The sequence below is a fragment of the Apteryx mantelli genome, chromosome 39 (genome assembly GCF_036417845.1).
Source record: "Apteryx mantelli isolate bAptMan1 chromosome 39, bAptMan1.hap1, whole genome shotgun sequence".
Classification (NCBI taxonomy): Eukaryota; Metazoa; Chordata; class Aves; order Apterygiformes; family Apterygidae; genus Apteryx; species Apteryx mantelli.
In genome coordinates, this window is record NC_090016.1 from 311266 (window position 1) to 450775 (window position 139510).

The window sequence follows — 139510 nt, forward strand, 5'->3', positions numbered from 1 at the left end:
TGCATCCGTCTGTCCTGCATCTCCCTCCTTGCATCCGTCTGTCCTGCATCTCCCTCCTTGCATCCGTCTGTCCTGCATCTCCCTCCTTGCATCCGTCTGTCCTGCATCTCCCTCCTTGCATCCGTCTGTCCTGCATCTCCCTCCTTGCATCCGTCTGTCCTGCATCTCCCTCCTTGCACCCGTCTGTCCTGCATCTCCCTCCTTGCACCCGTCTGTCCTGCATCTCCCTCCTTGCATCCGTCTGTCCTGCATCTCCCTCCTTGCATCCGTCTGTCCTGCATCTCCCTCCTTGCACCCGTCTGTCCTGCATCTCCCTCCTTGCATCCGTCTGTCCTGCATCTCCCTCCTTGCACCCGTCTGTCCTGCATCTCCCTCCTTGTATCCGTCTGTCCTGCATCTCCCTCCTTGCATCCGTCTGTCCTGCATCTCCCTCCTTGCATCCGTCTGTCCTGCATCTCCCTCCTTGCATCCGTCTGTCCTGCATCTCCCTCCTTGCACCCGTCTGTCCTGCATCTCCCCTCCTTGCATCCGTCTGTCCTGCATCTCCCTCCTTGTATCCGTCTGTCCTGCATCTCCCCTCCTTGCATCTGTCTGTCCTGCATCTCCCTCCTTGCATCCGTCTGTCCTGCATCTCCCTCCTTGCATCCGTCTGTCCTGCATCTCCCTCCTTGCATCCGTCTGTCCTGCATCTCCCTCCTTGCATCCGTCTGTCCTGCATCTCCCTCCTTGCACCCGTCTGTCCTGCATCTCCCTCCTTGCATCCGTCTGTCCTGCATCTCCCTCCTTGCACCCGTCTGTCCTGCATCTCCCCTCCTTGCATCCGTCTGTCCTGCATCTCCCCTCCTTGCATCCGTCTGTCCTGCATCTCCCCTCCTTGCACCCGTCTGTCCTGCATCTCCCCTCCTTGCATCCGTCTGTCCTGCATCTCCCCTCCTTGCACCCGTCTGTCCTGCATCTCCCTCCTTGCATCCGTCTGTCCTGCATCTCCCTCCTTGCATCCGTCTGTCCTGCATCTCCCTCCTTGCATCCGTCTGTCCTGCATCTCCCTCCTTGCATCCGTCTGTCCTGCATCTCCCTCCTTGCATCCGTCTGTCCTGCATCTCCCTCCTTGCATCCGTCTGTCCTGCATCTCCCTCCTTGCACCCGTCTGTCCTGCATCTCCCTCCTTGCATCCGTCTGTCCTGCATCTCCCTCCTTGCACCCGTCTGTCCTGCATCTCCCCTCCTTGCATCCGTCTGTCCTGCATCTCCCTCCTTGCATCCGTCTGTCCTGCATCTCCCTCCTTGCATCCGTCTGTCCTGCATCTCCCTCCTTGCATCCGTCTGTCCTGCATCTCCCTCCTTGCATCCGTCTGTCCTGCATCTCCCTCCTTGCACCCGTCTGTCCTGCATCTCCCCTCCTTGCATCCGTCTGTCCTGCATCTCCCCTCCTTGCATCCGTCTGTCCTGCATCTCCCTCCTTGCACCCGTCTGTCCTGCATCTCCCCTCCTTGCATCCGTCTGTCCTGCATCTCCCTCCTTGCATCCGTCTGTCCTGCATCTCCCTCCTTGCATCCGTCTGTCCTGCATCTCCCTCCTTGCATCCGTCTGTCCTGCATCTCCCTCCTTGCATCCGTCTGTCCTGCATCTCCCTCCTTGCATCCGTCTGTCCTGCATCTCCCTCCTTGCATCCGTCTGTCCTGCATCTCCCTCCTTGCACCCGTCTGTCCTGCATCTCCCTCCTTGCACCCGTCTGTCCTGCATCTCCCCTCCTTGCATCCGTCTGTCCTGCATCTCCCTCCTTGCATCCGTCTGTCCTGCATCTCCCCTCCTTGCATCCGTCTGTCCTGCATCTCCCTCCTTGCATCCGTCTGTCCTGCATCTCCCCTCCTTGCATCCGTCTGTCCTGCATCTCCCTCCTTGCACCCGTCTGTCCTGCATCTCCCCTCCTTGCATCCGTCTGTCCTGCATCTCCCTCCTTGCATCCGTCTGTCCTGCATCTCCCTCCTTGCATCCGTCTGTCCTGCATCTCCCTCCTTGCATCCGTCTGTCCTGCATCTCCCCTCCTTGCATCCGTCTGTCCTGCATCTCCCTCCTTGCATCCGTCTGTCCTGCATCTCCCTCCTTGCATCCGTCTGTCCTGCATCTCCCTCCTTGCATCCGTCTGTCCTGCATCTCCCTCCTTGCATCCGTCTGTCCTGCATCTCCCCTCCTTGCACCCGTCTGTCCTGCATCTCCCTCCTTGCACCCGTCTGTCCTGCATCTCCCTCCTTGCATCCGTCTGTCCTGCATCTCCCTCCTTGCACCCGTCTGTCCTGCATCTCCCTCCTTGCATCCGTCTGTCCTGCATCTCCCTCCTTGCATCCGTCTGTCCTGCATCTCCCTCCTTGCATCCGTCTGTCCTGCATCTCCCTCCTTGCATCCGTCTGTCCTGCATCTCCCTCCTTGCATCCGTCTGTCCTGCATCTCCCTCCTTGCATCCGTCTGTCCTGCATCTCCCCTCCTTGCACCCGTCTGTCCTGCATCTCCCTCCTTGCATCCGTCTGTCCTGCATCTCCCTCCTTGCATCTGTCTGTCCTGCATCTCCCTCCTTGCACCCGTCTGTCCTGCATCTCCCTCCTCGCATCCGTCTGTCCTGCATCTCCCTCCTTGCATCCGTCTGTCCTGCATCTCCCTCCTTGCACCCGTCTGTCCTGCATCTCCCTCCTTGCATCCGTCTGTCCTGCATCTCCCTCCTTGCACCCGTCTGTCCTGCATCTCCCTCCTTGCATCCGTCTGTCCTGCATCTCCCTCCTTGCATCCGTCTGTCCTGCATCTCCCTCCTTGCACCCGTCTGTCCTGCATCTCCCTCCTTGCATCCGTCTGTCCTGCATCTCCCTCCTTGCACCCGTCTGTCCTGCATCTCCCTCCTTGCATCTGTCTGTCCTGCATCTCCCTCCTTGCATCCGTCTGTCCTGCATCTCCCTCCTTGCATCCGTCTGTCCTGCATCTCCCTCCTTGCATCCGTCTGTCCTGCATCTCCCTCCTTGCACCCGTCTGTCCTGCATCTCCCTCCTTGCATCCGTCTGTCCTGCATCTCCCTCCTTGCACCCGTCTGTCCTGCATCTCCCTCCTTGCACCCGTCTGTCCTGCATCTCCCTCCTTGCATCCGTCTGTCCTGCATCTCCCTCCTTGCATCTGTCTGTCCTGCATCTCCCTCCTTGCATCCGTCTGTCCTGCATCTCCCTCCTTGCATCCGTCTGTCCTGCATCTCCCTCCTTGCATCTGTCTGTCCTGCATCTCCCTCCTTGCACCTGTCTGTCCTGCATCTCCCTCCTTGCATCCGTCTGTCCTGCATCTCCCTCCTTGCATCTGTCTGTCCTGCATCTCCCTCCTTGCACCCGTCTGTCCTGCATCTCCCTCCTTGCACCCGTCTGTCCTGCATCTCCCTCCTTGCATCCGTCTGTCCTGCATCTCCCTCCTTGCACCCGTCTGTCCTGCATCTCCCTCCTTGCATCCGTCTGTCCTGCATCTCCCTCCTTGCACCCGTCTGTCCTGCATCTCCCCTCCTTGCATCCGTCTGTCCTGCATCTCCCTCCTTGCATCCGTCTGTCCTGCATCTCCCTCCTTGCACCCGTCTGTCCTGCATCTCCCTCCTTGCATCCGTCTGTCCTGCATCTCCCTCCTTGCATCCGTCTGTCCTGCATCTCCCTCCTTGCACCCGTCTGTCCTGCATCTCCCTCCTTGCATCCGTCTGTCCTGCATCTCCCTCCTTGCATCCGTCTGTCCTGCATCTCCCTCCTTGCACCCGTCTGTCCTGCATCTCCCTCCTTGCATCCGTCTGTCCTGCATCTCCCTCCTTGCATCTGTCTGTCCTGCATCTCCCTCCTTGCATCCGTCTGTCCTGCATCTCCCTCCTTGCATCCGTCTGTCCTGCATCTCCCTCCTTGCATCCGTCTGTCCTGCATCTCCCTCCTTGCATCCGTCTGTCCTGCATCTCCCCTCCTTGCACCCGTCTGTCCTGCATCTCCCTCCTTGCATCCGTCTGTCCTGCATCTCCCTCCTTGCACCCGTCTGTCCTGCATCTCCCCTCCTTGCATCCGTCTGTCCTGCATCTCCCTCCTTGCATCCGTCTGTCCTGCATCTCCCTCCTTGCATCCGTCTGTCCTGCATCTCCCTCCTTGCATCTGTCTGTCCTGCATCTCCCTCCTTGCATCCGTCTGTCCTGCATCTCCCCTCCTTGCATCCGTCTGTCCTGCATCTCCCTCCTTGCATCCGTCTGTCCTGCATCTCCCTCCTTGCATCCGTCTGTCCTGCATCTCCCTCCTTGCATCCGTCTGTCCTGCATCTCCCTCCTTGCACCCGTCTGTCCTGCATCTCCCTCCTTGCACCCGTCTGTCCTGCATCTCCCTCCTTGCATCCGTCTGTCCTGCATCTCCCTCCTTGCATCCGTCTGTCCTGCATCTCCCTCCTTGCATCCGTCTGTCCTGCATCTCCCTCCTTGCACCCGTCTGTCCTGCATCTCCCTCCTTGCACCCGTCTGTCCTGCATCTCCCTCCTTGCATCCGTCTGTCCTGCATCTCCCTCCTTGCATCCGTCTGTCCTGCATCTCCCTCCTTGCATCTGTCTGTCCTGCATCTCCCTCCTTGCATCCGTCTGTCCTGCATCTCCCTCCTTGCACCCGTCTGTCCTGCATCTCCCTCCTTGCATCCGTCTGTCCTGCATCTCCCTCCTTGCATCCGTCTGTCCTGCATCTCCCTCCTTGCACCCGTCTGTCCTGCATCTCCCTCCTTGCATCCGTCTGTCCTGCATCTCCCTCCTTGCATCCGTCTGTCCTGCATCTCCCCTCCTTGCACCCGTCTGTCCTGCATCTCCCTCCTTGCATCCGTCTGTCCTGCATCTCCCTCCTTGCATCCGTCTGTCCTGCATCTCCCTCCTTGCATCCGTCTGTCCTGCATCTCCCTCCTTGCACCCGTCTGTCCTGCATCTCCCTCCTTGCACCCGTCTGTCCTGCATCTCCCTCCTTGCATCCGTCTGTCCTGCATCTCCCTCCTTGCACCCGTCTGTCCTGCATCTCCCTCCTTGCACCCGTCTGTCCTGCATCTCCCTCCTTGCATCCGTCTGTCCTGCATCTCCCTCCTTGCACCCGTCTGTCCTGCATCTCCCTCCTTGCACCCGTCTGTCCTGCATCTCCCTCCTTGCATCCGTCTGTCCTGCATCTCCCTCCTTGCATCCGTCTGTCCTGCATCTCCCTCCTTGCATCCGTCTGTCCTGCATCTCCCTCCTTGCACCCGTCTGTCCTGCATCTCCCTCCTTGCACCCGTCTGTCCTGCATCTCCCTCCTTGCATCCGTCTGTCCTGCATCTCCCTCCTTGCACCCGTCTGTCCTGCATCTCCCTCCTTGCATCCGTCTGTCCTGCATCTCCCTCCTTGCATCCGTCTGTCCTGCATCTCCCTCCTTGCATCCGTCTGTCCTGCATCTCCCTCCTTGCATCCGTCTGTCCTGCATCTCCCTCCTTGCATCCGTCTGTCCTGCATCTCCCTCCTTGCATCCGTCTGTCCTGCATCTCCCTCCTTGCATCCGTCTGTCCTGCATCTCCCTCCTTGCATCCGTCTGTCCTGCATCTCCCTCCTTGCATCCGTCTGTCCTGCATCTCCCTCCTTGCATCCGTCTGTCCTGCATCTCCCTCCTTGCATCCGTCTGTCCTGCATCTCCCTCCTTGCACCCGTCTGTCCTGCATCTCCCTCCTTGCATCCGTCTGTCCTGCATCTCCCTCCTTGCATCCGTCTGTCCTGCATCTCCCTCCTTGCACCCGTCTGTCCTGCATCTCCCTCCTTGCATCCGTCTGTCCTGCATCTCCCTCCTTGCATCCGTCTGTCCTGCATCTCCCTCCTTGCATCCGTCTGTCCTGCATCTCCCTCCTTGCACCCGTCTGTCCTGCATCTCCCTCCTTGCATCCGTCTGTCCTGCATCTCCCTCCTTGCATCCGTCTGTCCTGCATCTCCCTCCTTGCACCCGTCTGTCCTGCATCTCCCTCCTTGCATCCGTCTGTCCTGCATCTCCCTCCTTGCATCCGTCTGTCCTGCATCTCCCTCCTTGCATCCGTCTGTCCTGCATCTCCCTCCTTGCATCCGTCTGTCCTGCATCTCCCTCCTTGCATCCGTCTGTCCTGCATCTCCCTCCTTGCACCCGTCTGTCCTGCATCTCCCTCCTTGCATCCGTCTGTCCTGCATCTCCCTCCTTGCACCCGTCTGTCCTGCATCTCCCTCCTTGCATCCGTCTGTCCTGCATCTCCCTCCTTGCATCCGTCTGTCCTGCATCTCCCTCCTTGCATCCGTCTGTCCTGCATCTCCCCTCCTTACATCCGTCTGTCCTGCATCTCCCTCCTTGCAACCGTCTGTCCTGCATCTCCCTCCTTGCACCCGTCTGTCCTGCATCTCCCTCCTTGCATCCGTCTGTCCTGCATCTCCCTCCTTGCATCCGTCTGTCCTGCATCTCCCTCCTTGCACCCGTCTGTCCTGCATCTCCCTCCTTGCATCCGTCTGTCCTGCATCTCCCTCCTTGCATCCGTCTGTCCTGCATCTCCCTCCTTGCACCCGTCTGTCCTGCATCTCCCTCCTTGCACCCGTCTGTCCTGCATCTCCCTCCTTGCATCCGTCTGTCCTGCATCTCCCTCCTTGCATCCGTCTGTCCTGCATCTCCCTCCTTGCATCTGTCTGTCCTGCATCTCCCTCCTTGCATCCGTCTGTCCTGCATCTCCCTCCTTGCATCCGTCTGTCCTGCATCTCCCTCCTTGCATCCGTCTGTCCTGCATCTCCCTCCTTGCATCCGTCTGTCCTGCATCTCCCTCCTTGCATCCGTCTGTCCTGCATCTCCCTCCTTGCATCCATCTGTCCTGCATCTCCCTCCTTGCATCCGTCTGTCCTGCATCTCCCTCCTTGCACCCGTCTGTCCTGCATCTCCCTCCTTGCACCCGTCTGTCCTGCATCTCCCTCCTTGCACCCGTCTGTCTTGCATCTCCCTCCTTGCATCCGTCTGTCCTGCATCTCCCTCCTTGCATCCGTCTGTCCTGCATCTCCCTCCTTGCACCCGTCTGTCCTGCATCTCCCTCCTTGCATCCGTCTGTCCTGCATCTCCCTCCTTGCACCCGTCTGTCCTGCATCTCCCTCCTTGCATCCGTCTGTCCTGCATCTCCCTCCTTGCACCCGTCTGTCCTGCATCTCCCTCCTTGCACCCGTCTGTCCTGCATCTCCCCTCCTTGCATCCGTCTGTCCTGCATCTCCCTCCTTGCATCCGTCTGTCCTGCATCTCCCCTCCTTGCATCCGTCTGTCCTGCATCTCCCTCCTTGCATCCGTCTGTCCTGCATCTCCCTCCTTGCATCCGTCTGTCCTGCATCTCCCCTCCTTGCACCCGTCTGTCCTGCATCTCCCTCCTTGCATCCGTCTGTCCTGCATCTCCCTCCTTGCATCCGTCTGTCCTGCATCTCCCTCCTTGCATCCGTCTGTCCTGCATCTCCCTCCTTGCATCCGTCTGTCCTGCATCTCCCTCCTTGCATCCGTCTGTCCTGCATCTCCCTCCTTGCATCCGTCTGTCCTGCATCTCCCTCCTTGCACCCGTCTGTCCTGCATCTCCCTCCTTGCATCCGTCTGTCCTGCATCTCCCTCCTTGCATCCGTCTGTCCTGCATCTCCCTCCTTGCATCCGTCTGTCCTGCATCTCCCTCCTTGCATCCGTCTGTCCTGCATCTCCCCTCCTTGCATCCGTCTGTCCTGCATCTCCCTCCTTGCATCCGTCTGTCCTGCATCTCCCTCCTTGCATCCGTCTGTCCTGCATCTCCCTCCTTGCACCCGTCTGTCCTGCATCTCCCTCCTTGCATCCGTCTGTCCTGCATCTCCCTCCTTGCATCCGTCTGTCCTGCATCTCCCTCCTTGCATCCGTCTGTCCTGCATCTCCCTCCTTGCATCCGTCTGTCCTGCATCTCCCCTCCTTGCATCCGTCTGTCCTGCATCTCCCTCCTTGCACCCGTCTGTCCTGCATCTCCCTCCTTGCATCCGTCTGTCCTGCATCTCCCTCCTTGCATCTGTCTGTCCTGCATCTCCCTCCTTGCACCCGTCTGTCCTGCATCTCCCTCCTTGCACCCGTCTGTCCTGCATCTCCCTCCTTGCATCCGTCTGTCCTGCATCTCCCTCCTTGCATCCGTCTGTCCTGCATCTCCCTCCTTGCACCCGTCTGTCCTGCATCTCCCTCCTTGCATCCGTCTGTCCTGCATCTCCCTCCTTGCATCTGTCTGTCCGGCATCTCCCTCCTTGCACCCGTCTGTCCTGCATCTCCCTCCTTGCATCCGTCTGTCCTGCATCTCCCTCCTTGCATCCGTCTGTCCTGCATCTCCCTCCTTGCATCCGTCTGTCCTGCATCTCCCTCCTTGCACCCGTCTGTCCTGCATCTCCCTCCTTGCATCCATCTGTCCTGCATCTCCCTCCTTGCACCCGTCTGTCCTGCATCTCCCTCCTTGCATCCGTCTGTCCTGCATCTCCCTCCTTGCATCCGTCTGTCCTGCATCTCCCTCCTTGCATCTGTCTGTCCTGCATCTCCCTCCTTGCATCCGTCTGTCCTGCATCTCCCTCCTTGCATCTGTCTGTCCTGCATCTCCCTCCTTGCATCCGTCTGTCCTGCATCTCCCTCCTTGCATCCGTCTGTCCTGCATCTCCCTCCTTGCATCCGTCTGTCCTGCATCTCCCTCCTTGCATCCGTCTGTCCTGCATCTCCCTCCTTGCATCTGTCTGTCCTGCATCTCCCTCCTTGCATCCGTCTGTCCTGCATCTCCCTCCTTGCATCCGTCTGTCCTGCATCTCCCTCCTTGCACCCGTCTGTCCTGCATCTCCCTCCTTGCATCCGTCTGTCCTGCATCTCCCTCCTTGCACCCGTCTGTCCTGCATCTCCCTCCTTGCATCCGTCTGTCCTGCATCTCCCTCCTTGCATCCGTCTGTCCTGCATCTCCCTCCTTGCACCCGTCTGTCCTGCATCTCCCTCCTTGCATCCGTCTGTCCTGCATCTCCCTCCTTGCACCCGTCTGTCCTGCATCTCCCTCCTTGCATCCGTCTGTCCTGCATCTCCCTCCTTGCATCCGTCTGTCCTGCATCTCCCTCCTTGCATCCGTCTGTCCTGCATCTCCCTCCTTGCATCCATCTGTCCTGCATCTCCCTCCTTGCATCCGTCTGTCCTGCATCTCCCTCCTTGCATCCGTCTGTCCTGCATCTCCCTCCTTGCACCCGTCTGTCCTGCATCTCCCTCCTTGCATCCGTCTGTCCTGCATCTCCCTCCTTGCACCCGTCTGTCCTGCATCTCCCTCCTTGCATCCGTCTGTCCTGCATCTCCCTCCTTGCACCCGTCTGTCCTGCATCTCCCTCCTTGCATCCGTCTGTCCTGCATCTCCCTCCTTGCACCCGTCTGTCCTGCATCTCCCTCCTTGCATCCGTCTGTCCTGCATCTCCCTCCTTGCACCCGTCTGTCCTGCATCTCCCCTCCTTGCATCCGTCTGTCCTGCATCTCCCTCCTTGCATCCGTCTGTCCTGCATCTCCCTCCTTGCATCTGTCTGTCCTGCATCTCCCTCCTTGCACCCGTCTGTCCTGCATCTCCCTCCTTGCACCCGTCTGTCCTGCATCTCCCTCCTTGCATCCGTCTGTCCTGCATCTCCCTCCTTGCACCCGTCTGTCCTGCATCTCCCTCCTTGCATCCGTCTGTCCTGCATCTCCCTCCTTGCATCCGTCTGTCCTGCATCTCCCTCCTTGCATCCGTCTGTCCTGCATCTCCCTCCTTGCATCCGTCTGTCCTGCATCTCCCTCCTTGCATCCGTCTGTCCTGCATCTCCCTCCTTGCATCCGTCTGTCCTGCATCTCCCTCCTTGCACCCGTCTGTCCTGCATCTCCCTCCTTGCATCCGTCTGTCCTGCATCTCCCTCCTTGCATCCGTCTGTCCTGCATCTCCCTCCTTGCACCCGTCTGTCCTGCATCTCCCTCCTTGCATCCGTCTGTCCTGCATCTCCCTCCTTGCATCCGTCTGTCCTGCATCTCCCTCCTTGCATCCGTCTGTCCTGCATCTCCCTCCTTGCATCCGTCTGTCCTGCATCTCCCCTCCTTGCATCCGTCTGTCCTGCATCTCCCCTCCTTGCATCCGTCTGTCCTGCATCTCCCTCCTTGCATCCGTCTGTCCTGCATCTCCCTCCTTGCATCCGTCTGTCCTGCATCTCCCTCCTTGCACCCGTCTGTCCTGTATCTCCCTCCTTGCATCCGTCTGTCCTGCATCTCCCTCCTTGCACCCGTCTGTCCTGCATCTCCCTCCTTGCATCCGTCTGTCCTGCATCTCCCTCCTTGCACCCGTCTGTCCTGCATCTCCCTCCTTGCATCCGTCTGTCCTGCATCTCCCTCCTTGCATCTGTCTGTCCTGCATCTCCCTCCTTGCATCCGTCTGTCCTGCATCTCCCTCCTTGCATCCGTCTGTCCTGCATCTCCCTCCTTGCATCTGTCTGTCCTGCATCTCCCTCCTTGCATCCGTCTGTCCTGCATCTCCCTCCTTGCATCCGTCTGTCCTGCATCTCCCTCCTTGCATCTGTCTGTCCTGCATCTCCCTCCTTGCATCTGTCTGTCCTGCATCTCCCTCCTTGCACCCGTCTGTCCGTGCATCTCCCCTCCTTGCACCCGTCTGTCCTGCATCTCCCCTCCTTGCATCCGTCTGTCCTGCATCTCCCCTCCTTGCACCCGTCTGTCCTGCATCTCCCTCCTTGCATCCGTCTGTCCTGCATCTCCCTCCTTGCGCCCGTCTCTCCGTGCACCCCACGCTCCCGCACGCACACGCACACGCAGCCGCTCGCTTCCATGCTTTTATTGGCGGGGTGCCGGCACCGGCCCCGGGGGCGACGCGCCGGCTGCCTCATTTACCGGGCGCGCGGGCGACGGCGCGCTGCACGAACTTCATGGGCAGCGCCTCGTGCACCACCATGCAGGCGTAGGTGCTGCCCTGCTCCCAGGCGTCGCGCGGCACCGCCAGGCGGCTGTAGAGGAAGAAGGCGCCGTCGGCGCCCCGCTCGCGCGCCGGCGGCCCCGTGTCGGCCTCGGAGGCCTCCAGCGCTGCCTGGTTCTTCAGCCACTGCACCGACACGGCCTCCGGGTAGAAGCCGCGCACCAGGCACGTGAGGCTGAGCGTGGCGGAGCGGCTGCTCAGCTCCTCCGGGTGCGGCGGCAGCAGGTAGACGCTGGGCGCCAGGCGCTTGCCTGGGGGACGAGGCGGGGGGGAAAGGGTGAGGCGGGGGGGCGACGCGGGGCGCGATGCGATGCAAATGCCCATTCAATGCAAGGAGATGTGCAATGCAATGCAATGCAGGAGTGATGCAAGGAGATGTGCAATGCAAAGCAGGTGCAATGCAAGGGAATGTGCAATGCAATGCAAAGTAGGTGCAATTCAATGCCAGTGCAATGCAAGGGGATGTGCAATGTGATGCAAAGCAGGTGCAATGCAAGGGGAGGTGCAATGCAATGCCAGTGCAATGCAAGGGGATGTGCAATGCAATGCAAAGTAGGTGCAATTCAATGCCAGTGCAATGCAAGGGGATGTGCAATGTGATGCAAAGCAGGTGCAATGCAAGGGGAGGTGCAATGCAATGCCAGTGCAATGCAAGGGGATGTGCAATGCAATGCAAAGTAGGTGCAATGCAAGGGGATGTGCAATGCAATGCAAAGCAGGTGCAATGCAAGGGGAGGTGCAATGCAATGCAATGCCAGTGCAGTGCGAAGGGATGGGCAATACGATGTGATGCCAGTGCGATGCAAGGGGATGGGCAATGGGATGCAATGAGGGAGGGATGCAATGGGATGTGCAATGCAGGTGCAATGCAAGGGGATGTGCAATGCAATGCAATGCAATGCAGGAGTGATGCAATGGGATGTGCAATGCAGGTGCAATGCAAAGCAACGTGCAATGCAATTCAATGCCGGTGCAATGCAAAGGGATGTGCAGCGCGATGCAACGCGGGCGGGACGCGTCGCGTTTCGGACCTACCGGGCTTGGTGGCGATGGTGCGGCTGATGGGCGCCGGGAGCTCGCTGTGGCTCACGGTGCAGGTGAAGGTCTCGCCCTCGTCCCAGGAGCGGGTGGAGATGGGCAGCTCGCTGGTGGCGGTGAAGGTGCCGTTGAACTGCTCGCGCAGCTGCAGGGGCAGCGGGCTGAGGGGCCCCGGGCGCTCGCGGGCCCAGCTCAGCTGCAGCCCCTCGTCGCTGGGCAGGCTGGAGGCCTGGCAGCGCAGGCGTGGGTACTGCGACATGTAGAGGTCGGACGGGCTGGGGGCCAGGGCGAAGAGCCGGATCTCGCTGGCGTCCGCCGGGCGTCCATCTGGCCGGGGCAGCGGCGGTCAGCGGCATCGCCCGCACCAGCGCTCGCCTGTGTGCTGGTGCGTGCAGCCAAAGCTTGCTAGAGCACTTGTGCATGCAGCCAAAGCTTGCTAGCGCGCTTGTGCATGCAGCCAAAGCTTGCTTGCATGGTTGTGCATGCAGCCAAAGCTTGCTAGAGTGCTTGTGCATGCAGCCAAAGCTTGCTTGCATGGTTGTGCATGCACCCAAAGCTTGCTAGAGCACTTGTGCATTCACTTAATGTTTGCTTGCACGCTTGTGCGTGCAGCCAAAGCTTGCTAGAGCGCTTGTGCATTCACTTAATATTTGCTTGCACGCTTGTGCGTGCAGCCAAAGCTTGCTAGAGCGCTTGTGCATTCACTTAATGTTTGCTTGCACGCTTGTGCATGCAGCCAAAGCTTGCTAGAGCACTTGTGCATTCACTTAAAGCTTGCTTGCACACTTGTGCGTGCAGCCAAAGCTTGCTAGAGCACTTGTGCATTCACTTAAAGCTTGCTTGCACACTTGTGCGTGCAGCCAAAGCTTGCTAGAGCACTTGTGCATTCACTTAAAGCTTGCTTGCACACTTGTGCGTGCAGCCAAAGCTTGCTAGAGCGCTTGTGCATGCAGCCAAAGCTTGCTAGCGCGCTTGTGCATTCACTTAAAGCTTGCTTGCACACTTGTGCGTGCAGCCAAAGCTTGCTAGAGCACTTGTGCATTCACTTAATGTTTGCTTGCACACTTGTGCGTGCAGCCAAAGCTTGCTAGAGCACTTGTGCATTCACTTAATGTTTGCTTGCACACTTGTGCGTGCAGCCAAAGCTTGCTAGAGCACTTGTGCATTCACTTAATGTTTGCTTGCATGCTTGTGCGTGCAGCCAAAGCTTGCTAGAGCGCTTGTGCATTCACTTAATGTTTGCTTGCACACTTGTGCATGCAGTCAAAGCTTGCTAGTGGCCTTGCACATTCACTTAAAGCTTGCCTGCACGCTTGTGCATTCACTTAAAGCTTGCTAGTGTGCTTGTGCATTCATTTAAAGTTTGCTTGCATGCTTGTGCGTGCACCCAAAGCTTGCTAGCGCCCTTGCATATTCACTTAAAGCTTGCTTGCACGCTTGTGCATGCAGCCAAAGCTTGCCTTTGCGCTTAAACATATACCCACAGCCTGCTTGCACCCTCGTGCGTGCACCCAAAGCTCGCCTGCACGCTCGTGCATGCTCCATAACCTCACCTGGGTACTCGTGCATCCCCTGAAGGAATGCTAGCACGCTCGTGCGTGCGCCCCGAGGTTGTCTGCCCACTCATGCATGCACTCAAAGGTCATCTGCACGCTCGTGCATGCACCCCGAAGTCATCTGCACGCTTGTGCATGCACTCAAAGGTCGTTTGCACGCTTGTGCATGCACCCAGAGGTTGTTTGCACGCTCATGCATGCACCCGAAGTCATCTGCACGCTTGTGCATGCACCTAAAGGTCATCTGCATGCTCGTGCATGCACCCAAAGGTCGTTTGCACACTCGTGCATGCACCCAGATGTCGTTTGCACGCTCGTGCATGCACTCAAAGGTCGTTTGCGCACTCGTGCATGCACCCAGAGGTCGTTTGCACGCTCGTGCATGCACAGAAAGGTCGCCTGAACGCTCTAAACCTCGCTAAGGAGGTTGTGCGCGCCCCGAAGCCTCCCCTGCGGCCCCGGCGCCGCCTCACCTGGGCACTTGCGGGCGGTGTCCTGCAACACGGCGCCGGAGCCGGGGTGGGTGACCCTGCAGGCGTAGGTCTTCTGCAGCCAGTCGTCGACGGAGACGTTGAGCTGGCTGCTGGTGCTGAAGGTGCCGCGGGCGCCGGGCTCGAGCGGCCCCGGCTGGGAGGGCTGCGGCGCCGGCTCGCCGTCCGCCAGCCACTCCACGCGCACCGCTTTGGGGTAGAAGTGGGAGATGAGGCAGAGCAGCTCCACGGTGCTGGGGCTGCAGGCGTAGAGCAGGCGGACGCTGGGGGCCACCGGCGTCCCGACTGCTGCTGCAGTGGCAGGAGGAGGAGGAGGAGGAGGAGGGAGGGGGAGAAGCGCGGCGTTAGCGTGGCGGCGTTAATTGGCGGCGTTAATGCTGCTGTGGCCGATTGCAAGCTGGTTGCAACCCAAATCAGCCCTATTGCAACCCAGAATGGCCCGACTGCAACCCAAAAGGACCCAGCTGCAACCCAGAAGGGCCCGATTGCAAACCAGAACAGCCCAGTTGCAACCCAAATCGGCCCGGTTGCAACCCAAATCGGCCTGATTGCAACCCAAAAGGTCCCAATTGCAAACCAGAACAGCCCACTTGCAACCCAGAAGGGTCTGATTGCAGCCCAAAAGGGCCCGATTGCAACCCAAAAGGGTCTGATTGCAACCCAAATCGGCCTGGTTGCAACCCAAAAGGGCCCAGTTGCAACCCAGAAGGGTCCGATTGCAACCCAGAAGGGTCCGATTGCACCCCAAAGTGACCCGATTGCAACCCGGAACAGTCCGATTGCAACCCAGAAGGGCCCGATTCCAACCCAAGGTCACCCAATTGCAACCCAAGGTGACCCAATTGCACCCCAAAGTGACCCAATTGCAGCCCAAATCGTGACCCAGCTGCATCGCAATGGAAGAGCGATGCAACGCAGCGCAATTGCGGTGCGACCCGCTGCAGTTGCAACATGACCCCCCCCCATTGCGATCCAGCATGACCCAACTGCAACCCAAAATGGCCCATTTCCAACCCAGCGCCCCCCAATCGCGTTACGACGGAAGAATGATGCAATGCAGTTGCAATCGATGTGCAATGCAAGGCGCGGGGCAGGAGCGACGAAGCGCAGGGCACTGGCACTGCAGCGACGCGCTTGCAACGCAACTCAGGGTGCTTGCGGTGCAGATCTGCGCTTGCAATGCAGCTCAAGGTGCTTGCAATGCAATTCAATGTGCTTGCAATGCAAATATGTGCATGCAATGCAATTCAATGCACTTGCAATGCAACTCTAAGGCGCTTGCAATGCAACTCTAAGGTGCTTGCAATGCAAATACACGCTTGCAATGCAACTTAAGGCGCTTGCAATGCAAATACGTGCTTGCAATGCAGCTCAAGGTGCTTGCAATGCAAATACGCGCTTGCAATGCAACTCTAAGGTGCTTGCAATGCAAATACGCGCTTGCAATGCAACTCTAAGGTGCTTGCAATGCAAATATGCGCTTGCAATGCAACTCAGGGTGCTTGCGGTGCAGATCTGTCCGTGCAATGCAGCTCAAGGCGCTTGCAATGCAACTTAAGGCGCTTGCAGTGCAAATATGCGCTTGCAATGCGACTTAAGGTGCTTGCAATGCAATCTGTGCATGCAATGCAATTCAATGCGCTTGCAATGCAACTCAAGGCACTTGCAATGCAACTTGAGGCACTTGCAATGCAGATTTGTCCGTGCAATGCAACTTAAGGTGTTTGCAATGCAACTTAAGGCGCTTGCAATGCAAATATGTGCTTGCAATGCAACTCAATGCACATGCAATGCAACTCAAGGCCCTCGCAGTGCAACCCCGCGCTTGCAACGCAGCTCAGTGCTCGTGCAAGGCGGCGCCCGCGCTCGCACCTACCTTCAACCCGTACGTCCTTGCGGAATCTGGAGGGCGAGTGGACCACGGTGCAGGTGAAGGGCTGGGCGCTGCTGGCGGCCACCGTGAGCTGGCTGCTGAGGCTGAGGAGGCCGGAGGAAGGCTGCCGCACGGCGGGGAAGTTCTGCACGCGCCCGCCGGCCGCCGCGCTGTTCCACTGCACCGTCACCGGTTCGGGGAAGAAGCCGCTGACGAAGCAGCCGACGACGAGCTCGGAGGTGCCACTGTCGCAGCCGGCCAGCGGGAAGACGGCCGGGGAGGTGACCCGGGCTGCGGAGGGGGAGAGCGGGTGAGCGGGTGAGCGGGGCCCAAATGCGGCTCCCCGCGCCCGGATCGGGGCTGTTTGCACCCAAAATGCGGCTCCCTGCACCTGGATTGAGCTGTTTGCACCCAAAATGCGGCTCCCTGCACTCAAATTGCACTGTTTGCACCCAAAATGTGGCTCCCTGCACCCAGATCGGGCTGTTTGTACACAAAATTCAGCTCCTTGCACTCAAGCTGCACCGGTTGCACCCAAAACACGGCTCTCTGCACCCAGATGGGGCCATTTCCACCCAAATGAAGCTCTCTGCACCCAGCTCGGGCTGTTTGCACCCAAAATGTAGTTCTTTGCACTCAAATCGAGCTGTTTGCACGCAAAATGCAGCTTTCTGCACACAAGCTGCAGCGGTTGCACCCAAAATGTGGCTCCCTGCACCCAGATTGGGGCTGTCTGCACCCAAATTCCAGCTCTCTGCACTCAAATTGCACTGTTTGCACCCAAAATGCAGCTCTCTGCACCCAGATCGGGCTGTTTGCACCCAAATGTGGCTCCCTGCACCCAAATTTGCCCTTTTCTCCCCAAAATGCCCGTCAGTTCCCCCCCCCAGGTCCCCCTGCCCTATAGCTCCCCTGCCCTATAGCTCCCCTGCCCTATAGCTGCTCTGCCCTATAGCTCCCCTGCCCTATAGCTGCTCTGCCCTATAGCTGCTCCTGCCCTATAGCTCCCCTGCCCTATAGCTCCCCTGCCCTATAGCTGCTCCTGCCCTATAGCTCCCCTGCCCTATAGCTCCCCTGCCCTATAGCTGCCCCTGCCCTATAGCTGCTCTGCCCTATAGCTGCTCCTGCCCTATAGCTCCCCTGTCCTATAGCTGCTCTGCCCTATAGCTCCCCTGCCCTATAGCTCCCCTGCCCTATAGCTGCTCCTGCCCTATAGCTCCCCTGCCCTATAGCTCCCCTGCCCTATAGCTGCTCTGCCCTATAGCTGCTCCTGCCCTATAGCTCCCCTGCCCTATAGCTGCTCCTGCCCTATAGCTGCTCTGCCCTATAGATGCTCCTGCCCTAGCTCTGCCCTATAGCTCCCCTGCCCTATAGCTCCCCTGCCCTATAGCTCCCCTGCCCTATAGCTGCTCTGCCCTATAGCTCCCCTGCCCTATAGCTCCCCTGCCCTATAGCTGCTCCTGCCCTATAGCTCCCCTGCCCTATAGCTGCTCTGCCCTATACCTGCCCCTGCCCTATAGCTCCCCTGCCCTATAGCTGCTCTGCCCTATAGCTCCCCTGCCCTATAGCTCCCCTGCCCTATAGCTGCTCCTGCCCTATAGCTCCCCTGCCCTATAGCTCCCCTGCCCTATAGCTGCTCTGCCCTATAGCTGCTCCTGCCCTATAGCTCCCCTGCCCTATAGCTGCTCCTGCCCTATAGCTGCTCTGCCCTATAGATGCTCCTGCCCTAGCTCTGCCCTATAGCTCCCCTGCCCTATAGCTCCCCTGCCCTATAGCTCCCCTGCCCTATAGCTGCTCTGCCCTATAGCTCCCCTGCCCTATAGCTCCCCTGCCCTATAGCTGCTCCTGCCCTATAGCTCCCCTGCCCTATAGCTGCCTCCTGCCCTATAGCTCCCCTGCCCTATAGCTCCCCTGCCCTATAGCTGCTCCTGCCCTATAGCTCCCCTGCCCTATAGCTCCCCTGCCCTATAGCTGCTCTGCCCTATAGCTCCCCTGCCCTATAGCTCCCCTGCCCTATAGCTGCTCTGCCCTATAGCTCCCCTGCCCTATAGCTCCCCTGCCCTATAGCTGCTCCTGCCCTATAGCTCCCCTGCCCTATAGCTCCCCTGCCCTATAGCTGCTCTGCCCTATAGCTGCTCCTGCCCTATAGCTCCCCTGCCCTATAGCTGCTCCTGCCCTATAGCTGCTCTGCCCTATAGATGCTCCTGCCCTATAGCTGCTCTGCCCTATAGCTCCCCTGCCCTATAGCTCCCCTGCCCTATAGCTGCTCCTGCCCTATAGCTCCCCTGCCCTATAGCTGCTCTGCCCTATAGCTCCCCTGCCCTATAGCTCCCCTGCCCTATAGCTGCTCCTGCCCTATAGCTCCCCTGCCCTATAGCTGCTCTGCCCTATAGCTCCCCTGCCCTATAGCTCCCCTGCCCTATAGCTGCTCTGCCCTATAGCTGCTCCTGCCCTATAGCTCCCCTGCCCTATAGCTGCTCCTGCCCTATAGCTGCTCTGCCCTATAGATGCTCCTGCCCTATAGCTGCTCTGCCCTATAGCTCCCCTGCCCTATAGCTCCCCTGCCCTATAGCTGCTCCTGCCCTATAGCTCCCCTGCCCTATAGCTCCCCTGCCCTATAGCTGCTCTGCCCTATAGCTCCCCTGCCCTATAGCTCCCCTGCCCTATAGCTGCTCCTGCCCTATAGCTCCCCTGCCCTATAGCTCCCCTGCCCTATAGCTGCTCTGCCCTATAGCTCCCCTGCCCTATAGCTCCCCTGCCCTATAGCTGCTCCTGCCCTATAGCTCCCCTGCCCTATAGCTCCCCTGCCCTATAGCTCCCCTGCCCTATAGCTGCTCCTGCCCTATAGCTCCCCTGCCCTATAGCTGCTCTGCCCTATAGCTCCCCTGCCCTATAGCTCCCCTGCCCTATAGCTGCTCCTGCCCTATAGCTCCCCTGCCCTATAGCTGCTCCTGCCCTATAGCTCCCCTGCCCTATAGCTGCTCTGCCCTATAGCTGCCCCTGCCCTATAGCTCCCCTGCCCTATAGCTGCCCCTGCCCTATAGCTGCTCTGCCCTATAGCTCCCCTGCCCTATAGCTGCTCCTGCCCTATAGCTGCTCTGCCCTATAGCTCCCCTGCCCTATAGCTGCTCTGCCCTATAGCTGCCCTGCCCTATAGCTGCTCCTGCCCTATAGCTCCCCTGCCCTATAGCTGCTCCTGCCCTATAGCTGCTCTGCCCTATAGCTCCCCTGCCCTATAGCTCCCCTGCCCTATAGCTGCCCTGCCCTATAGCTCCCCTGCCCTATAGCTGCTCTGCCCTATAGCTCCCCTGCCCTATAGCTGCTCTGCCCTATAGCTGCCCCTGCCCTATAGCTGCCCTGCCCTATAGCTGCTCTGCCCTATAGCTCCCCTGCCCTATAGCTGCCTCCTGCCCTATAGCTCCCCTGCCCTATAGCTGCCCCTGCCCTATAGCTGCCCTGCCCTATAGCTCCCCTGCCCTATAGCTGCCCCTGCCCTATAGCTCCCCTGCCCTATAGCTGCTCTGCCCTATAGCTGCCCCTGCCCTATAGCTCCCCTGCCCTATAGCTGCTCTGCCCTATAGCTCCCCTGCCCTATAGCTGCCCCTGCCCTATAGCTGCCCCTGCCCTATAGCTGCTCTGCCCTATAGCTGCTCCTGCCCTATAGCTCCCCTGCCCTATAGCTGCCCTGCCCTATAGCTGCTCTGCCCTATAGCTGCTCTGCCCTATAGCTCCCCTGCCCTATAGCTCCCCTGCCCTATAGCTGCCTCCTGCCCTATAGCTGCCCTGCCCTATAGCTGCTCCTGCCCTATAGCTCCCCTGCCCTATAGCTGCTCTGCCCTATAGCTGCCCTGCCCTATAGCTCCCCTGCCCTATAGCTGCTCTGCCCTATAGCTGCCCTGCCCTATAGCTCCCCTGCCCTATAGCTGCTCTGCCCTATAGCTGCTCTGCCCTATAGCTCCCCTGCCCTATAGCTGCCCCTGCCCTATAGCTGCTCCTGCCCTATAGCTGCTCTGCCCTATAGCTCCCCTGCCCTATAGCTGCTCTGCCCTATAGCTGCTCCTGCCCTATAGCTCCCCTGCCCTATAGCTCCCCTGCCCTATAGCTGCTCCTGCCCTATAGCTGCTCTGCCCTATAGCTCCCCTGCCCTATAGCTGCCCCTGCCCTATAGCTCCCCTTCCCTATAGCTGCTCTGCCCTATAGCTCCCCTGCCCTATAGCTGCCTCCTGCCCTATAGCTGCTCTGCCCTATAGCTCCCCTGCCCTATAGCTGCCCCTGCCCTATAGCTGCCCTGCCCTATAGCTGCTCTGCCCTATAGCTGCCCCTGCCCTGTAGCTCCCCTGCCCTATAGCTGCTCTGCCCTATAGCTCCCCTGCCCTATAGCTGCCCCTGCCCTATAGCTCCCCTGCCCTATAGCTCCCCTGCCCTATAGCTGCTCTGCCCTATAGCTGCTCCTGCCCTATAGCTCCCCTGCCCTATAGCTGCTCCTGCCCTATAGCTCCCCTGCCCTATAGCTGCCTCCTGCCCTATAGCTCCCCTGCCCTATAGCTGCTCCTGCCCTATAGCTCCCCTGCCCTATAGCTCCCCTGCCCTATAGCTGCTCCTGCCCTATAGCTGCTCTGCCCTATAGCTGCCTCCTGCCCTATAGCTGCCCTGCCCTATAGCTGCTCCTGCCCTATAGCTGCCTCCTGCCCTATAGCTGCTCCTGCCCTATAGCTGCCCCCCGTGGGCCCAGGCGTCCGGCTCGGTGACCTACCTGTGGGGCGGCAGCTCCCGGCTCTGCCCCACGGCTCCGGTTCTGCCCCACGGCGGTGGCAACGAGGCGTCAGTGCTGGCAGCTGCCAACTTCCCCTTCCGCCCCACGGCGAGGCGGGACCGGCCCCACGGCGTCCCCGGGGACCCACAGCGCCGCCACAGCCCCGCCCACCTCCGTCCCATGGCTCCGCCCACCGCCCCATAGCTCCGCCCTCTCCTGCCACCTAGCGACTCCCTCCCCTGCCCCATAGCGACTCCCTCTACTGCCCCATAGCGACGCCTTCCCCTGCCCCATAGCGACACCCTCTCCTGCCCCATAGCGACTCCCTCTACTGCCCCATAGCGACACCTTCTCCTGCCCCATAGCGACGCCCTCTGCTGCCCCATAGCGACGCCCTCTGCTGCCCCATAGCTCCGCCCTCTCCTGCCACCTAGCGACTCCCTCCTCTGCCCCTTAGCGACACCCTCTCCAGCCCCATAGCGACACCTTCTCCTGCCCCATAGCGACGCCCTCTCCTGCCCCATAGCGACTCCCTCCCCTGCCCCATAGCGACACCCTCCCCTGCCCCGTAGCGACTCCCTCTGCAGCCCCATAGCGACTCCCTCCCCTGCCCCATAGCAACTCCCTCCTCTGCCCCATAGCGATACCTTCTCCTGCCCCATAGCGACGCCCTCTGCTGCCCCATAGCTCCGCCCTCTCCTGCCACCTAGCGACTCCCTCCTCTGCCCCTTAGCGACACCTTCTCCTGCCCCATAGCGACTCCCTCTACTGCCCCATAGCGACACCTTCTCCTGCCCCATAGCGACTCCCTCTACTGCCCCATAGCGACTCCCTCTACTGCCCCATAGCGACACCTTCTCCTGCCCCATAGCGACTCCCTCTACTGCCCCATAGCGACACCTTCTTCTGCCCCATAGCGACACCCTCTCCTGCCCCATAGCGACTCCCTCTGCTGCCCCATAGCGACTCCCTCCCCTGCCCCATAGCGACACCCTCCCCAGCCCCATAGCGACTCCCTCTGCTGCCCCATAGCAACTCCCTCTGCTGCCCCATAGCGACACCCTCTCCTGCCCCATAGCAACTCCCTCCCCTGCCCCGTAGCGACTCCCTCTGCAGCCCCATAGCGACTCCCTCCCCTGCCCCATAGCAACTCCCTCCTCTGCCCCATAGCGACACCTTCTCCTGCCCCATAGCGACTCCCTCTCCTGCCCCATAGCGACTCCCTCTGCTGCCCCATAGCGACACCCTCTCCTGCCCCATAGCGACTCCCTCTGCTGCCCCATAGCGACGCCCTCCCCTGCCCCATAGCGACTCCCTCTGCAGCCCCATAGCGACTCCCTCCCCTGCCCCATAGCGACTCCCTCCCCTGCCCCGTAGCGACTCCCTCTGCAGCCCCATAGCGACTCCCTCCCCTGCCCCATAGCAACTCCCTCCTCTGCCCTATAGCGACACCTTCTCCTGCCCCATAGCGACGCCCTCTGCTGCCCCATAGCTCCGCCCTCTCCTGCCACCTAGCGACTCCCTCCCCTGCCCCATAGCGACTCCCTCTCCAGCCCCATAGCGACTCCCTCTACTGCCCCATAGCGACACCTTCTCCTGCCCCATAGCGACTCCCTCTACTGCCCCATAGCGACACCTTCTTCTGCCCCATAGCGACACCCTCTGCTGCCCCATAGCGACTCCCTCTGCTGCCCCATAGCGACGCCTTCCCCTGCCCCATAGCGACACCCTCTCCTGCCCCATAGCGACTCCCTCTGCTGCCCCATAGCGACGCCTTCCCCTGCCCCATAGCGACGCCCTCCCCTGCCCCATAGCGACTCCCTCTGCAGCCCCATAGCGACTCCCTCCCCTGCCCCATAGCGACTCCCTCCCCTGCCCCGTAGCGACTCCCTCTGCAGCCCCATAGCGACTCCCTCCCCTGCCCCATAGCAACTCCCTCCTCTGCCCCATAGCGACACCTTCTCCTGCCCCATAGCGACGCCCTCTGCTGCCCCATAGCTCCGCCCTCTCCTGCCACCTAGCGACTCCCTCTCCAGCCCCATAGCGACTCCCTCTCCTGCCCCATAGCGACTCCCTCTCCAGCCCCATAGCGACTCCCTCTACTGCCCCATAGCGACACCTTCTTCTGCCCCATAGCGACGCCCTCTGCTGCCCCATAGCGACTCCCTCCCCTGCCCCATAGCGACACCCTCCCCAGCCCCATAGCGACTCCCTCTGCTGCCCCATAGCAACTCCCTCTGCTGCCCCATAGCGACTCCCTCCCCTGCCCCGTAGCGACTCCCTCCGCTGCCCCATAGCGACACCCTCCCCAGCCCCATAGCGACTCCCTCCCCTTCCCCATAGTGACTCCCTCCCCTGCCCCATAACGACTCCCTCTGCTGCCCCATAGCGACGCCCTCCTCTGCCCCATAGCGACTCCCTCCCCTGCCCCATAGCGACACCTTCCCCTGCCCCATAGCGACTCCCTCTACTGCCCCATAGCGACTCCCTCCCCAGCCCCATAGCGACTCCCTCTTCTGCCCCACAGCGACACCCTCCCCTGCCCCATAGTGACTCCCTCTGCTGCCCCATAGCGACTCCCTCCCCTGCCCCATAGCGACTCCCTCTGCTGCCCCATAGCAACTCCCTCCCCAGCCCCATAGCAACTCCCTCTGCTGCCCCATAGCGACTCCCTCCCCTGCCCCATAGCAACTCCCTCCCCAGCCCCATAGCGACACCTTCTGCAGCCCCATAGCAACTCCCTCCCCTGCCCCATAGCGACTCCCTCCCCTGCCCCATAGCGCTGCCCCATAGCGCCCCATAGCGCCGCCCCACAGACGGACACGTGGCCACGTTTATTGCCCCCCCAGCACGGGGGTCCCCGTCGGGGTTTTTTTTTTGGGGGGGGACCGAAACCCCCCCAGAACTGCCAGGTCCCGCGTCGCCGTTGGGTGTGGGGCAGGGGGGCACTTGTGGGGCAGGCGCTTGTGGGGCAGGGCGGCCGCTTGTGGGGCGGCTAGACGGCGTCCTTGATGACGTTGCGGTAGACGGAGCCGCGCGCCTGCTTGAGCTGCAGCACGGTGGAGAACAACCACTTGACCTGCAACGTGGGGGGCGTCAGCCGTGGGGCAGAGCTTGTGGGGGGGGGGGGGGACACAGCCATGGGGCAGCCCCCCACCACCGCCCGCCCCACGGCTCACCTTGAAGAGGGTGACGGTGGCGCTGTAGCAGACGCTGAGGAGGAAGAGGGTGATGAAGACGGCGATGGTGGCCCAGAGCCCGTCCAGCTCCTTGTCGCCCTCCTCGGAGCAGGTGGCTTCCGCCATGGCCAGCTCTGCGCCGGGGGCAGAAGGGCGTCAGGGCCGGGGGGGGGACGGGGGGGGGCGCCGGGGCCCCCGTCCGCCCCGCCATCCCTCCGTCCATCCGTCCATCCGTCCATCCATCCGTCCATCCATCCATCCATCCATCCATCCATTTCTCCAGATATCTCTCCATCCACCTCTCCATCCATCCCCTTGTCCATCTCTCCATCCATCCCTCCATCTCTACATCCATCCCTCCATCCATCTCACCATCCATTTCTCCAGATACCTCTCCATCCATCTCTACATCCATCCATCCATCTCTACATCCATTCCTCCACCCATCTCTCCATCCATCCCTCCATCTCTACATCCATCCCTCCATCCATGTCTCCAGATATCTCTCCATCCATCTCTACATCCATTCCTCCACCCATCTCTCCATCCATCCCTCCATCAGTCTCTCCATCCCTCCATCCATCTCTACATCCATCTCTCCAGCCATCCCTCCAGCCATCCCTCCAGCCATCCTTCCATCCATCCCTCCATCTGTCTCTCCATCCATCTCTCCATCCATCCATCTCTCCATCCATCTCTCCATCCATCTCTCCAGCCAGCCCTCCAGCCATCTCTCCATCCATCCCTCCATCCATTCCTCTGTCCATCTCTCCATCCATTGCTCTATCCATCCCTCCATCCATTCCTCTGTCCATCTCTCCATCCATTGCTCTATCCATCCCTCCATCCATTCCTCTGTCCATCTCTCCATCCATTGTTCTATCCATCCCTCCATCTTTCCATCTCTCTACACACCAACCATCCCTCCATCTATCTCTCCATTCATCCCTCCACCCACCCCTCCATCCATCCCTCCATCCATCCCTCCATCCATCCCTCCCTCCATCCCTCCATCTCTCCATCCATCTCTCCATCTCCATACACGCCAACCAACCATCCATCTCTCCATCCATCCCTCCATCCATCCATCCCTCCACCTCTCCATCTCTACACACTCCAGCGATCCAACCATACCTCCCCCCCCCGCTCCATCCACCCATCAACCCACCTGCCCATCCTTCCATCCCTCCATCCTTCCATCCCTCCATCCATCCCTCCATCTCTTTACGGTCCGACCAACCATCCACCCATCTGTCCTCCCAACCAGCCGTCCTTCTTCCCAACCGACCACCCAACCATCCGTCCGTCCATCCTTCCTATCAACCACCCAACCGTCCTTCTTCCCAACTGACCACCCAACCATCCGTCCTCCCAACCATCCATCCGTCCATCCTTCCTATCAACCACCCATCCATCCTTCTTCCCAACTGACCACCCAACTGTCCCGCTTCCCGGCCGACCATCCAACCACCCCCTTTTCCATCTCCGCATGCCCCAACCAGCCACCCCTGCATCTCCGTGCTCTCCAAGGAACCAACCGACCATCCCTGCCCAACTGGCCACGCACCCGTCGACCTCCGTCCCCCCCAGCCAAGCGACCCGTGAACCAAGGAACCATCCCACCAGTGAACCGCCCAACCAGTGAACCACCCAACCATCCAACCAAGCAACCAATAAGTCACCCATCCACCCAACCAACCCATCAACCACCCACCCAACCAACCAATTAATCATCCAGCCAAGCAACCCATCAACCAACCAACCGATAGACCATCCAACCAACCAACCAACCAATGAACCATCTGTCCAACCAACCAACCCATCAACCAACCAACCAACCAACCAATGAACCATCCGTCCAACCAGCCCATCAACCAACCAACCCTCCAACCAACCAATAGACCATCCAACCAACCATCCAACCAATGAACCATCCGTCCAACCAGCCCATCAATCAACCAACCAACCAATGAACCAACCAACCAACCCATCAACCAACCAACCCATCAACCAACCATCCAACCACCCAACCAACCATCCAACCCATCAATCAACCAACCATCCAACCAACCAACCATCCAACCAACCAACCAACCAATCCATCAATCAACCAACCCATCAACCAGCCATCCAACCAACCAACCATCCAACCAACCAACCAACCAACCAACCCATCAATCAACCAACCATCCAATGAACCATCCAACCAACCCACCCTCCGCTCAAGTGTCTCCCCCCACCTCCCAATCCCCCTCCATCATCCCTCCCTCCTCTCGCCAGCCGTGGTCCATCCCCAGGGGTGAGGGGACCATGGCTGGTGACCCTCTTCCAGAGAGGAGGAGGGTCTGGGGGACCCCCAGGGCTGATGGACGGAGGGACAGAGACCCACCACGGGCTGCCTTGGAGGTCGGGCCGGGCCAAAATTGGGCATTTGTGGCCCATTTGCGCGTGTGACGTGGTGCCTCGGGGAGACGGGGATGGGGAGACGCGAGGTCTTGCCCATCTGCAGCCCTCCGGGGGCTTCTCGCCCTCATCACCGGGTGTTTTGGGGAGAAAACCTGGAGGGATTCTCCATCCCGGCATGTTTTGGAGAGCCGGAGTGCATGCAGGCAGTCCCGGGGCCGTGTCCGCCCGTCCGTCCATCCGCCCGGCGGGGGCTTTGCAAACCCAAACTCCCGGGGTTGCAAACGTGCCCCCCCCCCCGGGTTGCAACATCTCCAACCACCTCGGGGTTGCAAAGGTGCCCCTGGGTGTGCAAACTTGCTCCCCCCCCTCCCCGGGTTGCAACGTCTACACGACCTCTCTGGGGGTGCAAAGGTGTCCCCCCCCCCCGTGTTGAAAACGTGCCCCCGGGGTTGCAAACGTGGCCCTGGGGTTGCAACGTCTCCAACCTCCCGGGGTTGCAAACGTGGCCCCAGGTTGCAACGTCTCCAACCTTCTCAAATTGCAAACGTGGCCCCAGGTTGCAAATGTGGCACCAGGCTGCAACGTCTTCAACCTCTTGGGGTTGCAAATGTGCCCCCCAGGTTGCAACGTCTCCAACCTTCTCGAATTGCAAACGTGCCCCCTGGTTGCAACGTCTCCAACTTTCCCAGGTTGCAAATGTGGCCCTGGATTGCAAATGTGCCCTCGGGTTGCAAACGTGCCCCCAGGTTGCAAACTTGCCCCTGGGTTGCAAATGTGCCCCTGGGTCGCAACGTCTCCAACCTTCTCGAATTGCAAACATGGTCCCAGGTTGCAAACGTGCCCCCAGGTTGCAAACTTGCCCCTGGGTTGCAAATGTGCCCCTGGGTCGCAACGTCTCCAACCTTCTCGAATTGCAAACATGGTCCCAGGTTGCAAACGTGTCCCCAGGTTGCAAACTTGCCCCTGGGTTGCAAATGTGCCCCTGGGTCGCAACGTCTCCAACCTTCTCGAATTGCAAACATGGTCCCAGGTTGCAAACGTGCCCCCAGGTTGCAAACTTGCCCCTGGGTTGCAAATGTGCCCCTGGGTCGCAACGTCTCCAACCTTCTCGAATTGCAAACATGGTCCCAGGTTGCAAATGTGCCGCCAGGTTGCAACGTCTCCAACCTCTCCGGGTTGCAAACGTGGACCCGGGTCGCAACGTCTCCAACTTTCCCAGGTTGCAAACGTGCCCCCGTGTTAACAAACACCCCCCCCCCGCCCCGGCGTTGCGACGCCTCCCACCTCCCCCCTCTCGGCACCGTGGCCCCCGGCAAAGACACCACGCTGGCGGAGACCTGCCGGTGCGGGATGAGGCTGCTCGGCTTTATTGGAGGAAGGGGCTGGGGCGGGGGGAGGAGGAGGAGGCGGCGGGGAGCCACAGAGGTTATTTACAGGCGGCCAAGCGAGCGCGGCGGGGACGGGACGGACGGGACGGGCGCCTATTTACCGGGCGCCTTCTGCAGCGTGCGCTGGGTGAACTTCATGGGCAGCGCCTCGTGCACCACCATGCAGGCGTAGGAGGACCCGTCCTCCCAGCTGGCCCGCGGCACCGTCAGCTTGCTGTAGACGAAGAAGGTCGAGTCGCCGGGGTGCTCGCGGAGCGGCGGCGTGGTGATGGAGGCGCCGGGCGCCACCGCGTTGTGGTCCTTCAGCCAGTTGACGTCGATGTTCTCCGGGAAGAAGCCGCGCACCAGGCAGGTGAGGCTCACCTCGGCCTGCGACAGCTCCTCGGCGTGCGGCAGCAGGGGGAAGATGCTGGGCGCCGAGACCTTGCCTGCAAGGACGGAGAAGACAGCGTCAACTGGGGGGGGAAGGAGGCAACGCCAACGGGGTGGAGAAGGCAATGTCAACAGGATGGAGGAGGCAATGTCAACAGGGCGGGATGATGCACTTGGAGAAGGCATCAAGGAGGCAACATCAACAGGGTGGAGGATGCACTTGGAGGAGGCATCGGGGTGGCAACGTCTACGGGGCAGGATGATGCACTTGGAGAAGGCACCAAGGTGGCAACGTCAACGGGGTGGAGGAGGCAATGTCAACAGGGTGGAGGATGCACTTAGAGAAGGCATCGGGGTGGCAACGTCTACGGGGCGGGATGATGCACTTGGAGAAGGCACCAAGGTGGCAACGTCAACGGGGTGGAGGAGGCAACGTCAACGGGGTGAGATGATGCACTTGGGGAATGCACCAAGGTGGCAACGTCAACAGGGTGAGATGATGCACTTGGAGAAGGCACCAAGGAGGCAACGTCAACGGGGCAGGATGACGCACTTGGAGAAGGCATCAAGGAGGCAACGTCAACGGGGCAGGATGACGCACTTGGAGAAGGCACCAAGGTGGCAATGTCAACGGGGCAGGATGATGCACTTGGAGAACGCATCAAGGTGGCAACGTCAACGGGGCGGGAGGACGCGCTTGGGGAAGGCATCGGGGCGGCCTCGCTCGCGCACCCACCTGAGCGCTTGGCGATGGACTTGACGAGCGCCACCTGCAGCTCCTCGTGCTTCACGGTGCAGGTGAAGCGCTCGCCGGACTCCCAGTCGGCCGTGCTGACGGCCAGGGCGCTGCTGGCCGTGTAGGTGCCGTTGAACTGCTCGTGCAGCTCCAGCGGCTCCGGGTGCAGGGCGCCGGCCTTCTCGCGGGTCCAGGTGACCTGGAGGCCGCTGTCGCTGGGCAGGTTGACGGCCACGCAGCGCAGCGCCGCGTCCTGCCGCACGTAGAGCCCCGCGGGGCTGGGCGGCAGCACGTAGGTGACGATGCTGCTGGTGCAGCGGCCCTCGGCGCCTGCCGAGGCGGTGGGGGAGGGAGGGAGGGAGCGGGGGCGTGAGGGGCGCGCGCCGGTGCAAGGCCCTGCGCCTTCGCAAGCCCTTGCACCCTTGCAAACCCTTTGCACACCCTTGCACGTCTGCAAACCCTTTGCAAACCCTTTGCAAACCCTTTGCAAACCCTTGCACGTCTGCAAACCCTTTGCAAACCCTTGCACGTCTGCAAACCCCATCGTCATTGCAAATCCTTGCACGTTTGCAAACCCCGTCGTCATTGCAAACCCTTGCACCTTTGCAAGCCCCATCATCATTGCAAGCCCCATCATCGTTGCAAGCCCTTGCACCTTCGCAAGCCTTTAAACTGTCGCAAAGCCTTGCACCATTGCGAGGCCCGTCACCATCGCAAGGCCCTGCAGCACTGCAAGCCCCGGCGCCACTGCAAGCTCATTAATCGGTGCAAGATCCCAAATGATTGCAAACCTGGGCATCGTTGCAAGCTCATGCATCATTGCAAGCTCGTGTCAGTGCAAGATCCCAAATGATTGCAAGCCTGGGCATCATTGCAAGATCCTGAACCATTGCAAGCCTGGGCATCATTGCAAGATCCCAAATGATTGCAAGCCTGGGCATCATTGCAAGCTTGTTAATCGGTGCAAGATCCCAAATGATTGCAAGCCTGGGCATCACTGCAAGCTCATGCATCAGCGTAAGATCCCAAACGATTGCAAGCCTGGGCATCATTGCAAGATCCCAAATGATTGCAAGCCTGGGCATCATTGCAAGCTTGTTAATCGGTGCAAGATCCCAAATGATTGCAAGCCTGGGCATCACTGCAAGCTCATGCATCAGTGTAAGATCCCAAATGATTGCAAGCCTGGGCATCATTGCAAGATCGCAAATGATTGCAAGCCTGGGCATCATTGCAAGCGCGTGCACCACTGCAAGATTGCAAATGATTGCAAGATCCTAAATCATCGCAAGCCCCTGCACCATTGCAAGCCCCCACAGCAGCGCAATCCCGCAGCCTTCCCCCGGAGCCGCGGCCGGGCCGCCCGCGCTGCCTCACCTCCGCAGTGGCGCGCGTGGTCCTGCACGACGGTGCTGGAGGCGTCGTGCCTCACCTGGCAGGTGAAGGTCTTGCCCTCCAGCCAGTCCTCATGGGACACGTTGGTGCGGCTGGAGAGCACGTAGGTGGAGGCGCCCTCCTGGCGCCGGGGCCGGCTGAGCGTGTCCAGCAGGAGCCCCGGGATGCCGTCCACCAGCCACTCGACGACGACGGCGGCCGGCGCGAAGCCCGAGACGAGGCACAGCAGCTCCACGGAGTCGCCGCCGGGCCGGGTGCTGCAGGAGGTGGAGTGCAGGACGCGCACCTCGGGCGGCGAGATGATGCTCTCGCCGCAGGCTGCGGGGCAGAGCGGGGAAGGTCTGGGTGCCGCGCGCGGGGCAGCGAGCCCCCCGGGGATGCTGCGCCCCGTCGCGCGGCTGCGATTCCCTCTGCTTTTTGCAGAAACCCTCCCTTTTGCTCCCTGATTTCTTCCCTGTTTGCAGGAGATTCTGGGGCAAGGACGGGCCGTGCATGGTGCAACGAGTCCTGGGGACGTCCTGCCCCATTGCACAGCTTGCAATTCCCTCTGCCCTTTTGCAGAAATCCTCCCTTTTCCTGCCTGACTTATTCCCTGTTTGAAGGAGATTTTGGGGCAAGAACATGCCGTGAGTGGTGCAACGAGCCCCCCAGGGATGTTGTACCCCATTGCACGGCTGCAATTCCCACTGCCTTTTGCAGAAAACCTCCCTTTTGCTCCCTGATTTCTTCCCCATTTCATGAGTTACTGGGACACGGATGGGCCGTGCATGGCGCAACGCGGCCCGGGGGACATTGCGCCCCATTGAACAGCTGCAATTCCCTCTGCTTTTTGCAGAAACCCTCCCTTTTGCTCTCTGACTTCTTCCCTGTTTGCAGGAGATTTTGGGGCAAGGATGGGCTGTGCACGGTGCAACACGCCCCAGGGACGTTGTGCCCCATCGCACGGCTGCAATTCCCTCTGCCCTTTCGCAGAAAACCTCCCTTTTGCTCCCTGATCTCTTCCCTGTTTGCAAGAGTTTTGGGGGCAAGGATGGGCCGTGCACAGTGCAAAGAGCCCCAGGGACATTGCGCCCCATCGCACAGCTTGCAATTCCCCCTGCTTTCTGCAGAAAACCCTCATCTTTGCTCCCTGACTTCTTCCCTGTTTGAAAAAGATTTTGGGGCAAGAACGTGCTGTGCACGGTGCAACGAGCCCTGGGGACATTGCGCCCCATTGCACGGTTGCAATTCCCTCTGCTTTCTGCAGAAAACCCTCATCTTTGCTCCCTGATTTCTTCCCTGTTTGCAAGAGATTTTGGGGCAAGGACAGGCCATGCACGGTGCAACGGCGCCCCGGGGGATGTCCCGCCCCATTGCACAGCTGCAATTCCCTCTGCTTTTTGCAGAAACCCTCCCTTTTCCTCCCTGATTTCTTCCCCATTTCACGAATTACTGGGACAGAGATGGGCCGTGCACGGTGCAACGAGCCCCAGGGACATTGCGCCCCATTGCACGGTTGCAATTCCCTCTGCCTTTTGCAGAAACCCTCATCTTTGCTCCCTGACTTCTTCCCTTGTGCAGATTTTGGGGTAAGGATGGGCCGTGCACGGTGCAACGGCGCCCCGGGGGACGTCCCGCCCCATCGCACAGCTGCGATTCCCTCTGCTTTCTGCAGAAAACCTTCCTTTTGCTCTCTGACTTCTTCCCCATTTCATGAGTTATTGGGGCAAGGACGGGCCATGCATGGTGCAACGAGCCCCAGGGACGTCCTGCCCCATTGCACGGTTGCAATTCCCCCTGCTTTTTTGCAGAAACCCTCCTTTTTGCTCCCTGATTTCTTCCCCATTTCATGAGTTACTGGGACACAGACGGGCCGTGCACGGTGCAAAGGACCCTGGGGGACGTCGCGCCCCATCGCACAGCTGCGATTCCCCCTGCTTTCTGCAGAAAAAACCCCCTCATCTTTGCTCTTCCCTTTCCGCACCCGCTGTCGGGGCCGTGGGCGTTGGGGCCGGCGGATGTGACGCGCTCCCCCCCCCCCCGGTGGCCCCAAGGGACGTCGCGGCCCGTTGCACACACGCAACCCACCCCTTCCTCCCTCCTCCTCCTCGTCCTTCCTCGCGGCCCGGCGCTCACCTTCCACGGGCTTGGAGATGCGGGTGTTGGTGGGCGCGTGCTGCACGGTGCAGGTGTAGGTGTCGTCGGGGCTGTCGGGCAGCAGCCAGCTGCTGAGGTGGTAGAGCCCCGTGGAGACGTCGAGGGAGGCGCTGTAGGTCTCCACGTGCCTGTTCCTGCCGCTCCACGTCACCGTCACGGGCTCCGGGAAGTAGCCGCTCACCAGGCAGCCCATGGCCGTGGCGCTGGAGGTGCCCTTGCAGCAGGGCACCAGCGGGAACACCGAGGGCGCCGTGCTGCTAGCTGCAAAGTGGGGGTTTTTTGGGGGGGAGGAAAGAAGAAGAGAGTGAGGGCAGGCCCTGGGGCTGGAGGGGGAGGGTGCCCCACAGCCCGCCGGGGCTTGCAAAGAGCCCCCAGACCCATTGCACAAGGAGGAAGTGTGCAAAGAGCCTGTTGCATTTGGAAGGAGGTTGCAAAGAGCCCGTTGCACGAGGAGGGAGGTTGCAAAGAGCCCGTTGCACGAGGAGGGAGGTTGCAAAGAGCCCGTTGCACGAGGAGGGAGGTTGCAAAGAGCCCGTTGCACGAGGAGGGAGGTTGCAAAGAGCCCGTTGCACGAGGAAGGAGGTTGCAAAGAGCCCGTTGCACGAGGAGGGAGGTTGCAAAGAGCCCGTTGCACGAGGAGGGAGGTTGCAAAGAGCCCGTTGCACGAGGAGGGAGGTTGCAAAGAGCCCGTTGCACGAGGAGGGAGGTTGCAAAGAGCCCGTTGCACGAGGAGGGAGGTTGCAAAGAGCCCGTTGCACGAGGAGGGAGGTTGCAAAGAGCCCGTTGCACGAGGAGGGAGGTTGCAAAGAGCCCCCAGACCCATAGATCAGGGGCCGCTTGGGGGGCAGCACGGCGGAGCCGGGTGGAGGGAGAGCTGGGAGCTGTGGGGTGGAGCGGGCCTGGGACTGGGAAGGGCTGCTGCTGCCCCACGGAGCCCCCAGCCCCATGGCGCTGCCCTACAACTGCTCCCAGCCCCACAACTGCTCCCAGCCCCACAGCTGCCTCCAGCCACACAACTGCCTCCAACCCCACAGCTGCCTCCAGCCCCACAACTACCTCCAGCCCCACAGCTGCCTTCAGCCCCACAACTACCTCCAGCCCCACAGCTACCTCCAGCCCCACAGCTGCTCCCAGCCCCACAGCTACCTCCAGCCCCACAACTACCTCCAGCCCCACAGCTGCTCCCAGCCCCACAGCTGCCCCCAGCCCCACAACTACCTCCAGCCCGTCAGCTACCTCCAGCCCCACAGCTGCCTCCAGCCCCACAGCTACCTCCAGCCCCACAGCTGCCTCCAGCCCCACAGCTGCTCCCAGCCCCACAGCTGCCTCCACCCCACAACTGCCTCCAGCCCCACAGCTGCTCCCAGCCCCACAGCTACCTCCAACCCTACAGCTGCCTCCAGCCCCACAGCTCCCTCCAGCCCCACAACTACCTCCAGCCCCACAGCTACCTCCAGCCCCACAACTACCTCCAGCCCCACAGCTCCCTCCAGCCCCACAGCTGCCCCCAGCCCCACAGCTGCCTCCAGCCCCACAGCTCCCTCCAGCCCCACAGCTGCTCCCAGCCCCACAGCTACCTCCAACCCTACAGCTGCCTCCAGCCCCACAGCTCCCTCCAGCCCCACAACTACCTCCAGCCCCACAGCTACCTCCAGCCCCACAACTACCTCCAGCCCCACAGCTCCCTCCAGCCCCACAGCTCCCTCCAGCCCCACAGCTGCCTCCAAACCCACAGCTGCCTCCAGCCCCACAACTACCTCCAGCCCCACAGCTACCTCCAGCCCCACAGCTGCTCCCAGCCCCACAGCTGCCTCCAGCCCCACAGCTGCCTCCAGCCCCACAGCTGCCTCCAGCCCCACAGCTGCTCCCAGCCCCACAGCTGCCTCCAAACCCACAGCTGCCTCCAGCCCCACAGCTGCTCCCACCCCACAGCTACCTCCAGCCCCACAGCTGCCTCCAGCCCCACAGCTGCCTCCAACCCCACAGCTGCCTCCAGCCCCACAGTTACCTCCAGCCCCACAGCTACCTCCAACCCCACAGCTGCCTCCAGCCCCACAGTTACCTCCAGCCCCACAGCTACCTCCAGCCCCACAGCTGCCTCCAACCCCACAGCTGCCTCCAGCCCCACAGCTGCTCCCAGCCCCACAGCTGCCTCCAGCCCCACAGCTGCCTCCAGCCCCACAGCTGCTCCCAGCCCCACAGCTGCCTCCAAACCCACAGCTCCCTCCAGCCCCACAACTACCTCCAGCCCCACAGCTGCTCCCAGCCCCACAGCTACCTCCAACCCCACAGTTACCTCCAGCCCCACAGCTGCTCCCAGCCCCACAGCTACCTCCAGCCCCACAGCTGCCTCCAGCCCCACAGCTACCTCCAACCCCACAGCTGCCTCCAGCCCCACAGCTACCTCCAGCCCCACAGCTGCCTCCAGCCCCACAGCTACCTCCAGCCCCACAGCTGCCTCCACCCCACAACTGCCTCCAGCCCCACAGCTGCTCCCAGCCCCATAGCTGCCTCCAGCCCCACAGCTGCCTCCAGCCCCACAGCTGCTCCCACCCCACAGCTACCTCCAAACCCACAGCTGCCTCCAGCCCCACAGCTGCTCCCACCCCACAGCTACCTCCACCCCACAACTGCCTCCAACCCCACAACTACCTCCAGCCCCACAGCTGCTCCCAGCCCCACAGCTGCCTCCAGCCCCACAGCTGCCTCCAGACCCACAGCTGCTCCCAGCCCCACAACTACCTCCAGCCCCACAGCTGCCCCCAGCCCCACAGCTGCCTCCAGCCCCACAGCTGCTCCCTGCCCCACAGCTGCCTCCAGCCCCATAGCTGCCTCCAGACCCACAGCTGCTCCCAGCCCCACAACTACCTCCAGCCCCACAGCTACCTCCAGCCCCACAGCTGCCTCCAGCCCCACAGCTGCTCCCTGCCCCACAGCTACCTCCAACCCCACAGCTTCCTCCAGCCCCACAGCTGCTCCCAGCCCCACAGCTGCCTCCAGCCCCACAGCTGCCTCCAGCCCCACAACTGCTCCCTGCCCCACAGCTGCTCCCAGCCCCACAGCTGCCTCCAGCCCCACAGCTGCTCCCAGCCCCACAGCTGCCTCCAGCCCCACAGCTGCCTTCAGCCCCACAACTACCTCCAGCCCCACAGCTACCTCCAGCCCCACAGCTGCCTCCAGCCCCACAGCTACCTCCAGCCCCACAGCTGCTCCCAGCCCCACAGCTGCCTCCAAACCCACAGCTGCCTCCAGCCCCACAGCTGCCTCCAGCCCCACAGCTACCTCCAGCCCCACAGCTGCCTTCAGCCCCACAGCTACCTCCAGCCCCACAGCTGCTCCCAGCCCCACAGCTGCCTCCAGCCCCATAGCTGCTCCCAGCCCCACAACTACCTCCAGCCCCACAGCTGCCCCCAGCCCCACAGCTGCTCCCAGCCCCACAGCTGCCTCCAAACCCACAGCTTCCTCCAGCCCCACAGCTGCCTCCAGCCCCATAGCTGCCCCCAGCCCCACAACTACCTCCAGCCCCACAGCTGCTCCCAGCCCCACAGCTGCTCCCAGCCCCACAGCTGCCTCCAGCCCCACAGCTGCTCCCACCCCACAGCTACCTCCAGCCCCACAGCTGCCTCCAGCCCCACAGCTGCTCCCAGCCCCACAGCTACCTCCAGCCCCACAGCTGCCTCCAGCCCCACAACTGCTCCCTGCCCCACAGCTGCTCCCAGCCCCACAGCTGCCTCCAGACCCACAGCTGCTCCCAGCCCCACAGCTGCCCCCAGCCCCACAGCTTCCTCCAGCCCCACAGCTTCTCCCAGCCCCACAGCTGCCTCCAGCCCCACAACTGCTCCCAGCCCCATAGCTGCCTCCAGCCCCATAGCTGCCTCCAGCCCCACAGCTGCCTCCAGCCCCACGGTGCTGCCCCACACCGTCTCCCCTCTCACCTCCGGCCTCGCCGTGGGTCTTGGCTCCGGACCCACCATCTCCCCCCACAGATGGTGGCGCCGTGGGGCCACGTCTCTGCGTTTTGGGCCAGAACAAGAGATTTGGGGTCCGTTCCGGAGATTTTGGGGCCAGGACGGACTCTTTTGGCCCATGCTGAAGCCCATTGGTCCAGGATGGAGGGTTTCGGGGTCAGTTCCGGCGGTTTTGGCTCAGCACCAGAGCTCCTTGGTCCACACTGGCAATTTTGGGTCCATTACAGAGATTTTTGGGTCCATGATGGAAATTTTAGGGCCATGCTGGAGATTTTGGGTCAATGTTGGACATTTTCGGGTCCATGTTGGAGATGTTGGGTCCATGATGGATATTTTCAGTCCGTGCCAGAGATTTTTTGGTCCATAATGGAGATTTTTGAGTCCATGCTGGAGACGTTCGGTCCATAGCAGAGATTTGAAGTCCATAACGGAGATTTTGGGTCCATAATGGAGATTTTGGGTCCATAACGGAGATTTGGGACCTATGTTGGAGTGTTGGGGTCCATGCCGGAGATTTTGGGTCCATAACGGAGATGTTGGGTCCATAACGGAGATGTTGGGTCCACTTTGGAGATTTTGGGCCAGTGCTGGCGCTCCTGGGTCCATGATGGAGATTTTGGGGCCATGTTGGAGAATTTGGGCTGGTGCTGGAGCTCTTGGGTCCATGCACAAGATTCTGGGTCCATAATGGAGATTTTAGGTCCATGATGGAGATTTTTGGGCCAGTACTGGAGCTCCTGGGTCCATGCCCAATTTTCTGGGTCCATAATGGAGATTTTAGGTCCATGATGGAGATTTTGGGCCAGTACTGGAGCTCCTGGGTCCATGCCCAAGTTTTTGGGTCCATAATGGAGATTTTGGGTCCATGCTGGAGATTTTGGGCTGGTGCTGGAGCTCCTGGGTCCATGCTGGAGATGTTGGGTCCATAATGGAGATTTCGGGTCCATAATGAAGATTTTGGATCAATACTGGAGCTCCTGGGTCCATGCCGGAGATTTGGGGTCCATAATGGAGATTTTGGGTCCATAATGGAGATTTCGGGTCCATGCTGGAGATTTTGGGCTGGCGCTGGAGCTCCTGGGTCCATGCTGGAGATGTTGGGTCCATAATGGAGATTTCGGGTCCATATTGAAGATTTTGGATCAGTACTGGAGCTCCTGGGTCCATGACAGAGATTTGGGGTCCATGCTGGAGATTTTGGGTCCATGCTGGAGATTTTGGGTCCATGATGGAGCTCCTGGGTCCACGCTGGAGATGTTGGGTCCACACTGGAGATTTTGGGCCAACGCCGGGGATTTGGGGCCGCTGCCAGGCGCCAGCTGGCGCCTTTCTGAGCAGAAACCTGTGGGATGGTGCAAAAAGAAAGAGAGCAAAAAAAAGCAAGACAAGAAACCCCCAAAGAGCCTCCGCCGGGGCGGGTGGAAAAAGGCTAAAATTGGGCTGGAGAAACCGGCCGGGCGCCACTTCCTCCTCGCTTCGCCCGAAATTCGGCAGAAGTGGCCCGTTCCGCCCGAGCGCACCCAAAATGCCCCGTTCTGCCCCCACGAGCCCGGCGGGGCCAATCAGGGTCGATAATTCGCGCCCGTCGTGGAGGCGATCAATAATTGACCTGATGGAGGCGATCGAGAGCCGATATGGCCGATCCGTGGCGAAAATGAGCCCTAATCAATACAATCAATAAGCGACGTGATCCGTAGCCAATGTGACTGATTGTTGATACAATTGGTAGCCAAAGTGATCGGTAATCGAGAGGATCCATAATCGATGTGATCAATGATTGATGCGATCAATACCTGATACGGCCAACAACTGAGATGGCCAACCATCGATACGATCAATAATCGATATGATCAATGATCTATACGATCAATGATCGATATGATCAATAACCAATATGATCAATAACCAATATGATCAATAATATGATCAGTAACTTGCGATCAAAACCTGATGTGATCAATAATCGTTACGATCAATAATCGATACAGTCAATGACCGATATGACCAATAACCGATATGGTCACCAATTGATACGATCAATAACCAGTGCAGTCAATCATCGATATGATCAAAAATCAATACAATGAATAATGGATATGACCAATAGCTGATACAACCAATAACCGATAGATCAATATTCAATATGATCAATAGCCAGTACGACTGATAACCAGTGTGATCAGGAATTGATCTGATCAATGATCGATACGATCAATAACCGATGTGATCAATTATCGATATGATCAATAATCGATATGACCAATAACCAATATGATGTCAATAATCAATATGATCAATGATTGATATGACCAAAAATAACAATAAAATCAATAACCAATATGATCAATAATTGATATGATCGGTAGCTGCTATGATCAACAATCGTTATAACCAATAACCAATATGATCAATGATGGATATGATCAATAGCCTATATGATCAACAATCGATATGATCAATAATCGATATCTAGTCAATAATCGATATGATGAATGATTGAGAGGACCAATAACTGACAGGAGCAATAACCGATATGATCAATAACTGATACGCTCAATAACCAATATGATCAATAACCGATATGATCAATGTGATCAATAACTGATATGATCAATGATCGATATGATGGATGATTGAGAGGAGCAATAACCAATACGCTCAATAACTGATATGATTAATAACCGATATGATCAATAATTGATCTAGTCAATAATCAATATGATGAATGATTGAGGACCAATAACTGATACGAGCAATAACCGACATGATCAATAACCAATATGATCAATAACTCATACAATCAATAATCGAGGTGATGAATAACCAGTACGATCAATAATCAATCTGATCAATAACTGATGTGATCAATGATTGATATGATCAATAATCAATATGATCAATAACTGATGTGATCAATAACCAATGCAATCAATAATCAACAACCGATAGATCAATAATCAATAACCAATAGATCGACAATCAATAGCGACTGTGGAGCTGGCGGCCACAGTGAACCTCTTTCTGCCGCTATTATGCGTTCCGGGGCAGCTGCCCTGATCTGGGCGCTTTCCGCCCCAAAGTGAGGGGGCGGGGTCAGCGGCAGGGGGGCGGGGCCCCCCCAGCTGGGGGGCAGGTTTGCAAAATGCCTCAGCAAAGGGGCAAGTTTGCAAAATACCCATTTTTGGGGGCAGGTTTGCGAAAACACCCGGCCACGCGGCAGGTTTGCAAAATGCCCCATTTCAGAGCAAACTTTGCAAAATTCCCCAGTTTTGGGGGCAGCTTTGCAAAATGCCCCGGTGCAACTGCACGGAGCCGGGGGAGCGACCCCAGGCGGCGCGACCGGCGCTGTCGCATGACGCCGCACCGCGTCGCACGGCATTGCGCGCCGTTGACCCGTGTTGCGCGCTGCTGCACGCCGTTGCGTGTCACGGAACTGTGTTGCACGGAACCGTGTTGCGTGACGCTGCGTGACATTGCATGCCGTCGGCCCGTGCCGCATGCCGTGGCGCGCCGTTGCAACGTGTTGCATGCCGTCGCACGATGTTGCACCCTGTTGCATGACATATTGCACGACATTGCACCGCGATGCATTGCCATAGCTCGTTGCACCGTGTTGCATTGCCATTGCACCACGTTGCACCGCGTCACATGACATTGCACCACATTGCATGCCATTGCATGACATTGCACCATGTTACACCGCATTGCACGCTGTTGCATGACATTGCATGACACTGCACCGTTGCATTGCCATTGCTCATTGCACCGTGTTGCATTGCCATTGCACCATGTTGCACTGCAATGCATGACATGGCACCGCATTGCACCACGTTACATGACATTGCACCGCATTAGGTGCTGTTGCATGCCATTGCATGACATCATTGCACTACTTTGCACCGTGTTACATGACGTTGCACCGTGTTGCATTGCCGTTGCACCATGTTGCACTGCGTTGCACGACATTGCACCGCATTGCACCACGTTGCATTGCCATTGCGCCACGTTGCACCACATTGCACAACGTTGCACACCATTACACGCCGCTGCACGCGTGCAACGCCAGCTCCTGCACGGGGAGCAAAGGCGGGACGCAGCCTTTATTTCCGCAGGCCTTCGCCCCGCTACGAAGAGGAGGACAGAGGGCGCCGGCGCGACCCGCCCCGACCTGCTGCTGCAGCCGGTGACGTCCCCGAGGTCGGCGAAGGGAGTAGACGGGGTCGCCGAGCCGGGGGGGCGGCGTCCTCGCAATGGGGCTGGCGGGAGGCGCAACGCTGGGACCCGGAGCGACTCCGAAGGGTGCCGACGCTGGGCTCTTCTTGCAAAAATGACCTGCAAACCCCTCCAAGGTTGCAAATCCCAGGCCTTCTTTGCAAAAAAGACCCCTAAAACCCTCCAACGGGCGCAAATTCCCTGCCCTCTTTGCAAAACCGACCCCCCAAATGGCTAAAAGGGGTGCAAACCCCTCCAAATTTTGCAAATCCCAGGCTCTTTCTGCAAAACCGACCCCCCAAATGACCAAAAGGGGTGCAAACCCCTCCAAATTTTGCAAATCCCAGGCTCTTTCTGCAAAACTGACCCCCCAAACTGCTAAAAGGGGTGCAAACCCCTCCAAATTTTGCAAATCCCCTGCTCTTCCTGCAAAACCGCCCCCCCAAACTGCTAAAAGGGGTGCAAACCCCTCCAAATTTTGCAAATCCCAGGCTCTTTCTGCAAAACCAACCCCCCAAATGGCTAAAAGGGGTGCAAACCCCTCCAAATTTTGCAAATCCCAGGCTCTTCCTGCAAAACCGACCCCCCAAACGACTAAAAGGGGTGCAAACTCTTCCAAATTTTGCAAATCCGAGGCTCTTTCTGCAAAACCGACCCCCCAAACAGCAGGGGCCGGCCCGCGGCACAGGCACGGCGGGAGGACGGAGGGGGGCTGCGGCAATCCCGGGCGGCAGGGGGAGAAACGTGGCCTCGCAGGGAGCGTGCGGCGGCTCGGCGCAGCGGGGCGCTGCGGAGCGTTTGCAGCCCGGGCCGGGAGAAGCGGGGCCCCGGCCCCAAAACGTTGGCGAACCACGCTGGGCGTGCAACGGTCGGCTTGGAGCTGCGCGTGCAACGCTCGTTTTCGAGTTTTGCCTGTAACGCTCGTTTCCAAGCCGTCCCTGCAACGCTCGGCTTGGAGCTGTGCTTGCAACGCTTATTTTCGAGCTGTGCTTGCAACGCTCAGCTTCGAGGCATGGGTGCAATGCTTGGCTTGGAGCTTTGCCTGCAACGCTCATTTTTGAGCCGTCCCTGCGACCCTCGGCTTGGAGCCGTGCTTGCAATGCTCATTTTCAAGCCGTGCTTGCAAAGCTCGGCTTCGAGGCATGGGTGCAATGCTAATTTTTGAGCCGTCCCTGCCACGCTCAGATTCAAGACATGCTTGCAACGCTCAGCTTCACGCTGTCCCTGCCGTGCTCGGCTTCGAGCTGTGCTTGCGACGTTCATTTTCCAGCCACCTCTGCGAAGCTCGGCTTTGAGCCACGCGCGCAACGCTCGTTTTTCAGCCGTCCCTGCCACGCTCGGCTTCGAGCTGTGCTTGCAATGCTCGTTTTCGAGCTGTGCTTGCAAAGCTCGGCTTCGAGCCATGTGTGCAGTGCTCGTTTTCGAGCCGTCCCTGCCACGCTCGGCTTCGAGCCGTGCTTGCAACGCTCGGCTTCACGCTGTCCCTGCGATGCTCGGCTTGGAGCTGTGCCTGCAACGCTCATTTTCGAGCTGTGCTTGCAACGCTTGGCTTGGAGCTGTCCCTGCCGTGCTCGGCTTCAGGCCATGAGTGCAACGCTCGGCTTGGAGCCGTCTCTGTGACACTCAGCTTGGAGCTGTGCTCGCAGTGCTCATTTTCCAGCCACCTCTGCAATGCTCAGCTTCACGCTGTCCCTGCAACGCTTGGCTTCGAGCTGTGCTTGCCATGCTCATTTTTGAGCCGTGCTTGTGACGCTCGGCTTCGAGCCATGCGTGCAGTGCTCGTTTTCGAGCCGTCTCTGCAATGCTCAGCTTCAAGATGTGCTTGCAACGCTCGGCTTCACGCTGTCCCTGCAACGCTCATTTTTGAGCCGTCCCTGCCACGCTCGTTTTCAAGCTGTGCCCACGATGCTTGGCTTGGAGCCGTGCTTGCAATGCTCGTTTTTGAGCTGTCCCTGCCACGCTCGGCTTCAAGCCGTCCCTGTAATGCTTGGCTTGGAGCCATGCCTGCAATGCTCATCTTTGAACCGTGCTTGCAATGCTAATTTTCAAACTATCCCTGCCACGTTCAGCTTCGAGCCGTGCTCGCAGTGCTCATTTTCAAGCCGTCCCTGCAACGCTCGGCTTGGAGCCGTGCCTGAACGCTCATTTTCGAGCTGTGTTTGCAACGCTTGGCTTGGAGCTTTGCCTGCAACGCTCATTTTCGAGCCGTCCCTGCCGCACTCGGCTTCAGGCCATGCGTGCAATGCTTGGCTTGGAGCCGTCTCTGTGACACTCAGCTTGGAGCCGCGCTTGCAATGCTCATTTTTGAGTCGTGCTTGCAAAGCTCAGCTTCGAGCCGTCCCTGCCGTGCTCGGCTTGGAGCTGTGCTCGCAGTGCTCATTTTCCAGCCACCTCTGCAACGCTCAGCTTCACGCTGTCCCTGCAACGCTTGGCTTCGAGCTTTGCCTGCAACGCTCGTTTTCAAGCCGTCCCTGCCATGCTCGGCTTGGAGCTGTGCTTGCAATGCTCATTTTTGAGCCGTGCTTGCAAAGCTCAGCTTGGAGCCATCCCTGCAATGCTCATTTTCGAGCTGTCCCCGCCACGCTTGGCTTCAAGCCGTGCTTGCAATGCTTGGCTTCGAGCTGACCCTGCAACGCTCAGCTTCGAGCCATGCGTGCAATGCTCGGCTTGGAGCCGTCTCTGTGACAGCTTGGAACCCTGCTTGCAATGCTCGTTTTCAAGCCGTGCTTGCAAAGCTCAGCTTGGAGCCGTCCCTGCCACGCTCATTTTTGAGCCGTCCCTGCCACGCTCATTTTCAAGCTGTGCCCACGATGCTCGGCTTGGAGCCGTGCTTGCGATGCTCGTTTTTGAGCTGTTCCTGCCACGCACAGCTTCAAGTCGTGCCTGCAATGATCATTTTCAAGCCGTGCTTGCAAGCTCAGCTTGGAGCCATGCGTGCAACGCTCGTTTTTGAGCCGTCCCTGCCACGCTCGGCTTCGAGCCGTGCTTGCAACGCTCGGCTTCACGCTGTCCCTGCAACACTTGGCTTGGAGCCGTCCCTGCAAAGCCCAGCTTTGAGCCGTGCTTGCAATGCTCATTTTCCAGCTGTTCTTGCAAAGCTCAGCTTGGAGCTGTGCTTGCAAAGCTCATTTTTGAGCCGTCCCTGCCACACTCAGCTTCAAGCCGTGCTTGCAAAGCTCAGCTTCACGCTGTCCCTGCCACGCTCGACTTCAAGCCGTGCCTGCAACGCTTGGCTTCGAGCTTTGCCTGCAACGCTTGTTTTCAAGCCGTCCCTGCAGTGCTTGGCTTGGAGCTGTGCCTGTGATGATCATTTCTGAGCCGTGCTTGCAAAGCTCAGCTTGGAGCCATCCCTGCAACGCTCATTTTCAAGCCGTCCCCACCACGCTCGGCTTGGAGCCGTGCTTGCAAAGCTTGGCTTCGAGCCATCCCTGCAACGCTCGGCTTCGAGCCATGCGTGCAATGCTCGGCTTGGAGCCGTCTCTGTGACAGCTTGGAACCCTGCTTGCAACGCTCGTTTTCAAGCCGTGCTTGCAAAGCTCAGCTTCGAGCCATGCGTCCAACGCTCGTTTTCGAGCTGTGCCCACGATGCTCGGCTTGGAGCCGTGCTTGCAATGCTCGTTTTTGAGCCATCCCTGCCACGCTCGGCTTGGAGCTGTGCTCGCAGTGCTCATTTTCGAGCTGTGCTTGCAAATCTCAGCTTCAAGCCATCCCTGCGATGCTCAGCTTGGAGCTGTGCTTGCAACGCTCATTTTCAAGCCGTCCCCGCCACGCTCGGCTTCAAGCCGTGCTTGCAATGCTTATTTGCCAGCCACCTCTGCAAAGCTCAGCTTGGAGCCACGCGTGCAACGCTCGTTTTTGAGCCGTCCCTGCCACGCTCGGCTTCAAGTCGTGCTTGCAACGCTCGGCTTCACGCTGTCCCTGCAACGCTCGGCTTTGAGCCGTCCCTGCCACGCTCGTTTTCAAGCTGTGCCCACGATGCTCGTCTTGGAGCCGTGCTTGCAACGCTTGTTTTTGAGCCGTCCCTGCCACGCTCGGCTTTGAGCTGTGCTTGCAATGCTCATTTTCAAGCCGTGCTTGCAATGCTCGGCTTCATGCTGTCCCTGCCGGGCTCAGCTTGGAACTGTGCCTGCAACGCTGGGCTTCGAGCTTTGCCTGCAACATTCATTTTCAAGCTGTGCCTGTGACATTCGGCTTGCAGCCGTGCTTGCAATGCTCATTTTCGAGCCGTGCCTGCAACGCTGTGCTTGAAGCTGTGCTTGCAATGCTCATTTTCGAGCCCTGCTTGCCACGCTTGGCCTCACGCTGTCCCTGAAACGCTAGGCTTGAAGCTGTCCCTGCAAAGCCCAGCTTTGAGCTGTGCATGCAGTGCTCATTTTCAAGCCGTGCTTGCAAATCTCGGCTTCGAGCCATGCGTGCAGTGCTCATTTTTGAGCCGGCCCTGCCACGCTCGGCTTCAAGCCGTGCCTGCACTGCTCGGCTTTGAGCTTTGCCTGCAACTCTTGTTTTCAAGCTTTCCCTGCAGTGCTCGGCTTGGAGTCGTGCATGCAATGCTCATTTTCAAGCCATCCCTGCCACGCTCGGCTCCGAGCTGTGCTTGCAAATCTCAGCTTCAAGCTGTCCCTGCGATGCTCGGCTTGGAGCCGCGTTTGCAATGCTCGTTTTCGAGCTGTGCTTTCAACACTCGTTTTCAAGCTGTCCCTGCAATGCTCAGCTTCAAGCCATCCCTGCAATGCTTAGCTTCAAGCTTTGCCTGCAATGCTCGTTTTCAAGCTGTCCCTGCGACACTCAGCTCGGAGCCGTCCCTGCCACGCTCGTTTTCCAGCTGTGCCCCCAATGCTCAGCTTGGAGCCGTGCTTGCAATGCTCATTTTTGAGCCGTGCTTGCAAAGCTTGGCTTCAAGCCGTGGGTGCAATGCTCGTTTTTGAGCCGTCCCTGCCACTTTCAGCTTCAAGTCGTGCCTGCAAAGCTCAGCTTCAAGCAGTCCCTGCCATGCTCAGCTCGGAGCCGTCCCTGCAACGTTCGTCTTTGAGCTGTGCTTGCAATGCTCATTTTCAAGCTGTCGCTGCCATGCTCAGCTTCGAGCTGCGCTTGCAACACTTGGCTTTGAGCTGTCCCTGCAGTGCTCGGCTTGGAGCCGTGTTTGCAATGCTCATTTTCGAGCTTTGCCTGCAATGCTCGTTTTCGAGCTGTGCTTGCAATGCTCGGCTTCGAGTCATGCTTGCAAAGTTCGTTTTCGAGCCGTCCCTGCCATGCTCAGCTTTGAGCTGCCCTTGCAACGCTTGGCTTGGAGCCGTGCCTGCGACGCTCGTTTTCAAGCCGTGCTTGCAAAGCTCAGCTTCAAGCCATGCGTGCAACGCTCCTTTTCGAGCCGTCCCTGCCACGCTCGGCTTCGAGCCGTGCTTGCAACGCTCGTTTTTGAGCCGTGCCCGCGACGCTCGACTTCAAGCCCTGCTTGCAATGCCCGTTTTTGAGCTGTTCCTGCAATGCCCGTTTTTGAGCCAGGCTTGCAAAGCTCGTTTTCGAGCCGCAGCCCGTTGCAAACGCGGTGCCGGTGCCCCCTTGCTGCCCCCCGCTCTCCGCAGCCGCCCCCGTCCCCCATTGCTGCTCCCCACTTCTCCTTGCGAGGAGAAACCCGGCAGATCGCCTGCTCCCCGGGCGGCACCTCCCAAAACCCCCTCAAAAACGACAGGGGTCCCCCAAAACGGGGCTGGGGGGGAGGAGGGAGCACCCCGGCCCGCGACCCCCCCTTCCCCTTGCAAAGCCACTCACCGGCCGGTGCCTCATCGCGCGCCGAAATCCGGGGCCGCCGGATCGGCGCGAGACGCCGTGACGCTCGGGGCTCCGCTCCGGCTGGCGACGCTGGGGGGGGTGGGGGGGGGCTCGATTTTTGGGCTGAGAAACGCCGTCTCGGGGGGAATTCCTGCCCTTTTGAACTTCCCGTTTTGGCCTCCCCCCCCCTCCCCTTGCGTCTTGCCGCCGTCTGCTCCGGGGGCCCCTCGGGAGCCGCTTTCCGCATCGGCTTTCCCGTGGGAAAGTGGGTGCCGCTGCCGCCCTGCAGCACCCGGGTGGCGCGAGGACCCTCAGCGCCCCCGACGGCTTTGCGAGAAGCCCCCCCGGCCTCCCGCCGGCGCCCCTCACCGTGGCCTCCCGGCGACGCTCCCCCCCTCCTCTCCCCGCAGTCACGGCCAAGAAGCCCGTCGTCTACTCGCTGACGCCGTGCCCCTGCGAGGAGAACAACGTCACCTTGGCCTGCCTGGTGAGCGACTACTTCCCCGAGCCGGCCATCGTCACCTGGGTCTCCAACGCGCCCTACAGCACCTCGACCTACCCGGCCGCGGTGGGCAGCGACAGCCTGTACAGCCTCAGCAGCCAGCTCACGACGCCCCTCAGCAACCTCGACGGCAACAGCATCAAGTGCACCGTGCAGCACAGCCCCACGTCCACCACCATCACCAAGACCTTCGGCGGTAGGGAACGTGATGGGGAATTTGGTTGCTCTTGGCATTGCACGACATCTTGGTTGACTCCTAGACAGGCTAGAGTTGCTCCTGGCCTTGCCCCCGGCATTGCACGACGTCTTGGTTGACTCCTAGACAGGCTAGAGTTGCCCCTGGCCTTGCCCCCAGCATTGCACGACGTCTCGGTTGACTCCTAGATAGGCTAGAGTTGCTCCTGGCCTTGCCCCCAGCATTGCACGACGTCTCGGTTGACTCCTAGATAGGCTAGAGTTGCTCCTGGCCTTGCTCCCAGCATTGCACGATGTCTCGGTTGACTCCTAGATAGGCTAGAGTTGCCCCTGGCCTTGCCCCCAGCATTGCACGACGTCTTGGTTGACTCCTAGATAGGCTAGAGTTGCCCCTGGCCTTGCCCCCAGCATTGCACGACGTCTTGGTTGATTCCTAGTTAGGTTAGAGTTGCTCCTGGCCTTGCTCCCAGCATTGCACGACGTCTTGGTTGACTCCTAGACAGGCTAGAGTTGCTCCTGGCCTTGCTCCCAGCATTGCACAATGTCGTGGTTGATCACTACAGTTCTTTCCCCGTCTTGTTTCTCTGCAGACATTTGCCCCGTGCCGCCTCCCGTGCAGGTAAAACTCCTGAGCTATTTGAACAACGATGACTCGAGTGATAAGGTCCTGCTGCTCTGCCTCATCGAGGGGCTCCCAGACGGCGCGGCCACGGTGCAGTGGCTGCAGAACCGCGAGGAGATGTCGGTGACCCGGGAGGACTACAGCTGCGATAAGTGCTCCGACAACTACGCCATGCAGTCGAGCCAGGTCAACGTCAGCCGGCAAAGCTGGGACCGGGGCATCGAGTTCGCTTGCCGAGTGACCCACACGTCGCTGAAGGAGCCCGTCCTGCGCACCATCAGCAACTCCTGCCCAGGTGAGGGTCCAAGGGGGGGGAACGCGGCCCCGGCACGGTGCGAGGGGGAAGCCGCGGTTTGCTAGAGGTCGTGGACAGATGCAAGGATGGATGAGCGGGTGCATGAGTTGAATGCGTGGATGGATGCATGAACACATGGATGAATATACGGATGCATGCGTGGATGAACACGTGTATGGATGCATGCACGCACACATGGATGCCTGGATGAACACCTGGATGGATGCATGCATGCATGAACACGTGGATGGATGGGCTGGTGGATGGATGGATGCACAGCCAGGTTAGCGGATGCACGAACGCACGGCCAAGCCTCGCCTCCCACGAGCGCGTGCGGTGATGCATGCTCGGCCCAGCGAGCGCCCGGCTCCAGGAGCGCGGCGGAAATCAAGGGCAGAGGGGTGACGAGAGCTCTAAGAAAAGAGCTTCGGAGACAAAGCAGAAGACCGAAAGCGCGTATTAAGGAAGTGGCTGGACTAAGCGACCTTCAGCTGCAAAAAAAACCCCCACCTTGCAAAAGCCATGCGCTAGAGACTTTCTTGAAAAGCAGCCCGCTGATGCCTGCTGCGGTAGGTATCAACGCGCTACGGTCTAGGCGCCGTCCATGCTGCACCCGGGAAGACTGTTGCGATGCTTTTTGGCTTTTTTCCCCCCGACGGGGGATAGAGAGAGGACAGGGAAAACGTGAATGTTTAAAGCTCCACCTGCAAAACGGAAGGGCGTTCGGGGGCGCGAGGAGCGCCGGGACGGCGAAAATCCGGTGCCGGTCGGGCGTCCCGCTCAACGCTGCTCCCTCCGCCCAGATATCCCCTTGATGGTAGTGGAGCTGCAGCCCCCAAGCTTGGAGGACCTCTTCCTCAGCCAGAACGCCAGCATCACCTGCGTGGCGTCCAATGTCAAGGTGCCCGGCGACGTCACCTTCTCCTGGAAGCGGCAGAAGGCCGGCACCTTGGACGTGGTCCCCGGGCAGCCGACGCGGCAGGACAACGGCCTCTACCGCCTCACCAGCGTGCTGAAGGTGTGCGCCGACGAGTGGAACTCCGGCGAGACCTTCACCTGCACCGTGGCCAGCCCCGAGCTCGCCGTGCCCGTCACCAAATCCGCCAAGAAAGACATAGGTAGGAGCTCGCCCCTTGCCGCCCTGCCCCGCTCCGAGCCCCCCACACCGGGGACGGCGGGGTTTGCAGCAAGGGAAGAGCAGGTCTAGGCCGGTTGGCTGGAAGAGTCGATGCGGTTGGGCTGGCCAACTGGGAGGGGCTGCTGGAAGAGGCTGCTCTGCTGGACGGGGCTGGCTGGAGAGCGTGGGCTGCTGGGAGAGTCTGGGCTACCGGGAGAGTTGACCGGACCGGTCTGTTGGAAGGGGTCAATCTACTGGGAGAGTCAACCGGGCCAGTCTGCTGGATTGGGTTAGTCTACTGGAAGGGTCTAGTCTACCAGAAGGGTCAACCGGGCCAATCTACTGGAAGGGTCTAGTCTACTGGGAGAGTCAACCAGGCCAGTCTACTGGAAGGGTCTAGTCTACTTGAAGGGCCTAGTTTCCAGAAGGGTCAGCTGGGCCAGTCTACTGGAAAGGTGTAGTCTACTGGGAGAGTCAACTGGAACAGTCTACTGGAGGGGTCTTGTCTACCGGGAGAGTCAGATGGACCAGTCCGCTGGAAGGGTCTAGTCTACTTGAAGGGCCTAGTCTACTGGAAGGGTCAACTGGGCCAGTCTACTGGAAGGATCTTGTCTACTGGAAGGGTCTCATCTACTGAAAGGGTCTAGTTACTGGAAGGGTCTAGTCTACTGGGTCAACTGGACCAGTCTACTGCAAGGAGTTAGTCTACTGGAAGGAGTTAGTCTACTGGGAAATTCAACTGGGCCAGTCTATTGGAAGGGTCTAGTCTACTGGAAGGGTCTAGTCTACTGGAAGGGATAACTGGGCCAGTCTACTGGAAGGGCCTAGCCTACTGGAAGGGCCAACTGGGCCGGTCCACTGGAGGAGGCCACCCCACCGGAGCAGTGGTGGCCTTGCCGCCGCCCTGACCTTCTCTTCCGCCCGGCCCGCAGCCAACCCCGTGCGGGCGCCCTCCGTCTACGTCTTCGCCCCGCCAGCGGAGGAGCTGGCCCTGGAGGAGACGGCCACCTTGACCTGCCTGGCCACGGGCTTCTCCCCCCGCGACATCCTGGTGACCTGGACCCAGCAGGAGCGCCCCGTGCCCTCCAAGAGCTTCTCCGTCTTCGGCCCCGAGGAGGACGCCGGGGCCTACACGGTCTACAGCAAGCTGAGCGTCCCCTGGACCGACTGGCAGCGGGGCGACTCCTTCGCCTGCGTGGTGGGCCACGAGGGCTTGCCCATCACCTTCGTGCAGAAGAGCCTGGACAAGGCCTCGGGTAAACCTGCCTCCGTCAACGTCTCGGTGGTCCTGGCCGACGCCGACATCACCTGCTACTGAGCCGCGCGCGCGCGCAAACACACATGGGCGTCTGAATAAAGCAAAAATACCTGCAACGTGCCGGCGCTTGGTTGTGGCCTGGGGGGTGGGGGGGGGATTTCGGTCTCCGTGCGGTGGGAGAGGAGCTGGCGGGCGACGCGAGCGGGAGCTTGCAAAACCCATCGCGCCGCCCCAAAAAACGGCCCCCAGGTGGGACCTTCCTGGGGCCAAATGCAGCAGCGTGCACGGGGTTTTGCCCCTTCCGCCTGGCTCTTTGCAAAGCCCATGACCATGACCCAAAACCCCGGGAAATGGCCCCAAGAGCGGGATTGCCGCAAGCCGCACCGGGCCACCAGCTGCCCGGCTTTCCGGCACGTCCTGTTGGCATTAAAGGGGTGACGCAGGACTTGGTAGGAAGCGGGAATTGGACGGTGCGTGTGCACCAAAAATCCCCATAGCCCCTCTGCTTGCAGCAAGCTTTAGGAGAGGGATTGGGTAGGAAACGGGTGGAAATGAGGGTCTTTGCTGCATGCACCAAAAATCCCCGTGGTCCCTTTGCTTGCAGCGAGCTTCAGGAGAGGGATTGGGTAGGAAATGGGTGCAATCAAGGGTTTTGCTGCATGCACCAAAAATCCCCATGGCCACACTGCTTGCAACAAGCTTTAGGAGAGGGACTGGGTAGGAAACAGGTGCAATCGAGGGTTTTTCTGAGTGCACCAAAAATCCCCGTGGTCCCTCTGCTTGCAACAAGCTTTAGGAAAGGGATTGGGTAGGAAACGGGTGGAAATGAGGGTCTTCGCTGCATGCACCAAAAACCCCCGTGGCCCCTCTGCTTGCAGCAAGCTTTGGGAGAGGGATCCGGTTGGAAACGGGTGGAAACGAGGGTTTTGCTGCACGCACCAAAAACCCCCATGGCCTGTTGGCTTGCAGACAGCTTTAGGAAAGGGATCGGGTAGGAAATGGGTGCAATCGAGGGTGTTTGCTGCATGCACCAAAAATCCCCGCGGCCCCTCTGCTTGCAACAAGCTTTAGGAGAGGGATTGGGTAGGAAACGGGTGGAAACAAGGGTCTTTGCTGCATGCACCAAAGATTCCCGTGGCCCATTGGCTTGCAACTACCTTTAGGAAAGGGATTGGGTAGGAAACAGGTGCAATCGAGGGTCTTTGCTGCATGCAACAAAAATCCCTGCAGCCCCATTTTCCACACCGAGCTTCGGAGCGGGAGCGGGACGGGACCGGCTGCAAACGAGGGTCCCGTTCGCCCCCCGGCCGCTCACCGCCGCCCCCCTCTCGCCCCCCCAGACTGCGCTTTCATCGTGTTCGGCGAGGACGCGCAGGCCGAGGGTGAGGATGACGCCGCCAACCTCTGGACCGCCGTGACCTTCGTCCTCCTCTTCCTCCTCAGCCTTTGCTACAGCACCGGCGTCACCCTCTTCAAGGTAATCGCGGCCGGTCGGTGATAGGCTCGTTAGCGACCGGCAAGGGATTAACAAGCCCTGATTGATCCCAACTGGGGACTGACCCACCCTTGGTGTCTCTCCTAGGTCCTGTGACGGTTCCAGGTCTCCGCAAGCACGGAGACCTTCGGCCTCGGGGCTCCTTCCCGCCCCGGCGCGGCGCCGAAGGCGGCTTCGCGCCCTGCGGAAAACGCGAGGAATAAAACCAGCCTCCTCCAGTTGCTGTCGGCCGAGTCCTTCCGCCCGTCCCTGCCCCAATCGCCGTCAAATTGCAAAAAAAAACCATTTTCCCTCGCAATGAACCCCGGGCGCTTTGGTGCATTGCACCCCAATCTCCATCGGCTTGCAAAAAAACCCCATTTTCCCTTGCAATGAACCCCGGGTGCTTTGGTGCATTGCACCCCAATCTCCAAACTTCCAAAAGAAAAAGAAAAGACCCCTTTTCTCCCCATTTTCCCTGCAAGCCCCGTTGCGCCCTGCAGGCCCAGCGTTTCCCCTCTCGACCCGAACCCAAACCTCCCATTTACGGTAAAAGGCGCCTTATTTTTTTAAAACTTATTTTCCCCTTCCCACGGCCGTTTCCCACGTTGCTCGGGTGCCTCGTGCTGCCGCTGAGTCATTTTTGGAGCAGAAGTGGGTGAAAATTGCGGCCCCAAACAGCTGGATCGGGGGCCCCGGCGGCCAGATGTGTCCTGTTTACCAAAAACGCGTTTTCTGCATCTGAGTCAGCGCGGGGAGGAAAAGGCGACCGAGCCGCCCCCAGGGGCAGGTAAAAATAGCCGATAGCGCGCTCTCCCTTGTGACACGAATTGCCGCTTTCCGCCCCGAAACGCCCCATTTCCCCCCCCCTTTCCCGGTGGCGCCAAGAGGGAAACTGAGGCAGGGAATGATGGAGAAAAGGGTGTTTTTATTGGAAAGCGCGTGGCTGTCCGGCTCGCTTGCCGAAACGCCCGCGAGCACCGTGGAACGACGAGGAAAAGTGGGAAATCCATTAAAAAAAGAGTAGTTTTAGGCAATTGTGGTGCAAAATAGCTGGGGAACGAGGATGGTGCATGCAACCACCCTGCATTTGCACCGCCGACGCTCCGGGGAATGAGGATGGTGCGTGCAACTGCCCCACGTTTGCACCGCTGATGCTCAGGGAACAAGGACGGTGCATGCGACCACCCCGCGTTTGCACCGCTGACGCTCGGGGACGAGGACGGTGCATGCAACCACCCCGCATTTGCACCGCTGATGCTCCGGGAGCGAGGATGGTGCACACAAACGACCCTCGTGTGACAGGTCTCGCTGCCCGCTCTGGCCCAGGAACGCAACGGGGAGAGGAGGAAGGCGCAGAGAGCCATGTGGGTGCACGTCTCCGAGGGGCGCCGCGGCGGGGCCGGATTTGCAGCACGGGCTGGCGGTGGAGGAAGGGTTTGGGCCGGGCGTCGGGGTGCACGGGCGGCGCTGGGGCGTTATTTCACCTGCGGGGGGAGAAAGGGGGCGGTTACGAGGCTGCCGCAGGGAGGGCGGCTGCGGGGCGGCTCCACGGGGGGCTGCGGCGAGGTTGCAGAGGGGACGGTGATGCAATGAGGCAGCGTGAGGCAGCACGACATGACGCGAGGCAACGCAATGCAAGGGTGTGCAATGCAATGGAAGGGTGTGCAATACAATCTAAGAGTGTGCAATGTGATGCAAGGGTGTGCAACGCACCGCAAGAGTGTGCAATGCAACGTAAGTGTGTGCAATGCAACACAAGGGTGTAAAATGTGATGCAAGAGTGTGCAATGCGATGCAAGGGTGTACAATGAGACACAAGGGTGTGCAATGAGACGCAAGGGTGTGCAATGCAATGCAAGGGTGTGCAATGCGACGGAAGGTTGTGCAATGCGACGCAAGGGTGTGCAATGCGACACAAGGGTGTGCAACACAACGCAAGGGTGTGCAATGAGACACAAGGGTGTGCAACACGATGCAAGGGTGTGCAATGAGACACAAGGGTGTGCAACACGATGCAAGGGTGTGCAATGAGACGGAAGGGTGTGCAATGAGACACAAGGGTGTGCAATGCAACATAAGTGCGTGCAATGCAACACAAGGGTGTGCAACGTGATGCAAGAGTGTGCAATGCGATGCAACGGTGTGCAATGCAACGCAAGGGTGTGCAATGCGATGCAAGGGTGTGCAATGCGACGCAAGGGTGTGCAACGCAATGCAAGAGTGTGCAATGCGACGGAAGGGTGTGCAATGCAATGCAAGGCAGCGCAATGCAGCAGAAGGGTGTGCAACACAACACAAGGGTGTGCAATGCAATGCAAGATTGTGCAATACAATGTGAGGATGTGCAACATGATGCAAGGTTGTGCAATGCAATACACTGCAACGCAACACAACCCCGAGCAATGCCGCCCACCCGAGGGTGAGAAAAAAGGACTTTTTTCTTGAGGGGGAAAGCGCAGCATCCCGGCAGCCCCCCCACCCCCACCCCAAACACCTTGATGAACGTGACGACGCCACTGTAGAAGACCAGGACGAGGAAGAGCACGGTGAAGGTGGAGAAGGTGGTCCAGGCGCTGCCGTCCTCCTCTGGCTCGGCATCGTCGCCATCGCCGTCGGCCGACAGCCCGCAGGGCACCAGGGGTGGCACGCTGCAGTCCCGGACGTCTGCAGGAGGAAAAGGGGGACCGGGGGGAGGGGGTCCATCACTCCACGGCGGTGCAAAGCTCCCCACAGCGTTGCAAAGCTCCCCACAGCATTGCAATGCTCCCCAAGGCGTTGCAAAGCTCCCCATGGCATTGCAAGTCTTGCTGCATCATTGCAAGGCTCCCCGTGGCATTGCAAAGCTCCCCACCACATTGCAGAGTTCCCCACGGCATTGCAAGGCTTGCTGCATCATTGCAAAGCTTGCTACGTCATTGCAAAGCACGCCGCCGCGTTGCAGGGCTTCTCACCAGGGTGGGCGAGCGTCTTCTCCTCCACCCACTGCCCGTGGGTGACGGTGCAGGCGAAGGCACTGCCGTCGCGCCACTCCTCGGCGCCCACGGTGACCGTGCAGCGCTGCTGGAAGGTGCCGTCGTGCAGAGCCGCCCACTCGTGGGCGCAGTCCAGCCGCCGGCCCCCCGCCGCCGCCCAGCGCATCTCCACGTCGGGCGGGTAGAAACCCGTGGCGAAGCAGGCGAGCTCCTCGCCGCCGCTCTCGCTGGGCGTGTGCGAGACGGAGACGCACGGGTGCCGCAGGCCGGGCGAACCTGCGGGGAAACGGGCCGGTTTTACGGCGTTGCAACCGCGTGCAAAAAGGAATTGGGGGGGGGGGATGCAACACGCCGCAGCCCGCGTGCAACCTCCTTCGGGCTGCATCGCCGCCCCGCGGAGGGAGCGGGCGCGTCGCAAGGCGGCGGGGCGGGAAAAGCGGGATGCGCCAACGGGGGCGGCCCCGCGCCGCCCGCTTACCCGCCGGGGCCGCGACGCGATGCGGCGCCTCCAGCACCGGGTGCTGCACGACGCAGGTGTAATTCGCCGCCTCCTGCCCGGCGCCCGGCCGGAGGATGCTGTAGGTGGAGAAGGGCCCGTCGCCGGCCACGGGGCCGCTCTCGTAGCGGGCACGCGGCTCCCGGGCGCCGTCCCGCTCCCAGCTCAGGCTGATGTCGCGCGGGGAGAAGCCGCTGGCCTCGCAGAGCAGCAGCGACGCCGGCGGCAGCGGCCCGGTGGCCCCGGCGCCCTCGCGGGCGGCGCGGGAGACGCTCACCGCCGGCACCTTCCTGGGACCCGCTGCGCCGCCGGGCACGGGGTGGGAAAGAGCTGGTGGTGAGCGCTTCTCCGGGAGGGGGGAGAGGAGTGCGCGCAAGCCCTCATGGCCCCGTGCAACCCTGCATGGCCCCGTGCAATCCTGCATGTCCCCATGTCAGCCCCTGCAACCCTGTGCAAGCCCGTGCAAGCCTGTGCAACCCTGCGCAATCCCGCATAGCTCCGTGCAATCCCCTGCAACCCTATTCAATCCCGTGCAACCCTGTGCAATCCCATGCAATTTTTTGCAACCCTGTGCAATCCCACGCACCCCCATGCAATATTCTGCAACCCTGTGCAATCCCATGCAACCCCGTGCAAGGCCGTACGGTGCCATAAAACCTTCTGCAGCCTCCCTGCAACCCTGTGCAACTCTCCGCCAGTCTGTAAAAATGACATACAACCCCGTGCACGCCCGTGCAACCCCGTGCACACCTATGCATCCCCGTGCAAGCACTTGCAACCTTGTGCACCTCCATGCACGGCCGTACAATACCGCACAACCCCGTGCAAGCTCAAGCAACCCCACGCGAGGCCGTGCAACCACTTGCAACCCCACGTGAGCCCGTGCAACCACTTGCAACCCCACGTGAGCCTGTGCAACCACTTGCAACCCAACATGAGCCCTTGCAACCCCACGTGAACTCATGCAACCATTTGCAACCCCACACGAGCCCATGCCCAGGGCGACTCACGTGCGGGCCCCACGGCGAGCTCCTCGGAGAAGTTGCCGTGGCAGGGGACCTCGGCGTGGCAGGTGAGCGCCAGGCCGGTTTTCCACTCCTCCAGGAGGACGGGGTAGGTGGCGAGCAGGCTCTCGGTGCCGTTGGCGTGGGGGGTGACGTTCGTCACGGGCCTCTCGGGCCGGCGGCTCCCGTCCGCTTGCCAGAAGAGCTTGGCGCCGTGCAGGCGCCAGCCCAGCAGCAGGCAGGTGGCCACGGCCGACCCGGAGAGCACGTCGTCGAAGGGCGGCTGGCTCACGTAGACTTGGGGCCTCGCGGAGCTGCTGGCGCAGGCTGCGAGGGCAGCATGGGGTTAGGCAGCGCAGGGCCGGCTGGTGTCGCCCCCCCCTCCTCGTCCTTCATCGCCTCTGTGTCCCCATCATGCATGAGTCCATCCACCCATCCATCGTGTCCATCGTGCATGCAGGAGTCCATCCTTCCACCCAGGCATCCATCCATCACGTCCATCATGCAGGCAGGAGTCCATCCTTCCACCCAGGCTTCCATCCATCACGTCCATCATGCAGGCAGGAGTCCATCCTTCCACCCAGGCTTCCATCCGTCACGTCCATCATGCAGGCAGGAGTCCATCCTTCCACCCAGGCTTCCATCCATCACGTCCATCATGCAGGCAGGAGTCCATCCTTCCACCCAGGCTTCCATCCATCACGTCCATCATGCAGGCAGGAGTCCATCCTTCCACCCATGCACCCATCCATCATGTCCATCATGCAGGCAGGAGTCCATCCTTCCACCCATGCACCCATCTATCATGTCCATCATGCAGGCAGGAGTCCATCCTTCCACCCAGGCTTCCATCCATCACGTCCATCATGCAGGCAGGAGTCCATCCTTCCACCCATGCACCCATCCATCATGTCCATCATGCAGGCAGGAGTCCATCCTTCCACCCAGGCTTCCATCCATCATGTCCATCATGCAGGCAGGAGTCCATCCTTCCACCCAGGCACCCATCCACCATGTCCATGTCCCCATCATGCATGCATGAGTCCATCCTTCCACCCATGCACCCATCCACCACGTCCATCATGCACACATGCATCCATCCGTCCATCTGTCCGTCGTGTCCTTGCCCCGCGCACGCGCCCACCACCCGTTTCGGCCCTCTCACCTTGGCACTTGCTGGTGTTGTACATCTCCGCGCCCTTGTCCCCATCCGAGTAGGTCACCTTGCAGGTGTAGACGTCGCCGCTGTCCCAGCTCTCGCGGGTGATCTCCAGCCGGCTGTGGCTGCTGGTGGAGCCGTTCTCACCCTTGATGATGGACACCTGCGTCTCCAGGCCCTTCTCCACCCCGTTGAGCAGCCATGTCGCCCTGGCCCGGCCGGCCTCGAAGCCCCAGAGGATGCAGACCAGCTCCAGCGCCGCAGGGCCCTCGGCATCCAGGCACGGCGGCTCCACCAGGTGCACCCAGCGCGCCCGCTGCACCGCCACGCACGCTGCCAACGGCAGGAGAGCGCAGCCCCCGTCAGCCCTTGCACGGCCCCCAACGGGGAGGTTGCAACCGATGAGAAGGTTGCAACCCATGGGGAGGTTGCAGCCCATGGGGAGGTTGAAACCAATGAGGAGGTTGAAACCCATGGGGAGGCTGCAATTGATGGGGAGGTTGCAACCGATGAGAAGGTTGCAACCCATGGGGAGGTTGAACCCAATGGAGAGGATGCAACCCATGGGGAGGCTGCAATTGATGGGGAGGTTGCAACTGATGAGAAGGTTGCAACCCATGGGGAGGTTGAACCCAATGGAGAGGATGCAACCCATGGGGAGGATGCAATTGATGGGGAGGTTGCAACTGATGAGAAGGTTGCAACCGATGGGGAGGCTGCAACCCATGGGAGGTTGCAACTCATGGAAGGTTGCGACCAGGGGCGGGTGGTCCTCTCCTCGCGGCGGACCCGGCGGAAGCGTCGCTCACCGTCCGGCGGGAAGGCCTTGGTCACGGCGTCTTTTCCGGCACTGTAGCGCACGCTGCAGCGCAGGTCCTGCCGGCGCCCGGCGCCCGGGGGCAGCGCGAGCCAGCTGCTGCTGGTGAAGCCGTCGGGCTGCCGCAGCGGCGGGAAGAGGACGGCGGCGCCGGCCAGCTCCGGGGGGAACCACTCCACGGCGATGGACTCCACGCTGGAGCCCTGCACCAGGCAGGCCAGCACGGCCTCGCCGCCCCGGGCACCGGCGTCGCAGCACGGCGCGATGGCGTAGACGTCGGGCATCCGCGACAGCGGCGCTGTCGGAGAAGAGGGAGGTGAAGGCTCCAGCCGGAAAAAAAAAAAAAACCACGACCTTCCCGGCTCCCGCTCCGAGGAAGCTTTGCAAGAAACGGCAGGTTTCCAACCCCGAAGCGGCACGCCGACCCCCCGGATTGGCTCGCGAGCGGCTGGAAGAGCTGCCTGCTGCCCCCGCGTGCGACCTCCGTCCCCATCCGGGATCCGAATCCCGGACGGTTTTTGGCGGCTTTTCGCAACCCGCCCGGGAGGCTGCGGTGCAACTCGACCCGCTCGACTGCGTCACCCTGCAGCATCCCCGCTCTGTGCATGGGGCATCCCTGCTCCGTGCATGGTGTATCCCTGCTCCGTGCATGGTGCATCCCTGCTCCATGCATGGGATATTCCCTGAACCATGCATGGTATATCCCCACTCCATGCACAACGTATCCCTGCTCCGTGCACAGCGTATCCCTGAACCATGCATGGCATATCCCTGCTCCATGCACAGCGTATCCCTGCTCCGTGCATGGGGCATCCGCACTCCATGCACGAGATATCCCTGCTCCATGCATAGTGCATCCCTGCTCCGTGCACAGGGCATCCCCACCCCGTGCTTGGCGTATCCCTGCTCCATGCAGGAGATATCCCTTTTCCATTCATGGCGTATCTCCGCTCCACACACAGTGTATCCCTGCTCCGTGCACAGTGTATCCCTGCTCCATACATGTTGTATCCCTGCTCTGTGCATGGCACATCCCTGCTCCGTGCATGGGATATCCCTGCTCTGTGCACGGTGTATCCTTGCTCCACGCACAGTGTGTCCCTGCTCCATGTATGGGATATCCCTGCTCCATGCACAGCATATCCCTGTTCCGTGCATGGGATATCCCCACTCCGTGCATGGCGTATCCTTGCTCCATGCATGGCATATCCCCACTCCGTGTATGGTGCATCCGTGCTCCGTGCATGACGTATTGCTGCTCCATGCACAGCGTATCCCTGCTCTGTGCACGGTGTATCCCTGCTCCATTTATGGGATATCCCTGCTCCGTGCATGGGGCATTCCCACTCCATGCACGAGATATCCCTGCTCCGTGCACAGGGCATTCCCGCTCCGTGCTTGGCATATCCCTGCTCCATGCAGGAGATATCCCTGTTCCATGCATGGCATATCCCCGCTCCACACACAGTGTATTCCTGCTCCGTGCATGGCGTATCTCTGCTCCATACATGGAGTATCCCTGCTCCATGCACAGTGTATCCCTGTTCCGTGCATGGGATATCCCCACTCCGTGCATGGCATATCCTTGCTCCATGCATGGCGTATCCCCACTCCGTGTATGGTGCATCCGTGCTCCATGCATGACGTATTGCTGCTCCATTTATGGGATATCCCTGCTCCGTGCATGGTGTATCCCTGCTCCGTGCATGGAGCTTCCCCCCCTGGAAACCGCGGCGCGGACGTAAGCAAGCAGGGCACATGCTCAGGAGACACCAGGAACCTTTATTTTTCCAGCTATTTACAAGGGAAAAAAAGAAAACCCAAAACCACGAGGGCGTCGGAAGCCCAGCTGCAACGTCCAGCGTCTCCCGCTCCGCGACGGCGGCGTTTGCACCAAACCCGGCCCGAAACGCGGGGTCAAAGAGTCCCGAAACTGCCTGGCAGCAAGACGGGCTGCCAAGGAGCTGGAGCCGGAGCTGGAGCCGGAGCTGGAGGCAGCGGCGTCTTCGGGCAGCGCGTCCCACCTGGGAAACGGGCTCATTTCACCTGGAATCGGGGAAAGCAAGGTGCGATTGTTAGCAGAGCGAAACCACACGTTTTACTCTATTTTTTATATATATTTTTGCTACCCTATTTCCCATCCTTTCTCCTTGCATCTGGCTTTGAGCCCGTTTCAATGCATGCACAAATGCAAAAAAAAAAAACCGCTGCTGAAGCACCCTGGGGAAAAAAAGGGGGGGAAAAGCAGATTTCTTGGCCAGGAGGTGGGACGAATCCATGCTTTTTTGGGGGGAATTTGGGGGAAAAAGCTTTTCGCCCGGGTCTTTTGCATCGCGGGGGCGCAGCGGCGCCCGGGGAGCCAAAGCGGCGCTTTTCCAGCCCGTACCTTGATCAAGGTGACCGTGGCGCTGTAGAAGAGGCTGAGGATGAAGAGGACGATGAAGGTCGACGCCGTGGTCCAGAGGTTGTTGAGATCCTCCTCCTCCGCCTCCAGGAAGCCGTCCAGGTAGGCTTGGGACAGAGCCAAGAGCAAGTTAGCGCCTTCGCCCGCCCAAGGGGGGAGGAAATTACCCCGGATGCAGGGAAAAAGGGAAGGTTGCGTTTTGCCGGGTTCGGCCTCGTTTTTGCATGGGGGTCAGTTTTGCAAAAACGGGGTCTGCAAAGCCCCAAAGCCGCGGGGAGGCGGAAGCGACAAAAAAAACGCCCCAGAAGCGGCCAAAATCGGGGCCGGTTTGCAAAAGCCACCTCGGTTTTTTCTGGGTGCGTCGGTCCCCGCAGTGAATTTTTTGTTCTTTTTTTCCCCGTGCATTAGGGCGGGAGCCACGGAGGAGCAGGAATTTATTGCAAACCATCACCACGGGGGGGGGGGGGAATCGATCCTCGTGCGAAGGAAACATCCCGGGAAACCGTTGCAGCCGGATGCAATCAGCCCCCTTTGCAAATTTGCAAAATTCCCAGCAAATACGTTGCAAATTCAAGGGGGAGCTTGAGCTTTTTGAGGCGACTTCTCCATCTGCCCATTGCTCCACCGCGAGCTGGGACAGCCGAGCACTGGTCAATGGGGGTAAATCGGCTCTGGCGTTTAACCCGGCTCCTTTTTCCTCCCCCCCCCAAAAAAAAACACCTTTTTCCGGGGCGGATGCTCCCGAAAAGCCCCGTTTCTGCGGTCGCACTGCTTTTGCCACTGTGAAAATAAAGCGTTTATCCCCCTCCCCTGCAAAGCGGGTGTTGTGCAAGCGCCAGCGGTCGAGGCCGCGTTGCATTTAGCGGGCAATAATCATAAAAAAATAAATAAAATCTTAAAAAAAAAAAAATCTCAGTTTTGCTCTTGCATCAGCTGGGATCGAGACGCCCCAAAAGCAACTTGCTCCAAAAAAGAGCATCGAGATCCCTGAGCACCGCAGGGCATTTGGGGTCGCGCATTCAAGGAATGGCGCAATTAGTTAAAAAATAACATGATTTGGGTCCTTGCGCTAATTTTTTCCCCCCTTCTCCAGCTTTATCCCCGGGGATCGGACTCCGTTTCCTACCATGCACAGACCTGGCACTTGCTTTGCCCTCAACGGGTGCAAACGCGCCAAGTTTGGGTTTTGCAGCCGCGACCCCAAATTGCAACTTGGGCAACTCTGCAAACGGGCTCTATTGAGGCAAAACAGCACCTCCGCGGTGCAAAATCCCTCCCGGAGGGAGTTTTTCCCCAAAAAAACCCTTCCAGCTACCCCAGCTTCTGCACGGGCTCCTGCAGAGCGATGACCTGCCGTTAAAGGTGGGTTTTCCATTAAAAAAAAACAGGAGCTCCTTTTCCCTCTTCACGCTCATTTTTGATTCCTCTTTGCAGCATCTCCTGGTGCCTCCATCTCTGAGCCAGATTTCCTTTATTTTACCCCAAAACGGAGGCTTTCCCCGCTTGCACAGCAGAGCGTTGGTGAAGCAGCATGGGGAGAAGCAAAGGGCTCGGTTGGGGGACACAATTTCCCCCTTTTTTAAGGGAAAAGGTGCTTTAAAGCGTCTGCGGGCTGCTGTTGCAAAGGGGGACGCATGCACGCACTCCCCCGCTGCGCAAGGCGAATGCATCCCTAAATATCCCAAAAAAAGGGGGGAAAATAGGCAGGTTTTGCTTCAAGCAGCATGGGCAAGCGTTGCCAAGCCTTCCTCGAGGATCCCCGCCGTGCCGAGAGGGTTTGCGAGGCGGAAGGATTTCGGCTGCAATCGCATGCATGAGCCAGGACCATGGCGCGCGCGGGAGCCAAGCGAAAAGCCCTGCACCGGCCGGGACAGCACCTTGCAAAATTAAGAATTAATAATTGCACCAAGGGGAGATGCGGGAAAAGGACGGGGGAAACGCAGTGCGAATGCGGGCGGCCGCAGAGCCCGGGGCTTTTCCGGAGCATCCGACGCATCCCCCCCCGACTGGCACGAGCCAAAAAGATCTCACGTGGTGATGGTCGAGTCCAAAAAAATAATAATAATAATAATCGACTTTATTTTTTTTTTCCCTCCCTCTAGAAGAGGGGAACAACTTTGCACTCCAGAAACAACATCGAGGGAAGGATTTTTTTTTTTTGCATTTATATTTTTTTTGCATTTTTTATATATATATATATAGGGATATATATACACATGCACGGGGGATAAGGGCGGGGAAGTCGCTGCGCCGGGCGGCTAGTAGCAGGTGCTGGCGGCGTCCGAGAGCACCAGGGACACGTTGACCGAGGTGGGTTTACCCGAGGACTTGTCCACCGACTTCTGGGCCACCTGCAGCGGCAGCTTCTCGTGTCCCACCAGGCAGGTGTAGACGTTGCCGGCGCCCCAGTCCTCGCCGCTGACGCTCAGGGCACTGTAGGTGAAGTAGGAGCGCGGCGGCTGCCCCTCGGCCACCGGCGGCAGCGTCACGTAGTCGCCGGCCGCCACCGGCTCCCCGTTGCGCAGCCAGCGCACCAGGAGGTCGGGAGGGTTGAAGCCCTTCACCAGGCAGGTCACCGTGGCCATCTCGTGCATGGAGAGCTGCTCGGTGGGCGGCGAGAAGACGTAGATGGACGGGGCTTTGGCGCTGCTGTCTGCACGGGAACGGGGGGAAAGAAAGAGGGAGACGGGCGGTTGGGAAGAGCCGTGTGTGTCGGAGGGAAGGGGATCTGGGGGTGGGTTGCGGCGATTCTTGCGTTTTTGCACCCATTTCTGCCGCGGGAGCAACTCCTTCGCAGCAATTCGTGCATGCGCAGAAGTGGCGGGCGTTGCTGCGAGCAAAGGTGCCAATGCACTCACCTTCCCCAATTTTTGCGAAAAACCCCAACCCAGTAGCAGCAATTCTTGCTTTTTTGCACCCATTTCTGCTGCAGGAGCAACCCCTCTGCAGCAATTAATGGATGTGTATGAGCAGCAGGCGTTGCTCCAAGCAGAAGCACCAATGCACTCGCTTTCCTCAATTTATGCAACCCAGTAGCAGCAATTCTTGCTTTTTTGCACCCGTTTCTGCTGCAGGAGCAAGCCTTTTGCAGCAATTTGTGCATGCACGTGAGCAGTGGGTGTTGCTTGGAGCAGAATCACCCAATGCTCTCACTTTCCTCAATTTTTTAGAAAAAAATCAATGCAGTAGCAGCAATTCTTGCTTTTTGCACCTGTTTCTGCTGCAGGAACAACCCCTTTGCAGCAATTAATGGATGCGTGTGAGCAGCGGGCGTCGCTCCAAGCAGAAGCACCAATGCACTCGCTTTCCTCAATTTTTGCAACCCAGTAGCAGCAGTTCTTGCATTTTGCACCCGTTTCTGCTGCAGGAGCAAGCCCTTAGCAGCAATTCACACATGCATGTGAGCAGCAGGTGTTGCTCCAAGCAGAAGCACCAATGCACTTTTTTTTCCAAAAAATTGAGGAAAGCATCAAGCCAGTAGCAGCAATTCTTGTGTTTTGCACCCATTTCTGCTGCAGGATCAACCCCTTTGCAGCCATGTGTGCATGCACGCGAGTGGCAAGCCTTGCTGAGCTCAGACACCAATTTTTGCAAAAAACAAGAAGCTCACCAGTCTTCTTCTGCAGCTTTTCCTCGACGGGGAAGAGCAGGTCGGGGTGGGTGACCCTGCACGTGTAGAGCTCGCCCTTGTCCCACTCGTCGGCGCAGACGCTGGCGACGCCATCCACGCTGTAGAGCCCGTTGGGCTGCAGCACCCGGGGCAAGGTCTTGGTCTCCAGCTCCTGGCCCGTCTCCTTCCTCCAGGTGATGGTCAGGCCCTCGGCGCTGGGCAGGTTGGTCACGCGGCAGGTCAGCTTGGCCACCTTGTCGATGAAGATGTCGGCGAAGGCCGGGGCGACGGCCCTCACCACGATCTCCGTTTCCAACGGGCGCTCGACTGCAAGGGGGACAACGCGGGTGTTTCAGCAGCTGCCATTGGCCGTGCATCACCCACATGCAATTGCAAATTTAAGCCACCCTTCCCCCCCCCAAAAAAAAAAGCCTTCTGCGTGCAGGACGGGATGGTGGGGACACTTACAGCCGCACTCCAGGGCTTTGCTCGTGTTCCTCAGCTCGGCGTCCACCTTGCACGTGTAGACGGTGCCGGCGTCCCAGTCGGACTGGGAGACGGAGATGCCGCTGTTGGTGACGTAGCCGCCGCGGCCGTCAGAGACGGGGCCCTCGGTGGCCACGTCGGTGTCCTGCGGAGCCCCGTTCTTCAGCCACTGCACGGCGAAGGGCAGCTTGCGGGGGCTGACGACGCGGCAGAGGACCGTGGAGTTCCTGTAGGGCCCCTCGAAGTCCTCCCGGGACGGCGGGTGGATGCTCACCACTGGGGTGGCGTCGACGGGTCCTGCGGCGGGACGGGCAAGAGTTGAGCACGCACGACGCTCCCCGGCGCCCCGAACCCTCCAAAAGACCACGCGCAACCCCCCCCCCCCCAAAAAAAAAACCTCCCGTTTTTGCATCGCGGAGGATGCAACGCTTCCGCCCAACCTTGAGGAGCAACTCACCGGGGTTGACCACCTCCAGGTAGCGGTCGCCCTCCGAGTGCCGGGCCCGGCAGTAGAAGGGCTGCTGGCCTTTGCCCTCCGGCAGGGGCAACGTCAGCTGGCTGGCGGCCGTGTAGAGCCCGCCGGTGAGGACGGCGGGGAAGACGGAGATGCCGCTGGAGACGCTCTCGTTGGCGTAGTTGGTCCAGGAGAAGGCGAGCTCCTCGGGCAGGTAGTCCACGGCCAAGCAGCCCACCGAGTAGAGCTCGGGGCTCTCCGGTGTGCTGCAGGAGACCAGCGGGAAGAGGCTGGGGGCGCTGGGGCGCCCTGGGGGAGAGGGAAGAGGAATTACGGCCGGCTGGAAGGGCGGGCGGCGTTGCGTTGAGCCCGGCGTTGGCGTTCCCTACCGCGCATGCGTTCGCAGCCGCGCGCGGCTCTCCCTCCGTGTGCGGAGATGCATGGATGGACGCGGGTTCCACGCACGGCCGGGATTTCCACCCCGAGGCGATGGGGAGCCACCACAGCCGGTTGGGAGCAGAGGCACCGTCCTCCCCGCCGGTGCAAAACCAGGTAGAAACAGCCCGTTTTTGGTAGGGTCGGGGGGGGGGGGGGACAACAAAAACAGGTGGAAACGGTGCAACCCAACCCTGATGCTGCAGAGACCGTCGCTCCAACCCAGCTGACCCACAGAGCCCACCCAGGAGCCGGTTCTGCAGGACCCGGACCTGGTACCAGCTGGTACCACCATGCATCAGACCCTGACGAGCCCCAGTTGAGCTGGTACCAGCACCCCAGGGTGCCCAGCTGCTCCACAGCTGCCAGGGAACCGGTTTTGGTAGACCCAGAACGGGTGCCACCATGCACCAGACCCTGCCAGGCACCAGCTGGGTCGGTACCAGCACACCAGGGTGACCCAGCTGCTCCACAGCTGCTAGGAACTGGTTTTGGTGGACCCAGAGCTGGTGCCACCATGCACCAGACCCTGCCAGGCACCAGCTGGGTCGGTACCAGCACCCCGAGGTCCTTCAGCTGCCCCAAAACTGCTAGTGAACTGGTTTTGGTGGACCCAGAGCTGGTGCCACCATGCACTAGACCCTGCCAAGCCCCAGTTGAGCTGGTACCAGCACCCTGGGGTGACCCAGCTGCTCCACAGCTGCCAGGGAACTGGTTTTGGTGGACCCAGAGCTGGTGTCACCATGCACCAGACCCTGCTGGACGCCAGCTGGGTCGGTACCAGCACCCCAGGGTCCCCCAGATGCTCCCCAGGAGCCGGTTCTGCAGGAACCTCTCCCGGCACCAGCTGGTACCACCATGCATCAGACCTGACGAGCCCCAGCTGAGCCAGTACCAGCACCCCAGGGTGCCCAGCTGATCCACAGCTGCCAGGGAACTGGTTTTGGTGGACCCAGAGCTGGTGTCACCACGCACCAGACCCTGCTGGACCCCAGCTGGATCAGTACCACCACCCCAGGGTGATCCAGCTGCCCCAAAACTGCTAGGGAACTGCTTTTGGTGGACCCAGACTGGGTGCCACCATGCACCAGGCTCTGCTGGACCCCAGCTGGGTCAGTACCAGCACCCCGAGGTCCCTCAGCTGCCCCAAAAATGCTAGGGAACTGGTTTTGGTGGACCCAGAGCTGGTGCCACCATCCACCAGACCCTGCCAGGCACCAGCTGGGTCGGTACCAGCACCCCGGGGTCCCCCGGAGCCGGTTCTGCAGGACCCGCTCCCGGTACCAGCTGGTACCACCATGCACTAGGCCCTGCAGAACCTCAGCTGGGTCGGTACCAGCACCCCAGGGTCCCCCCGGAGCTGGTTCTGCAGGAACCGCTCCCGGTACCAGCTGGTACCACCATGCACTAGGCTCTGCAGAACCCCAGCTGGGTCGGTACCAGCACCCCAGGGTCCCCCCGGAGCTGGTTCTGCAGGAACCGCTCCCGGTACCAGCTGGTACCACCATGCACTAGGCTCTGCAGAACCCCAGCTGGGTCGGTACCAGCACCCCAGGGTCCCCCCGGAGCTGGTTCTGCAGGAACCGCTCCCGGTACCAGCTGGTACCACCATGCACCAGACCCTGCAGAACCTCAGCTGGGTCGGTACCAGCACCCCAGGGTCCCCCCGGAGCTGGTTCTGCAGGAACCGCTCCTGGCACCAGCTGGTACCACCATGTACCAGACCCTGCAGAACCCCAGCTGGGTCGGTACCAGCACCCCAGGGTCCCCCCGGAGCTGGTTCTGCAGGAACCGCTCCCGGTACCAGCTGGTACCACCATGCACTAGGCTCTGCAGAACCTCAGCTGGGTCGGTACCAGCACCCCGGGGTCCCCCGGAGCCGGTTCTGCAGGACCTGGACCTGGTACCAGCTGGTACCACCATGCACCAGACCCTGCAGAAGCTCAGCTGGGTTGGTACCAGCACCCCAGGGTCCCCCCGGAGCCGGTTCTGCAGGAACCGCTCCCGGTACCAGCTGGTACCACCATGCACCAGACCCTGCAGAACCTCAGCTGGGTCGGTACCAGCACCCCGGGGTCCCCCGGAGCCGGTTCTGCAGGACCTGGACCTGGTACCAGCTGGTACCACCATGCACCAGACCCTGCAGAACCTCAGCTGGGTTGGTACCAGCACCCCAGGGTCCCCCCGGAGCCGGTTCTGCAGGAACCGCTCCCGGTACCAGCTGGTACCACCATGCACCAGACCCTGCAGAACCCCAGCTGGGTCGGTACCAGCACCCCAGGGTCCCCCCGGAGCTGGTTCTGCAGGAACCGCTCCCGGTACCAGCTGGTACCACCATGCACTAGGCTCTGCAGAAGCTCAGCTGGGTCGGTACCAGCACCCCGGGGTCCCCCCGGAGCTGGTTCTGCAGGAACCGCTCCCAGCACCAGCTGGTACCACCATGCACTAGGCTCTGCAGAACCTCAGCTGGGTCGGTACCAGCACCCCGGGGTCCCCCGGAGCCGGTTCTGCAGGACCTGGACCTGGTACCAGCTGGTACCACCATGCACCAGACCCTGCAGAACCTCAGCTGGGTCGGTACCAGCACCCCAGGGTCCCCCCGGAGCCGGTTCTGCAGGAACTGCTCCCGGTACCAGCTGGTACCACCATGCACCAGACCCTGCAGAACCTCAGCTGGGTCGGTACCAGCACCCCAAGGTCCCCCTGCGAACTGGTTATGGTGGACCCAGAGCTGGTACCACCTGGTACCACCATGCACCGGACCCTCAATTTCCTCCAAACTGGGTCAATGCCTGCCACAGATGCAGCCCTAGCTCCAGCCCCAGGAGGAACCCAACCATGCCCAAGCCCTCGGCCCAATTAATGAGCCAATTAATCAAGCAATTTAATTGCCACCCTGCAACTGCTCAAGCATCCCCTCTGTACCAGCTGTCTGGGTTGTAGCTCTACCCAAGAGCCCTGAATCAGTTAATTCAGCTCATTGCACTCAAAAATAAGTTTCTGAGATCCAACCACAGCCTTGAAGTTAATTCAAACAATTTCAAAGTATTGCCTCAAAGAGAGGCAAAGTGGGGGAAAAAAATCAAACTATTCCTCAAAACACTTTAAATCCAAGTCAACAAGCACTTAAAGTAGATGCCTCCACTGAGAAAACTCATTAAAATCTGTGATTTCTCCCCATTTCAGCCATGGGCCACCTCCATCTGCTGCCGGTGGAGACCAGCAGAAAGCTCCCTGCCTTCCAACCACGGACCAAAAACGTGAATTATCTCATCACCAAGCAGAAAAATGGCCTAAAACACCCAACACTTCCACCAAATGCAACTGCCGGACCAAGTGACAGGCCAAAGCTGAACAGTTTTGGGGCACTTCAGCCCCACTTACACACCAAAAAAAAAAAAAAAAAAAAGAAAAAGAAAAGCAAACCTAAGCCCAAAGGACCAAACTTCCTTAAAAGCCATCAACCATCGATGCATAAAGTGAAATAAATCTCTTACCGGTTGCGTTTCTAGCAAGCGTTCGCTTATTCCCATCCCTTTTCTCGCAACGCCACTTCCAAGAGTTTAACTAATTGCCGATAATTAGCGGTGGTCGTCTCCGTATTTTTATATATATATATATATATATATATATAAATAAACGTCTGAAAGCTCATGGTTGAATTTCTCTTTCAAATGGGTTTGAAGGGTGTCCGTGACTTAAAGTACTTTTAAAAAAAATAAAAAGATCTAGGGAAAAAGAAGAAGTCTCTTCATAAAAATTAATTAGCGTTAGCCAAGTCTTAAATGGGAGAAACACTCAGATAATTGGGACTACGAACTAATGGGAACACATTAAAGTCACAATCATCACCGAAAACATTCAATTAATTGGATTTCAAAACTAAGGGAAACATGTCAAAGTTACAAATATCATCAGCCACATCGGGTTTCTTTGTTGTTTTTTAAACCCCAGCTTGACCCAAATCCTAAATTATTAATAGTTGTTTTTTGCATTGCGATTAATCTGCAAGGTTAAAGTCAGCAAATTCGGGTTTCCTGGCCAAGACGAAAAAACTCCCCTTTCGGGAAAAAGAGACTTGCCCAGCAGAAGAATTGTTTGCCAAAGCAAAACAAAAAAGGCTTGACCCCAAAAGTGGCTTAATTTAGCCCAAAACCGCGGCGGAGGCTGATTTCCCTCCCCGGAGCAGGTGGCGATGTTTTTCAGTCTGGGTTTATTTTTTTTGCATGCAAAAAAGGGGAGAAAAAGGAAAAAAAAACACTTCCCATTTTCTGCTGTTTTCGAAACCAGAACTGGGTTATTTTAGGGCAGTTTCGGGTCTCGAAATAAACCCACCCGAAAGAGCCACCTGCAGCCTCACGCTCCGCTGAGCCTGGGGAGAAAAACAACCATTTCGGGTCTAACCCTCCCTCCGCGAAAAAAAGGAGGTTTGATTTTATTTCTATATATTTTAAACCCTTCGGGATGGCTCGAGTTCAACCTTTTCACACCCAAAACCTGCAGCAGAAAAGCTGCAGTTTGTTCATTATTTTATTACCGACCACAGGCAAATAATTAAACTATTGGAGGCAGAAGATGTTTTAGAGCCCTGAATTCAGCCAGAAAACACTGCAGAAAAGACAAAATCGGGCGATCAATCGCCTCCAGCCTCCCAAGCTGACCTTAAAAACACCCTAAAAACTCTAATCTGCCCCTAAATGTCCCCCTTTTTTTTACAATAATTTGTTTTTACCGGGGGGGAACATATTGCACGAACTTAAGTGAAACGATTTGAGAGTCGCATTGGCCTTAAGAGAGATAAAAAGTCCAAATATTTTAGTTTTTCTCTATTTCAATTAATTAAGTGCAATAAATTGCTTCTCCCCGCATAAAAACTTCTCTCTCTGCCCTTTAAAAAAGCCATTTCCTGGCTATTTTCAAGCTATTTATCTTGCCTTTCCCCCCCAAATCGCTATTTCTCCATAACCTCACAAAACGCCACTGTTCTAACGCAAAAACCTCGTAAAAACCGACAGAACCGGCCCCGATCGGCAATAAATTCACTAAAAATGAGGTTTGCAAGGGCGGTTTTCGGGAAAGGGAGAGAAAAAGAAGAGCCGCGAGCTCAAAATCATGCGTTGAAAAGGGAAAAAACCCGATTTCCTAAAAATCTCCATTTAAAAACTTAAGGGCTGGTAATTTATCATTAATGATTATTCTTTTTCTCCCGGCATTTGAGAAATGTCTCAAGCGGCTCTTGGATTTTCTCTGTTCAGGCTCAATGGATTAAAGGATTTATATATTTATTTATATATATATATATATATATACACATACACACACACATATATGTATGTATGTATATGCATATATGTGTGTGTGTGCACACACGTATATATGCATATATAATGTTATATATAATATATATAATCCATTAAATCAATACAATCTATTAAAGTATATATAATATAAATATATATAACAGAATATTATATAATATATTATATGTAATATATTATATATATTTATCTATAAATATATTATATAATATATATAAATTTATATATATCAGTCTTATACAACTCAAACCTTTCCCGAAACAGCCCCCAAGATGCCAAATTCCACTTTTTCTACTTAAAAAGGGGCTCGAAGTCGCCCAATCGGTGCGAATCGCGGGCTTTTCGGCTTAGCCGAAGAGGCACTATCGGCCCCCCTAAAACTCCCTAAAAAAAAACACCCTAAAGAGATCAAAAATAAGATTTTTGGCACAGCAACCAAGTCCGCCGAAGTTCACCCGCGAGCCCCCAAAACTCCGCGTTTTAACGAAAAAAGCGCGATTCGAAGCCCCAAATCCAACCGCTAATGTCCGCGCCTGCACCTAAACACGGCAAATTCCACTCAGAATCCACCAGAAAGGGCTCCAAAAAAAGAGGGGAAAAATAATTACCGCCGCTGTCCCTCAGCCTCAATCTTCAGCCCATTTAGGGCCAAATAGCGCAATTTTCCGCTCATTAACAATCTTCCCGACTCTCTTTTAATATTAAAAAATAGGGACTTTCGCCGCTTTGTCTGCGGAGCGCAGAAACCCCAAACTCGGCTAAAAAACATCCCGAAAAGTCACTTTCGGGGCTCGACCTAGAGCCTCGACACTTCAAGTCTCCTCTTGAAAAGACACGTATTTCTCCGATTAACAAAAAAATTTAAGGCCGAATACCAGATTCAGAGCCCTAAAAAGGAGATTCAACCGCCGGGGACTAATAAAAATATTAAAAATCATTATTAAAAAATTAAGTCCTCCGGGTCCTCTAAGTCCTCCGATCCATCTGCCGACTCCCTTTTGTTGCCTAATTCGGCCCCAAAAAAACCTAATTTCTCCCCGACTCGGAGCGAATTTCTCCCCCGTCAAAAAATTAATAAATCAATATTCGGGGGAATAATTAAAAAAACGACAAAAAAGGAACATTTCCACTCTGCCGACCAGCCTGACACCCCTTAAAAAAAATCAATTTTATATTATCCCTTAGAGGGGGGAAAAGGGTTTTTTTCCGACTCGGGGGGGGAAACCTGGCGCCGAGATCCCCCCGACGGCGCCCAAAACGCCCCAAAGTCCCCAATTCCCGAAAAAGGCCCCGAAAAGGCAGGACTTGGGGAGGGGACGGGTCCTACCTGAGGACACGGTGACCACGACGCCTCGGCCCCAGGCGTCGATATCAGCACCATGCCGAAAAAGACCCGAGGCAGCGCGCAAAAACCCCCTTTTCCCCCGTTTTTGCCCCAAATTGCCGCTCTCCTGGTCTCTGCTCTCAATCTCCGCACAAGAAAAATGCCCTTTTTCCCTCCCCAAAAAATCGCCTCCTCCAACTCCCGACCTCCAGTCTCGGGTCTCCGCACAGAAAAATTGCCTTTTTCCCCCCAAAATCCACCGCCCCCAAGTCCCGAGCTCCAATCTCAGTCTCCGGACTAATAATTTCTCCCCGCGAAGGGGGGGGGGGGGGCCAAAAAAATAAAGACTGAAAACGGACATTTTCGGCCCCCAAATGTCCATTTTTTTCCCCCCACGGAGAGGGGAAAAAATGAAGAAAAAAATGGAAAATGGACATTTTCGGCCACAAAATGTCCATTATTTTTTCCCCCGTGAAGGGGGGGGGGGATGAAGAAAAAGACTGAAAACGGACATTTTCGGCCCCCAAAGGTCCATTTTTCCCCCTCCAAGGGGGGAAAAATGAAGAAAAATGGACAATTGGGGGCCGAAAATGTCCATTTTCTCCCCCCTGTGAAGGGGGGTGGAATGAAGAAAAAGACCGAAAACGGACATTTTCAGCCCCCAAATGTCCATTTTTCTTTTTTTCCCCCGCGAAGGGGGGAAAAAATGAAGGAGAAAATGGACATTTTCGGCCCCCAAATGTCAATTTTCCCCCCCCAAAGGGGGGGGGAAAATGAAGAAAAAGACTGAAAATGGATATTTTCGGCCCTCCCGACGGCCGATTTGGGCCGTTTTGGCCCCCCCCCGCCGCCGGCGATGTCTTTTCGGGGGCCGTTTCGTCCCCACCTGCGCCCCCCCGAACGCCGAAATCGCCCCCAATTTCTCGCCCCGAAAGTGCCGGGAAAAGGGTCTCACCTGAGGACACGGTGACGGCGGTGCCTCGGCCCCAGGCGTCGATGCTACCAGCACAAGCACGGTGCTCCAAAACCGCCGCCCTTTGCACCAAAAAAAGCCCCTTTCCACCCCCTTCCCGGCTATTTTGCAGCAAAATAAATTCATTAAATATATATATATATATATATAAAAAATCCGGTGGCCCGCCCGCAAGAAAAAGCCAAATCATCCCCTTTGGGACCCAAAAATAAATCAATCCGCGCGCGGGCGCTGCCGGTGCAACGGGATGGGGCAAAACAGGGGGAAATCGGCGCTTTTGCAATAGCCCTTTTCCCACCCATCACTTTTTTTGCTTGTTTGGGGGATGCTTCTTCCTTGCTTTTTCTTTTTGGGGGCATTTCCACCCCTTTTCTCATGCAGATCGTGCTTTTCCCGCCGGCCCAGCCCTAAAGCACAGCGCAGTCCCGCCCGGCAACCGCAAAAAAGCCCCAGGTCCGCATGGGAAAAATCGCTGTAATAGCCCAATTTTGCCCCTTGTGCACCCCCCCTTTGCACGAGCAATTTCACCCCCTTTTGCCCCTTTGCACCACCAATTTCGTGCACCCCCTTAGGCAAATGCAATTCCTTCCCCCACTCCCCTCTCATCCCTAATTACTGCAAATTAGCAGCGCTGTGCAATGGGGCTGCTTGTGCAAACACTTTGGGGAGAAGAAGGGGGGAAAAACCTCCCCTCTTTGCCACAGCTCTGTGCAACCTGCAAAATAAGAAACTCGGAGGGAAAAGAGCAACTTTTTTTCCTTCTTGCGCTTTGTCACAGAGGAGGGAAAAACCTCTCCTGGGGCAGCACAGAAATTAGTTCATGCACCTTTAGAGAGCTTTGCACGAGCACGATTCCCCCCCTCCCTCTTTTCACCCTTAAACACCCAGTTTGCAAAGAAATGGGGGCCCCAAAAGGGAAAAGCAACAGCAATAAATCGCTCTGGGACCCTCCGGGCTGAAAACCTCCAGCCCTGGGAGGAAGCATCTGGCCTCGGAGCTGCTAAAAGCCGCTTTGCTCCAGCAAAGGGCATAAAATTGGGCATTGCCAAAGGAGAACTGCCAGCAAGCAGGGTTAAAACACCCCAAAAAGCTGGGAACTGCCCCAAATGCACCCAGCTTCTTGTAGCACAGGGGATGCAGGCAGCCAGGCTTGTATTTCCCCCCTAAATAAAGTCTTTCTGACCCCAAAAGAGCATCAATATCACTTTTATCCCCCCACCCTTACCTGCTGCAAAAACAGCAGCAGCAGCTCCCACTAAACTAAGCAAATCCCTCTTTTTTTTTCCCCCCAAACCAGCCCCTTTTGATCCCACACCACCCTCATGCCCGACACCCGCGGGAAAGGGCTGGGCTGGTTTTGGGGCTTAAAAGCTTGCAAAAAGGCTCCTGGGAGCTGCTTGGCTCCCAAAGTTTGGCTTTTGGGGTGTGCATGGGGCTGCTGTGCACCGTGCAAGGTAAGTTGGGCTGCAGCAAGGATTCCTCCAGCAGCCTCTGCTTTTGCTGCTCTTTTGGGCTGTGTTTGCTTCATTTTGGTCCCTGCCCATAACTGCATTGATTTGCTCCCTTCCAGGGGAAGCAGAATTGCTGGGTTTGGACCTTCCAGGCAGCAAAATCCCCCTCGGTTGCTGCCTATGGGGTTGTTTTTTTGCAGACTCTGAGGGGTTCGAATGGAGCAGGGAGGGATGGGGCTGCTGGCAGAGCCTCATCTTGGGGGGGTTGGGCAAGATTTGGAGCTTTTTTTGGGGGGGGGGTCTCTGGTTTGTGTTGCACTGGGCAAAGGCAGCTGCATCATTTTTGCTGCTGCTTCGTGTCTTTTTCCCCCCTTTGGCATTTCTGCAAGGGAAACCTATATTCCTGGAGGGGCTGCAAACCCCTTTGCTAAAGAAAATGCATTGCTGGAAAATGCTTCCTTTGAGCTGCTTCTCCCCCAAATCCCCTGCTCCAGTGTCTTCCAGCAGCCTGTCTGGTGCTGGGTGAGGTGAGGCCTCTCAGGCTGCGCTTTTTTGGCTGAAACCTGTGGTTTCTTGCCAACATTGGCAATGCAAACTTGTGGCGTCGGCTCTCTGGGGCATTAAAAATTGCCCAAGTGGAAAAATGGTTTCAAATAGGAGCTGGGAGCGGCGCTGCTCCGAACCGGCGAGAGCTTTCTGCAAGCTGCCCTGGCCCCTCTCTGCTGCACGGGAAGAACTGCTTTTATTGCTCATTAGAGTGCATTTAATGAGTACTTTCTATTGCAGCCTCCTCTTTGCACCGAGCCTTGAGGACATGGGCAACATTATAACTGCTCGGAGAGCTGCACTATGGATAACTGGGGTGTGTTTGCATTGCAAGAACTTGCCTGAAAGCTGTGTTTCTGCAGGGAAAGCAAGAGCCGAGCTTGCAGAGAGCAGCTCAGGCAGCAAAAGCGCTTGGTTTTGTGCAAGTGATTGCAAAGAAGTTGCTGGGGTTGCACCTTGTGGCAGTGCATTTCCTGCAGGGATCTCTGGAAATTGCGAGGATTGCAAGGCCTGGTGCTGGGATTACTTATATTTTTGCAGGATTGGGCAGGTTGTCCTGTTTCCCATCATGTTTGCTGGCAGATTTTGCCTTCCTCCCATGCATTCACCCCAATTGCAGGCTTTTCCCACAGCCTTTTTTTGGAGGGTTTTTGTGCGGGTGCATTTCAGAGCGATAAACACCACCAGCATCAGCCAGTGATTTCTTGCAGCACTCCCCCCTTTTGCACTCTGATTTCTTCCCCCTGCAAAAACAAACAAACAGAAAAAGGCAATTCAGATTCATCAGGTTTTTGCTTTCTGCATTTCTGCCAATTAGTTTTTGGGGGGATTTTTTTAGGGTGTCTTTATAGCAAAGCGGTTGCTGCCTCCAGGCAGGGAAGCGGGAGCCTTTTGCAAGGAGGTTATTGCTGCTCTGTGCCAGCTCGGTGCTGTTGGTTAATCCCTCGCCACTTCCTGAAATTAATATTTTTAGCTCAGCTTTTTGCTTGAAAACCACGGGGTCGGCACTGCTGGGGCTTGCTGGCGGATGGGTTTTTGCTACGGACTGTGCCATGGTGTAAGGATAAGCAACAGCAGCAAGAGCACGACCAGCATAAACAACACAAGCACACAGTGGTGCAGACCTGCACAAAAAGGTCTTTGCCTCGCACCCAAAAAGCCGTTCTTTTGCCCCAGGCTGGTGCTGTCACTGCCTGTTTTTGCTCACAGCGTGCAGAACCATAATAACCAGCAGACCGTGGCACATGGCAGTGCTAAAACCTCCTTTGCAAGCAAAAGCCCCATGGAAATGCAATAAATGCCCGGAGGGAGGACGGGCTGCGCTGGTGCTTTTCCTCCCCGCCGCGGCGCCTTCGGTTGCACGGGCTGGTTTTGGGGCGGAAAAGGCCTCGAAGTGCTCGTTGCGTGGGGAAACTCCCATTTTGCTGCTGCACGGGGCAGGGGTCCTGCCGGGGAGCGTGCAAATGCCGCGTTGGGGTGGAAACCCCGATTAGCGCATCCGGCGCCGGGATCAAGGCAATGCTGCTGCTTAATGGTACACGGGTGTTAAGGAGTTTCTCGCTCCCGGTTTTGGGGACACGGGAACGGCGCTGCTCCAAACCGGCGAGAGCTTTCTGCAAGCTGCCCTGGCCCCTCTCTGCTGCACGGGAAGAACTGCTTTTATTGCTCATTAGAGTGCATTTAATGAGCACTTTCTATTGCAGCCTCCTCTTTGCACCGAGCCTTGAGGACATGGGCAACATTATAACTGCTCGGAGAGCTGCACTATAGATAACCGGGGTGTGTTTGCATTGCAAGAACTTGCCTGAAAGCTGTGTTTCTGCAGCGAAAGCAAGAGCCGAGCTTGCAGAGAGCAGCTCAGGCAGCAAAAGCGCTTGGTTTTGTGCAAGTGATTGCAAAGGAATTGCTGGGGTTGCACCTTGTGGCAGTGCATTTCCTGCAGGGATCTCTGGAAATTGCGAGGATTGCAAGGCCTGGTGCTGGGATTACTTATATTTTTGCGGGATTGGGCAGGTTTTCCTGTTTCCCATCATGTTTGCTGGCAGATTTTGCCTTCCTCCCGTGCATTGGCCCCAACTGCAGGCTTTTCCCACAGCCTTTTTTTGGAGGGTTTTTGTGCAGGTGCGTTTCAGAGCGATAAACACCACCAGCATCAGCCAGTGATTTCTTGCAGCACTCCCCCCTTTTGCACTCTGATTTCTTCCCCCTGCAAAAACAAACAAACAAAAAGAGGCAATTCAGATTCATCAGGTTTTTGCTTTCTGCATTTCTGCCCATTAGTTTTTGGGGGGATTTTTTTAGGGTGTCTTTATAGCAAAGCGGTTGCTGCCTCCAGGCAGGGAAGCGGGAGCCTTTTGCAAGGAGGTTATTGCCGCTCTGTGCCAGGTCGCTGTGGTCGGTTAATCCCTCGCCACTTCCTGAAATTAATATTTTTAGCTCAGCTTTTTGCATGCAAACCGCAGGGTCGGTGCTGCTGGGGCTTGCTGGTGGATGGGTTTTTGCTATGGACTGTGCCATGGTGTAAGGATAAGCAGCATAAGCACCAGCACCACAAGCATAAGCACACAGTGGTGCAGACCTGCACAAAAAGGTCCTTGCCTCGCACCCAAAAAGCCGTTCTTTTGCCCCGGGCCGGTGCTGTCGCTGCCTGTTTTTGCTCACAGCGTGCAGAACCATAATAACCAGCAGACCGTGGCACACGGCAGTGCAAAAACCTCCTTTGCAAGCAAAAGCCCCATGGAAATGCAGTAAATGCCCGGAGGGAGGACGGGCTGCGCTGGTGCTTTTCCTCCCTGCCGCGGCGCCTTCGGTTGCACGGGCTGGTTTTGGGGCGGAAAAGGCCTCGAAATGCTCGTTGCATGGGGAAACTCCCATTTTGCTGCTGTGCGGGGCAGGGGTCCTGCCGGGGAGCGTGCAAACGCTGCGTTGGGGTGGAAACCCCGATTAGCGCATCGGACACTGGGATAATAAATAAATTTTGACCCCAAAAGAGCATCAATATCACTTTTATCCCCCCACCCTTACCTGCTGCAAAAACAGCAGCAGCAGCTCCCACTAAACTAAGCAAATCCCTCTTTTTTTTTCCCCCCAAACCAGCCCCTTTTGATCCCACACCACCCTCATGCCCGACACCCGCGGGAAAGGGCTGGGCTGGTTTTGGGGCTTAAAAGCTTGCAAAAAGGCTCCTGGGAGCTGCTTGGCTCCCAAAGTTTGGCTTTTGGGGTGTGCATGGGGCTGCTGTGCACCGTGCAAGGTAAGTTGGGCTGCAGCAAGGATTCCTCCAGCAGCCTCTGCTTTTGCTGCTCTTTTGGGCTGTGTTTGCTTCATTTTGGTCCCTGCCCATAACTGCATTGATTTGCTCCCTTCCAGGGGAAGCAGAATTGCTGGGTTTGGACCTTCCAGGCAGCAAAATCCCCCTCGGTTGCTGCCTATGGGGTTGTTTTTTTGCAGACTCTGAGGGGTTCGAATGGAGCAGGGAGGGATGGGGCTGCTGGCAGAGCCTCATCTTGGGGGGGTTGGGCAAGATTTGGAGCTTTTTTTGGGGGGGGGGTCTCTGGTTTGTGTTGCACTGGGCAAAGGCAGCTGCATCATTTTTGCTGCTGCTTCGTGTCTTTTTCCCCCCTTTGGCATTTCTGCAAGGGAAACCTATATTCCTGGAGGGGCTGCAAACCCCTGTTATAGGTAAACGTGACAAATTGACAACCACTGGGGCCAGGTTGCATAAATTCCAATTTATAAAATAATTGAGCAAGTCACAAGTAAGCAAAACAGCGCTGGGCGGCCGGGGGGAGTCTCCTGCTCCACCAACGGTGCGCACAACCCCCCCTCACAGTCTCCTTATATGCGATTCCAGTTCCGGGTATACGGGGCACCTCCTGTAACTTCTGCGGTTGCGCCAGCTGTTGCTAGGGGGTCTTCTTCAGCCCTCTGGTGGTCGTGGGGATGAAGGCTGGAGTCTTCCTCTGCATTGTGTGCCATATTAGGCTATCTAAACTAACATTGCCGCTTCGCTAGCTCAGCTCAATTTTCTCAGGCGGGGTACATGCCCCCCACCACAGGCTGTAGGATGTTCCCACAGATGTTCCCAAGGCTGTTTCTCGCTGATGTAACAAATTAGTACATACCACAATACAAGATGTTCCCAAGGCTGTTTCTCACTTTGATGCAACAAATTAGCACATATCACAATCCCCCCTTTTTGTTTTGGTCCCTTCTAATTTGTTCATCAAATCGAGCAACAGCCTCCTGTGCCAGGGAGAGCATAGGGTTATGCTTACTCTCATCTTCATTTAGTTGTTCATATTGACTTCTTATCAACAGTAGGTGGGCAGCTTCGAGTCTGCTTTTTGCTAAGTTAATTATTCTATTTACTATACACGGCCCAAAGGTCAACACAAGTACTAGTAAAGCTAATGGACCCGCTATTGCAGACAATAAGGTTGTTAGCCAGGGAGAACGACTGAACCATGATTCATACCACCCTTGCTGGGCTTCTCTTTCCTTTTTACGCCTTTCAAGGCCTTCTCTCAGTTTCGCCATAGTATCCCTGACAACTCCTGTATGATCCGCGTAAAAGCAACATTCTTCTCCTAGGGCTGCACACAATCCTCCCTGTTGCAAAAATAAGAGGTCCATCCCTCTTCTGTTCTGTAACACCACTTCTGATAGTGATGTTAACGACTTTTCTAAGGAGGTGATGGATTTTTCTACCATTTAAAGGGTTGGTGTACGTTATGTTCCCCTTTGATTCGTCTTCCTAATAAGCCCAGCACAATCATCTTCCAGAGGAGTAGTGGACCCATGGCTTGGTTAACAGATACTTTACAAACCCTTAATGCCTTGGAGGGGCGATCCGTGATGCCAGGCGTCTCTGGGACTTTAAAGAGTCTGGGTCTTATAGCTTTAGGTATTCCTGCTTAGGAGGTGGCTTGTCGGCCTCGATCCCCACAGTTTCTATACGTCTCTGTCTCCTCTGCCTACTCTTTTGCTCAGAGCAGCAGGGTGTACCTGTCTTCTCGACAGCAGCCGTATTCTTCAGGGGAACCTCCTTTATGTGCCTTTCTGATTTGAAAGGCTTCCCAGTTTTTTGAGAGAGACACCCAACATACGGCACAGTCCACCTACAATTGGTGTTTTTAATTTTAGCCTTATGTGATCGGGGTGGTTGGCATGGGTACAACCTTTCTCAGGTTGTACTCCTTTAACAAAGGCTTCCCACCATTCTACCAATCTTTTCTTATGATCTTTTAATGTCTAATAAGTCAATTTTGTCGTAACAAGGGCGGCAAATGCCGCTAGGGAGATACCCGTACTAACAATGAGTCCACTACTTCCCTTTACAAACCCTACATGCATAACACACAAAGGGATAACAAATACAATGTGGGGTTATAACAAATACTATGTTAGGTTTTACAAAATGTGGTCTCACTTATCGAGGATTCCAGGTTTCTTCTTAAAGGTTACTTTTAAATTGTCCGGATTTCCAAAGGCTTCCCACGATGATTCTGAAATCGGTCCTTTAATTCTGCTAGCGTGTGTCCATCCTCGCTCTGCGGTACGAATAGCAGTGTCTGTGTTAAGTAAGACAAGAAAAGGTCCCTCCCAGCGGGGAGTCAAGGACGAGTCTTTCCAGGTTTTAATTAAAACCTTGTCTCCAGGGTTAACTCGGTGGATGGCTACATCTAGTTGTGATAGGTGCTAGTTTGTTACATCAAATCGGGAAGTGATTTTACGGTGAAACGAGGCGCTAATTACGGGCTAAACCCACAACATCCTGCAATAAGGGCATGTACCCCGCCTGAGACAATTAAGTGGAGCCAGCGAGGCGGCGATGTTAGTTTAGATAGCCTAATATGGCAATGGCGAGGTCACACAATTGTAAAATATATGCATGACCTGAGGGTCACCACACACAACGCAGAGGAAGACTCCAGCCTTCATCCCCACGACCACCAGAAGGCTGAAGACCCCCTAGCAACAGCCGGCGCAGCCGCAGAAGTTACAGGAAGTGCCACATATACCCGGGGCTGGAATCGCATATAAGGAGACTGTGAGGGGGGGATCGCGCGCGCCGTTGGTGGAGCAGGAGACTCCCCCCCGGCCGCCCAGCGCTGTTTTGCTTACTTGTGACTTGCTCAATTATTTTATTAAATTGGAATTTATGCAACCCGGCCCGAGTGGTTGTCAATTTGTCGCGTTTACCTATAACATAGTGGAGGTCTCTGTTTGGCAGAGCTGAGGTGGGGCCCCAGCTCCAAGCACCAGACTAAAGCAGAGGAAGACAGCGAGCCGCCTCGGTGCGCGGAGCAGCACAGGCGGTGCTGGGCTGGGGGAGGCACCGTCACCCCACTACCTGCCTGCTGGGGGGGGCCTGGGGCTGCTGCCACCGCTGGCCAGGGCAGCAGCGTCTCCAGCGGGGAGAAGGGGGAAGCCTGCACCCCACTTCTCGCAGCGCCTGCTGGGACCCCAAGCAGGGTGCTCAGCCCAGGAGCAGCCGGGGTCTCATCCTGCCTTCCCGGGGCGGTGTAGGGGCTGATGCGGGAAGGGGGCTCCTTGCCAGGGCGGGGACTGTCTCATCGCTCTGTGCCTGGAGCCGCGCATGGGGCAGACAGGCTCTTCAGCCAACACACGGAGTATGGGGTGGGGGTATTATGGGGAGACATACAAGGCTCCAGTAACCTTTGATTTATTAGCCTCTGGATTACTGGTCGGAGTCCTTGCCTCCCTTCCTGTGACATTGGATATTGCTTGTCTCTAACAGGGATTTCTGGATTCCGTATACTCACTTCAAAGGGAGCAATATCTAGCCTTCCTACTGATTCTGGGGTATACCAAACTTCAGGGTTGATTTTGGCCTCATCTTCAATAGTAAGGGTGCATAATTTTATAACTAATTCTTGATTCTCTACTTCTAAATTGACTCCTAATTCAACCATCATATCTCGGCCCAGTAAATTATATTCAGCTTTGGGAACTAATAAAAAGGATCCAACACTTAGTCGAGAGTCTGATTCTATTTCCACATTTTTAATTACTGGGACCTTAAAGGGCTCTCCCTTAGCTCCTATCACTTGTAATTTCTCTGGGGATGGTTTACACCCCCAGGGTACCGTTTGGACAGTAGATCTTTCTGCCCCAGAATCCACAAGGAATTCTACTTCTTGTCGCTGGGGACCCAATTTCAGTTTTATCAAGGGCTCGGTTCCTTTATGAGTCCCCAGCAGATAGAGCCCCTGACCCCCCTAATCTTCTTGGAACATTTGCTCATCCTGCATTTGTTTCCTGCAATTTCTCTTCAGATGCCCTTTCTTCTGGCAATAAAAACACTCAACCTGCCTCAAGTCCCTCGTCACAACTTCCCTGGGTTGTCCTTCTTGGTGAGGTGGCTTCCTTTTAGGTCTGTTATATGACCTAGAGGGTTGTGCCTGGATTCCTCTCTGTCCTTCTCGGACTCCTGCCACCAGGATCTTTGCCTGCCGCCGATGAGTTTCCTCTTCCCTTTGCACATGCACTTTCTGAGCTTCCCTCAGCAATTCGTCCAGTCCTCTATCTTGCCAATCATCTAACTTCTCTAACTTCCTTCTGATATCTGGAAAGGCCTTTGCTACAAACTGTTTTCAATAGAGCCTGTCCCACAGGGGTACTGGGGTCTACCCCGGAATAAAGTTGCAGGTTTTTCCTAAGTCTCTCAAGCCATTCTGTTGGTGTTTCGTCCTTCTTCTGTTGTTCCATGAAGGCCTTATTAATATTTTGCCCCCTGGGAACAGATTCCCTGATTCCCTGAACCATTATGGTCCTTAGATCAGACATATGCGTCCGATGCTCGGCATTCTGAGCCGGAGCTGAGGGAATATGGGGGGGGGAGGAAAAACGGGAAGTTCCTCCAGCATTTTATTTTTCTTCCTCGGACCTTTCTCTTTCAGGGTAAATATCATGGTCCGAGTATCTGGTCTTATCCATAAACTAGCATACTCACTTTCTTCTAAACTAAAGGGCTCTTTTGATTTCACATATATATATAGAGAGCCTGACATCCAATTTTCAAAAGACCCATATACTTGCCAATAAAGGTGGTCTCTTCTAATCTGCTTCCCACCCCATACTTGCATGCAGTAATATACCATTTTTTTCTTGGCTTTTGCCTTCTCGGGAGGGCCAATCGTTCCAATACTTAATCATTAATCCTAAAGGGCTATCGGGCGGTATATCCGGTAACCGTACCGTAAAGCCCTCTATGGGATCAGAAGACTTGCTCTTTTTCTGTCCCATCTTCCGGAGCACCCACCTCAGTCACTCTCTTTTACAACTCTCTTTCTCTCCGCAGGGGACCGCACTCACACCACCCGAGTCTCTACTGCTAGGACGGTTGTCCCTTCGCAGAGGGCGGCCCAGTCGGCTGTCGGGTGCCCCTTTTCGGTCCCCCGCTACACAAGGACCCCCTCTCCTGGAGGGTCCGCACCAAGGACCCCCTCTCCTGGAGGGTCCGCACTCACACCGTCCCCTGTTACACAAGGACCCCCTCTCCTGGAGGGTCCACACTCACACCGTCCCCTGTCACACAAGGACCCCCTCTCCTGGAGGGTCCACACTCACACCGTCCCCTGTTACACAAGGACCCCCTCTCCTGGAGGGTCCACACTCACACCGTCCCCTGTTACACAAGGATCCCCTCTCCTGGAGGATCTGCACCAAGGACCCCGTCTCCTGGAGGGTCCGCACTCACACCGTCCCCGGTTACACAAGGACCCCCTCTCCTGGAGGGTCCGCACCAAGGACCCCGTCTCCTGGAGGGTCCGCACTCACACCGTCCCCGGTTACACAAGGACCCCCTCTCCTGGAGGGTCCACACTCACACCGTCCCCTGTCACACAAGGACCCCCTCTCCTGGAGGGTCCGCGCTCACTCCGTTCCCTGGGGACGTCTCACGTGCTCCGGGTATCCCACCCCAACCGAACGGAACCGCATACATATACTCACTCAGTCCTGAGTCTTCGTCCGGATCTTCGTGCACAAAGTTTATGGGGTACTGCAGTTCTTTTGCTTACTTGTCCTGATTTAGGGTTCGGAAATACAGGTTATGGTAGGGGAACTACCCACTCAGGGGCCATCCGAAAACGGGATGGGGCGCCCCCCCCGAGTCAGAGTCCCGAAACCAGGGAAGCCTGTATCCGAGTCACGGCACCAAATTGTTATAGGTAAACGTGACAAATTGACAACCACTGGGGCCAGGTTGCATAAATTCCAATTTATAAAATAATTGAGCAAGTCACAAGTAAGCAAAACAGCGCTGGGCGGCCGGGGGGAGTCTCCTGCTCCACCAACGGTGCGCGCAACCCCCCCTCACAGTCTCCTTATATGCGATTCCAGTTCCGGGTATACGGGGCACCTCCTGTAACTTCTGCGGTTGCGCCAGCTGTTGCTAGGGGGTCTTCTTCAGCCCTCTGGTGGTCGTGGGGATGAAGGCTGGAGTCTTCCTCTGCATTGTGTGCCATATTAGGCTATCTAAACTAACATTGCCGCTTCGCTAGCTCAGCTCAGTTTTCTCAGGCGGGGTACATGCCCCCCACCACAGGCTGTAGGATGTTCCCACAGATGTTCCCAAGGCTGTTTCTCGCTGATGTAACAAATTAGCACATACCACAATACAAGATGTTCCCAAGGCTGTTTCTCACTTTGATGCAACAAATTAGCACATATCACACCCCTTTGCTAAAGAAAATGCATTGCTGGAAAATGCTTCTTTTGAGCTGCTTCTCCCCCAAATCCCCTGCTCCAGTGTCTCCCAGCAGCCTGTCTGGTGCTGGGTGAGGTGAGGCCTCTCAGGCTGCGCTTTTTTGGCTGAAACCTCTGGTTTCTTGCCAACATTGGCAATGCAGACTTGTGGCGTCGGCTCTCTGGGGCACTAAAATTGCCCAAGTGGAAAAATGGTTTCAAATAGGAGCTGGGAGCGGTGCTGCTCCGAACCGGCGAGAGCTTCCTGCAAGCTGCCCTGGCCCCTCTCTGCTGCAGGGGAAGAACTGCTTTTATTGCTCATTAGAGTGCATTTAATGAGTACTTTCTATTGCAGCCTCCTCTTTGCACCGAGCCTTGAGGACATGGGCAACACTATAACTGCTCGGAGAGCTGCACTATAGCTAACCGGGGTGTGTTTGCATTGCAAGAACTTGCCTGAAAGCTGTGTTTCTGCAGGGAAAGCAAGAGCCGAGCTTGCAGAGAGCAGCTCAGGCAGCAAAAGCGCTTGGTTTTGTGCAAGAGATTGCAAAGAAGTTGCTGGGGTTGCACCTTGTGGCAGTGCATTTCCCGCAGGGATCTCTGGAAATTGCAAGGATTGCAAGGCCTGGTGCTGGGATTATTTTTATTCTTGCAGGATTGGGCAGGTTTTCTTGTTTCCCATCATGTTTGCTGGCAGATTTTGCCTTCCTCCCATGCATTCACCCCAACTGCAGGCTTTTCCCACAGCCTTTTTTTGGAGGGTTTTTGTGCGGGTGCGTTTCAGAGCGATGAGCACCACCAGCATCAGCCAGTGATTTCTTGCAGCACTTCCCCCTTTTGCACTCTGATTTCTTCCCCCTGCAGGAAAAAAAAAAAAAAAGGCAGTTCAGATTTATCAGGTTTTTGCTTTCTGCATTTCTGCAAATTAGTTTTTGGGGGGATTTTTTTAGGGTGTCTTTATAGCAAAGCGGTTGCTGCCTCCAGGCAGGGAAGTGGGAGCCTTTTGCAAGGAGGTTATTGCCGCTCTGTGCCAGGTCGCTGTGGTCGGTTAATCCCTCACCACTTCCTGAAATTAATATTTTTAGCTCAGCTTTTTGCATGCAAACCGCAGGGTCGGTGCTGCTGGGGCTTGCTGGCGGATGGGTTTTTGCTATGGACTGTGCCATGGTGTAAGCACAAGGAGCAGCATCATAAACAGCACAAGCACACAGTGGTGCAGACCTGCACAAAAAGGTCTTTGCCTCGCACCCAAAAAGCCGTTCTTTTGCCCCGGGCCGGTGCTGTCACTGCCTGTTTTTGCTCACAGCGTGCAGAACCATAATAACCAGCAGACCGTGGCGCACGGCAGTGCAAAAACCTCCTTTGCAAGCAAAAGCCCCATGGAAATGCAGTAAATGCCCGGAGGGAGGACGGGCTGCGCTGGTGCTTTTCCTCCCCGCCGCGGCGCCTTCAGTTGCACGGGCTGGTTTTGGGGCGGAAAAGGCCTCGAAATGCTCATTGCGTGGGGAAACTCCCATTTTGCTGCTGCGCGGGGCAGGGGTCCTGCCGGGGAGCGTGCAAACGCTGCGTTGGGGTGGAAACCCCGATTAGCGCATCCGGCGCCGGGATCAAGGCAATGCTGCTGCTTCATGCTACACGGGCATTAAGGAGTTTCTCGCTCCCGGTTTTGGGGACACGGGAATGGCGCTGCTCCAAACCGGCGAGAGCTTTCTGCAAGCTGCCCTGGCCCCTCTCTGCTGCAGGGGAAGAACTGCTTTTATTGCTCATTAGAGTGCATTTAATGAGTACTTTCTATTGCAGCCTCCTCTTTGCACCGAGCCTTGAGGACATGGGCAACATTATAACTGCTCGGAGAGCTGCACTATGGATAACCGGGGTGTGTTTGCATTGCAAGAACTTGCCTGAAAGCTGTGTTTCTGCAGCGAAAGCAAGAGCCAAGCTTGCAGAGAGCAGCTCAGGCAGCAAAAGCGCTTGGTTTTGCGCAAGAGATTGCAAAGGAATTGCTGGGGTTGCACCTTGTGGCAATGCATTTCCTGCAGGGATCTCTGGAAATTGCGAGGATTGCAAGGCCTGGTGCTGGGATTACTTATATTTTTGCAGGATTGTGCAGGTTGTCCTGTTTCCCATCATGTTTGCTGGCAGATTTTGCCTTCCTCCCATGCATTCACCCCAACTGCAGGCTTTTCCCACTGCCTTTTTTTGGAGGGTTTTTGTGCGGGTGCGTTTCAGAGCGATGAGCACCACCAGCATCAGCCAGTGATTTCTTGCAGCACTTCTCCCTTTTGCACTCTGATTTCTTCCCCCTGCAAAGTAAAAAGCAATTCAGATTCATCAGGTTTTTGCTTTCTGCATTTCTGCAAATTGGTTTTTGGGGGGATTTTTTTAGGGTGTCTTTATAGCAAAGCGGTTGCTGCCTCCAGGCAGGGAAGTGGGAGCCTTTTGCAAGGAGGTTATTGCCGCTCTGTGCCAGGTCGCTGTGGTCGGTTAATCCCTCACCACTTCCTGAAATTAATATTTTTAGCTCAGCTTTTTGCATGCAAACCGCAGGGTCGGTGCTGCTGGGGCTTGCTGGTGGATGGGTTTTTGCTATGGACTGTGCCATGGTGTAAGTATAAGCAACAGCAGCATAAGCACCAGCAGCAACATAAACAGCACAAGCACACGGTGATGCAGACCTGCACAAAAAGGTCTTTGCCTCGCACCCAAAAAGCCGTTCTTTTGCCCCGGGCCGGTGCTGTCACTGCCTGTTTTTGCTCACAGCGTGCAGAACCATAATAACCAGCAGACCGTGGCGCACGGCAGTGCAAAAACCTCCTTTGCAAGCAAAAGCCCCATGGAAATGCAGTAAATGCCCGGAGGGAGGACGGGCTGCGCTGGTGCTTTTCCTCCCCGCCGCGGCGCCTTCGGTTGCACGGGCTGGTTTTGGGGCGGAAAAGGCCTCGAAATGCTCGTTGTGTGGGGAAACTCCCATTTTGCTGCTGCGCGGGGCAGGGGTCCTGCCGGGGAGCGTGCAAACGCTGCGTTGGGGTGGAAACCCCGATTAGCGCATCCGGCGCTGGGATAATAAATAAATTTTGAACCCCAAAAGAGCATCAATATCACTTTTATCCCCCCACCCTTACCTGCTGCAAAAACAGCAGCAGCAGCTCCCACTAAACTAAGCAAATCCCTCTTTTTTTTTCCCCCCAAACCAGCCCCTTTTGATCCCACACCACCCTCATGCCCGACACCCGCGGGAAAGGGCTGGGCTGGTTTTGGGGCTTAAAAGCTTGCAAAAAGGCTCCTGGGAGCTGCTTGGCTCCCAAAGTTTGGCTTTTGGGGTGTGCATGGGGCTGCTGTGCACCGTGCAAGGTAAGTTGGGCTCCAGCAAGGATTCCTCCAGCAGCCTCTGCTTTTGCTGCTCTTTTGGGCTGTGTTTGCTTCATTTTGGTCCCTGCCCATAACTGCATTGATTTGCTCCCTTCCAGGGGAAGCAGAATTGCTGGGTTTGGACCTTCCAGGCAGCAAAATCCCCCTCGGTTGCTGCCTATGGGGTTGTTTTTTTGCAGACTCTGAGAGGTTCGAATGGAGCAGGGAGGGATGGGGCTGCTGGCAGAGCCTCATCTTGGGGGGGTTGGGCAAGATTTGGAGCTTTTTTTGGGGGGGGGGGTCTCTGGTTTGTGTTGCACTGGGCAAAGGCAGCTGCATCATTTTTGCTGCTGCTTCGTGTCTTTTTCCCCCCTTTGGCATTTCTGCAAGGGAAACCTATATTCCTGCAGGGGCTGCAAACCCCTTTGCTAAAGAAAATGCATTGCTGGAAAATGCTTCTTTTGAGCTGCTTCTCCCCCAAATCCCCTGCTCCAGTGTCTCCCAGCAGCCTGTCTGGTGCTGGGTGAGGTGAGGCCTCTCAGGCTGCGCTTTTTTGGCTGAAACCTGTGGTTTCTTGCCGACATTGGCAATGCAAACTTGTGGCGTCGGCTCTCTGGGGCATTAAAAATTGCCCAAGTGGAAAAATGGCTTCAAATAGGAGCTGGGAGCGGTGCTGCTCCGAACCAGCGAGAGCTTTCTGCAGGCTGCCCTGGCCCCTCTCTGCTGCAGGGGAAGAACTGCTTTTATTGCTCATTAGAGTGCATTTAATGAGTACTTTCTATTGCAGCCTCCTCTTTGCACCGAGCCTTGAGGACATGGGCAACATTATAACTGCTCGGAGAGCTGCACTATGGATAACCGGGGTGTGTTTGCATTGCAAGAACTTGCCTGAAAGCTGTGTTTCTGCAGCGAAAGCAAGAGCCAAGCTTGCAGAGAGCAGCTCAGGCAGCAAAAGCGCTTGGTTTTGCGCAAGAGATTGCAAAGGAATTGCTGGGGTTGCACCTTGTGGCAGTGCATTTCCTGCAGGGATCTCTGGAAATTGCGAGGATTGCAAGGCCTCGTGCTGGGATTACTTATATTTTTGCAGGATTGTGCAGGTTTTCCTGTTTCCCATCATGTTTGCTGGCAGATTTTGCCTTCCTCCCATGCATTCACCCCAATTGCAGGCTTTTCCCACAGCCTTTTTTTGGAGGGTTTTTGTGCGGGTGCGTTTCAGACCAATGAGCACCACCAGCATCAGCCAGTGATTTCTTGCAGCACTCCCCCCTTTTGCACTCTGATTTCTTCCTCCTGCAAAGTAAAAAGCAATTCAGATTTATCAGGTTTTTGCTTTCTGCATTTCTGCCCATTAGTTTTTGGGGGGATTTTTTTAGGGTGTCTTTATAGCAAAGCGGTTGCTGCCTCCAGGCAGGGAAGCAGGAGCCTTTTGCAAGGAGGTTATTGCTGCGCTGTGCTGGCTCGCTGCTGTTGGTTAATCCCTCGCCACTTCCTGAAATTAATATTTTTAGCTCAGCTTTTTGCATGCAAACCGCAGGGTCGGTGCTGCTGGGGCTTGCTGGCGGGTGGGTTTTTGCTATGGACTGTGCCATGGTGTAAGCATAAGCAACAGCAGCATAAGCACCAGCAGCAACATAAACAGCACAAGCACACGGTGATGCAGACCTGCACAAAAAGGTCTTTGCCTCGCACCCAAAAAGCCGTTCTTTTGCCCCGGGCCGGTGCTGTCGCTGCCTGTTTTTGCTCACAGCGTGCAGAACCATAATAACCAGCAGATCGTGGCGCACGGCAGTGCAAAAACCTCCTTTGCAAGCAAAAGCCCTGCGGAAATGCAATAAATGGCCGGAGGGAGGACGGGCTGCGCTGGTGCTTTTCCTCCCTGCCGCGGCGCCTTCGGTTGCACGGGCTGGTTTTGGGGTGGAAAAGGCCTCGAAATGCTCGTTGTGTGGGGAAACTCCCATTTTGCTGCTGCACGGGGCAGGGGTCCTGCCGGGGAGCGTGCAAACGCTGCGTTGGGGTGGAAACCCCGATTAGCGCATTGGACACTGGGATAATAAATAAATTTTGACCCCAAAAGAGCATCAATATCACTTTTATCCCCCACCCTTACCTGCTGCAAAAACAGCAGCAGCAGCTCCCACTAAACTAAGCAAATCCCTCTTTTTTTTTTCCCCCAAACCAGCCCCTTTTGATCCCACACCACCCTCATGCCCGACACCAGCGGGAAAGGGCTGGGCTGGTTTTGGGGCTTAAAAGCTTGCAAAAAGGCTCCTGGGAGCTGTTTGGCTCCCAAAGTTTGGCTTTTGGGGTGTGCATGGGGCTGCTGTGCACCGTGCAAGGTAAGTTGGGCTCCAGCAAGGATTCCTCCAGCAGCCTCTGCTTTTGCTGCTCTTTTGGGCTGTGTTTGCTTCATTTTGGTCCCTGCCCATAACTGCATTGATTTGCTCCCTTCCAGGGGAAGCAGAATTGCTGGGTTTGGACCTTCCAGGCAGCAAAATCCCCCTCGGTTGCTGCCTATGGGGTTGTTTTTTGCAGACTCTGAGGGGTTCAAATGCAGCAGGGAGGGATGGGGCTGCTGGCAGAGCCTCATCTTGGGGGGGTTGGGCAAGATTTGGAGCTTTTTTTTGGGGGGGGGGGTGTCTCTGGTTTGTGTTGCACTGGGCAAAGGCAGCTGCATCATTTTTGCTGCTGCTTCATCTCTTTTCCCCCCCTTTGCATTTCTGCAAGGGAAACCTATATTCCTGGAAGGGCTGCAAACCCCTTTGCTAAAGAAAATGCATTGCTGGAAAATGCTTCTTTTGAGCTGCTTCTCCCCCAAATCCCCTGCTCCAGTGTCTCCCAGCAGCCTGTCTGGTGCTGGGTGAGGTGAGGCCTCTCAGGCTGCGCTTTTTTGGCTGAAACCTGTGGTTTCTTGCCAACATTGGCAATGCAAACTTGTGGCGTCGGCTCTCTGGGGCATTAAAAATTGCCCAAGTGGAAAAATGGTTTCAAATAGGAGCTGGGAGCGGTGCTGCTCCGAACCGGCGAGAGCTTCCTGCAAGCTGCCCTGGCCCCTCTCTGCTGCAGGGGAAGAACTGCTTTTATTGCTCATTAGAGTGCATTTAATGAGTACTTTCTATTGCAGCCTCCTCTTTGCACCGAGCCTTGAGGACATGGGCAACACTATAACTGCTCGGAGAGCTGCACTATGGATAACTGGGGTGTGTTTGCATTGCAAGAACTTGCCTGAAAGCTGTGTTTCTGCAGCAAAAGCAAGAGCCGAGCTTGCAGAGAGCAGCTCAGGCAGCAAAAGCGCTTGGTTTTGTGCAAGTGATTGCAAAGAAGTTGCTGGGGTTGCACCTTGTGGCAATGCATTTCCTGCAGGGATCTCTGGAAATTGCTAGGGTTGCAAGGCCTCGTGCTGGGATTGTTTTTATTCTTGCAGGATTGGGCAGGTTTTCCTGTTTCCCATCATGTTTGCTGGCAGATTTTGCCTTCCTCCCATGCATTGGCCCCAACTGCAGGCTTTTCCCACAGCCTTTTTTTGGAGGGTTTTTGTGCAGGTGCGTTGCAGAGCAATGAGCACCACCAGCATCAGCCAGTGATTTCTTGCAGCACTTCCCCCTTTTGCACTCTGATTTCTTCCCCCTGCAAAAACAAACAAACAAAAAAAAGCAATTCAGATTTATCAGGTTTTTGCTTTCTGCATTTCTGCCCATTAGTTTTTGGGGGGATTTTTTTAGGGTGTCTTTATAGCAAAGCGGTTGCTGCCTCCAGGCAGGGAAGCGGGAGCCTTTTGCAAGGAGGTTATTGCTGCTCTGTGCCAGGTCGCTGTGGTCGGTTAATCCCTCGCCACTTCCTGAAATTAATATTTTTAGCTCAGCTTTTTGCATGCAAACCACAGGGTCGGTGCTGCTGGGGCTTGCTGGTGGATGGGTTTTTGCTATGGACTGTGCCATGGTGTAAGTATTAGCACAACAAGCATAAGCACACGGTGGTGCAGACCTGCACAAAAAGGTCCTTGCCTCGCACCCAAAAAGCCGTTCTTTTGCCCCGGGCTGGTGCTGTCGCTGCCTGTTTTTGCTCACAGCGTGCAGAACCATAATAACCAGCAGACCGTGGCGCACGGCAGTGCAAAAACCTCCTTTGCAAGCAAAAGCCCCATGGAAATGCAATAAATGCCCGGAGGGAGGACGGGCTGCGCTGGTGCTTTTCCTCCCTGCCGCGGCGCCTTCGGTTGCACGGGCTGGTTTTGGGGCGGAAAAGGCCTCGAAATGCTCGTTGCGTGGGGAAACTCCCATTTTGCTGGTGCGCGGGGCAGGGGTCCTGCCGGGGAGCGTGCAAATGCCGCGTTGGGGTGGAAACCCCGATTAGCGCATTGGACACTGGGATAATAAATAAATTTTGACCCCAAAAGAGCATCAATATCACTTTTATCCCCCACCCTTACCTGCTGCAAAAACAGCAGCAGCAGCTCCCACTAAACTAAGCAAATCCCTCTTTTTTTTTTCCCCCAAACCAGCCCCTTTTGATCCCACACCACCCTCATGCCTGACACCCACGGGAAAGGGCTGGGCTGGTTTTGGGGCTTAAAAGCTTGCAAAAAGGCTCCTGGGAGCTGTTTGGCTCCCAAAGTTTGGCTTTTGGGGTGTGCATGGGGCTGCTGTGCACCGTGCAAGGTAAGTTGGGCTCCAGCAAGGATTCCTCCAGCAGCCTCTGCTTTTGCTGCTCTTTTGGGCTGTGTTTGCTTCATTTTGGTCCCTGCCCATAACTGCATTGATTTGCTCCCTTCCAGGGGAAGCAGAATTGCTGGGTTTGGACCTTCCAGGCAGCAAAATCCCCCTCGGTTGCTGCCTATGGGGTTGTTTTTTGCAGACTCTGAGGGGTTCAAATGCAGCAGGGAGGGATGGGGCTGCTGGCAGAGCCTCATCTTGGGGGCTTTGGGCAAGATCTGGAGCTTTTTTTTTGGGGGGGGGGCTGTCTCTGGTTTGTGTTGCACTGGGCAAAGGCAGCTGCATCATTTTTGCTGCTGCTTCATCTCTTTTTTTTCCCCCCTTTTGCATTTCTGCAAGGGAAACCTATATTCCTGGAGGGGCTGCAAACCCCTTTGCTAAAGAAAATGCATTGCTGGAAAAAGCTTCTTTTGAGCTGCTTCTCCCCCAAATCCCCTGCTCCAGTGTCTCCCAGCAGCCTGTCTGGTGCTGGGTGAGGTGAGGCCTCTCAGGCTGCGCTTTTTTGGCTGAAACCTGTGGTTTCTTGCCAACATTGGCAATGCAAACTTGTGGCGTCGGCTCTCTGGGGCATTAAAAATTGCCCAAGTGGAAAAATGGTTTCAAATAGGAGCTGGGAGCGGCGCTGCTCCGAACCGGCGAGAGCTTTCTGCAGGCTGCCCTGGCCCCTCTCTGCTGCAGGGGAAGAACTGCTTTTATTGCTCATTAGAGTGCATTTAATGAGTACTTTCTATTGCAGCCTCCTCTTTGCACCGAGCCTTGAGGGCATGGGCAACACTATAACTGCTCGGAGAGCTGCACTATGGATAACCGGGGTGTGTTTGCATTGCAAGAACTTGCCTGAAAGCTGTGTTTCTGCAGCGAAAGCAAGAGCCGAGCTTGCAGAGAGCAGCTCAGGCAGCAAAGGCGCTTGGTTTTGTGCAAGAGATTGCAAAGAAGTTGCTGGGGTTGCACCTTGTGGCAATGCATTTCCTGCAGGGATCTCTGGAAATTGCGAGGATTGCAAGGCCTCGTGCTGGGATTACTTATATTTTTGCAGGATTGTGCAGGTTTTCCTGTTTCCCATCATGTTTGCTGGCAGATTTTGCCTTCCTCCCATGCATTCACCCCAATTGCAGGCTTTTCCCACAGCCTTTTTTTGGAGGGTTTTTGTGCGGGTGCGTTTCAGACCAATGAGCACCACCAGCATCAGCCAGTGATTTCTTGCAGCACTCCCCCCTTTTGCACTCTGATTTCTTCCTCCTGCAAAGTAAAAAGCAATTCAGATTTATCAGGTTTTTGCTTTCTGCATTTCTGCCCATTAGTTTTTGGGGGGATTTTTTTAGGGTGTCTTTATAGCAAAGCGGTTGCTGCCTCCAGGCAGGGAAGCAGGAGCCTTTTGCAAGGAGGTTATTGCTGCGCTGTGCTGGCTCGCTGCTGTTGGTTAATCCCTCGCCACTTCCTGAAATTAATATTTTTAGCTCAGCTTTTTGCATGCAAACCGCAGGGTCGGTGCTGCTGGGGCTTGCTGGCGGATGGGTTTTTGCTATGGACTGTGCCATGGTGTAAGCATAAGCAGCATAAGCACAAGCACCAGCAACACAAGCACACGGTGGTGCAGACCTGCACAAAAAGGTCCTTCCCTCGCACCCAAAAAGCCGTTCTTTTGCCCCGGGCCGGTGCTGTCGCTGCCTGTTTTTGCTCACAGTGTGCAGAACCATAATAACCAGCAGACCGTGGCGCATGGCAGTGCAAAAACCTCCTTTGCAAGCAAAAGCCCTGCGGAAATGCAATAAATGGCCGGAGGGAGGACGGGCTGCGCTGGTGCTTTTCCTCCCTGCCGCGGCGCCTTCGGTTGCACGGGCTGGTTTTGGGGTGGAAAAGGCCTCGAAATGCTCGTTGTGTGGGGAAACTCCCATTTTGCTGCTGCACGGGGCAGGGGTCCTGCCGGGGAGCGTGCAAACGCTGCGTTGGGGTGGAAACCCCGATTAGCGCATTGGACACTGGGATAATAAATAAATTTTGACCCCAAAAGAGCATCAATATCACTTTTATCCCCCACCCTTACCTGCTGCAAAAACAGCAGCAGCAGCTCCCACTAAACTAAGCAAATCCCTCTTTTTTTTTTCCCCCAAACCAGCCCCTTTTGATCCCACACCACCCTCATGCCTGACACCCACGGGAAAGGGCTGGGCTGGTTTTGGGGCTTAAAAGCTTGCAAAAAGGCTCCTGGGAGCTGTTTGGCTCCCAAAGTTTGGCTTTTGGGGTGTGCATGGGGCTGCTGTGCACCGTGCAAGGTAAGTTGGGCTCCAGCAAGGATTCCTCCAGCAGCCTCTGCTTTTGCTGCTCTTTTGGGCTGTGTTTGCTTCATTTTGGTCCCTGCCCATAACTGCATTGATTTGCTCCCTTCCAGGGGAAGCAGAATTGCTGGGTTTGGACCTTCCAGGCAGCAAAATCCCCCTCGGTTGCTGCCTATGGGGTTGTTTTTTGCAGACTCTGAGGGGTTCAAATGGAGCAGGGAGGGATGGGGCTGCTGGCAGAGCCTCATCTTGGGGGGGTTTGGGCAAGATTTGGAGCTTTTTTTTTGGGGGGGGGGCTGTCTCTGGTTTGTGTTGCACTGGGCAAAGGCAGCTGCATCATTTTTGCTGCTGCTTCGTCTCTTTTTCCCCCCCTTTTGCATTTCTGCAAGGGAAACCTATATACCTGGAGGGGCTGCAAACCCCTTTGCTAAAGAAAATGCATTGCTGGAAAATGCTTCTTTTGAGCTGCTTCTCCCCCAAATCCCCTGCTCCAGTGTCTCCCAGCAGCCTGTCTGGTGCTGGGTGAGGTGAGGCCTCTCAGGCTGCGCTTTTTTGGCTGAAACCTGTGGTTTCTTGCCAACATTGGCAATGCAAACTTGTGGCGTCGGCTCTCTGGGGCATTAAAAATTGCCCAAGTGGAAAAATGGTTTCAAATAGGAGCTGGGAGCGGCGCTGCTCCGAACCGGCGAGAGCTTCCTGCAAGCTGCCCTGGCCCCTCTCTGCTGCAGGGGAAGAACTGCTTTTATTGCTCATTAGAGTGCATTTAATGAGTACTTTCTATTGCAGCCTCCTCTTTGCACCGAGCCTTGAGGGCATGGGCAACACTATAACTGCTCGGAGAGCTGCACTATAGATAACTGGGGTGTGTTTGCATTGCAAGAACTTGCCTGAAAGCTGTGTTTCTGCAGCGAAAGCAAGAGCCGAGCTTGCAGAGAGCAGCTCAGGCAGCAAAGGCGCTTGGTTTTGTGCAAGAGATTGCAAAGAAGTTGCTGGGGTTGCACCTTGTGGCAATGCATTTCCTGCAGGGATCTCTGGAAATTGCGAGGATTGCAAGGCCTCGTGCTGGGATTGTTTTTATTCTTGCAGGATTGGGCAGGTTGTCCTGTTTCCCATCATGTTTGCTGGCAGATTTTGCCTTCCTCCCATGCATTGGCCCCAATTGCAGGCTTTTCCCACAGCCTTTTTTTGGAGGGTTTTTGTGCAGGTGCGTTTCAGAGCGATGAGCACCACCAGCATCAGCCAGTGATTTCTTGCAGCACTTCCCCCTTTTGCACTCTGATTTCTTCCCCCTGCAAAAACAAACAAACAAAAAAAAGCAATTCAGATTTATCAGGTTTTTGCTTTCTGCATTTCTGCCCATTAGTTTTTGGGGGGATTTTTTTAGGGTGTCTTTATAGCAAAGCGGTTGCTGCCTCCAGGCAGGGAAGCGGGAGCCTTTTGCAAGGAGGTTATTGCTGCTCTGTGCCAGGTCGCTGTGGTCGGTTAATCCCTCACCACTTCCTGAAATTAATATTTTTAGCTCAGCTTTTTGCATGCAAACCGCAGGGTCGGTGCTGCTGGGGCTTGCTGGCGGGTGGGTTTTTGCTATGGACTGTGCCATGGTGTAAGCATAAGCAACAGCAGCATAAGCACCAGCAGCAACATAAACAGCACAAGCACACGGTGATGCAGACCTGCACAAAAAGGTCTTTGCCTCGCACCCAAAAAGCCGTTCTTTTGCCCCGGGCCGGTGCTGTCGCTGCCTGTTTTTGCTCACAGCGTGCAGAACCATAATAACCAGCAGATCGTGGCGCACGGCAGTGCAAAAACCTCCTTTGCAAGCAAAAGCCCCATGGAAATGCAATAAATGCCCGGAGGGAGGACGGGCTGCGCTGGTGCTTTTCCTCCCTGCCGCGGCGCCTTCGGTTGCACGGGCTGGTTTTGGGGCGGAAAAGGCCTCGAAATGCTCGTTGCGTGGGGAAACTCCCATTTTGCTGGTGCGCGGGGCAGGGGTCCTGCCGGGGAGCGTGCAAACGCTGCGTTGGGGTGGAAACCCTGATTAGCGCATCGGACACTGGGATAATAAATAAATTTTGAACCCCAAAATAGCATCAATATCACTTTTATCCCCCACCCTTACCTGCTGCAAAAACAGCAGCAGCAGCTCCCACTAAACTAAGCAAATCCCTCTTTTTTTTTCCCCCAAACCAGCCCCTTTTGATCCCACACCACCCTCATGCCCGACACCCACGGGAAAGGGCTGGGCTGGTTTTGGGGCTTAAAAGCTTGCAAAAAGGCTCCTGGGAGCTGTTTGGCTCCCAAAGTTTGGCTTTTGGGGTGTGCATGGGGCTGCTGTGCACCGTGCAAGGTAAGTTGGGCTCCAGCAAGGATTCCTCCAGCAGCCTCTGCTTTTGCTGCTCTTTTGGGCTGTGTTTGCTTCATTTTGGTCCCTGCCCATAACTGCATTGATTTGCTCCCTTCCAGGGGAAGCAGAATTGCTGGGTTTGGACCTTCCAGGCAGCAAAATCCCCCTCGGTTGCTGCCTATGGGGTTGTTTTTTGCAGACTCTGAGGGGTTCAAATGCAGCAGGGAGGGATGGGGCTGCTGGCAGAGCCTCATCTTGGGGGGGTTGGGCAAGATTTGGAGCTTTTTTTTTGGGGGGGGGGGTGTCTCTGGTTTGTGTTGCACTGGGCAAAGGCAGCTGCATCATTTTTGCTGCTGCTTCATCTCTTTTCCCCCCCTTTGCATTTCTGCAAGGGAAACCTATATTCCTGGAAGGGCTGCAAACCCCTTTGCTAAAGAAAATGCATTGCTGGAAAATGCTTCTTTTGAGCTGCTTCTCCCCCAAATCCCCTGCTCCAGTGTCTCCCAGCAGCCTGTCTGGTGCTGGGTGAGGTGAGGCCTCTCAGGCTGCGCTTTTTTGGCTGAAACCTGTGGTTTCTTGCCAACATTGGCAATGCAAACTTGTGGCGTCGGCTCTCTGGGGCATTAAAAATTGCCCAAGTGGAAAAATGGTTTCAAATAGGAGCTGGGAGCGGTGCTGCTCCGAACCGGCGAGAGCTTCCTGCAAGCTGCCCTGGCCCCTCTCTGCTGCAGGGGAAGAACTGCTTTTATTGCTCATTAGAGTGCATTTAATGAGTACTTTCTATTGCAGCCTCCTCTTTGCACCGAGCCTTGAGGACATGGGCAACACTATAACTGCTCGGAGAGCTGCACTATGGATAACTGGGGTGTGTTTGCATTGCAAGAACTTGCCTGAAAGCTGTGTTTCTGCAGCAAAAGCAAGAGCCGAGCTTGCAGAGAGCAGCTCAGGCAGCAAAAGCGCTTGGTTTTGTGCAAGTGATTGCAAAGAAGTTGCTGGGGTTGCAACCTTGTGGCAATGCATTTCCTGCAGGGATCTCTGGAAATTGCTAGGGTTGCAAGGCCTCGTGCTGGGATTGTTTTTATTCTTGCAGGATTGGGCAGGTTTTCCTGTTTCCCATCATGTTTGCTGGCAGATTTTGCCTTCCTCCCATGCATTGGCCCCAACTGCAGGCTTTTCCCACAGCCTTTTTTTGGAGGGTTTTTGTGCAGGTGCGTTGCAGAGCAATGAGCACCACCAGCATCAGCCAGTGATTTCTTGCAGCACTTCCCCCTTTTGCACTCTGATTTCTTCCCCCTGCAAAAACAAACAAACAAAAAAAAGCAATTCAGATTTATCAGGTTTTTGCTTTCTGCATTTCTGCCAATTAGTTTTTGGGGGGATTTTTTTAGGGTGTCTTTATAGCAAAGCGGTTGCTGCCTCCAGGCAGGGAAGCGGGAGCCTTTTGCAAGGAGGTTATTGCTGCTCTGTGCCAGGTCGCTGTGGTCGGTTAATCCCTCACCACTTCCTGAAATTAATATTTTTAGCTTGTCTCTTTTTGCATATGCATGCAAACCACAGGGTCGGTGCTGCTGGGGCTTGCTGGTGGATGGGTTTTTGCTATGGACTGTGCCATGGTGTAAGTATTAGCACAACAAGCATAAGCACACGGTGGTGCAGACCTGCACAAAAAGGTCCTTGCCTCGCACCCAAAAAGCCGTTCTTTTGCCCCGGGCTGGTGCTGTCGCTGCCTGTTTTTGCTCACAGCGTGCAGAACCATAATAACCAGCAGACCGTGGCGCACGGCAGTGCAAAAACCTCCTTTGCAAGCAAAAGCCCCATGGAAATGCAATAAATGCCCGGAGGGAGGACGGGCTGCGCTGGTGCTTTTCCTCCCTGCCGCGGCGCCTTCGGTTGCACGGGCTGGTTTTGGGGCGGAAAAGGCCTCGAAATGCTCGTTGCGTGGGGAAACTCCCATTTTGCTGGTGCGCGGGGCAGGGGTCCTGCCGGGGAGCGTGCAAATGCCGCGTTGGGGTGGAAACCCCGATTAGCGCATTGGACACTGGGATAATAAATAAATTTTGACCCCAAAAGAGCATCAATATCACTTTTATCCCCCACCCTTACCTGCTGCAAAAACAGCAGCAGCAGCTCCCACTAAACTAAGCAAATCCCTCTTTTTTTTTTCCCCCAAACCAGCCCCTTTTGATCCCACACCACCCTCATGCCTGACACCCACGGGAAAGGGCTGGGCTGGTTTTGGGGCTTAAAAGCTTGCAAAAAGGCTCCTGGGAGCTGTTTGGCTCCCAAAGTTTGGCTTTTGGGGTGTGCATGGGGCTGCTGTGCACCGTGCAAGGTAAGTTGGGCTCCAGCAAGGATTCCTCCAGCAGCCTCTGCTTTTGCTGCTCTTTTGGGCTGTGTTTGCTTCATTTTGGTCCCTGCCCATAACTGCATTGATTTGCTCCCTTCCAGGGGAAGCAGAATTGCTGGGTTTGGACCTTCCAGGCAGCAAAATCCCCCTCGGTTGCTGCCTATGGGGTTGTTTTTTGCAGACTCTGAGGGGTTCAAATGCAGCAGGGAGGGATGGGGCTGCTGGCAGAGCCTCATCTTGGGGGCTTTGGGCAAGATCTGGAGCTTTTTTTTTGGGGGGGGGGGCTGTCTCTGGTTTGTGTTGCACTGGGCAAAGGCAGCTGCATCATTTTTGCTGCTGCTTCATCTCTTTTTTTTCCCCCCCTTTTGCATTTCTGCAAGGGAAACCTATATTCCTGGAGGGGCTGCAAACCCCTTTGCTAAAGAAAATGCATTGCTGGAAAAAGCTTCTTTTGAGCTGCTTCTCCCCCAAATCCCCTGCTCCAGTGTCTCCCAGCAGCCTGTCTGGTGCTGGGTGAGGTGAGGCCTCTCAGGCTGCGCTTTTTTGGCTGAAACCTGTGGTTTCTTGCCAACATTGGCAATGCAAACTTGTGGCGTCGGCTCTCTGGGGCATTAAAAATTGCCCAAGTGGAAAAATGGTTTCAAATAGGAGCTGGGAGCGGCGCTGCTCCGAACCGGCGAGAGCTTTCTGCAGGCTGCCCTGGCCCCTCTCTGCTGCAGGGGAAGAACTGCTTTTATTGCTCATTAGAGTGCATTTAATGAGTACTTTCTATTGCAGCCTCCTCTTTGCACCGAGCCTTGAGGGCATGGGCAACACTATAACTGCTCGGAGAGCTGCACTATAGATAACTGGGGTGTGTTTGCATTGCAAGAACTTGCCTGAAAGCTGTGTTTCTGCAGCGAAAGCAAGAGCCGAGCTTGCAGAGAGCAGCTCAGGCAGCAAAGGCGCTTGGTTTTGTGCAAGAGATTGCAAAGAAGTTGCTGGGGTTGCACCTTGTGGCAATGCATTTCCTGCAGGGATCTCTGGAAATTGCGAGGATTGCAAGGCCTCGTGCTGGGATTACTTATATTTTTGCAGGATTGTGCAGGTTTTCCTGTTTCCCATCATGTTTGCTGGCAGATTTTGCCTTCCTCCCATGCATTCACCCCAATTGCAGGCTTTTCCCACAGCCTTTTTTTGGAGGGTTTTTGTGCGGGTGCGTTTCAGACCAATGAGCACCACCAGCATCAGCCAGTGATTTCTTGCAGCACTCCCCCCTTTTGCACTCTGATTTCTTCCTCCTGCAAAGTAAAAAGCAATTCAGATTTATCAGGTTTTTGCTTTCTGCATTTCTGCCCATTAGTTTTTGGGGGGATTTTTTTAGGGTGTCTTTATAGCAAAGCGGTTGCTGCCTCCAGGCAGGGAAGCAGGAGCCTTTTGCAAGGAGGTTATTGCTGCGCTGTGCTGGCTCGCTGCTGTTGGTTAATCCCTCGCCACTTCCTGAAATTAATATTTTTAGCTCAGCTTTTTGCATGCAAACCGCAGGGTCGGTGCTGCTGGGGCTTGCTGGCGGGTGGGTTTTTGCTATGGACTGTGCCATGGTGTAAGCATAAGCAGCATAAGCACAAGCACCAGCAACACAAGCACACGGTGGTGCAGACCTGCACAAAAAGGTCCTTCCCTCGCACCCAAAAAGCCGTTCTTTTGCCCCGGGCCGGTGCTGTCGCTGCCTGTTTTTGCTCACAGTGTGCAGAACCATAATAACCAGCAGACCGTGGCGCATGGCAGTGCAAAAACCTCCTTTGCAAGCAAAAGCCCTGCGGAAATGCAATAAATGGCCGGAGGGAGGACGGGCTGCGCTGGTGCTTTTCCTCCCTGCCGCGGCGCCTTCGGTTGCACGGGCTGGTTTTGGGGTGGAAAAGGCCTCGAAATGCTCCTTGTGTGGGGAAACTCCCATTTTGCTGCTGCACGGGGCAGGGGTCCTGCCGGGGAGCGTGCAAACGCTGCGTTGGGGTGGAAACCCCGATTAGCGCATTGGACACTGGGATAATAAATAAATTTTGACCCCAAAAGAGCATCAATATCACTTTTATCCCCCACCCTTACCTGCTGCAAAAACAGCAGCAGCAGCTCCCACTAAACTAAGCAAATCCCTCTTTTTTTTTTCCCCCAAACCAGCCCCTTTTGATCCCACACCACCCTCATGCCTGACACCCACGGGAAAGGGCTGGGCTGGTTTTGGGGCTTAAAAGCTTGCAAAAAGGCTCCTGGGAGCTGTTTGGCTCCCAAAGTTTGGCTTTTGGGGTGTGCATGGGGCTGCTGTGCACCGTGCAAGGTAAGTTGGGCTCCAGCAAGGATTCCTCCAGCAGCCTCTGCTTTTGCTGCTCTTTTGGGCTGTGTTTGCTTCATTTTGGTCCCTGCCCATAACTGCATTGATTTGCTCCCTTCCAGGGGAAGCAGAATTGCTGGGTTTGGACCTTCCAGGCAGCAAAATCCCCCTCGGTTGCTGCCTATGGGGTTGTTTTTTGCAGACTCTGAGGGGTTCAAATGCAGCAGGGAGGGATGGGGCTGCTGGCAGAGCCTCATCTTGGGGGCTTTGGGCAAGATCTGGAGCTTTTTTTTTGGGGGGGGGGCTGTCTCTGGTTTGTGTTGCACTGGGCAAAGGCAGCTGCATCATTTTTGCTGCTGCTTCATCTCTTTTTTTTCCCCCCTTTTGCATTTCTGCAAGGGAAACCTATATTCCTGGAGGGGCTGCAAACCCCTTTGCTAAAGAAAATGCATTGCTGGAAAAAGCTTCTTTTGAGCTGCTTCTCCCCCAAATCCCCTGCTCCAGTGTCTCCCAGCAGCCTGTCTGGTGCTGGGTGAGGTGAGGCCTCTCAGGCTGCGCTTTTTTGGCTGAAACCTGTGGTTTCTTGCCAACATTGGCAATGCAAACTTGTGGCGTCGGCTCTCTGGGGCATTAAAAATTGCCCAAGTGGAAAAATGGTTTCAAATAGGAGCTGGGAGCGGCGCTGCTCCGAACCGGCGAGAGCTTTCTGCAGGCTGCCCTGGCCCCTCTCTGCTGCAGGGGAAGAACTGCTTTTATTGCTCATTAGAGTGCATTTAATGAGTACTTTCTATTGCAGCCTCCTCTTTGCACCGAGCCTTGAGGGCATGGGCAACACTATAACTGCTCGGAGAGCTGCACTATAGATAACTGGGGTGTGTTTGCATTGCAAGAACTTGCCTGAAAGCTGTGTTTCTGCAGCGAAAGCAAGAGCCGAGCTTGCAGAGAGCAGCTCAGGCAGCAAAGGCGCTTGGTTTTGTGCAAGAGATTGCAAAGAAGTTGCTGGGGTTGCACCTTGTGGCAATGCATTTCCTGCAGGGATCTCTGGAAATTGCGAGGATTGCAAGGCCTCGTGCTGGGATTACTTATATTTTTGCAGGATTGTGCAGGTTTTCCTGTTTCCCATCATGTTTGCTGGCAGATTTTGCCTTCCTCCCATGCATTCACCCCAATTGCAGGCTTTTCCCACAGCCTTTTTTTGGAGGGTTTTTGTGCGGGTGCGTTTCAGACCAATGAGCACCACCAGCATCAGCCAGTGATTTCTTGCAGCACTCCCCCCTTTTGCACTCTGATTTCTTCCTCCTGCAAAGTAAAAAGCAATTCAGATTTATCAGGTTTTTGCTTTCTGCATTTCTGCCCATTAGTTTTTGGGGGGATTTTTTTAGGGTGTCTTTATAGCAAAGCGGTTGCTGCCTCCAGGCAGGGAAGCAGGAGCCTTTTGCAAGGAGGTTATTGCTGCGCTGTGCTGGCTCGCTGCTGTTGGTTAATCCCTCGCCACTTCCTGAAATTAATATTTTTAGCTCAGCTTTTTGCATGCAAACCGCAGGGTCGGTGCTGCTGGGGCTTGCTGGCGGGTGGGTTTTTGCTATGGACTGTGCCATGGTGTAAGCATAAGCAGCATAAGCACAAGCACCAGCAACACAAGCACACGGTGGTGCAGACCTGCACAAAAAGGTCCTTCCCTCGCACCCAAAAAGCCGTTCTTTTGCCCCGGGCCGGTGCTGTCGCTGCCTGTTTTTGCTCACAGTGTGCAGAACCATAATAACCAGCAGACCGTGGCGCATGGCAGTGCAAAAACCTCCTTTGCAAGCAAAAGCCCTGCGGAAATGCAATAAATGGCCGGAGGGAGGACGGGCTGCGCTGGTGCTTTTCCTCCCTGCCGCGGCGCCTTCGGTTGCACGGGCTGGTTTTGGGGTGGAAAAGGCCTCGAAATGCTCGTTGTGTGGGGAAACTCCCATTTTGCTGCTGCACGGGGCAGGGGTCCTGCCGGGGAGCGTGCAAACGCTGCGTTGGGGTGGAAACCCCGATTAGCGCATTGGACACTGGGATAATAAATAAATTTTGACCCCAAAAGAGCATCAATATCACTTTTATCCCCCACCCTTACCTGCTGCAAAAACAGCAGCAGCAGCTCCCACTAAACTAAGCAAATCCCTCTTTTTTTTTTCCCCCAAACCAGCCCCTTTTGATCCCACACCACCCTCATGCCCGACACCAGCGGGAAAGGGCTGGGCTGGTTTTGGGGCTTAAAAGCTTGCAAAAAGGCTCCTGGGAGCTGTTTGGCTCCCAAAGTTTGGCTTTTGGGGTGTGCATGGGGCTGCTGTGCACCGTGCAAGGTAAGTTGGGCTCCAGCAAGGATTCCTCCAGCAGCCTCTGCTTTTGCTGCTCTTTTGGGCTGTGTTTGCTTCATTTTGGTCCCTGCCCATAACTGCATTGATTTGCTCCCTTCCAGGGGAAGCAGAATTGCTGGGTTTGGACCTTCCAGGCAGCAAAATCCCCCTCGGTTGCTGCCTATGGGGTTGTTTTTTGCAGACTCTGAGGGGTTCAAATGCAGCAGGGAGGGATGGGGCTGCTGGCAGAGCCTCATCTTGGGGGCTTTGGGCAAGATCTGGAGCTTTTTTTTTGGGGGGGGGGCTGTCTCTGGTTTGTGTTGCACTGGGCAAAGGCAGCTGCATCATTTTTGCTGCTGCTTCATCTCTTTTTTTTCCCCCCTTTTGCATTTCTGCAAGGGAAACCTATATTCCTGGAGGGGCTGCAAACCCCTTTGCTAAAGAAAATGCATTGCTGGAAAAAGCTTCTTTTGAGCTGCTTCTCCCCCAAATCCCCTGCTCCAGTGTCTCCCAGCAGCCTGTCTGGTGCTGGGTGAGGTGAGGCCTCTCAGGCTGCGCTTTTTTGGCTGAAACCTGTGGTTTCTTGCCAACATTGGCAATGCAAACTTGTGGCGTCGGCTCTCTGGGGCATTAAAAATTGCCCAAGTGGAAAAATGGTTTCAAATAGGAGCTGGGAGCGGCGCTGCTCCGAACCGGCGAGAGCTTTCTGCAGGCTGCCCTGGCCCCTCTCTGCTGCAGGGGAAGAACTGCTTTTATTGCTCATTAGAGTGCATTTAATGAGTACTTTCTATTGCAGCCTCCTCTTTGCACCGAGCCTTGAGGGCATGGGCAACACTATAACTGCTCGGAGAGCTGCACTATAGATAACTGGGGTGTGTTTGCATTGCAAGAACTTGCCTGAAAGCTGTGTTTCTGCAGCGAAAGCAAGAGCCGAGCTTGCAGAGAGCAGCTCAGGCAGCAAAGGCGCTTGGTTTTGTGCAAGAGATTGCAAAGAAGTTGCTGGGGTTGCACCTTGTGGCAATGCATTTCCTGCAGGGATCTCTGGAAATTGCGAGGATTGCAAGGCCTCGTGCTGGGATTACTTATATTTTTGCAGGATTGTGCAGGTTTTCCTGTTTCCCATCATGTTTGCTGGCAGATTTTGCCTTCCTCCCATGCATTGGCCCCAATTGCAGGCTTTTCCCACAGCCTTTTTTTGGAGGGTTTTTGTGCAGGTGCGTTTCAGAGTGATGAGCACCACCAGCATCAGCCAGTGATTTCTTGCAGCGCTTCCCCCTTTTGCACTCTGATTTCTTCCCCCTGCAGGAAAAAAAAAAAGCAATTCAGATTTATCAGGTTTTTGCTTTCTGAATTTTTGAAGATTAGGGTTTTTTGTTGTTTTTTTAGGGTGTCTTTATAGCAAAGCGGTTGCTGCCTCCAGGCAGGGAAGCAGGAGCCTTTTGCAAGGAGGTTATTGCTGCTCTGTGCCAGGTCGCTGTGGTCGGTTAATCCCTCGCCACTTCCTGAAATTAATATTTTTAGCTTGTCTCTTTTTGCATATGCATGCAAACCACAGGGTCGGTGCTGCTGGGGCTTGCTGGTGGATGGGTTTTTGCTATGGACTGTGCCATGGTGTAAGCACAAGGAGCAGCATCATAAACAGCACAAGCACACAGTGGTGCAGACCTGCACAAAAAGGTCTTTGCCTCGCACCCAAAAAGCCGTTCTTTTGCCCTGGGCTGGTGCTGTCACTGCCTGTTTTTGCTCACAGCGTGCAGAACCATAATAACCAGCAGACCGTGGCGCACGGCAGTGCAAAAACCTCCTTTGCAAGCAAAAGCCCTGCGGAAATGCAATAAATGGCCGGAGGGAGGACGGGCTGCGCTGGTGCTTTTCCTCCCTGCCACGGCGCCTTCGGTTGCACGGGCTGGTTTTGGGGCGGAAAAGGCCTCGAAATGCTCGTTGCGTGGGGAAACTCCCATTTTGCTGCTGCGCGGGGCAGGGGTCCTGCCGGGGAGCGTGCAAACGCCGCGTTGGGGTGGAAACCCCGATTAGCGCATCCGGCGCCGGGATCAAGGCAATGCTGCTGCTTCATGCTACACGGGTGTTAAGGAGTTTCTCGCTCTCGGTTTCGGGGACACGGGAATGGCGCTGCTCCAAACCGGCAAGAGCTTTCTGCAAGCTGCCCTGGCCCCTCTCTGCTGCAGGGGAAGAACTGCTTTTATTGCTCATTAGAGTGCATTTAATGAGCACTTTCTATTGCAGCCTCCTCTTTGCACCGAGCCTTGAGGACATGGGCAACACTATAACTGCTCGGAGAGCTGCACTATGGATAACCGGGGCGTGTTTGCATTGCAAGAACTTGCCTGAAAGCTGTGTTTCTGCAGCGAAAGCAAGAGCCGAGCTTGCAGAGAGCAGCTCAGGCAGCAAAAGCGCTTGGTTTTGTGCAAGTGATTGCAAAGAAGTTGCTGGGGTTGCACCTTGTGGCAATGCATTTCCCGCAGGGATCTCTGGAAATTGCTAGGGTTGCAAGGCCTCGTGCTGGGGTTTATTTTATTCTTGCAGGATTGTGCAGGTTTTCCTGTTTCCCATCATGTTTGCTGGCAGACTTTGCCTTCCTCCCATGCATTCACCCCAATTGCAGGCTTTTCCCACAGCCTTTTTTTGGAGGGTTTTTGTGCAGGTGCGTTTCAGGGCGATAAGCACCACCAGCATCAGCCAGTGATTTCTTGCAGCGCTTCCCCCTTTTGCACTCTGATTTCTTCCCCCTGCAAAAACAAACAAACAAAAAGAGGCAATTCAGATTTATCAGGTTTTTGCTTTCTGCATTTCTGCCCATTAGTTTTTGGGGGGATTTTTTTAGGGTGTCTTTATAGCAAAGCGGTTGCTGCCTCCAGGCAGGGAAGCGGGAGCCTTTTGCAAGGAGGTTATTGCTGCTCTGTGCCGGCTCGGTGCGGTCGGTTAATCCCTCGCCACTTCCTGAAATTAATATTTTTAGCTCGTCTTTTTTTTGCATATGCATGCAAACCGCGGGGTCGGCGCTGCCAGGGCTTGCTGGCGGGTGGGTTTTTGCTATGGACTGTGCCATGGTGTAAGTATAAACAGCACAAGCACCAGCAGCACCAGCACAAGCACACAGTGGTGCAGACCTGCACAAAAAGGTCTTTGCCTCGCACCCAAAAAGCCGTTCTTTTGCCCCAGGCCGGTGCTGTCGCTGCCTGTTTTTGCTCACAGCGTGCAGAACCATAATAACCAGCAGACCGTGGCGCACGGCAGTGCAAAAACCTCCTTTGCAAGCAAAAGCCCCATGGAAATGCAGTAAATGCCCGGGGGGAGGACGGGCTGCGCTGGTGCTTTTCCTCCCCGCCGCGGCGCCTTCGGTTGCACGGGCTGGTTTTGGGGCGGAAAAGGCCTCGAAATGCTCGTTGTGTGGGGAAACTCCCATTTTGCTGGTGCGCGGGGCAGGGGTCCTGCCGGGGAGTGTGCAAACGCCGCGTTGGGGTGGAAACCCCGATTAGAGGCATTCATGGAATTGCTAACGACCTTGCTACATCCTAAATCACTCAAGGTGGGGACTGAAGCAGCAGTGGTGATTTTTTTGCATGAAAGCGTTTCCTTTTGCATGACCTACTTGGTCTGCAGAGGGTGCATAAGCAAAGAAATCGCTGGCTTTTTTTGCAGCAACATCGCACTGTTTGCAATGAATTGTTTTGCATCCAGGATGGAGGGGGGGGGAAAAATATATATATATATATTTGCAAAGCAAGCTGTTTCCCACCACCCCCCCCCCCAGCTCCTCTCTGCAACTTGCAATAGCTGTTTTTGTCAGGGAGTTTATCACTGTGATACCAACCACCAGTATAACCCACAGTGCCGCAGGGCAGTGCAAAATCCTGCATCGGCAGGAAAAGACCCTTTTTGGTTTTTTGGGGGTTTTTTTGCACCAGGTCTCCAGCTGCAAGATCCGTCCATTGCAGGTGGCGATTTGGATGCCGCTGGGGGTTTTTGTCACGGCCTGGAGCACTGTGCACAGCAGCTACTACTAGTAGGCACCGTGGTCGGCCGCCGTGCAAAAATCCCCCACTGGTTTTGCACAGGGCTGAGTGGCATTTTCGGCACACAGACATCATAAACTGCAGCGGGATGAAATCCCCCAGTGTCGACTCCTTGCACCCTGCAACCGAAAGCATAAATCCCCAAAGCAATTCCCAGGGCGACTTATATTCCTTTATATCCCTTGCTGGTGGCACATTCCTTTATATTGCAACGTATTCCTGGCGGACCACCTGTTTTGCAAAGATTTGGAGGGGTTTAGGGCCTCTCTTAGCATAGCAGCCCATGGATTCCCAGGGGAAAAGAAAAACATTTTCCAGCATGGATTTGCTTTTTAATGCACCTCCGGCATGCACGCACAGAAATCCCCATGCATCTACATCTGCATTGGATTTTTTTTGCAGCAGCAGCGTCCAGCTGGCAAATGCTGTGCTGCAAATTTTGTACAATTTCCAAGTGGGGTGCAATCGCCCTTTGCAATTTCCGAGTGGGTGCAATCGCCCTTTGCAACTTCCGAGTGGGTGCAATCGCCCTTTGCAATTTCCATGAGTGCAATTGCCCTTTGCAGCGCCTCCTGCCTTATCCTTGCCGTTTTTGGGTTTGCAACAAGGAATTGCATGGTGCAATGCGCCGTTTTCTTTGCTTTTTGCTTTTTCCACTCCCTGGGCAAAGAAAACCCTTTTTTTTTTTTGGTGAATGTGATGCCTTAAATCCCATTTTACGGCTCCATCGCACCGGCATCGTCCGTTGTCTCCCTCGCAGCAACGGGAGGGCCGTGTCTGCTGGCAAACGCAGCCGCTGGGTGCTGGGAAGGTGCATTTTGCTCCAGGATAAAAACGAGAAGTTGCTGTCGCGCAACGGGCGATTCCCAGTCCGGGTGGCTTTCGGCAACGGCGCCAGGAAACAGGTGGAAAAACTGCAGATTCAGGTCGGCTGCGGTGCTCTCCTCGCTGCCTGCTCCCCAGCCCCGAGAGCCAGCGGCACCCGGCCACGGCGGCTTTTTAAGCTCGTTTTGGGGGGCTGGATTTGCAGAAACGGAAAGGCGGCAGCATCCGGGGGGTGGAGAAACGCGGTGGGAAATAGCAAGAAAAAGAAAAAAAAAAAAGCAATTCACCTTAATGCAAATCAACCTGGGGCACACAAAGGTCCGAAACTGCCCCGAAATGCCCTTTGCGGGTAACTTTCTCCCTCCAATGCCTAGAGGAAGTTATAAAAATAGCTGTTTGATGATTTGCAAGGGGCACAAGCGAAACGAGGCTTTTGCTGGCTCCAGGGACCGTATTTTGGGTTATTTCCCTGCTACATCTGCTGCTGTGCTGCGTAACGAGTGCATAGGGGTTGTTTTTGCTGTAAAAAGCTTTATTAAAGCACCGTTTCTGGAGCAATTCTTGCAATTGCAACCGGGTTGGATTCTCCGGTCCTTTCACAGGATCTGCCAGGATTTTGTCGAAGGTTGCATCACCCCAGGGGGGAAAAACCTGGGTGTTTGCAAAAAAATGCACTTTTCCCCTGAGGACAGGCAGATTTTTGTGCTCAGAAAGGAGGTTTCTCTCCTTTTTTTTGCTTGGCAAGTAAAGCTTGGCGCTCACTGGAAGAAAAAAAAAAAAAAAGGCAACTTCCTGGGGTTTGATTTTTTGCAAAATGAAAAGTTACACAATTGCAAAATTTTGCAAAAAGGAGCGACCTGCCTTTTGCAGAATCGCCCCATCTTTTTGCATCGCAGCCTGACACATCCCTTTGCCTTAGCTCATCCTTGCGTTGCTCCGGCGGTGAAGCGGTAGCGTGCAAAAAGCAATTTTCTTTCCCATCGGTGTTTGTGGCTTTTGCCAGGCTGGAAGAATTTAGGGCAGTTCTGTCATTCCTCCAAGCTGCCAGCCTAGAAACCTGGAAATGCAGGAGGTGATTTTGGGGTTGTTTTCCCTATTCTGGTGTCCTATCCATTGCATAGAAGAGGAAAGGAGGGAACTGGTGCATGCACGGCCGGGTTGGTGCACGCACCCTGTGCGACGTGCCGGCTTTTCCAGGCAGGCCCAGCAGTCGGCTCAATGCCGACCGTGGGAGACGCATGGGGCTTTGCATCCCCCCGTTCCCCCCGGAGCGGAGCCGTTTGCTTCCCAGTGTGCACGTCCACTGCTTTTCATGTGCCGGCGGAGGGAGGGGGATTCCCTTGCCGCACGGAGAGAAAATTCGTGCCGATTTATGCATTTCACGGCTGAGGAGCAGCTATTCTTTTGCAGCTGTTTCCCCCTTGCGGTTGAGCTGGGGCTTCCCCCCTCCCCGCTCTGGTTCTCGCATCCGGGAGCGGTGCAGGGGAGGGGGATCCGGGCAATGTTTTGGGGCTGGGATTTGGCGCAGGAGGATGGAGGTGCCGTGCAGGGACTGGGGCCTTGTGCAACGCAACCAGGTGGAGCGTGGGACTGGGGGGGCGAGAGGTGCGTGGAGCTGGGCATGGCGCAGGGATTTCTGTAAGGTGCAAGGATTTTGCATGGTGCATGGAGACAGGGCATCATGCAGGGGGCTTTCCACAAGGGGAAAAGATTTTGGCATGATGCATGGAGCTGGGCACAGTGCAGGGGTTTTTGCAAGGTGCAAAGCTCTCGGTGTGGTGCAGGGAGCTTTTGCAAGGTGCAAAGCTCTCGGCACGGTGCAGGGGGCTTTCTGCAAGGGGAAAAGATTTTGGCACCATGTGTGGAGCTGTGGACAGTGCAGGAGCTTTTCAAAGGTGCAAAGCTTTCGGCATGGTGCACGAAGCCTGGGCACGGTGCAGGAGCTTCCTACAAGTTCACCAAGTTCTCAGTGCGCTGCCGGGAGCCCTCACGTGCCGCAGCAGGGGAAATGACTTGCTCGAGGGGGTTTTTGCTGGGCCGCTGGCGGCCCCTGCGGCACCGTGAGCACCAGCTGCTTTCGTGCAGTAGTAGGTGGCGGTGTCGTCGGTCTTGAGGCTGTTCATCTGCAGGTAGAGCGTGCTCTGGGCGTTGTCCTTGGAGATGGTGAAGCGCCCTTTCACCGCATCCGCGTAGGCTGTATATCTACCATCGCTGCTAATACCCGCGACGAACTCGAGCCCCTTCCCGGGTGCTTGTCGGATCCATTCCATGCTAAAGCTGCTGAAGGTGAATCCGGAGGCCTTGCAGGAGAGGCGGAGGCTCCCGCCGGGCGGCTGGAGGCCCCCTCCGGCCTCGCTCAGCTGCACGTCCGCCCGCAGCCCTGGGGAGAGGCGAGAGAAGAGCAGAGGAGATGAGCGGGGTGGCAGTCGGCAGCCGGAGTGGCCCGACTCGGGGCCGGTCCCGGGGGTGGCCGGGCGCCCGGACCCGAGCGGAGGTGCCCGCGGCCGGGGGGAGCCCCCCGGGGATGGCGGGTGCCGGCGGGGGAAGGGGCCCTACCTGGCAGGGCCGCGAGGAGGAGGAGGACGAGGCCGCGGAGCCGAGGGCTCATGGTGGCGGGGCGGGAGGGGCGGTGGGTGCCGGGAGCGGTGGTGGCAGCACGGCGGAGCTGGCAGCATTTGAAGGCGCCGTGCGGCCAGGATTTGCATGCGGCTCCGCTCATAAGGGACTCCTGGTGCCGCCGCCTCTTTTGGGGCCGGAATCGCCACCTTCGGGGCCACTTGGCTCCGTGCAGCGCCCCGAGCAGGTTGCAAACTCTGCCCACTCGCATCCACACTTCGCAGCCCCAAAACATATCCCTGCAAACCCAATTCCTCCAATTTTTTATCCTATTTTATTTTTTAATGGCCTTTTCTCCGCCGGCACCTCTCGACACAGGTGATTCGGGCTCTGTCTCTGCCCCATGGGGTGCAAAAGGGGGCTCTGCGCCCCGCATCCCCTCCCCCCGGCACCATGACCCCAACACTCCCCCCTGGGCTGGAGGGGGCGAATCCTGCACTGCCCGGCCAAATCCACATTGCGTCACGGGGTTTTGCAAAGGCCAGGCATGAATCTGGGGGTAAAAGAGGGGGTTTTGGGGCAACACCTCCCCCAAATCCACCCCGGTGAGAAGAGGCCCCCCCCCAGTGCGTTTCCCCCCCCCTCAGTTGCAAAGTGTAATGCACAAGCATTCACACATCGCTCTAGAGACGCACTGAAATCGGTTGGTTTAACACGTTTCTACGTAGCTCGGCCGCGTGCGAGGGAGCAGCCGGGACCACGGTGCAATTGCACGTGCAGGTTCCCGCGCCTGCCGCTCACGGGAGCGTGCCCCGAGACGAGGGGGGGACACAGCATGGGGTTGTTTTTTTGGTTTTTTTTCAATTATTTATCTATTTATTTCAAACGGGGAAGCGGCCAGCGTGCAAAGAGCTGGTGGGTGCCCGGCGGCAGCTCTTGCAGGCAGCAAATCACCCCTGTGGCCACCTTGCAAAAGGCACCGTCGGGCTGCAAAAGGGAGCCCCCGCCCCAACCAAGAGCCCCCCAAAATGCACCAGGATAAGGCCGAGGGGTTGCAAACGGCCCCAGCTCATTTGCTCTGGGGTTATTCAGGGCTGAGGGTTGCGTGTTCACAGGGACGATAACGAAGGAGGAGCCGGGAGCAGGCTGGTGAAGGAGCTTGGGCCCGCAGGGCTTCGCCTTGGCACCGATTCAGCCGGGGGGAGTTTTCCAGCTCCCGGTGCTGCAATTTCTCATTCCCAGCAGGAATTGGGGATGCAGGGGAAGGCCTGGGAGGGGGTTTAGGCAGGGTTTGTTGAGCCAGGTGGGATGCAGGGGATCTGGGAGCAGTGCGGAGGGGGGTTTGGGCATGGTTTGGGGGATAAGGCATGGGGAGTATGGAGCCGGGGCATGGTGCAGGGCTTACTGCAAGGTGCAAAGATTTCGGCATGGTGCAAGGAGCCGGGCACAGTGCAGAGGTTATTGCAAGGTGCAAAGATTTCGGCATGGTGCATGGAGACAGGGCAGGATATGTGGAGCGGGGAACAGTGCAGGGCTTTCTGCAAGGTGCAAAGATTTTGGCACGGTGCCAGGAGTGTGCAGGGTGCTGCGCTCGTGCAGCTGCCCCACTTGTGAGTGCGTGTCCCTGGGTGTCCCCCTGCATGACAATGTGTCGCTGGGTGCAACAATGTGTCGCTGGGTGCAACAATGTATCACTGTACTGTGTGAAATGAGCTGATCGGGGTTGTTGTGGTGCTGGTGGAGACTGGGTTTGAGGCCCGGGCCATGATGTGGTGGACCCACGAGTGCTGATGGCCATGAGCTGTCCAAGATGATTCAGAGTGGCCTAGCAATGACATTGGCCAACAGGGGCTCCACCACCACAAGCATAAGCACCAGCATCTTTCGCGCAGTAGTAGGTGGCGGTGTCGTCGGTCTTGAGGCTGTTCATCTGCAGGTAGAGCGTGCTCTGGGCGTTGTCCCTGGAGATGGTGAAGCGCCCTTTCACTGCATCCACGTAGCTTGGATAGCTACCATCGTCGTCAATACCTGCGACGTACTCGAGCCCCTTCCCGGGCGCCTGTCGGATCCAGTACATGTCGAAGTTGCTGAAGGTGCAGCAATGGTCCCCATCGGGGGGAAACCCTGGAGCTGGGAACGGAGGGGTTGGGCTGTGGCCAGGGCTGCGGGCGGACGTGCAGCTGAGCAAGGCTGGAGGGGGCCTCCAGCCGCCCGGTGGGAGCCTCCGCCTCTCCTGCAAGGGAACCAGATTCACCTTCAGCAGCTTCCAGATGGTTTGGGTCCAGGAAGGGGCTGGAGCTTGTCGCACGTATTAGCAGCGATGGTAGTGGTACAGGCTACGCGGATGCGGTGAAAGGGCGCTTCACCATCTCCAAGGACAACGCCCAGAGCACGCTCTACCTGCAGATGAACAGCCTCAAGACCGACGACACCGCCACCTACTACTGCGCAAAACCAGCTAGTGCTCATGGGCAGGCATAAACTCAGGCAGGTCGTTTCCCCGTGCTACACACGAGGGCAGCAGCGCCTGCACGAGTGCCGTCCCCTGCGCGCTCCCCGGCTCACGGCACTGTGCCAAAACCTTTGAACCTTACAGAAACCCGTGCACCGTGTCTGGCTCCGTGCACCGTGTCCGGCTCTGTGCACCATGCCCAGACCCCAGGCACCTCTCACCTCCCAGCCCTGCACTCCGCCTGGCTGTGTTGCCCAAGGCCCCAGTTCCTGCACCCTCCCTCCATCCTCCTGTGCCAAATCCCAGCCCCAAATCCATGCCCGAATCCCCCCTGCACTATTCCAAGGTTGCCTGCATCCTGTCTGGCTCAACGCACCATGCCCAGCAATCCCTCCTTGCCAGGGCATGGCCAGAGCCGGCAGTGCTCGGATGCTGCTGGGCATCTGTGCACCAGCCCCTGGATGCACCGGCACCGAGGGAAGCTGCAAGGAGACCCCAGAAACAGCAATGATCCCCACCGAGGGGGAAACCCTGGAGCTGAGAACAGAGGGGTTGGGCTGTGGCCAGGGCTGCGGGCGGACGTGCAGCTGAGCGAGGCCGGAGGGGGCCTCCAGCCGCCCGGCGGGAGCCTCCGCCTCTCCTGCAAGGCCTCTGGATTCACCTTCAGCAGCTTCTGGATGTACTGGTTCCGGCAAGCGCCGGGGAAGGGGTTCGAGTGGGTTGCATGGATTAAACCTGATGGCAGTAGTCCAGGCTACGCATCTGCGGTGAAAGGGCGCTTCACCATCTCCAGGGACAATGCCCAGAGCACGCTCTACCTGCAGATGAACAGCCTCAAGACCGATGACACCGCCACCTACTACTGCGCGAAAAAAGATGGTGCTGGTTGGGGTGCTCATGGTGGTCAAAACCATGCTGGGGCCAGGGCCCTGGTGCGATGCACCCACCAGTGGCCGATGGCATTGCTAAGCTGCTCCCCAGCATCCTTGCAAGGTCATGGCCATCAGGAGAGGCGACTGAGACCCGGAAGGAAGCAAAGGTCCCTCCAGGCTTCCAAAAGGGCAGGGAGGAGGAGTCGGGGACCTCCAGGACAGTCAGCCTCACCTGCGGCCCTGCACAGGTGGTGGAACAGCTCATGCTGGATACCACCTCCAAGCACGTGAAGGACGAGAAGGTGCTCAGGAGTGGCCAGGCTGGGTTCCCCAAGGGGAAATCATGCTTCACCAACCGGTGAGGCCCCTCAGATGGGTTGAGTGGCTGGGGAGATGAGGGCAGAGCAGTGGCCGTGGTCTCCCTGGACTTCAGCAAGGTTTTGGGCACTGTCTGCCATAACACCCATGTGGTCAAGCTGGGTCAGTGGGGGCTGGAGGAGCGGGCAGTGAGGTGGACTGAGAACTGGCTGCACGGCCAAGCTCAGGGGATTGTGACGGGTGGTGCAAGGTCTAGCTGGAGGGCAGTAGTTAGAGGTGTCCCATGGGGGGGGTGTCAATGCTGGGACCTGCCACTCTTGCAGCACTGCTGCCCTCATGCCTTGTGGGGCAATCGCTTGATGGGGATTTTGCTTGACCTCAAGAGGGTCTCAACTGCACCACCACAATAACCAGCACCAGCATTTTTCGTGCAGTAGTAGGTGGCAGTGTCGTCGGTCTTGAGGCTGTTCATCTGCAGGTAGAGCGTGCTCTGGGCGTCGTCCTTGGAGATGGTGAAGCGCCCTTGCACCGCAGACGCGTAGTATGCGCTACCAGCACTGTTAATAAGTGCGACCCACTCGAGCCCCTTCCCAGGCGCCTGCCGGACCCATTCCATGTAGAAGCTGCTGAAGGTGAATCCGGAGGCCTTGCAGGAGAGGCGGAGGCTCCCACTGGGTGGCTGGAGGCCCCCTCCGGCCTCGCTCAGCTGCACGTCCGCCCGCAGCCCTGGGGAGAGGCGAGAGAAGAGCAGAGGAGATGAGCGGGGTGGCGGTGGCCAGAGCCAAGTGGAGGCCCTGGGCCGCTGGTGCTGGAGTCTGTTGGAGTTGTGTCTCCTGCAAGGGAACCAGATTCACCTTCAGCAGCTCCTACATGTACTGGATCCGACAGGCACCCGGGAAGGGGGTCGAAGCTGTCGCACTTATTAGCAGCACTGGTAGTAGTACATGGTACCTGAATGCGGTGAAAGGGCGCTTCACCATCTCCAGGGACAACGCCCAGAGCACGCTCTACCTGCAGATGAACAGCCTCAAGACCGACGACACCGCCACCTACTACTGCGCGAAACGAGCTGATAGTAGTGGTGCTGGTGGTGGAGACTCAGTTGGCCAATACCATTACTCAGCCACTCTCAATCATCTTGGACAGCTCATGGCCATGAGCACTCGTGGATGCATCCCATCAGGGCCCGGACCTCAAACAGGGTCTCCACCACTCCAACCATAAGCACCAGCACCTTTCGCACAGTGGTAGGTGGCAGTGTCGTCGGTCTTGAGGCTGTTCATCTGCAGGTAGAGCGTGCTCTGGCCGTCATCCCTGGAGATGGTGAAGCGCCCTTGCACTGCATCTGCGTAGCTTGGATAGCTACCATCATCGTCAATACCTGCGACGTACTTGAGCCCCTTCCCAGGTGCCTGTCGGATCCAGAACATGTAGGAGCTGCTGAAGGTGAATCCGGTTCCCTTGCAGGAGACACAACTCCAACAGACTCCAGCACCAGCAGCCCAGGGCCTCCACTTGGCTCTGGCCACCACCGCCCCGCTCATCTCCTCTGCTCTTCTCTCGCCTCTCCCCAGGGCTGCGGGCGGACGTGCAGCTGAGCGAGGCCGGAGGGGGCCTCCAGCTGCCCGGCGGGAGCCTCCGCCTCTCCTGCAAGGCCTCCGGATTCACCTTCAGCAGTTTCTACATGCTCTGGATCCGACAAGCGCCTGGGAAGGGGCTCAAGTGGGTCGCGAGTATTTACAGCAGTGGTAGTAGTACAAGCTACGTGGATGCAGTGAAAGGGCGCTTCACCATCTCCAGGGACGACGCCCAGAGCACGCTCTACCTGCAGATGAACAGCCTCAAGACCGACGACACCGCCACCTACTACTGCGCCAAAAGTTCTAATAACTGTCGAGGTAGAGACGGCGTTGTGGCCAGAGCCCTGATCAGATCGACCCACCAGTGCTGAGGGGGCTGACTGATGCCATTACTACGTTGCTCTCCATCATCCTTGCAAGGTCATGGCCATCAGGAGAGGCGACCGAGACCCGGAAGGAAGCAAAGGTCCCTCCAGGCTTCCAAAAGGGCAGGGAGGAAGAGTCGGGGACCTCCAGGACAGTCAGCCTCACCTGCGCCCCTGCACAGGTGGTGGAGCAGCTCATCCTGGACATCATCTGGGAGTTGTCCCTGGAGATGGTGAAGCGCCCTTTCACTGCAGACCCGTAGTATGTGCTACTACCACTGCTGCTAATAAGAGCGACAGCTTCGAGCCCCTTCCCAGGTGCCTGTCGAATCCAGTACATGTAGGAGCTGCTGAAGGTGAATCCGGTTCCCTTGCAGGAGAGGCGGAGGCTCCCACCGGGCGGCTGGAGGCCCCCTCCGGCCTCGCTCAGCTGCACGTCCGCCCGCAGCCCTGGCCACAGACCAGCCCCTCCGTTCCCAGCTCCAGGGTTTCTCCCCGCAACAGTGAGTATTGCTGCACCTTCAGCAACTTCGGCATGCTCTGGTTCCGGCAAACGCCCAGGAAGAGGCTCGAGTTCGTCGCGGCTATTAGCAGCACTGGTAGTTATACAGGCTACGCGGATGCGGTGAAAGGGCGCTTCACCATCTCCAGGGACGATGCCCAGAGCACGCTCTACCTGCAGATGAACAGCCTCAAGACTGACGACACCGCCACCTACTACTGCACGAAAGCAGATGGTGATGCTGATGGAGTTGGCCGATGTCATTGCTCAGCCACTCTGAGTCATCTTGGACAGCTCATGGCCATCAACACTCATGGGTGCATCCCATCAGGGCCCGGGCCTCAAACAGGGTCTCCACCAGCACCACAACAACAACCACTATCAGCACTTTTCGTGCAGTAGTAGGTGGCGGTGTCGTCGGTCTTGAGGCTGTTCATCTGCAGGTAGAGCGTGCTCTGGGCGTTGTCCCTGGAGGCTGTGAAGTGCCCTTTCACCGCATCCGCGTACCATGGACTGCTGCCATCGCTCCTAATAGTTGCAACAAACTCAAGCCCCTTCCCGGGCACCTGTCGGACCCATTGCATGGTAAAGCTGCTGAAGGTGAATCCGGTTCCCTTGCAGGAGAGGCGGAGGCTCCCACTGGGCGGCTGGAGGCCCCCTCTGGCCTCAATCAGCTGCACGTCCGCCCGCAGCCCTGGGGAGAGGCGAGAGAAGAGCAGAGGAGATGAGTGGGGTGGCGGTGGCGGTGGCCAGAGTGGCCTGACATGGGGCCGGCCCCGGGGCCGGCCGGGCACCCGGAGCCGAGTGGACGCCCTGTGCGACTGATGCCAGAGTCTGCTGGATCTGCGTCTCCTGCAAGGGAACTGGATTCACCTTCAGCAACATTGGCATGAACTGGGTATGACAAGCGCCTGGGAAGGGGCTCGAGTTTGTCGCGGAAATTAGTGGCAGTGGTAGTAGTACAGCCTACGCAGATGCGGTGCAAGGGCGCTTCACCATCTCCAGGGACAACGCCCAGAGCACGCTCTACCTGCAGATGAACAGCCTCAGGACCGACGACACCGCCACCTACTACTGCGTGAAAAGTGCCGGTGCTGGTTATTGTGGTGATGCTGGTTGAGACCCTCTTGAGGTCAAGCAAAATCCCCATCAAGCGATTACCCCACAAGGCACAAGGGCAGCAGTGCTGCAAGAGTGGCAGGTCCCAGCATTGACACCCCCCCCATGGGACACCTCTAGCTACTGCCCTCCAGCTAGACCTTGCGTCACCCGTCACAACCCCCTGAGCTTGGCCGTGCAGCCAGTTCTCAGTCCACCTCACTGCCCGCTCCTCCAGCCCCCACTGACCCAGCTTGACCACATGGGTGTTATGGCAGACAGTGCCCAAAACCTTGCTGAAGTCCAGGGAGACCACGGCCACTGCTCTGCCCTCATCTCCCCAGCCACTCAACCCATCTGAGGGGCCTCACCGGTTGGTGAAGCATGATTTCCCCTTGGGGAACCCAGCCTGGCCACTCCTGAGCACCTTCTCGTCCTTCACGTGCTTGGAGGTGGTATCCAGCATGAGCTGCTCCACCACCTGTGCAGGGCCGCAGGTGAGGCTGACTGTCCTGGAGGTCCCCGACTCCTCCTCCCTGCCCTTTTGGAAGCCTGGAGGGACCTTTGCTTCCTTCCGGGCCTCAGCCAGCTCTCCTGATGGCCATGACCTCGCAAGGATGATGGGGAGCAACCTAGCAATGACATCGGCCACTGGTGGGTGCATTGCATCAGGGCCCTGGCCACAACATGGTGTTCACAAGCACTAGCACCCCAACCAGCACCAGTTTCTTTCGCGCAGTAGTAGGTGGCGGTGTCGTCGGTCTTGAGGCTGTTCATCTGCAGGTAGAGCGTGCTCTGGGCGTTGTCCCTGGAGGCTGTGAAACGCCCTTGCACTGCATCCGCGTAGTATGCACTACCACTGCTGTCAATACTCGCGACGTACTCGAGCCCCTTCCCGGGTGCCTGTCGGATCCAGAACATGGCAAAGCTGCTGAAGGTGAATCCGGAGGCCTTGCAGGAGAGGCGGAGGCTCCCACCGGGCGGCTGGAGGCCCCCTCCGGCCTCGCTCAGCTGCACGTCCGCCCGCAGCCCTGGGGAGAGGCGAGAGAAGAGCAGAGGAGATGAGCGGGGTGGCAGTCGGCAGCCGGAGTGGCCCGACTCGGGGCCGGTCCCGGGGGTGGCCGGGCGCCCGGACCCGAGCGGAGGTGCCCGCGGCCGGGGGGAGCCCCCCGGGGATGGCGGGTGCCGGCGGGGGAAGGGGCCCTACCTGGCAGGGCCGCGAGGAGGAGGAGGACGAGGCCGCGGAGCCGAGGGCTCATGGTGGCGGGGCGGGAGGGGCGGTGGGTGCTGGGAGTGGTGGTGGCAGCACGGCAGGGCTGGCAGCATTTGAAGGTGCCGTGCGGCCAGGATTTGCATGCGGCTCCACTCATAAGGGACCCCTGGCGCCGCCACCTCTTTTGGGGCCAAGATCATGGCCTTTGGGGCTCTGGTAGCTGCTGGTGTTGCTATAAATAGCAATAAACCAGTATAAATGCCTGTGACGTACTCAAGCCCCTTCCCGGGCGCTTGTTGGATCCACCACATGTTGAAGTTGCTGCAGGTTTCAGCAATGGTCCCCATCGGGGGGAAACCCTGGAGCCAGGAACAGAGGGGTTGGTCTGTGGCCAGGGCTGCGGGCGGACGTGCAGCTGAGCGAGGCCGGAGGGGGCCTCCAGCCGCCCGGTGGGAGCCTCCGCCTCTCCTGTAAGGCCTCCGGATTCACCTTCAGCAGCTTCGGCATGGAATGGATCCGGCAAGCGCCTGGGAAGGGTCTCGAGTGGATCGCAGGCATTGACCCCGGTGGTAGAAGCACATACTACGGGTCTGCAGTGAAAGGGCGCTTCACCATCTCCAAGGACGATGCCCAGAGCACGCTCTACCTGCAGATGAACAGCCTCAAGACCGACGACACCGCCACCTACTACTGCGCGAGAGATTCTGCTAGTGGTGATGGTGCTGGGAGTCTGTGGTGGCCCAGGCCCTGATGGGATGCACCCACGAGTGCTCATGGCCATGAGCTGTCCAAGATGATTGAGGGTGGCCTAGCAATGACGTCGGCCAACTGGGTCTCCACCACCACCACTACTATCAGCTTGTTTCGTGCAGTAGTAGGTGGCGGTGTCGTCGGTCTTGAGGCTGTTCATCTGCAGGTAGAGCGTGCTCTGGGCGTTGTCCTTGGAGATGGTGAAGCGCCCTTGCACCGCATCCGCGTAGCCTGTACTACTACCATCATTCCTAATACCCGCAACATACTCGAGCCTCTTCCCGGGTGCTTGTCGGATCCACATCATGCCAAAGCTGCTGACGGCGAATCCCCTGGCCTTAAAAGCCCCGAGCAAGCCCCAGCAGAGCCCCGGCAACCCTTTGCCTCTCCTCCACGAGCAGCAACTCCCTCGCCTCCCCTTCCAAGGCTTGGCCGCCTCCCAGGGCTCCCCTGTGGCTGCAAATTGCTTTCCAGCCCCCCACGCTGCTCCCATTGCTGCTCCCAGAGCTCCCAGTCCTGTGGTCCAGCACGTTGGCCCCAAGACCATGCCCAAAATGCAGCTGGGCTGGGACTGGTCTGTAGTTCGGGGGCTGGAAGCAAGGCCAAGGGGTCTTGCACAAGGGATGGGCACGATGCATGTGGTGACCAAAGGGGATTACACCAGCATTGCAGTATCTGCAGTGTGCACAGGGCTGCAGAGGGGGTTTGGCTAGAATGGAGGTGTTTTCGGGTCGGGAGGCGGCGCTGGGCATGGGAAGGCAAAGAGAAGCTGGAGTGGAGCAGGGTGCAGACTCACTGCCCTTCGTCCTGAGGCAGGAATGGGGCACAAGGGGGATTTGTGCATGGGCCCGTGCACGGCAGCCATGTGCCACGGCCTGCTGCCATCGCTCTGAATACCCGCGACAAACTCAAGGCCCTTCCCAGGCACTTGTTGGATCCACAACATGCTGGCGCTGCTGAAGTCAAATCCGGAGGCCTTGCAGGAGAGGCAGAGGCTCCCGCCGGGCGGCTGGAGGCCCCCTCCGGCCTCGCTCAGCTGCACGTCCGCCCGCAGCCCTGGCCACAGACCAACCCCTCCATTCCCAGCTCCAGGGTTTCCCCTGTGATGGGGACCATTGCTGAACCTGCAGCAGCCTCAACATGTGGTGGATCCGACAAGCGCCCGGGAAGGGGCTCGAGTACGTCGCGAGTACTACCAGCGATGGTAGTAGTACAAGCTACGCGGATGCGGTGAAAGGGCGCTTCACAGCCTCCAGGGACAACGCCCAGAGCACGCTCTACCTGCAGATGAACAGCCTCAAGACCGACGACACCGCCACCTACTACTGCGCGAAAAGTGCTGGTAGTGGTTGTTGTGCTGGTGGAGACCCTGTTTGAGGCCCGGGCCCTGATGGGATGCACCCATGAGTGTTGATGGCCATGAGCTGTCCAAGATGTCTCAGAGTGGCTGAGCAATGACATCAGCCAACTCCATCAGCATCACCATCTGCTTTCGCGCAGTAGTAGGTGGCGGTGTTGTCGGTCTTGAGGCTGTTCATCTGCAGGTAGAGCGTGCTCTGGGCATCGTCCCTGGAGATGGTGAAGCGCCCTTTCACCGCATCCGCGTAGCCTGTATAACTAGCACCGTAGGTAATGCTGGCGACGTACTCGAGCCTCTTCCCGGGCGCTTGCCGGAACCAGAGCATGCCGAAGTTGCTGAAGGTGCAGCAATACTCACTGTTGCGGGGAGAAACCCTGGAGCTGGGAACGGAGGGGTTGGGCTGTGGCCAGGGCTGCGGGCGGACGTGCAGCTGAGCGAGGCCAGAGGGGGCCTCCAGCCGCCCGGTGGGAGCCTCCGCCTCTCCTGCAAGGGAACCGGCTACACCTTCAGCAGCTTCGACATGAGCTGGGTCCGGCAAGCACCTGGGAAGGGGCTCGAAGGTGTAGCAGGTATTTACAGCGATGGTAGTGATACAGACTACGGGTCTGCAGTGCAAGGGCGCTTCACCATCTCCAAGGACAACGCCCAGAGCACGATCTACCTGCAGATGAACAGCCTCAAGACCGACGACACCGCCACCTACTACTGCGCGAAACGAGCTGATAGTAGTGGTGCTGGTGGTGGAGACTCAGTTGGCCAATACCATTACTCAGCCACTCTCAATCATCTTGGACAGCTCATGGCCATGAGCACTCGTGGGTGCATCCCATCAGGGCCCGGGCCACCACAGGCTCCCCATCACCGCCACTCCCATAACCATCTTTCGCGCAGTAGTAGGTGGCGGTGTCGTCGGTCTTGAGGCTGTTCATCTGCAGGTAGAGCGTGCTCTGCGCGTTGTCCTTGGAGATGGTGAAGCGCCCTTGCACCGCATCCGCGTAGTCTGTACCACTACCAGTGCTTCTAATACTCGCAACCCACTCGAGCCTCTTTCCAGGTGCCTGTCGGATCCAGTACATGTTGAAGCTGCTGAAGGTGAATCCGGTTCCCTTGCAGGAGAGGCGGAGGCTCCCGCCGGGTGGCTGGAGGCCCCCTCCAGACTCGCTCAGCCGCACGACCTCCCGCAGCCCTGGGGAGAGGGGAGAGAAGAGCAGAGGAGATGAGCAGGGTGGCGGTGGCGGCAGCTGGAGTGGCTCGACACGGGGCCGGCCCCAGTGGCAGCTGGGCACTCGGACCCGAGCAGATGCCCTATGCCACTGACGCCAGAGTCTATTGGATCTGCGTCTCCTTCAAGGGGAACAGATTCACCTTCAGCAGCTTCGGCAAGTTATGGTTCTGGCAAGTGCCTGGGAAGGGGCTCGAGTACATCACGGGTATTGAAAGCGGTGGTGGTTATACAGAATACGCGGATGCGGTGAAAGGGCGCTTCACCGTCTCCAGGGACAACGCCCAGAGCACGCTCTACCTGCAGATGAACAGCCTCAAGACCGACGACACCACCACCTACTACTGCGCGAGAGCAGCTAGTGGTTATGGTGGTGCTCGTGGTGCAGATCCTCTTTGAGGCCAGGCAAAATCCTCATCAAGTGATTCCCCCTGCAAGGCATGAGGCAGCAGTGCCTGCAAGAGCACAGCACCACTATCGTCCACTGGAGACCCAAAGGCAGCGATTCCAGCCCCAAAAGAGGCGGCGGCGCCAGGAGTCCCTTATGAGCGGAGCTGCATGCAAATCCCGGCTGCACGGTGCCTTCAAATGCTGCCAGCCCCGCCGTGCTGCCACCACCGCTCCCAGCACCCACCGCCCCTCCCGCCCCGCCACCATGAGCCCTCGGCTCCGCGGCCTCGTCCTCCTCCTCCTCGCGGCCCTGCCAGGTAGGGCCCCTTCCCCCGCCGGCACCCGCCATCCCCGGGGGGCTCCCCCCGGCCGCGGGCACCTCCGCTCGGGTCCGGGCGCCCGGCCACCCCCGGGACCGGCCCCGAGTCGGGCCACTCCGGCTGCCGACTGCCACCCCGCTCATCTCCTCTGCTCTTCTCTCGCCTCTCCCCAGGGCTGCGGGCGGACGTGCAGCTGAGCGAGGCTGGAGGGGGCCTCCAGCTGCCCGGCGGGAGCCTCCGCCTCTCCTGCAAGGCCTCCGGATTCGACTTCAGCAACTTCGGCATGGAATGGGTCCGGCAGGCACCCGGGAAGGGACTTGAGTGGGTCGCGGGTATTACCAGCAGTGGTAGTGCGTACTACGTGGATGCGGTGAAAGGGCGCTTCACAGCCTCCAGGGACAACGCCCAGAGCACACTCTACCTGCAGATGAACAGCCTCAAGACCGACGACACCGCCACCTACTACTGTGCGAAAGGTGCTGGTGCTTATGGTTGGAGTGGTGGAGCCCCTTTTTTGAGGCCTGGGCCCTGATGGGATGCACCCACGAGTGCTCATGGCCATGAGCTGTCCAAGATGACTCAGAGTGGCTGAGCAATGACATCGGCCAACAGGATCTTCATCACCTCCACCAGCAGTAGCAGCATCTTTCGCGCAGTAATAGGTGGTGGTGTCGTCGGTCTTGAGGCTGTTCATCTGCAGGTAGAGCGTGCTCTGGGCATCGTCCCTGGAGGCTGTGAAGCGCCCTTTCACTGCAGATGTGTACCATGGATTGCTGCCATCACTCCAAATACTGGCAATGTATTCGAGACCCTTCCTGGGTGCCTGTCGGATCCAGAACATGCTAAAGCTGCTGAAGGTGAATCCGGTTCCCTTGCAGGAGAGGCGGAAGATTCCACTGGGGGGCTGGAGGCCCCCTCCGGCCTCGCTCAGCTGCACGTCCGCCCGCAGCCCTGGGGAGAGGCGAGAGAAGAGCAGAGGAGATGAGTGGGGTGGCGGTGGCGGTGGCCAGAGTGGCCTGACATGGGGCCGGCCCCGGGGCTGGCCGGGCACCCAGAGCCAAGTGGACGCCCTGTGCAACTGATGCCAGAGTCTGCTGGATCTGCGTCTCCTGCAAGGGAACAGGATTCACCTTCAGCAGCTTCAGCATGAGCTGGATCTGGCAAGCGCTCAGGAAGGGGTTCACGTTCATCGCGAAAATTGACAGCACTGGTAGTACATACTACGCGGATGTGGTAAAAGGGCGCTTCACCATCTCCAGGGACAACGCCCAGAGCACGCTCTACCTGCAGATGAACAGCCTCAAGACCGACGACACCGCCACCTACTACTGCACGAAACGAGCTGATAGTAGTGGTGCTGGTGGTGGAGACTCAGTTGGCCAATACCATTACTCAGCCACTCTCAATCATCTTGGACAGCTCATGGCCATGAGCACTCGTGGGTGCATCCCATCAGGGCCTGGACCTCAAACAGGGTCTCCACCACTCCAACCATAAGCACCAGCAGCTTTCGCGCAGTAGTAGGTGGCGGTGTCGTCGGTCTTGAGGCTGTTCATCTGCAAGGAGAGCGTGCTCTGGCCGTCATCCCTGGAGATGGTGAAGCGCCCTTTCACCGCATCCGCGTAGCCTGTACTACCACCGCTGTTAATAACTGCGACCCACTCAAACCCCTTCCCAGGCGCCTGCCGGACCCATTCCATGTAGAAGCTGCTGAAGGTGAATCCGGAGGCCTTGCAGGAGAGGCGGAGGCTCCCGCCGGGCGGCTGGAGGCCCCCTCCGGCCTCAATCAGCTGCACGTCCGCCCGCAGCCCTGGGGAGAGGCGAGAGAAGAGCAGAGGAGATGAGTGGGCGGCAGTGGCCAGAGCCAAGTGGAGGCCCTGGGCTGCTGGTGCTGGAGTCTGTTGGAGTTGTGTCTCCTGCAAGGGAACCAGATTCACCTTCAGCAGCTCCTACATGTACTGGATCCAATAGGCACCCGGGAAGGGGGTCGAAGCTGTCGCACTTATTAGCAGCACTGGTAGTAGTACATGGTACCTGAATGCGGTGAAAGGGCGCTTCACCATCTCCAGGGACGACGCCCAGAGCACGCTCTACCTGCAGATGAACAGCCTCAAGACCGACGACACCGCCACCTACTACTGCGCGAAAACAGATAGTAGTGGTGCTGGTGGTGGAGACCCAGTTGGCCAATACCATTACTCAGCCACTCTCAATCATCTTGGACAGCTCATGGCCATGAGCACTCGTGGGTGCATCCCATCAGGGCCTGGACCTCAAACAGGGTCTCCACCACTCCAACCATAAGCACCAGCACCTTTCGTGCAGTAGTAGGTGGCAGTGTCGTCGGTCTTGAGGCTGTTCATCTGCAGGTAGAGCGTGCTCTGGGCATCGTCCCTGGAGATGGTGAAGCGCCCTTTCACCGCATCTGGGTACCATGGACTACTACCACCAGGGTTAATAACAGCGACGAACTCGAGCCCCTTCCCAGGTGCTTGCCGGATCCAGAACATCCAGTGGCTGCTGAAGGTGAATCCGGAGGCCTTGCAGGAGAGGCGGAAGCTTCCACTGGGGGGCTGGAGGCCCCCTCCGGCCTCGATCAGCTGCACGTCTGCCCGCAGCCCTGGCCACAGACAAACCCCTCCATGCCCAACTCCATGGTTTCCCCCCTGATGGGGATCATTGCTGCACCTACAGCAGCTTCACCATGATCTGGATCCTACAAGCGCCTGGGAAGGGGCTCGAATACATCGCATATATTAGCAGCAGTGGTGGTACAGGCTACGCAGATGCAGTGAAAGGGCGCTTCACCATCTCCAGGGACGACGCCCAGAGCACGCTCTACCTGCAGATGAACAGCCTCAAGACCGACGACACCGCCACCTACTACTGCGCCAAAAGTTCTAATAACTGTTGAGGTAGAGACGGCGTTGTGGCCAGAGCCCTGATCAGATCGACCCACCAGTGCTGAGGGGGCTGACTGACGCCATTACTACATTGCTCTCCATCAGCCTTGCAAGGTCATGGCCATCAGGAGAGGTGACCGAGACCCGGAAGGAAGCAAAGGTCCCTCCAGGCTTCCAAAAGGGCAGGGAGGAAGAGTCGGGGACCTCCAGGACAGTCAGCCTCACCTGCGCCCCTGCACAGGTGGTGGAGCAGCTCATCCTGGACATCATCTGGGAGTTGTCCCTGGAGATGGTGAAGCGCCCTTTCACTGCAGACCCGTAGTATGTGCTACTACCACTGCTGCTAATAAGAGCGACAGCTTCGAGCCCCTTCCCAGGTGCCTGTCGAATCCAGTACATGTGGGAGCTGCTGAAGGTGAATCCGGAGGCCTTGCAGGAGAGGCGGAGGCTCCCGCCGGGCGGCTGGAGGCCCCCTCCGGCCTCGCTCAGCTGCACGTCCGCCCGCAGCCCTGGGGAGAGGCGAGAGAAAAGCAAAGGAGTTGAGTGGGATGGCGGTGGCGGAAACTGGAGTGGCCCGGCATGGGGCTGGCCCCGGGGGCAGCCAGGCACTCAGACCTGAGTGGAGGTCCTGTGCCACTGATGCCAGAGTCTATTGGATCTGCATTTCCTGCAAGGGAATCAGCTACACCTTCGGCAACATCCACATGCAATGGGTCCGACAAGCACCCTGGAAGGGGGCTCAAGCTCGTCGCGAGTATTTATGGCAGTGGTAGTTATACAGAATACGCGGATGCGGTGAAAGGGCGCTTCACCGTCTCCAGGGACAACGCCCAGAGCACGCTCTACCTGCAGATGAACAGCCTCAAGACCGACGACACCGCCACCTACTACTGCGCGAGAGCAGCTAGTGGTTATGGTGGTGCTCGTGGTGCAGATCCTCTTTGAGGCCAGGCAAAATCCTCATCAAGTGATTCCCCCTGCAAGGCATGAGGCAGCAGTGCCTGCAAGAGCACAGCACCACTATCGTCCACTGGAGACCCAAAGGCAGCGATTCCAGCCCCAAAAGAGGCGGCGGCGCCAGGAGTCCCTTATGAGCGGAGCTGCATGCAAATCCCGGCTGCACGGTGCCTTCAAATGCCGCCAGCTCCGCCGTGCTGCCACCACCGCTCCCGGCACCCACCGCCCCTCCCGCCCCGCCACCATGAGCCCTCGGCTCCGCGGCCTCGTCCTCCTCCTCCTCGCGGCCCTGCCAGGTAGGGCCCCTTCCCCCGCCGGCACCCGCCATCCCCGGGGGGCTCCCCCCGGCCGCGGGCACCTCCGCTCGGGTCCGGGCGCCCGGCCACCCCCGGGACCGGCCCCGAGTCGGGCCACTCCGGCTGCCGACTGCCACCCCGCTCATCTCCTCTGCTCTTCTCTCGCCTCTCCCCAGGGCTGCGGGCGGACGTGCAGCTGAGCGAGGCTGGAGGGGGCCTCCAGCTGCCCGGCGGGAGCCTCCGCCTCTCCTGCAAGGCCTCCGGATTCGACTTCAGCAACTTCGGCATGGAATGGGTCCGGCAGGCGCCCGGGAAGGGACTTGAGTGGGTCGCGGGTATTACCAGCAGTGGTAGTGCGTACTACGCGGATGCGGTGCAAGGGCGCTTCACAGCCTCCAGGGACAACGCCCAGAGCACGCTCTACCTGCAGATGAACAGCCTCAAGACCGACGACACCGCCACCTACTACTGCGCGAAACGAGCTGATAGTAGTGGTGCTGGTGGTGGAGACTCAGTTGGCCAATACCATTACTCAGCCACTCTCAATCATCTTGGACAGCTCATGGCCATGAGCACTCGTGGGTGCATCCCATCAGGGCCTGGACCTCAAACAGGGTCTCCACCACTCCAACCATAAGCACCAGCAGCTTTCGCGCAGTAGTAGGTGGCGGTGTCGTCGGTCTTGAGGCTGTTCATCTGCAAGGAGAGCGTGCTCTGGCCGTCATCCCTGGAGATGGTGAAGCGCCCTTTCACCGCATCCGCGTAGCCTGTACTACCACCGCTGTTAATAACTGCGACCCACTCAAACCCCTTCCCAGGCGCCTGCCGGACCCATTCCATGTAGAAGCTGCTGAAGGTGAATCCGGAGGCCTTGCAGGAGAGGCGGAGGCTCCCGCCGGGCGGCTGGAGGCCCCCTCCGGCCTCAATCAGCTGCACGTCCGCCCGCAGCCCTGGGGAGAGGCGAGAGAAGAGCAGAGGAGATGAGTGGGCGGCAGTGGCCAGAGCCAAGTGGAGGCCCTGGGCTGCTGGTGCTGGAGTCTGTTGGAGTTGTGTCTCCTGCAAGGGAACCAGATTCACCTTCAGCAGCTCCTACATGTACTGGATCCAATAGGCACCCGGGAAGGGGGTCGAAGCTGTCGCACTTATTAGCAGCACTGGTAGTAGTACATGGTACCTGAATGCGGTGAAAGGGCGCTTCACCATCTCCAGGGACGACGCCCAGAGCACGCTCTACCTGCAGATGAACAGCCTCAAGACCGACGACACCGCCACCTACTACTGCGCGAAAACAGATAGTAGTGGTGCTGGTGGTGGAGACCCAGTTGGCCAATACCATTACTCAGCCACTCTCAATCATCTTGGACAGCTCATGGCCATGAGCACTCGTGGGTGCATCCCATCAGGGCCTGGACCTCAAACAGGGTCTCCACCACTCCAACCATAAGCACCAGCACCTTTCGTGCAGTAGTAGGTGGCAGTGTCGTCGGTCTTGAGGCTGTTCATCTGCAGGTAGAGCGTGCTCTGGGCATCGTCCCTGGAGATGGTGAAGCGCCCTTTCACCGCATCTGGGTACCATGGACTACTACCACCAGGGTTAATAACAGCGACGAACTCGAGCCCCTTCCCAGGTGCTTGCCGGATCCAGAACATCCAGTGGCTGCTGAAGGTGAATCCGGAGGCCTTGCAGGAGAGGCGGAAGCTTCCACTGGGGGGCTGGAGGCCCCCTCCGGCCTCGATCAGCTGCACGTCTGCCCGCAGCCCTGGCCACAGACAAACCCCTCCATGCCCAACTCCATGGTTTCCCCCCTGATGGGGATCATTGCTGCACCTACAGCAGCTTCACCATGATCTGGATCCTACAAGCGCCTGGGAAGGGGCTCGAATACATCGCATATATTAGCAGCAGTGGTGGTACAGGCTACGCAGATGCAGTGAAAGGGCGCTTCACCATCTCCAGGGACGACGCCCAGAGCACGCTCTACCTGCAGATGAACAGCCTCAAGACCGACGACACCGCCACCTACTACTGCGCCAAAAGTTCTAATAACTGTTGAGGTAGAGACGGCGTTGTGGCCAGAGCCCTGATCAGATCGACCCACCAGTGCTGAGGGGGCTGACTGACGCCATTACTACATTGCTCTCCATCAGCCTTGCAAGGTCATGGCCATCAGGAGAGGTGACCGAGACCCGGAAGGAAGCAAAGGTCCCTCCAGGCTTCCAAAAGGGCAGGGAGGAAGAGTCGGGGACCTCCAGGACAGTCAGCCTCACCTGCGCCCCTGCACAGGTGGTGGAGCAGCTCATCCTGGACATCATCTGGGAGTTGTCCCTGGAGATGGTGAAGCGCCCTTTCACTGCAGACCCGTAGTATGTGCTACTACCACTGCTGCTAATAAGAGCGACAGCTTCGAGCCCCTTCCCAGGTGCCTGTCGAATCCAGTACATGTGGGAGCTGCTGAAGGTGAATCCGGAGGCCTTGCAGGAGAGGCGGAGGCTCCCGCCGGGCGGCTGGAGGCCCCCTCCGGCCTCGCTCAGCTGCACGTCCGCCCGCAGCCCTGGGGAGAGGCGAGAGAAAAGCAAAGGAGTTGAGTGGGATGGCGGTGGCGGAAACTGGAGTGGCCCGGCATGGGGCTGGCCCCGGGGGCAGCCAGGCACTCAGACCTGAGTGGAGGTCCTGTGCCACTGATGCCAGAGTCTATTGGATCTGCATTTCCTGCAAGGGAATCAGCTACACCTTCGGCAACATCCACATGCAATGGGTCCGACAAGCACCCTGGAAGGGGGCTCAAGCTCGTCACGAGTATTTATGGCAGTGGTAGTTATACAGAATACGCGGATGCGGTGAAAGGGCGCTTCACCGTCTCCAGGGACAACGCCCAGAGCACGCTCTACCTGCAGATGAACAGCCTCAAGACCGACGACACCGCCACCTACTACTGCGCGAGAGCAGCTAGTGGTTATGGTGGTGCTCGTGGTGCAGATCCTCTTTGAGGCCAGGCAAAATCCTCATCAAGTGATTCCCCCTGCAAGGCATGAGGCAGCAGTGCCTGCAAGAGCACAGCACCACTATCGTCCACTGGAGACCCAAAGGCAGCGATTCCAGCCCCAAAAGAGGCGGCGGCGCCAGGAGTCCCTTATGAGCGGAGCTGCATGCAAATCCCGGCTGCACGGTGCCTTCAAATGCCGCCAGCTCCGCCGTGCTGCCACCACCGCTCCCGGCACCCACCGCCCCTCCCGCCCCGCCACCATGAGCCCTCGGCTCCGCAGCCTCGTCCTCCTCCTCCTCGCGGCCCTGCCAGGTAGGGCCCCTTCCCCCGCCGGCACCCGCCATCCCCGGGGGGCTCCCCCCGGCCGCGGGCACCTCCGCTCGGGTCCGGGCGCCCGGCCACCCCCGGGACCGGCCCCGAGTCGGGCCACTCCGGCTGCCGACTGCCACCCCGCTCATCTCCTCTGCTCTTCTCTCGCCTCTCCCCAGGGCTGCGGGCGGACGTGCAGCTGAGCGAGGCTGGAGGGGGCCTCCAGCTGCCCGGCGGGAGCCTCCGCCTCTCCTGCAAGGCCTCCGGATTCGACTTCAGCAACTTCGGCATGGAATGGGTCCGGCAGGCGCCCGGGAAGGGACTTGAGTGGGTCGCGGGTATTACCAGCAGTGGTAGTGCGTACTACGCGGATGCGGTGCAAGGGCGCTTCACAGCCTCCAGGGACAACGCCCAGAGCACGCTCTACCTGCAGATGAACAGCCTCAAGACCGACGACACCGCCACCTACTACTGCGCGAAACGAGCTGATAGTAGTGGTGCTGGTGGTGGAGACTCAGTTGGCCAATACCATTACTCAGCCACTCTCAATCATCTTGGACAGCTCATGGCCATGAGCACTCGTGGGTGCATCCCATCAGGGCCTGGACCTCAAACAGGGTCTCCACCACTCCAACCATAAGCACCAGCAGCTTTCGCGCAGTAGTAGGTGGCGGTGTCGTCGGTCTTGAGGCTGTTCATCTGCAAGTAGAGCGTGCTCTGGCCGTCATCCCTGGAGGCGGTGAAGCGCCCTTTCACCGCATCCGCGTAGCCTGTACTACCACCGCTGTTAATAACTGCGACCCACTCAAACCCCTTCCCAGGCGCCTGTCGAATCCACCACATCTGGAAGCTGCTGAAGGTGAATCCGGAGGCCTTGCAGGAGAGGCGGAGGCTCCCGCCGGGCGGCTGGAGGCCCCCTCCGGCCTCAATCAGCTGCACGTCCGCCCGCAGCCCTGGGGAGAGGCGAGAGAAGAGCAGAGGAGATGAGTGGGCGGCAGTGGCCAGAGCCAAGTGGAGGCCCTGGGCTGCTGGTGCTGGAGTCTGTTGGAGTTGTGTCTCCTGCAAGGGAACCAGATTCACCTTCAGCAGCTCCTACATGTACTGGATCCGGCAGGCACCCGGGAAGGGGGTCGAAGCTGTCGCACTTATTAGCAGCACTGGTAGTAGTACATGGTACCTGAATGCGGTGAAAGGGCGCTTCACCATCTCCAGGGACAACGCCCAGAGCACGCTCTACCTGCAGATGAACAGCCTCAAGACCGACGACACCGCCACCTACTACTGCGCGAAAACAGATAGTAGTGGTGCTGGTGGTGGAGACCCAGTTGGCCAATACCATTACTCAGCCACTCTCAATCATCTTGGACAGCTCATGGTCATGAGCACTCGTGGGTGCATCCCATCAGGGCCTGGGCCTCAAAAAAGGGTCTCCACCACTCCAACCATAAGCACCAGCACCTTTCACGCAGTAGTAGGTGGCGGTGTCGTCGGTCTTGAGGCTGTTCATCTGCAGGTAGAGCGTGCTCTGGGCATCGTCCCTGGAGATGGTGAAGCGCCCTTTCACCGCATCTGGGTACCATGGACTACTACCACCAGGGTTAATAACAGCGACGAACTCGAGCCCCTTCCCAGGTGCTTGTCGGATCCGGAACATCCAGTGGCTGCTGAAGGTGAATCCGGAGGCCTTGCAGGAGAGGCGGAAGCTTCCACTGGGGGGCTGGAGGCCCCCTCCGGCCTCGATCAGCTGCACATCTGCCCGCAGCCCTGGCCACAGACAAACCCCTCCATGCCCAACTCCATGGTTTCCCCCCTGATGGGGATCATTGCTGCACCTACAGCAGCTTCACCATGATCTGGATCCTACAAGCGCCTGGGAAGGGGCTCGAATACATCGCATATATTAGCAGCAGTGGTGGTACAGGCTACGCAGATGCAGTGAAAGGGCGCTTCACCATCTCCAGGGACGACGCCCAGAGCACGCTCTACCTGCAGATGAACAGCCTCAAGACCGACGACACCGCCACCTACTACTGCGCCAAAAGTTCTAATAACTGTTGAGGTAGAGACGGCGTTGTGGCCAGAGCCCTGATCAGATCGACCCACCAGTGCTGAGGGGGCTGACTGACGCCATTACTACATTGCTCTCCATCAGCCTTGCAAGGTCATGGCCATCAGGAGAGGTGACTGAGACCCGGAAGGAAGCAAAGGTCCCTCCAGGCTTCCAAAAGGGCAGGGAGGAAGAGTCGGGGACCTCCAGGACAGTCAGCCTCACCTGCGCCCCTGCACAGGTGGTGGAGCAGCTCATCCTGGACATCATCTGGGAGTTGTCCCTGGAGATGGTGAAGCGCCCTTTCACTGCAGACCCGTAGTATGTGCTACTACCACTGCTGCTAATAAGAGCGACAGCTTCGAGCCCCTTCCCAGGTGCCTGTCGAATCCAGTACATGTAGGAGCTGCTGAAGGTGAATCCGGTTCCCTTGCAGGAGAGGCGGAGGCTCCCACCGGGCGGCTGGAGGCCCCCTCCGGCCTCGCTCAGCTGCACGTCCGCCCGCAGCCCTGGGGAGAGGCGAGAGAAAAGCAAAGGAGTTGAGTGGGATGGCGGTGGCGGAAACTGGAGTGGCCCGGCATGGGGCTGGCCCCGGGGGCAGCCAGGCACTCAGACCTGAGTGGAGGTCCTGTGCCACTGATGCCAGAGTCTATTGGATCTGCATTTCCTGCAAGGGAATCAGCTACACCTTCGGCAACATCCACATGCAATGGGTCCGACAAGCACCCTGGAAGGGGGCTCAAGCTCGTCGCGAGTATTTATGGCAGTGGTAGTTATACAGAATACGCGGATGCGGTGAAAGGGCGCTTCACCGTCTCCAGGGACAACGCCCAGAGCACGCTCTACCTGCAGATGAACAGCCTCAAGACCGACGACACCGCCACCTACTACTGCGCGAGAGCAGCTAGTGGTTATGGTGGTGCTCGTGGTGCAGATCCTCTTTGAGGCCAGGCAAAATCCTCATCAAGTGATTCCCCCTGCAAGGCATGAGGCAGCAGTGCCTGCAAGAGCACAGCACCACTATCGTCCACTGGAGACCCAAAGGCAGCGATTCCAGCCCCAAAAGAGGCGGCGGCGCCAGGAGTCCCTTATGAGTGGAGCTGCATGCAAATCCCGGCTGCGCGGCGCCTTCAAATGCTGCCAGCCCCGCCGTGCTGCCACCACCGCTCCCAGCACCCACCGCCCCTCCCACCCCGCCACCATGAGCCCTCGGCTCTGCGGCCTCGTCCTCCTCCTCCTCGCGGCCCTGCCAGGTAGGGCCCCTTCCCCCGCCGGCACCCGCCATCCCCGGGGGGCTCCCCCCGGCCGCGGGCACCTCCGCTCGGGTCCGGGCGCCCGGCCACCCCCGGGACCGGCCCCGAGTCGGGCCACTCCGGCTGCCGACTGCCACCCCGCTCATCTCCTCTGCTCTTCTCTCGCCTCTCCCCAGGGCTGCGGGCGGACGTGCAGCTGAGCGAGGCCGGAGGGGGCCTCCAGCCGCCCGGCGGGAGCCTCCGCCTCTCCTGCAAGGGAACCGGATTCACCTTCAGCAGTGTCAGCATGTTGTGGATCCGGCAAGCGCCTGGGAAGGGGCTCGAGTACGTCGCGGAAATTAGTGGCAGTGGTAGTAGTACAGCCTACGCAGATGCGGTGCAAGGGCGCTTCACCATCTCCAGGGACGATGCCCAGAGCACGCTCTACCTGCAGATGAACAGCCTCAAGACCGACGACACTGCCACCTACTACTGCGCAAAATGTGCTGATGCTTATGGTTATGGTGGTGGAGACCCTGTTTGAGGTCCAGGCCCTGATGGGATGCACCCACGAGTGCTCATGGCCATGAGCTGTCCAAGATGATTGAGAGTGGCTGAGTAATGGTATTGGCCAACTGGATCTCCACAACCAGCACCACTACTATCTGTTTTCGCACAGTAGTAGGTGGCGGTGTCATCGGTCTTGAGGCTGTTCATCTGCAGGTAGATCGTGCTCTGGGCGTTGTCCCTGGAGATGGTGAAGCGCCCTTGCACCGCAGACACATAGTCTGTACCACTACCAGTGCTGCTAATAACAATGACAGCTTCGAGCCCCTTCCTGGGTGCCTGTCGGACCCATTGCATGGTGAAGCTGCTGAAGGTGTAGCCGGTTCCCTTGCAGGAGAGGCAGAGGCTCCCGCCGGGCAGCTGGAGGCCCCCTCCGGCCTCAATCAGCTGCACGTCCGCCCGCAGCCCTGGGGAGAGGGGAGAGAAGAGCAGAGGAGATGAGCAGGGCGGCGGTGGCGGTGGCCAGAGTGGCCCAGCTTGGGACTGGCCCTGGGGGCGGCTGGGCACCCGGAGCCAAGCGGACTCCCTGTGCGACTGATGCCGGAGTCTGACGGATCTGCATCTCCTGCAAGGGAACTGGATTCACCTTCAGCAGCTCCTACATGCTCTGGATCCGGCAGGCGCCCGGGAAGGGGCTCAAGTTCGTCGCGGCTATTAGCAGCACTGGTAGTAGTACATACTACGCGGATGCGGTGAAAGGGCGCTTCACCATCTCCAGGGACAACGCCCAGAGCACACTCTACCTGCAGATGAACAGCCTCAAGACCGACGACACCGCCACCTACTACTGTGCGAAAGAAACTGGTGCTGGTCGGGGTGCTGTGCTTGTGAACACCATGTTGTGGCCAGGGCCCTGATGCAATGCACCCACCAGTGGCAGATGGCATTGCTAGGTTGCTCCCCATCATCCTTGCGAGGTCATGGCCATCAGGAGAGGCGACTGAGGCCCAGAAGGAAGCAAAGGTCCCTCCAGGCTTCCAAAAGGGCAGGGAGGAGGAGTCGGGGACCTCCAGGACAGTCAGCCTCACCTGCGGCCCTGCACAGGTGGTGGAGCAGCTCATGCTGGATACCACCTCCAAGCACGTGAAGGACGAGAAGGTGCTCAGGAGTGGCCAGGCTGGGTTCCCCAAGGGGAAATCATGCTTCACCAACCGGTGAGGCCCCTCAGATGGGTTGAGTGGCTGGGGAGATGAGGGCAGAGCAGTGGCCGTGGTCTCCCTGGACTTCAGCAAGGTTTTGGGCACTGTCTGCCATAACACCCATGTGGTCAAGCTGGGTCAGTGGGGGCTGGAGGAGCGGGCAGTGAGGTGGACTGAGAACTGGCTGCACGGCCAAGCTCAGGGGGTTGTGACGGGTGACGCAAGGTCTAGCTGGAGGGCAGTAGCTAGAGGTGTCCCATGGGGGGGGGGTCAATGCTGGGACCTGCCACTCTTGCAGCACTGCTGCCCTTGTGCCTTGTGGGGTAATCACTTGATGGGGATTTTGCTTGACCTCAAGAGGGTCTCAACCAGCATCACCACAATAACCAGCACCGGCACTTTTCACGCAGTAGTAGGTGGCGGTGTCGTCGGTCCTGAGGCTGTTCATCTGCAGGTAGAGCGTGCTCTGGGCGTTGTCCTTGGAGATGGTGAAGCGCCCTTGCACCGCAGATGCGTACCATGTATTGCTGCCATCGCTGCCAATATCCGCGACAAACTCGAGCCCCTTCCCAGGCGCTTGTCGGATCCAGAGCATGTTGAAGCTGCTGAAGGTGAATCCGGTTCCCTTGCAGGAGAGGCGGAGGCTCCCGCCGGGCAGCTGGAGGCCCCCTCCGGCCTCGCTCAGCTGCACGTCCGCCCGCAGCCCTGGGGAGAGGCGAGAGAAGAACAGAGGAGATGAGCGGGGCGGTGGCAGTCAGAGCCAAGCGGAGGTCCTGTGCCTCTGATGCCGGAGTCTGTTGGAGCTGCATCTCCTGCAAGGGAACTGGATTCACCTTCAGCAGCTCCTACATGCTCTGGATCCAGCAAGCACCCTGGAAGGGGCTCGAGTGGGTCGCAAGCATTAACACCGGTGGTAGTTGGACAGGCTATGCGGATGCGGTGAAAGGGCGCTTCACCATCTCCAAGGACAACGCCCAGAGCACGCTCTACCTGCAGATGAGCAGCCTCGAGACCGACGACACCGCCACCTACTACTGCGCGAAACCAGCAGATGGTGATACAGACCCTGTTTGCGGTCAGAAAAAAAACCTGTCCAGGGGATTTCCCCCTGCAAGGCAGGAGGGCAGCAATTCCTGATTGCACCACCAGGACGCCGGCATCCTTCTCTGCAGAGATTCTTTGCCCTCTGCCCATCTCTCTGCCCTGTCTAGGTCCCTCTGAACAGCAACAAAGGCCTCTGGGGTATCAGCCATTGCTTCCAGTTTGGCATCAGCAGACTTGCTGAGGGTGCCCGCTGTCCCTTCATCCAGGTCAGGGATGAATAAATTGAACAGGATTTGACCCAGCATCAACCCCTGAGGGATACAGATAGCTAGAGGCCTCAGGGAGACCACAGCCACTGCTCTGCCCTCATCTCCCCAGCCACTCATCCCATCCAAGAGGGCTCATGGGTTGGTGAAGCATGATTTCCTCTTGGGGAACCCAGCCTGGCCACTCCTGAGCACCTTCTCATCCTTCACGTGCTTGGAGGTGGTGTCCAGCACGAGCTGTTCCACCACCTGTGCAGGGGTGCAGGTGAGGCTGACTGTCCTGGAGGTCCCTGACTCTTCCTCCCTGCCCTTTTGGAAGCCTGGAGGGACCTTTGCTTCCTTCCGGGTCTCAGTCGCCTCTCCTGATGGCCATGACCTTGCAAGGATGATGGAGAGCAACGTAGTAATGGCATCAGTCAGCCCCCTCAGCACTGGTGGGTCGATCTGATCAGGGCTCTGGCCACAACGCCGTCTCTACCTCGACAGTTATTAGAACTTTTGGCGCAGTAGTAGGTGGCAGTGTCGTCGGTCTTGAGGCTGTTCATCTGCAGGTAGAGCGTGCTCTGCGCGTTGTCCTTGGAGATGGTGAAGCGCCCTTTCACTGCATCCACGTAGCTTGTACTACTACCACTGCTGTAAATACTCACGACCCACTCGAGCCCCTTCCCAGGCGCTTGTCGGATCCAGAGCATGTAGAAGCTGCTGAAGGTGAATCCGGTTCCCTTGCAGGAGAGGCGGAGGCTCCCGCCGGGCAGCTGGAGGCCCCCTCCGGCCTCAATCAGCTGCACGTCCGCCCGCAGCCCTGGGGAGAGGCGAGAGAAGAGCAGAGGAGATGAGCGGGGCGGCGGTGGCCAGAGCCAAGTGGAGGCCCTGGGCTGCTGGTGCTGGAGTCTGTTGGAGTTATGTCTCCTGCAAGGGAACCAGCTTCACCTTCAGCAGCTCCTACATGTACTGGATCCGACAGGCACCCGGGAAGGGGGTCGAAGCTGTCACTCTTATTAGCAGCACTGGTAGTAGTACATGGTACCTGAATGCGGTGAAAAGGCGCTTCACCATCTCCAGGGACAACGCCCAGAGCACGCTCTACCTGCAGATGAACAGCCTCAAGACCGACGACACCGCCACCTACTACTGCACGAAAGCAGCTAGTGGTTATGGTGCTGGTGGAGACCCTGCTGTGGCCAGGGCCCTGATCGGATGCACCCACAAGTGCATCGAGAGGTGCATCCAGACCCTCAGATGAACAGCCTCAAGACCTGCTGGAAAGCAAATCTGCAGAGAGGGACCTGGGCATCCTGGCGGTGCAATCAGGAATTGCTGCTGTCATGGCTTGCAGGGGGAAATCCCCTGAATATGCTTTTTTGGCCCACAACC

At 57.5% G+C, this 139510-nt stretch overlaps 9 gene segments (V, D, J or C); 3 read left to right on the plus strand and 6 right to left on the minus strand.

Annotated features, from left to right (window-relative positions):
• Positions 1–10885: 10885 nt before the first annotated feature.
• LOC136995166 (immunoglobulin heavy constant epsilon-like) lies at positions 10886–21555 on the minus strand. The segment is given in 5 exon segments: positions 10886–11226; positions 12011–12340; positions 14043–14351; positions 15937–16224; positions 21426–21555. Coding segments are annotated over 5 exon segments (1398 nt in total).
• Positions 21556–27752: 6197 nt separating this feature from the next.
• Positions 27753–38092, minus strand: LOC106498839 (immunoglobulin heavy constant epsilon-like). The segment is given in 7 exon segments: positions 27753–28087; positions 28768–29097; positions 30145–30480; positions 32278–32559; positions 36234–36309; positions 36775–37608; positions 38060–38092. Coding segments are annotated over 7 exon segments (2226 nt in total).
• An 84-nt stretch (positions 38093–38176) lies between these two features.
• Positions 38177–50296, plus strand: LOC106498840 (Ig alpha chain C region-like). The segment is given in 6 exon segments: positions 38177–38195; positions 46658–46954; positions 47535–47861; positions 48560–48580; positions 48683–48979; positions 49911–50296. Coding segments are annotated over 6 exon segments (1347 nt in total).
• A 4324-nt stretch (positions 50297–54620) lies between these two features.
• LOC136995167 (Ig mu chain C region secreted form-like) lies at positions 54621–58445 on the minus strand. The segment is given in 5 exon segments: positions 54621–54961; positions 55164–55511; positions 56192–56512; positions 57351–57677; positions 58154–58445. Coding segments are annotated over 5 exon segments (1629 nt in total).
• A 1498-nt stretch (positions 58446–59943) lies between these two features.
• Positions 59944–74489, minus strand: LOC106498841 (Ig mu chain C region-like). The segment is given in 8 exon segments: positions 59944–60207; positions 60548–60672; positions 62886–63218; positions 64176–64502; positions 64644–64958; positions 65119–65424; positions 73148–73227; positions 74479–74489. Coding segments are annotated over 8 exon segments (1506 nt in total).
• A 36860-nt stretch (positions 74490–111349) lies between these two features.
• Positions 111350–112017, minus strand: LOC136995168 (immunoglobulin heavy variable 3-21-like). The segment is given in 2 exon segments: positions 111350–111774; positions 111951–112017. Coding segments are annotated over 2 exon segments (477 nt in total).
• Positions 112018–119504: 7487 nt separating this feature from the next.
• Positions 119505–120396, minus strand: LOC136995169 (immunoglobulin heavy variable 3-23-like). The segment is given in 3 exon segments: positions 119505–119788; positions 119854–120168; positions 120345–120396. Coding segments are annotated over 3 exon segments (651 nt in total).
• A 3941-nt stretch (positions 120397–124337) lies between these two features.
• LOC106498850 (immunoglobulin heavy variable 3-23-like) lies at positions 124338–124924 on the plus strand. The segment is given in 2 exon segments: positions 124338–124389; positions 124566–124924. Coding segments are annotated over 2 exon segments (411 nt in total).
• A 10165-nt stretch (positions 124925–135089) lies between these two features.
• Positions 135090–135664, plus strand: LOC106498851 (immunoglobulin heavy variable 3-23-like). The segment is given in 2 exon segments: positions 135090–135141; positions 135318–135664. Coding segments are annotated over 2 exon segments (399 nt in total).
• Positions 135665–139510: the final 3846 nt, after the last annotated feature.